Source organism: Lactuca saligna, chromosome 9 (assembly GCF_052625555.1).
Source record: "Lactuca saligna cultivar CGN05327 chromosome 9, ASM5262555v1, whole genome shotgun sequence".
Classification (NCBI taxonomy): domain Eukaryota; kingdom Viridiplantae; phylum Streptophyta; class Magnoliopsida; order Asterales; family Asteraceae; genus Lactuca; species Lactuca saligna.
Window position 1 is genome coordinate 176341467 of NC_136425.1, and position 144179 is coordinate 176485645.

The 144179-nt window shown below is 36.0% G+C and overlaps 10 protein-coding genes, 1 long non-coding RNA gene, 2 other non-coding genes and 1 pseudogene across 15 annotated transcripts in view; 9 read left to right on the top strand and 5 right to left on the bottom strand.

The window, feature by feature from the left end:
- Positions 1 to 9441: 9441 nt before the first annotated feature.
- Positions 9442 to 20366, top strand: LOC145015258 (Phosphatidylinositol 3- and 4-kinase family protein). Its single transcript, XM_078973711.1, has 25 exons — positions 9442 to 10554; positions 10656 to 10997; positions 11092 to 11253; positions 11336 to 11509; positions 11655 to 11813; positions 12621 to 12748; positions 12831 to 13137; positions 13775 to 14161; positions 14248 to 14406; positions 14543 to 14725; positions 14978 to 15463; positions 15844 to 16203; positions 16329 to 16543; positions 16625 to 16808; positions 17162 to 17307; positions 17404 to 17560; positions 17654 to 17920; positions 18006 to 18083; positions 18411 to 18461; positions 18577 to 18749; positions 18825 to 19020; positions 19087 to 19227; positions 19319 to 19527; positions 19641 to 19802; positions 19880 to 20366. Exons 1-25 carry the CDS (start codon positions 9655 to 9657, stop codon positions 20136 to 20138), a joined length of 5985 nt encoding a protein of 1994 aa, XP_078829837.1. The 5' UTR covers positions 9442 to 9654; the 3' UTR covers positions 20139 to 20366.
- A 3331-nt stretch (positions 20367 to 23697) lies between these two features.
- On the top strand, positions 23698 to 25333 carry LOC145017839 (HVA22-like protein k). Its single transcript, XM_078975797.1, has 8 exons — positions 23698 to 23773; positions 23884 to 23942; positions 24012 to 24109; positions 24193 to 24244; positions 24370 to 24433; positions 24577 to 24672; positions 24803 to 24875; positions 25022 to 25333. Exons 1-8 carry the CDS (start codon positions 23735 to 23737, stop codon positions 25138 to 25140), a joined length of 600 nt encoding a protein of 199 aa, XP_078831923.1. The 5' UTR covers positions 23698 to 23734; the 3' UTR covers positions 25141 to 25333.
- Positions 25334 to 35465: 10132 nt separating this feature from the next.
- On the bottom strand, positions 35466 to 36237 carry LOC145018613 (uncharacterized). Its single transcript, XR_013667093.1, has 3 exons — positions 36038 to 36237; positions 35882 to 35953; positions 35466 to 35758 (listed from the first exon to the last, which is right to left on the bottom strand). It is a non-coding gene; the product is annotated as an uncharacterized LOC145018613 (long non-coding RNA).
- Positions 36238 to 36467: 230 nt separating this feature from the next.
- LOC145016962 (uncharacterized) lies at positions 36468 to 38900 on the bottom strand. Its single transcript, XM_078975102.1, has 10 exons — positions 38754 to 38900; positions 38307 to 38577; positions 38129 to 38222; positions 37932 to 38011; positions 37718 to 37802; positions 37494 to 37629; positions 37198 to 37307; positions 36979 to 37099; positions 36690 to 36869; positions 36468 to 36536 (listed from the first exon to the last, which is right to left on the bottom strand). The coding sequence occupies exons 1-10, from the start codon at positions 38898 to 38900 to the stop codon at positions 36468 to 36470; spliced, it is 1293 nt and encodes a 430-aa protein (XP_078831228.1).
- Positions 38901 to 40719: 1819 nt separating this feature from the next.
- On the top strand, positions 40720 to 42909 carry HVA22K (HVA22-like protein K). The gene is made up of 8 exons (XM_078972516.1): positions 40720 to 40865; positions 41402 to 41460; positions 41565 to 41662; positions 41748 to 41799; positions 41898 to 41961; positions 42069 to 42164; positions 42298 to 42370; positions 42509 to 42909. Exons 1-8 carry the CDS (start codon positions 40833 to 40835, stop codon positions 42676 to 42678), a joined length of 645 nt encoding a protein of 214 aa, XP_078828642.1. The 5' UTR covers positions 40720 to 40832; the 3' UTR covers positions 42679 to 42909.
- A 2287-nt stretch (positions 42910 to 45196) lies between these two features.
- LOC145015765 (transducin family protein / WD-40 repeat family protein) lies at positions 45197 to 51834 on the top strand. The gene is made up of 23 exons (XM_078974239.1): positions 45197 to 45412; positions 45722 to 46053; positions 46153 to 46256; positions 46344 to 46412; positions 46952 to 47012; positions 47099 to 47238; positions 47331 to 47520; positions 47631 to 47692; positions 48024 to 48112; positions 48222 to 48300; positions 48394 to 48453; positions 48937 to 49083; positions 49218 to 49256; positions 49378 to 49415; positions 49846 to 49932; positions 50136 to 50301; positions 50404 to 50478; positions 50562 to 50695; positions 50766 to 50842; positions 50945 to 51014; positions 51104 to 51169; positions 51247 to 51388; positions 51605 to 51834. The coding sequence occupies exons 1-22, from the start codon at positions 45353 to 45355 to the stop codon at positions 51379 to 51381; spliced, it is 2280 nt and encodes a 759-aa protein (XP_078830365.1). The 5' UTR covers positions 45197 to 45352; the 3' UTR covers positions 51382 to 51388; positions 51605 to 51834.
- A 1077-nt stretch (positions 51835 to 52911) lies between these two features.
- On the top strand, positions 52912 to 52984 carry TRNAF-GAA (transfer RNA phenylalanine (anticodon GAA)). The gene has a single exon. It is a non-coding gene; the product is annotated as a tRNA-Phe (tRNA).
- A 1487-nt stretch (positions 52985 to 54471) lies between these two features.
- On the top strand, positions 54472 to 54544 carry TRNAF-GAA (transfer RNA phenylalanine (anticodon GAA)). Its single transcript has one exon. It is a non-coding gene; the product is annotated as a tRNA-Phe (tRNA).
- An 868-nt stretch (positions 54545 to 55412) lies between these two features.
- LOC145018715 (4-hydroxy-3-methylbut-2-enyl diphosphate reductase, chloroplastic-like) lies at positions 55413 to 58120 on the bottom strand. The gene is made up of 9 exons (XM_078976570.1): positions 57792 to 58120; positions 57306 to 57502; positions 56748 to 57059; positions 56580 to 56654; positions 56335 to 56440; positions 56138 to 56232; positions 55868 to 56053; positions 55693 to 55779; positions 55413 to 55600 (listed from the first exon to the last, which is right to left on the bottom strand). Exons 1-9 carry the CDS (start codon positions 58051 to 58053, stop codon positions 55535 to 55537), a joined length of 1386 nt encoding a protein of 461 aa, XP_078832696.1. The 5' UTR covers positions 58054 to 58120; the 3' UTR covers positions 55413 to 55534.
- Positions 58121 to 60431: 2311 nt separating this feature from the next.
- Positions 60432 to 64854, bottom strand: LOC145014683 (putative E3 ubiquitin-protein ligase ARI2). 2 transcript variants are annotated; one of them, XM_078973115.1, is made up of 8 exons: positions 64447 to 64854; positions 64275 to 64367; positions 62738 to 62770; positions 62347 to 62626; positions 61775 to 62255; positions 61155 to 61703; positions 60854 to 61026; positions 60432 to 60770 (listed from the first exon to the last, which is right to left on the bottom strand). In XM_078973115.1, the coding sequence occupies exons 1-8, from the start codon at positions 64579 to 64581 to the stop codon at positions 60634 to 60636; spliced, it is 1881 nt and encodes a 626-aa protein (XP_078829241.1). In that variant the 5' UTR covers positions 64582 to 64854; the 3' UTR covers positions 60432 to 60633. The 2 variants fall into 2 exon arrangements, with proteins under 2 accessions (XP_078829241.1, XP_078829242.1); XM_078973116.1 differs by lacking the exon at positions 64275 to 64367.
- Positions 64855 to 94102: 29248 nt separating this feature from the next.
- On the top strand, positions 94103 to 95290 carry LOC145016963 (putative hexosyltransferase MUCI70; annotated as a pseudogene).
- Positions 95291 to 132567: 37277 nt separating this feature from the next.
- On the top strand, positions 132568 to 136443 carry LOC145018360 (uncharacterized). The gene is made up of 12 exons (XM_078976257.1): positions 132568 to 132856; positions 133033 to 133205; positions 133360 to 133429; positions 133514 to 133600; positions 133745 to 133864; positions 134130 to 134489; positions 134563 to 134921; positions 135027 to 135126; positions 135278 to 135337; positions 135421 to 135507; positions 135636 to 135764; positions 135867 to 136443. The coding sequence occupies exons 2-12, from the start codon at positions 133168 to 133170 to the stop codon at positions 136167 to 136169; spliced, it is 1713 nt and encodes a 570-aa protein (XP_078832383.1). The 5' UTR covers positions 132568 to 132856; positions 133033 to 133167; the 3' UTR covers positions 136170 to 136443.
- Positions 136444 to 137997: 1554 nt separating this feature from the next.
- TOM6 (translocase of the outer mitochondrial membrane 6) lies at positions 137998 to 138906 on the bottom strand. The gene is made up of 2 exons (XM_078972536.1): positions 138604 to 138906; positions 137998 to 138173 (listed from the first exon to the last, which is right to left on the bottom strand). Exon 1 carries the CDS (start codon positions 138799 to 138801, stop codon positions 138637 to 138639), a length of 165 nt encoding a protein of 54 aa, XP_078828662.1. The 5' UTR covers positions 138802 to 138906; the 3' UTR covers positions 137998 to 138173; positions 138604 to 138636.
- A 2633-nt stretch (positions 138907 to 141539) lies between these two features.
- Positions 141540 to 144179, top strand: part of LOC145014422 (extra-large guanine nucleotide-binding protein 1-like) — a 3950-nt gene continuing 1310 nt past the window's right edge. Inside the window, exons 1-7 of one of the 2 annotated variants that reach the window (XM_078972789.1) lie at positions 141540 to 141635; positions 142092 to 143078; positions 143193 to 143330; positions 143403 to 143507; positions 143595 to 143780; positions 143878 to 144052; positions 144145 to 144179. The exon at positions 144145 to 144179 is cut by the window's right edge and continues 201 nt beyond it. In XM_078972789.1, coding sequence (XP_078828915.1) covers positions 142134 to 143078; positions 143193 to 143330; positions 143403 to 143507; positions 143595 to 143780; positions 143878 to 144052; positions 144145 to 144179 — 1584 coding nt within the window. In that variant the 5' untranslated portion in view covers positions 141540 to 141635; positions 142092 to 142133. Of the gene's footprint in view, positions 141636 to 141716; positions 143079 to 143192; positions 143331 to 143402; positions 143508 to 143594; positions 143781 to 143877; positions 144053 to 144144 lie in introns of those variants that run through there. The other variant, XM_078972788.1, reaches the window with a different exon arrangement.

The following is a 144179-nucleotide window of genomic DNA, read 5'->3' on the forward strand; positions in this document are numbered from 1 at the left end:
TTTAAAGAACATTATATCCTCTCCCTAGCCTCTTTAATCCCCCTTGAAGTCCAGAAACCCTAGAAAGCGTGATTGAAGAATATTGGAGTGCATTTGGATCTTGGGGAGGTGTTTGTTGAAGAAATCTTGAAGGAGAAGAGGCTTGGATCAAAGGGCTTTGCTTGGATTCGAGTTTCATTGCAGTTGGGGCATTCTTTTGAGGTAATATCTCGTTTGGGGGCTATCACTCATATGGATTCATCATTTTGGGGTTTGCGGGGAGTATATCTTGGTATGTTTTGGAGTTTGGAGGTTAGATCTGAGGTTGCTACCTCAGATCTGGAATATTGAAGGCCTAGAGTGCATTAAAGTTCCTGTGTTTGAGTGCTTAGTGAAGCCATCATGTCCCAAACCCTAGCTCTAAAGTGAATAAGGACTAGATCTCTTTGGATTCACGTAAAGTTTGCCACTTTACGTGATGGATGGGTTGTAGGAGGCTAGATCTATGTTTTGGATCAATTTCATGGCCTGGAAATACTTCTGTTTGGACTCAAACCGGTTGTACTCAGTGAGTCACAAGGGTGGAGTCGACGAGTTGCTTGAAGATAAGCTGGAACTCGACGAGTTGGATGAACAACTCGGCGAGTAGATTGAAGATAGCCTTAGACTCGGCGAGTCTGTTCTTGGACTCGGCGAGTCTTGTCGAAGAGTCCCAATATTTTCTGGTTGAGTCGAGAATCGGTGAGTCAAGGGATGACTCGGTGAGTTGGGTGCGAGTGGACTCAGAGTTGTTGGACTCGACGAGTCTCGGGGTGACTCGGCGAGTTAGGTCGCGGGGTGAGGGAAGTTCTGAGCTTGGGGACTCGGCGAGTCATCGGGTTGACTCGGCGAGTAGAGTCAGTCAGGGGTTGACTTTGACTTTGTCCAAGGTTGACCAGTTGTCATCCATGGTTATTTGGGTAATTAAGGATATATATTGAGTTGAGTGTTTTGGTGTTCAGTGGAGGAGTTCGTGTCGGAGTTTGGAGCAGCGGGATCTTATCCTTTCAGCCGACAGTTCGAGGTGAGTTATCCTCACTATATCAATAGGGTCTACGACACCAAGGCCGACCCTTTACCAGATGGAAATCCAGGTAGTTGTTTGTTATGGTATTGCTGGATATGGGCTGAAAGGCATTATGATATGGGTCAGAAGGCATTCTACGTTATGTGGACCGGAAGGTCATGGCCTGGAAAGGCGTATGTGTGTAAGTAGTATTTTGACTGAGACGTAGGGTGATATATGCTCGTGATCGGCTAGGTCGGTATCCTGGTTAGGGTAATGATATGTTATGTGATCTGCTTGATCGATTTGTTGACTGCGAACTGTTATATGATTGAATGTTATGTGCACAGGGTTGTTTAGACTGGAGTTTGACCTGATATGCATGGTTGTTCTATGTTATGTTATGTTATGTATGCTTTTTATGTTATGGGCCGGAAGGCAATATGTTATGGGTCGGAAGGCAATATGTTATGGGCCGGAAGGCAATATGTTTTGGATCAGAAGGTCGTGGCCTGGAAGGGCGTATATGTGGTTGGTATTTTGGGGGTATCTTACTAAGCTTTCGGGCTTACAGTTGTGGTTTAATGTTTTTTAGGTTCTTCAGGAGACTGTGGCAAGGCAAAGGCGTGATCGTACCGTTCCTCGCGTTTATGGTTTATGAAATGGACCTGGGAATATTCTGATAAATAATGTATTGAACACCTTTCTGTAGTAATGTTATTAAAATGAATTGTTTTGAAAAGTTTAAATTTTGTTGAAATTTTTGGTCGTTACAAAACAGTCGCAACATTCTCCATCGCTACGCCATGTCACTCATCTTGCTACATCATGGATACTGCACTATGACAACTTAATGGATTGAGTCCTTAATATGTTAAGATCATTGTTCATACTTTCTAGTAGGTTTCTTAGGACTCTAATGGTCCATAAGAATCCAAACTTTATGGACATGCATGAACTATGCGCCCTTCACCAACTAGGTCAAAATGTTGAAAAAAATGACCTAAAACTTGTGTATCCCTCTCAAAACTCATTCAACTTCTAGATCTAGAAGATACAGTGACCAAGCGACAAACGAGAGTTATAAAGTTGCAAATTTTATCTCGTTTATCCAACCCAATATGATCTAAAACATGCCATAAAACCTATATATATATATATATATATATATATATATATGTATGTATGTATGTATGTATGAAGATATAACAAAAAAAGTACAAACTTGAAGACTTACAAAGAGTCCAGAAGGTACACACAAGGAGTAGAGACAATTTGATTGATGATCTATGCGCAAGAGTTCCTTCTTCCTTCTAAGATCATACAACTACCAAAAAATGGTCCAAGAACTTCAAAATGGAGGTTAGGGTTTATCAAATGTGCTTTGGAGATGATAGAGGTTGAGAGTGGAGGAAACCCTAGCCATCACTTCTTTTAAATATGGCTTAAGACCTAGATTGTATGGTTTGCCAAAAATGAGTCACCACATCGTGGCAAATGCATGACAATATCATGGCACCCATCTAATAAGATACACGATCCCGTAAGAATGACACGCCGTGGTGCCCCTCACCACGTCGTGACCATCAGAATTCTCATAAATAGACTATAAAATCATACCTAAAAACCTGAGTGTTACATCATATACATAGATAATTACAATGATTATATGACTCGCTGATTTTGTTTATGCTTTATGAAAATCAGAGTACCTCTTTTAATAAAAATGTTGCCGAATTTATTCGACAAAACCTAATATTATTACCACTAGATTTTAAAATAATTTCCTTCGACGAAACCTAGTATTATTACCACTAGATTTTAGTCTAATATTTACCGTGACTAATTATTATTATTATTATTATTATTATTATTATTATTATTATTATTATTATTATATAAGCGTTTAAACAATACTTTCCAACCACGATGTACATACATGGGCCAGACATAAAACATCGGAGGGCAGGACCATTTTGGCGTATAACACTTCTGAAATCCAACAACCCTATGCGTCCCTTTAAACCAGATTTCACGTACTGCGAGTCGTTAAAAAGATATTATAACGACACTTATATAAGTCATAATAATAGCTTAAATATTTATTATAAGTTCATAATAACAATATTATTTTTAAATATAAGCTATATTAAAATAGGGTAAGCATAACTTACTTATAATGAGATTTTAGCTAGGAGTCAGACTCTGCAGGGGCAGAACTTCGTCGCTGAATCTTTCTAAGAAAGATTCGTGCAGCGCTTCAACGCTCACCTTACTATACTAAAAACTACAGAAAGAGAAGTCGAATCACGAGGGACCAAAATGCTCAGGGGATAAGGAGAGAAAGACTCTTGAATCAAGAGAATGGTGCAAGAAATATGAGAGCCCAAGGCTCTTATTTATAGTAATTGAATTTTAAAAAAGTTACCCTCCATAATTACTTAATAACATTTTAGTTATATAAACAACCAAACACTCCTCTATAATACTATTTTAAATGGATTTAATGATATTTGTATTAAATTAATGTCGAAAGAACTCAACATTAGTCTTGTAATGACCGCATCGTCGGTACATTTCTAATGATATACACATATGTATATATATGTGTACGTATATATGATTTATACTATATTTTAATACGTAAATATGCTATTATAATTTGTAACTCGTTCATACGAACTCCGTTTTTGACGTTCTTTATATCCACGCGTAGGTGGAGATGTACTATACAACTTTTGTTTAGACTCCGTCGGCTAATTTTGACTTTATTTTTAAAGTTATATTTTTAACAGGCCGGGACAGGATTGGTCCGTTAAAATCTCATAACTTCTTCATCCGATGTCCATTTTCGTCTATCTTTTTATCGTTACGCTACTAATAACGATATATTCGATTCTCGTTTAGGTTGTGTCGGCTAAAAATCGCTCGATCTAATACTCGAACTTCGAGTTGTACATCGCTAAGCCGAAACTTCGAAAAATCATAACTTCCTCATACGAAGTCAGATTTGGGCGTTCTTTTTATGTACATTCTCAGGTTAACATATTCTATGACTTTCATTTAGATTACCAAGAGCCGCTCTATCATAAATTCACTATTTACGACTTCACGGTGCCGTGCCAGTTCCGTCGCTAAACTTCGACGGGTCATAACTTCTTCGTTATAACTCGGATTTCGGCGCTCTTTATATGTACGGAACCCTTGAGACATATTCTACAACTTGGTTAAGATTATTTATTCTAAATAATCTTTTGTCGAAAAGTCATTTTCCGACCCCTATTATCTCTAAATTGACTAGCCTGGATCTACGGACGTTACAATTATCTCCCCCTTAGGATGATTACGTCCCGAAATCATCAACGAAACAAGACTCACATGACGACTCTATATGTTATCTCTTCATCCTGATTAATAACCGTAACTTTGATGTTTCTTCGAATGAGTATCTAACTCTAAGATTTCATGACTGCAGGCGGTGCCCGATCTTGGACCCGCTCTCTATCTCATGTTAGACTTCCAATCATGATCTTCGTGTTGCGATCTCGATCTTTATTGGAGACTCCTTTTTTAACAAAATTGAGATAAGTTTCTTCCTTCGATTATCATAATAGACTGATGGGTCATGTTCTAATGAGCTCTCATCGTATGATGCATCGCTTGGACTCAGGTCTTTTAAAGTCAAATCCAGAACAAACTATACCTTCCTCCATGTTCTAACCACATCTTAAAAGGTAGCATTTCTAACTACAAGCAATTGTCGCGATACCTCTACCGATCACTTTAATTAGCTTTTACTTCAATCCTATGGCTTAAGTCAGATGTTACATCGAACTTGGTTCTCTAAACCACATAACATACTCAGCGTAGTCGGAGTCAAATTGATATGACCACTAGGGTCGGAATAAAAATCATCTTCTTAGTCATTAATGAAACGATGGTAACGACTTACATGAACAAAACGAAATCAATTACTAGCTTCTTGGTAATCTTGTGACTTTCCCCGATCCAAGCGTGAGTCCTGTGCTTCCGGTAGTATATGCATCTACTACCTTTCACACCGACTCATACTCGTCCCAAGTATTGTCTCGTAGTCTCTAAGTCCTAAAATCACAAAACAATTTAACACATACGAGTGTGTCCAAATAATCATAAAAATTTCCCTAGACTCTACTAGGACTTCTTCCATGCATATCTTCAATCATCAATTCAGATTCAACTCGGTTGGTGATGGACATTCCAGATGATAGGAAAACTTTAGGAATTACACCAATCGTTCTATCATCCCGCCAATCAAATGTGTACATTCAGATGTACCCTACTTCTATAGACATATTGCTATTTTATCAGACGTATTCTAAACGCAAGATACCTCTCTTATGATATCTTCTGATAGGTATCATTCAGTATCATAAGCCATCTCATTTCCTCTATTTTCCCGGTCTATCATGGTTTGCATCACTTCATGAACTTTTTCCATCGTGATAGGTTCGGGTGTAGGCGTAACGACCGATGTATGACCCATCACATTCTTAGGCTCAGGTTGTCATCTTCCTCTTGTTTTGTACACCCAAGCAGACGTTCGGTGTACCGAGACGAGAATTTAAGATAGGAAATATTTTATTTACGATAGACGTATAAATCTCCTTGTTACACCGAAACGTTACATGTTAGTTCTAATATCGTAATCATACACTTAGAATCCTGAACACACAAGGTTTCCAGATCCGGTCGGCAACAGACCATAGATCCGAACAAATAACAACATATAAGGCATCTTTATAGCTATAACATAAATCATTTAGCACATAAAACATTTTAGGCATCTTTCCTAAAATAAACTAGTGCTCATGTCTAAATTATAGCAGACACTCATCTCACAGTCATCGCTTAGCATCATAAGTTTAAGTCTAGAAATTTCCTACAAATTCCTAGTTCACTTAAACTAATGCTCTGATACCAACTGTGACTCGCCGAGTACCTCAAGATCTTAATCCATATAGTGGCTTTCAAGCCATGCAGGGGATTCAATCCTTAGATCTACCCTTCTACAAGTTGTTCCTCACGTAAAGTTTACGTGAATCCAAAGAGATCTAAGCATAAAAGACTCTTGAGCTAGGGCTTGGGACAAGAAGGCTTCATCAACAATTCAAAGACAGGAACTTTATGATCCTCTGGACCATCTCAAGTCCAGATCTAAGGTAGCAACCTTAGATCCATCCTCTAAACACAAAATAACTCTAAAAATGCCACAAAACTCAAGCAACAAAGGATCTAGATGCAAAGGACCTTAAGCAACAGGTTATTACCTCAAATGAAAGTTCTAACTGAAGAATGAACCAAATCTCTGCAAAGCCCCTTGCTCCAACCTTCTTAATCTTCAAAGATATCTTCACCAAGCACTTATCAAGGTTCCAAATGCTCTCCAATGCTCCCACAAACGGATTTAGGGTTTCTAGACTTCAAAAGGGCTAAGGGGACTGAAGGGAGGGCATTAAGTCCTTTAAATAGGGTGCAACCTCGGAGATTAGGGTTTTTCTCTCTTCAACACCAAGTCGTCGAGTCCAGCCTCCGACTCGCCGAGTTGGTCACTTAACGTGTGACCAGAATCGCGACTCGACTCACCGAGTCTATCCATCGACTCGCCGAGTCGGCCTTCCTTATTTACACTTTGCACCCTGAAATTGCACTCCTGAACTCGGTTATAGTTTTGGAGCTTTAGAAAGGGATTTTTGTGAAGGAAACTTGTAGATCAAGAGGCTAGCATCAAGGTTTTCGTGTGGATCCAGAGACTATTTCAGTTTGGGTACGTTTTGGAGGTAACAAGCTGTTACCTTGACCTCTTTTCTTATAGAATATTTCATATGTGAAGTTTAGGGCTTTCTTTAGCTATTCATGAAGGGATTATGGTATGGGAGCTAGATATGACGTTGAAACTTCATATCTGAATCTCTTTTGAGCCCTAAGTTCATAAAGTTCTTAATAAGGTCATGAAGGAACCCTTGTTTATGAGTAAAGTCCCATTTCAAGCTTAGATGTGGAATTTGAGTCATGCAAATATGTAAAGGTAGCAACTTTACGTTGCTAATGCACTATAGGGACCTAGATCTACCGATTGAAACAAAGGGATAGTTCATAATAGCTGGATCATGAGAATATGCGTATGGACTCGGCGAGCGTGGGAGATGACTCGACGAGTCCGGTAGGGTTTTGTCCAAATTAGTCCTGTATGGACTCGGTGAGGTCTGGGAGATGACCCGGCGAGTCAGATTGGATTTCCAAGCACTGGGTTGCGTATCGACTCGACGAGTCGAGTCGAGAAATTCTGGAATCAGGAGGAACTCGAGGCAGAGAGAGTTATATGCAACAAATAGGTCAACATGGACTATTGACCATTGACCAGTGACTTGATTTGACTGTGGGGTGTCTTGTACCTCCCTAGGGCATCTTGGTAATTTTAGTGATTATTGAGTGGACCACTTATGGGTACAGGCGAGGTGGTTGGAGCTATATCTGGAGGTATGGGCAGTATCATTACGAGCTACTATCAAGGTGAGTTATCCTCACTATATTAATAGGGTCTAAGGTACCAAGGCCGACCCTTTTAGTTGTTATCTTTGTTATAGTATGCTACATATGGTTATGGCCAGTTAGATCGGTATAAGGATAGACAGTATGTTGTTTTGCTCTTATGATCCGTTAGGATTGGTATGTTAGTGACCTGGTTAGGTCGGTGCTCTGGTTATGAGAGATTACTATGATCGATGATCTGTGATATAGTTATATATGATATATGTTATGCCAGAATATGTTACTTATGCGCACATGGTTATTTGATTGATGTTTGGGTTGAGGCGGTCATGCTTTATGCTGAAGGCCAACATACCCTATGAGCGGTCCGAATAGACTGTAGGCCTGTATAGCGGTCCAGTCATACCGAAGGCTCGGGGTAGATCCAGATAGACTGTAGGCCCTGCAGGGCGATCCAATCATGCCGAAGGCCCAGTATGCATGTTGTTGATTATCTGTTATTGATATTGTATTATCGGTGTGATATTGGTATTGTGGGGGTAGCTCACTAAGCCCTCGGGCTTACATTTTCAGTTTATTATTTCAGATACTTCCGGAGATCATGGCAGGGCGAAGGTTTGATCGTACCGCTCCTCATCTATATAACTATATTTTCTCGGACACTCTGATGAATAATATTTTGAAAACATTTTGTAAAACACTATTTGGTTTCATGGTTGAAAAAGTTTAAATTTGGGTTAAAATTTTTTGTATTTTACATTGGGGTTGCCAGATCGCGTTCAGGTAGATGATGTTGAACTCCATTGCGACTTGGTTGGCGGTCCTCGATTTCGAGTAAAGTGAATCAGGATTGTGGTAGTTCCTTTTCATGCGTTGACAAAAATTTAGCCAAAATTTTTCTTTGAAGGTTGTCGAGTCTTGGTCATTGTTATGGATCGGTTCGTCCAACACATCTAGCCATGATTGCGCTAGTGTCTTCTTTTCATCATCCGTCCACCCTCTACATGGAGCGCCTTTATTATTATTATTATTATTATTAAATACTTGTGGTTTGACCCCGGGCTCTTGAAATGACTCTTGAACGAGATCTTCTTCAACGATGCCTTCATCGAAAGAATCGGTTGACTCATCGAGTACGCGACGTGGTTGGGATTGAAAGTTACTTTACGATTGAGGTTGAGAAAAAATTGAGTTTTTTGAACCATTTCAAACGGATCAAGACCGACATTAGGACAATGTGTTGGATGAGATTGCTTGTGGTAAAATGCCCTTTGTTGAGAAGAGAACAGATTGAATGTAAAACATTTATAGAGTCATTGTAGGAAAGTAGTAACTAGCGGAAGAGTGAATTGGTGAATGAGATAATTTGTGAGGTATAATATTTTGTGTGTTTAAACTGTTGACAGTATGGTTTGATTTATAGTAGTTGAATATTTAATTTTTTTTATTAAAATCGTTTTTTATAATGAAAGTTGGTAATAAGTCGTTGAAATAAAATTCAACAATTGAATTCGGTCAAGCGTCAAACAATTCGATCAAACACACTCCAACCAATCAAATTCGTGCATGGCTCGCGTCTCCGATAGCAACCCCCTAGCGAGAATCGCTAGGAAACGATGTTCTAGCAGACATAGCGAGGCTGACAAGTGCCGCTTCGCTTGTCCTTAGGAGTAATTTAGCTAGTTAAATGTGGATCAATATGATAACGGAGATGATTTGTACACAATAATTTTTCTTCATACACAATAATTGGTGTTTTAAGTGTTGTACTGTACAACTCAATAATAGATAAATTGTTTGTATAAAAAAAAATGTTATTTACACATTAAAATAGATTTGCTTTAATTGAATTAATAAAAGTGGGTTTAGCTTTTCGGAGAGGAAAGAGAAAGACGGCAAAAGAAACAAGGCATACATAGACGAGGGTTTACAATGAGCAAAGGGGAAGATTACATAAGAACCTTGCATTTGACTCGCAATTTTATGTATCATTTTCCCCAAATTAGTGGCTTCGTGATCTTATAGTCAAAACCTTACAATTTGTTATGAAGATTTGATTTAAGGAATTTGTTTTTTCACTATCTGATCATTAGTTGATAATGGAGGCATTGACGGAGCTATGCGATTTGATCGCGCAGAACCCTAATCAGTTTTCCGACAAAATTGCTTGGATTTGCAGCCGGTGTCCTCCGTCGGAGTCTCTCCTATCCGGATCTCCGAGAATTTCACGTTCTCAGCTCAATGCGGTTCTTGTAACAGCCCGATTCATCTCCAAATGCGGCAATTACAGTGATACTCGTCCCCGAACGATTGCTCTTGAGTTCATAAGAGCAATTCCAGCTTCCTTTGAACAATCATTCTGGCCAAAATCGTTCGGGAACTCTTCGATTGCTTCTTTTTATGCAGAATTCTTCGGGTATGTTTGCAAAGCAGCTGAACTGTATCCAGAGTTCGACTCTGATGTGGCAAGGTTCATGGGAGACATTGTTTTTGTTGCTGTTAATGATAGATATGGTGATGTAGCGATTTCCAAGGCCTTTCTGAGCGCTTTATCTGAGAGTTTCCCTCCTATTATCCCATCAGATGCAAATAAATTAGTTACTTCTTTACTTGATGGCCTAGACTTTGCTCTTCCAAGCAGCAGTTCTCCTAAAGCTATAATGGGATCCAATTCTTCTTCACAGAGCTCTCCAGTTAGTGTTAGCAACGTTGCTGCGTCCAGTTCATCTAATGGCGGTGTAGATGATGCCAATTCAAAGGCTATAGTTACCAACGGGGGAACCAATGGTGGATGGGCGACAATAGGGACTCCCTCTGGTAGTGATAGGAGGGGGGCCGCTTACTTTGAAGAGGAATTGGTGGAGAATCTTGAGAAACAGGAGATTGCCTTCAAATTAATCGGACATATTCTTGATAAAACACAGATTGATCCCAAGCTTTTGGAACGGCTGCACATCATTACAAAGGATCAACTCAAATCAATTTCATCTTTTCTAAAGGTAAGATTTGCATAAAGTATTGCTTTGTTTTCTGTTCCTTTGCATTGCAAAACAACTCCATCATTTAAGAGCTAGTATATGAATCTCTATTTGTTGGGCAGATAAGGAAGCGCGATTGGTCGGAGCAGGGCTCAGCACTGAAGGCTAGAATCAATACAAAACTTTCAGTATACAAAGCTGCAGTTAAGTTGAAAGTCAGAAGTCTTGCATCCCTTGATTCAGATGGGAAATCAGCAAAGAAGTTATTGCATGGAGCTTTGGCCTTGTTAGTAGAAGCAGCAGAAGCTTGTGTATATTCAGTGTGGCGCAAGCTGCGAATTTGTGAAGATCTTTTCAGTTCGTTGCTTGATGGTATCTCTAAAATTGCTGTTACACGTGGAGGTCATCTACTACGGGTTCTGTTTATACGGTTTAAACCCCTTGTGCTAACTACATGTGCTCAAGTATATACCTTTTTGTTTGATCTGTGATAAGTTCTGTATCTTCTTTAGTTTCTTTAGTGAGCTGAATGTTTTTTTCTTTGAATTTATCTTGTAGGCTGATACTTGGGCAAGCAGCCAGGGAGCTATGTTTGAGAGTGTCTTGAAGGCAAGCTGTGAGATTATCGACTATGGATGGACCAAGGATCGAGCTCCTGTGGATACATTTATTATGGGACTTGCTACAAGTATTCGTGAGCGCAATGACTATGAGGAAGAGGTTGGTTATATACTTTCTTATTAAGCATTTAACTTTGATAAAAATATAAATTCTTATCATCTATATGTATATATAACTTCAGGATAATGCCAAAGAGAAGCAGGCAGTTCCTATTGTACAGCTCAATGTCATCCGGTTGCTTGCAGAGTTAAATGTACAAGTTAAAAAAACTGAAGTGGTTGACACTATCTTGCCACTTTTCATTGAAAGTTTGGAGGAGGGTGATGCTTCAACACCTGGCTTATTACGTCTGCGAGTATGACACTTATCTTTAATCATGTTTTATTATGATTATAAGTCCTATTTCTTTAAATCACTCATTTTTCTTGTTAAAAGGCATATCAAAATCTCTTGTTGTTATATGAAGGCATTCTCAAACTTTCTTTGGTGAATCACTGCAGCTTCTTGATGCTGTTTCTCGCATTGCAAGTTTAGGTTTTGAGAAGTCTTATCGTGAAGCTGTTGTGTTAATGATAAGAAGTTACTTAAGTAAACTTTCCACCATTGGATCTGCTGAAAGCAGGACCTTGCCACCAGAGGCGAATACAGAACGTGTTGAGGTATGTCCTGCTGGAGTTATGCCCCTTATTTACTTATATATCTTTTGTAAGTTGAACTAGACAGAAAACTGGCACAGAGAAATCTTTATCAAATACATGTAGGCGGTGTTTCTTTTTGATTTAATTGAATTAATGTGGACAAAAGAAGTTATAAGGATTTATAATTAGTGTTGGCTTATGTAGTATGAAATAAAGATGAAAAATGAAATCATAAAATACTTATTCATCTATTGATCTTTATAAGTCTACAAAAAACCGTAGAATTTTATTCAAAACGATAAAAATATCATGCAATTGTCAAAAAACAAAAAGATTCCACCCACCCATTTGATGTCATACATATCAAGATTTTGAATTTGGGCATATTTTGTCTTGGATAATTTTGGTTATTATCATAAATTGGAAAGCATTATTGTGAATTGTTAGAGTACAATGTTATTGTAAACATATATATATATATATATATATATATATATATATCCTGCATAACTTCTAGACAGATGGGTAAAATGGTCATTTTGTCATGTTTAAACCGTTCATTCGGTCAAAAAAAGAAAAAAAAGAAACAGTCTTTGTTTATACAACACTTATTCCAGACAGACATCATTTCTGGATTGAGTATTTTATCCCTACAACAGTCAATTAGGAGAAAAAAGAAACTGCCCCTTAGTATACTTGCTTACTATATATAATATAAGTTTGATTTTAGAACTGTTTTACATCAAGAATGAATTTTTATAAGTTCACATTCAGTATACTTTCTGTAAATCCTCACCTTAGATGCTCACTGGTTCAATTACATTCAAGACTCTTCCTGCAGGATTTCAATCCATAGCTAAAGGCCTTACCAATGAAAAACTTCGTGTTGACTTTCGTCATCGCCTGCTGTCTTTATGCTCAGATGTAGGTTTAGCTGCTGAGTCCAAAAGTGGAAGGTATAATATGGAATATATGTATAATATATAATATCATTATATGCCAAAATTATCTGAAAAATATATTCTTTCTTATTTGCAGTAGTGGTGCTGATTTTCTTGGGCCTTTGCTTCCTGCTGTGGCTGAAATCTGTTCTGATTTTGATCCAACGGTTGATGTTGAACCTTCACTCATGAAGTTATTTCGTAACCTATGGTTCTACATTGCTCTTTTCGGCTTGGCACCCCCAATTTTGAGGGCTCCAGTCTCAGTGAAGCCAAATTCTACAACATTGAACAATGGAGGGAATACAACTGCTGTTGCCCTTCAAGCTGTGGGTGGGCCCTACATGTGGAATCCTCAATGGTCTTCTGCTGTTCAACGCATTTCTCAAGGGACCCCACCCCTTGTATGTAACCGTTGACTTTATTTATTTATTTATTTTTAACTTTTTTGGTCTTTGAGCATAGCTGATTTTTGCAATTTTGGTCCCAAAAAGTCGTCTTTTGCAAATTTTGTCCTTATTTCGAAGTTTCCTAACGATTTTGGTCCCTGTGTCATCTAAGTTGATTAAGTTTTTTAAAATGGCCATTTTGTCCTTGGACCAAAACTGAGAAAACAGTATACCACATAGACTAAAGTTGTAATTTTCTCTTATTTTTAAATAAAGGTTTTGTAACACTTTATGTGCATATGATCTTTTAAATTTGTAATATTTTTAGTTATACTGTTTATTGAATAAATTGTTAATATATCAAATTTATATTATTTGTATATTAATATAACTTGCTATGATAAAATATATTATTCTTTAAATGTTCTCTATGTACAAAGGTATAAGTTGACAGGATCAGTATTCTAAATTTCTTATAGTTTAAAATTTTAATATTTTAGGGCCATATGTTCATTTTGCAACGTTTTTGAATCTGTACTTGAGATTAATGGCACCATGTAGTTATGTTTATGTCTCCTGTTTCTGTGAAAACTGTAAAATGTGCAAAGCCAATAGCATGAAATGAATTTTGTGATTTTATATTTTTTGTCAGGTTGTGAGCTCTGTAAAATGGCTAGAGGACGAATTAGAACTTAATGCCCTTCATAACCCTGGTAGTCGTAGAGGAAATGGAAATGAGAAAGCTGCTGTAAATCAAAGAACAGCTCTTTCAGCTGCATTAGGAGGGCGTGTTGAGGTTGGATCAATGACCACAATTTCAGGGGTGAAGGCAACTTATCTTCTTGCAGTGGCATTTGTGGAAATTATACGGTTTAGCAGCAATGGTGGAATCCTTAATCATGGTCCTAATTCCACTGCTTCTAGAAGTGCCTTCAGTTGTGTTTTTGAGTATCTGAAAAGCCCGAATCTTATGCCTGCTGTCTTGCAATGCTTAATGGCCATTGTTCATCGGGCTTTTGAGACTGCATTATCATGGCTGGTGATTCTTTTTCTTATGAATTCCTTTATATTATGCATTTTTATTTTTATGTGTGGAATGTTAGGTGAATCTTGTAATGGATGCAGGAGGCTCAAATATGTGAGACAGGAGATGCTGCTGAGGTCAGAGAGTCAACTCTTGCTGTCCATGCTTGCTTTCTCATAAAGAGTTTGTCTGTTAGAGAAGAACACATTCGGGATGTATCTGTTAATCTGTTGTCTCAATTGAGAGAAAGATTTCCACAGGTAAACTGTTGACCTGTATTACAAATTTATGAGCTTTTATATGCTATCGCCTGTAAAACATAAATTACATTACCTATAATGGTAAAAAGAGTAAATGATTTCCCCTTTACTTCAAGTAACATTCTATTGGGTGCAGATTCTGTGGAAATCATCTTGTTTGGATTCTCTTTTGTTCTCTGTGAATGGTGATCCACCTTCATCTCTCGTGAATGATCCTGCTTCAGTAGCTTCTGTTCGCTCTTTGTACCAAAGCGTTGTCAAGGAGTGGATTGTTGATTCGCTATCCTATGCTCCATGCACCACCCAAGGTCTTCTTCAGGTTTGTGATGTTAATGACCATATTACCCTTATATTCTAGACTGAATAAGCCTTTTAAATGAGACTTAATGACCATATTACCCTTGTATTCCAAAAAAACAAATTTCACAATATTCATCAATTTTAAAGTTAACTCGTTAAGTAATTCTGTCCAGTTTAAGTAAAAGAAGAAACAACCCTATAGTCTCAAAAGGTTCACTTTGTAGTTTGTTAAGTCTAACAAACTGACTGTGTCCAAACATAAATGTTTCAGGAGCAACTTTGTAAAGCAAACACATGGCAAAAAGCACAGCCCACTACAGACGTTGTTTCTCTTTTATCTGAAATAAAAATAGGAACAGGGAAAACGGATTGTTGGAAGGGTAAAAAAACTGCCAACATTCCTGCAGTAATGGCATCTGCAGCTGCTGCATCGGGTGGAAATTTGAAGTCAACAGAGGCGTTTAATATTGAGGTTCTTAGCACTGCGATTGTTAGTGCTACAGTGAAGTGTAATCATGCAGGAGAAATTGCTGGCATGAAAAGGTTATATGAGAACATAGATGGTGCAGATGATGATGATGATGATAAGGGCTCTGAAGTTGCACCTAAAAAGCAGTCGTTTGGGGAGATATTGCTTAATAAGTTTGTAAGGCTTCTTCAGAAGTTTGTTTCCATGGCTGAGAAAGGTGGAAGTGTTGACAAGTCTTCTTTTCGTGAGACGTGTTCACAGGCAACTGCTTTACTACTATCAAGTCTGGTAAGAATAAAATGACAGAGGATTCACAATGGTTATAACCTGTTAAAGACTTTTTATTTTTTCCACGTCAGCATTCCACTGACCTTTAACTAAAAGTCACAAACCTTTTTCAATGCATAAACTTTTTTTCGAGAATATTTAGCATCATCCATCTAGAATCTTTTATAAACCACTATGTCAACAAAAAACATTACTTGACATTAACATATAAATAAATAATTATTCGAATAATATCGAAGGTTTTACAACTTAAATATGAATACAGAATAAACTAATGATAGAAACCTGTTGAAATAAACCCAAGTAGTAGAAAGCTATGTATTTAATTTGGTATTTGTTTTCCTAACATTTGCTAAATGATAATGAAATGAAAAATTCAGGCATCAGATGCAAAACCCAATGCAGAAAGCTTCTCACAACTCCTGCGACTTCTTTGCTGGTGTCCAGCTTATATTTCTACACCCGATGCAATGGAAACGGGTATTTTCATATGGACATGGTTAGTGTCTGCAGCACCTGAATTGGGTTGTGTAGTCCTTGCAGAACTTGTTGATGCATGGCTATGGACAATTGACACCAAACGGGGACTCTTTGCATCTCAAGTCAGATTCCATGGCCCAGCTGCCAAATTAAGGCCTCAACTTGCACCTGGTGAGCCAGAATCACCACCTGAAAAGGACCCTGTTCAAGAGATTCTAGCACATCGCCTATGGCTCGGCTTCTTCATTGATCGTTTTGAGGTCACTTATCTTTATTCACACTCACACAACTTTCTTTTATGCATGCTACTACATAAAAATCTAGTCTCTACTTGGTTTTACATACATATTCTTGTCTTCATCTAAACAATCGTATGTTTTTACAGGTGGTTAGACACAACAGTGTGGAACAACTCTTGCTTCTTGGTAGAATGTTACAAGGGACTACCAAATTCCCATGGAGATTTTCCCGCCATCCAGCCGCCACTGGTTCTTTTTTTACTCTCATGCTGCTTGGACTTAAATTATGCTCATGCCAATTTCAGGGGAATTTGCACAAGTTTAAATTAGGGCTTCAGCTTCTAGAAGATAGGATTTACCGGTATTTAATTTTTTTCTTTCTACTCTTTGCTTTACTCATTTGTCATTTTCAATTAATTTCCATTTTCTAAAACTGCTACAGGGCTTCATTAGGCTGGTTTTGCCATCAACCTGAGTGGTTTGAGACAAATAATGGGAATTTTGCACACAGTGAAGCTCAATCTGTTCATTCTTTTGTCCAATTTTTGTTAAATCAGCGAATGGATGTTCCTCAAAATGATTCAAAAGTACAAGGCCAAGAAAATGGAAATGCTTTGCTTAATATGGTAAGAGGCTGTTTCTTTTTTACTTAATCAGCTTGATGGGTTAAGCATATATAGTTGTTTCTTTTTGACTTAATCTGCACAGAATGATGTTGACTATTTATATATTTTTCCTTTCTTTTCTTCATCCCAACTCATCTCTTGTTAAAGTTGATAGAATATTGTGAAATTTGTATTTTGGGATGTAAGGATAAAATGGTCATTTAGTCTCATTCAGACAATTTGTTCAGCCACTTTACCCATACAACACTTAACAAGGGGAAAAAAAAAAAAGAAACAACCCTAAAACAAAAACCTGCAAATTTTCTGTATTATTTTTTTATATCTGATGATTGTGTTTAAATTGATAAATCCAGAAGGATTCATATCACCCTGTTTGGGGAACAATGGAGAATTATGCTGTTGGTAGGGCCCAAAGAAAGCAGCTACTTTTAATGCTCTGTCAGCATGAAGCTGAAAGGCTTGATGTTTGGGCTATGCCTGTTCCTCTTCCTGGCTCCAAGTAAATATTTTCCACCATGTCTTCAACCTTTTCATCTTTTTTTCCATTATCTATGACTATGACTAACAACATTATCATTTACTAATTTACCCTCAGAGATATCATCACACCCTGGAAGCCTAAGATTAACCCAGAGAAATGGATTGAACATGCAAGAACAGCATTTGCTGTTGACCCTCGGATTGCTTTCTCTTTAGGTGCTAGATTTCCTACAAATTCTCCTCTAAAAATGGAACTAACTCACTTGGTTCAGGTAACTATCTCCATTTTCTATAATATATAAATAAAATTTTGTTTTATAATTTATATTAGATTTTAGCGACACCTTTTTTTTGAAATTTTGCAGACACATATATTGGAGATTCGCACCATACCTGAAGCTTTACCTTACTTTGTGACCCCAAAAGCTGTGGATGAAGATTCACCACTTTTGCAACAGTTAACACATTGGGCTGCTTGTTCAATCACACAGGCTTTAGAGTATTTCACACCAGCATACAAAGGTCACCCACGTGTGATGGCTTATATTCTGAGGGTATTAGAGTCATATCCTCCTTCCCGTGTAACCTTTTTCATGCCACAGCTGATTCAAGCTCTAAGATATGACGACGAGGTGCTGTATTTTATATAACTACATTTACTTCAATTGTCTGATTAAAAAAAATACTAATAGTAATAACATCCCCCTTAATCTGCAGAAATTGGTTGAGGGATACCTGATTAGAGCTGCTCAAAGAAGTGATGTATTCTCTCATATTCTCATTTGGCATTTACAGGTTGGCACATTTTGTCTCTGGTTTTAAATAAATTACAGCTTTGGTCCCCGAGTAGCGAGCGTAGTTGAAGTTTCATAAAGATTTTGGTCCCTATGGTATATATATATATATATATATATATTCAGTTTTGGTGATAATGAAAAATTTAACAACCGGGCTGTTAACTTAGATGACAAGGGGACCAAAATTGTTGAAAATAAGTTTTTGGAACAAAAATTGTAAAAATGAAGTACAGCCAGGGACCAAAAGTGTATATTAATGAATGTATTATGAGAATATGTGTGAGTTTGTAGTAACTGAAGTGAAGTATTTATTGATGGATGATAGGGAGAGACATGTACACCAGAGCAAGTGGGTAAAGAAGGTGTGTCAGCAAAGGTACTGACTGACTTTTATCCATTTCTATGTGATTAAGAGAAAGCAATCAACATTTATCTTTTTTGTTGATTAGTCATTGTTGTTAAATTATGTGTGTATTGATTGATTGATTCAGACTACAGCCTTTTTGGGTCTACTGCCTCTTGTTAGACAACACATCATCGATGGTTTCAGTCCAAAAGCTCGTGAAATATTTCAAAGAGAATTTGACTTTTTTGAAAAAGTGACGTCTATATCTGGTGTTCTTTATCCTCTTCCAAAAGAAGAAAGAAGAGCTGGCATAAAGAGGTAGGTATAGGTATATCTGTTTTGGTATTTTATTAATTTAAAAAAATAAAAAATAAAAAATGGTTTTGGGTGCAGAGAGTTGGAAAAGATTCAATTGAATGGGGATGATCTTTATCTACCTACAGCTCCTAATAAGCTCGTGAAGGGTATTCAGGTGAATAGTGGAATACCGCTACAGTCGGCTGCAAAAGTGCCAATTATGATCACGTTTGATGTGGCTGATCGAAACGGGGATCCTAATGATCTAAAACCACAAGCTTGTATTTTCAAGGTATAAGTAGAATGCTGTAATCGTAGGAAGAAATGGAAAATAAACACATACATATTTATTATGCAGGTTGGAGATGACTGCAGACAAGATGTACTTGCTTTACAAGTGATTTCGCTTCTGAAAGACATATTTGAAGCAGTTGGACTTGATCTTTATCTGTTTCCTTATGGAGTACTTCCAACTGACCCTGAAAGAGGAATTATTGAGGTCACTTACTTCAACTTCCATACTTTTTAAGCAAAAAAATAAAATAAAAAAAATGGGGTTTAATTATATGTATGTATTTATTTTTGTGCAGGTTGTTCCAAACACGCGGAGTAGAAGCCAGATGGGTGAAACGACAGATGGTGGATTATATGAAATATTCCAACAAGATTTTGGGGCAGTGGGTTCTCCAAGTTTTGAAGCTGCCCGACATAATTTCATCATCAGTAGTGCTGGTTACGCTGTTGCAAGTCTCTTGCTCCAACCAAAAGACAGACACAATGGGAATCTTTTATTCGACAGGTACCTACCTAACTCATTTTTATATATATATATATATTTTTTATTTTTTATTTTTTATTTTAATTAATAAAAAAAATGTTAATAACATGAATTCATGCATGATGAATATGCAGTTGCGGTAGGCTTGTCCATATTGATTTTGGATTCATTCTGGAGACATCACCCGGTGGAAACATGCGGTTTGAAAGTGCTCATTTTAAACTGAGTCACGAGATGACTCAGTTACTTGATCCCTCTAAAGCCATGAGAAGCGAGACTTGGATATTGTTTGTAAGGTAACCAGAATTCTTATTATTTCTCTTTGCTACAAATATAATGGAATAATAATAATGAAAGTGGTATTTGTGAATAGCTTATGTGTAAAGGGGTACCTGGCTGCACGTCGATACATGGAGGGGATCATAAGCACGGTGTTGATGATGAAGGAAAGCGGGTTGCCATGTTTTAGCAGAGGGGACCCGATTGGGAATCTGAGAAAGAGATTTCATCCGGAAATGAGCGAAAGAGAAGCTGCAACTTTCATGATGCGTGTGTGCGTAGATGCATACGATAAATGGTCTACTGCTGGATATGATCTCATTCAATATCTTCAGCAAGGGATCGAGAAGTAAATTCACTTTCACTTTCCAAGTAATTATTTTTCCATTCTTCTTCTTTTTAGAGAGGCGGTGAGAAGTCATGAGTTTTTTTATTATTATTATTATTAAAATACTTGTGTATAAAGTTTGTAGGTGTTTTTTTTTTTTTTTTTCCACTTGTCACGAGTGCAGGATTGGTATTGTAAATTGGTAAATTTGTAGGATTTGGGTTTTTATCTTTTTAATTTTTATTTAACATAATTGCAACCTGTCTCCTTTCAACTCTTGTCAACTCCTTAGAAATCATTAGACATAATTCATAAATTTCAACTAATTTGGAATGAAATAGATTTATGATGATGGTCAACTCATTCCCGGGAATCTATAATGCAACAAAAGACAAAATCTTTTGAGTTCTTGTGCATATGGTATTTCTGGGTTTCACCGTTAAATTTATTTATAGGGGTGTTTGAGATTGTTTATTTAAAACAATGTACGTTTTTTTTTTTTTTTTTTTTTAATTTTTTTTAAAATTTTAATTTGATTTAATTTAATTTAAGTATATAAAGTGTTTATTAGCTTATGTGTTACTAAAACGGAGTTTAAAAAATGTGTTTTGATTACTTTATATGGTACCAAAACATAATAATTGATATATTGTTTTTAGTGTTTGAAATTTTTTGTTTATACATGTAAAATATCAAAAAGTCAAAGGGAGAATTGCAAATTGATATGTACATTGTAGGTCATGAAAGTATGTATGGGGTTTTAAGGTTAAAAAAATGATAAAAAGGTAAAATGGTTTCTACTTATAATACTAACTTTCAAATAAATTTAGAAGCCCTTTCAAATAAGTTAGAAGAAAACAACTTATCAAAATTTGCTTTTTTAAATCACAAGGTATTTTCACATAATCCAAACGCTTTTAAATGCTTATTAGTGGTACAAAATCCCAAACAACACCCTAAATAAAATAAAAAGTTTTAATTACTAACTAAATAATCAAACACAAAATGAACAATATATTGAAGAATATGCTTCGGGGTAACATTAGGTTTGCGAACCAAACCTCACGAAGTGATGATATAAGAAAAAAGGTCTTAGAAGTCCACACTTTTCAAAAGTTCATTTTCATCATCGTCGTATGGTACTTTCTATTTTGTTCTTCCCACAAAAAAAGGTAAAGATCATCATTTTTGTTTGCGCCTAAGGATCTTCGGTTGACAAACATGAACGATATGCAAGTAAGTAGACAATAAACCTTTGTCTTTTTGGTATATAATAATCGTAACCGTTACGTGAACACTCTGGGAAGTGGGTTTTAGTATTTCATGTTATTTTGTTTAGTTATTCGGATTTGATAAGCATATATACCATTTCCCTGAACAAAATTGAAGTAGTGTAAAGGTAATTGGAACCAACGTGAATGATGAAACCCTCGTGAATAGTTCATGCGAGTCCATAAGACCTTCACGACAACCTGTTAACCATATGCAAAAGGTTTGAGTTATTCACATTGATGTTCTTGTAACTGTTTGTGTGCAAATGTGTAACGTTATTTTTGCTTGTGATTCGATATTGTCCAAAACGTCATTTGTTCTGGGGCTACTACATAACCCTATTGATTATCAAGTCAAAGGTGCACTTTATGAATGGAATAATGGAGATGTTATCTCCCACTCTATCTCGAACAACACTACTTAGAAATTCATGATTCAGGTCGTGGTTGGAGCTACGTAATATGAATGGGGACCCTCTACTAATCCATACAATGTTGATTTCAATGATCCATCATGAATTTGATGATTATGTGTTGTGTTTTCAAGCTGGAGGACACAAGCTACGTTTTGGACACGAGGAGTTTTGTCTTATATCTGATCTTCGGTTTAGTAGTGTTACATGTGTATATAAAATAATATTTCTCTAGTTTAAGACACTATGTTTCTTCGACAAAATCTTACTGATCTCATATATATTAAGGATTTACTTGACATGTTTAAGAGCTTGAAGTTTCACAACAAAGGTAAGCCTTACAACACCAGACCTTTAAATATGTTACTCATAGAACATCCTCACCCCATATTTCAAAGGGTGTATGGAAACCTTTTTTTTTGGTACAATGTTTAGGATTCCTGTAGTAGTTTCCATGAATTACCCTAGAAATTGATTGGAAGTATAATGCAACTCATCATGGACCAAACCATATCCAACAATATTTGGTTCCTCCTCTCGGCTACACCATTGTGTTGTGGTGTCTCAAGTGGTGTCAATTGTGAGATAATCTCACAATTCCTCAAATAACCGTAGAATTCCTGACTAATGGGGTGTTTGGCAACCTTTGAATGACTGTGCCGAATAATGAAAATCACAATTTTAACCTTCTAAACTGTTTTGTCTTTAGTGAAATGTCTCTGTCTGATATGACTAAACTTGTTGAATAATTATATAAAAAGTTACAAAATATCACACAAAATTCAAATTAAACATAAATCCTAAATTTTCAAATTAAAAAAAACGCATACAAAGAGAACCTAACCCTTAATTTAATATGAGGTAAAAAAAAAACAATATGTATACATCACTCGCTTTATTTGCATTCTTGTTCTGGAGTTAGGTATTCGAAAGGGGGCAAGTATTTCTCACTTGTGTCTCTAATCAGGTAAAATGGATCAAGTATGAACGCAACTGCTCAAGAAGGGTGATAGTTCTTGAATCAAGCTTCATAGAAAGAAAACTGAATCAAACTTTTTGAATCAAAATTCATATAAGATATGAAAGATTTGAGCTTACAATGAAGGATGAAAATATATGTGCTACACCAAATACAAGCTCTCCCTCATGAGTAGCAGGTCCAATGGGTAACACTGTAAGTAGAATCTTAAACATGTCACAAATTACTAGATTTAGAACCCACAACATTGAGATTGACAATTAGAGCAACCATATATAAGAAGTTAACACATCCACAATAGCATGTTCCTGATATATTATTTATTACACAAACCTTGTGTGTATGTCAAGACTAAAATACCTAAACGTTCCAGCAGTATACATTAATGCCCTTAAACAAATTGGTGATAGAGATGTAGTTAAAATCACAATTAGCTAGATGTCAAATAGAAGAATACAATATTTACCAAACAAAATTTAACAAAAAAAAATCAAACGGAGACCCATTGCAACCACAACAATTTCTTCTTGCGAGATTAACACCACTTTTCATGACATGATTAACAACAAACAATTGTATTTTAGAAGGCATTCCAATTACCACATAATGTACGACGTTAAATCGCGAAGTAGCTTTACCACATAAAAAAAAAAAAAGAACCAATTGTAAATATTGATATGTCGTTAAACTTGAAAACCTACTAGGATTTATGATATTGTTTGCAAATTCCAATTCACCCGGTAAATATTTTATGGACCTTTACGTCAACCTGAGAAAAATTATGGAGTGGGATGTAAATATGTGCTTCAACGGCTAGACCGGACTCTTCGTTTAATCCGTTCATCGTATCTGCAATCTGTTACACGTATAATTAAGCCCTATATAACAAAATCATTTCCATCATTAATATAATCATTGTGTAGTCAACTGAATTTAATCACAGTCTCTTCTTGCTCCAATGGCGTCTCTCGGATCACCAATTAATATGCCGACTAAGGTAATCAAAACTCCATACATCTTCTGTATGTTAGGAATCTTCTTCTGTTATTTTATATAGTAAGTTCTCCCATGTTCTGAACTGATTTATGATTTGTGTTACTAATGCAGGCTGGTTTGAGATTGCTTCTTGTTCCCCTTAATTCCAATATTGTAATCAAAACAGCATGGTAATAAGCTTTCTGATAATGAGGCTCTATCTTTCATTAATATCTGATGATTAATTATTGTTTGTGCAGCTGCACTGTGGGGGTTGCATTACCAGTTTACTCCACATTCAAAGCAATAGAGGCGAAAGATCCAAATGAGCAACACAAGTGGCTTTTATATTGGGCAGGTAATTACTGAATGCTATATTCATACTCATTGATTTTGATTGGATGAACTGTTTCTATTTACATGTATATATAAATTTTGCAGTTTATGGATCATTTAGTGTTGGAGAGATATTTGCAGACAGATTCATATACTGGTATTTATTATCTTTAACACTGACTTTTTATTCTTTTGGTATAACTATTAGCATTCTCAAGTCTCCATGAATCTCAAGGTAATAAGTCTCGAGAAACTCTTCTTGTTTACTTTTTTTTTTTTCAGGTTTCCACTTTATTATCACATCAAGTTTGCTTTTCTTGCATGGCTTCAGCTTCCCACCACAAGTGTAAACAAAATTTTTATAATTTTATTTGTTATCCCTTTTCTTTTATATATTCCCCATATCAACCACCTAATTTCTGTTCTCATTCTATTATTAATATTATGACTCTTTTAGTTCCACATGTTAATTGTTTTGCTGTTTTTCAGGGGGCTAAGCAATTATACATGAATCATTTGCTTCCTGTCTTATCGAGACATGAAGCTATTCTTGATCAAATTGCGGGGTTGTTTTACAACAAAATGGTAATTAAACATCTTCACAGTTTATTTGTTTCCTAATCAACTGATTCATGTAGTTTAGTTTTTTAAAAGTCATCAAAGTTAATCCAACAAGTTCTAAAAACTGAAGGATTATATATGAAAACAATTTCAGGACAAATTTATCAGTGCTCATCAAGGGGAATTTGAATTCATGAAGACTAAAATTATTAAGATTCTGATGTCAGGTACATCTTCTTATGCTTTTGCTTGTTTGTTATATAAATGATTGTGTTTCTAAAAAATCATACTTGGTTTCTTGTTGCAAACTCATTGTCATTAGAAAAAAAAAGTCACTTCCATTCTTTTTCTGATTTCATTAGTTTTTCATCAGGGAAGCAGTTGGTCAACGGTAGCAGTCAACCTGTTGCAACACAAGAGAGAAGAGCCATTGTGGACCCACGTGAACAGGTGGAAACCTCTGATTCGACTGATGAAGTCAAATCATCGTGATGATAATTTATGATGATGAGTACGTATCTATCCTGCAGCATCCTTAAGGCTTCTAGTTCTACCTCATGCTTAAAAAAACGTTGTCTGTAATTTTAAACTCCTTGTTAGAGTTTTCATCCCTCCTTCCTACAATATTGCAACTGTTGTCTACAATGCATTTCTAGGAGCTCTTTGGTTTATTAAAATAGTTGTTTCAGGGTATATTCTACTACATTTGATATGACTAGGACCGAGATTACATTTAATATTATTTAAAAAACAAGAAAAATGTTAAAAGAAAAGCATTTAGTCATTTTACATGGGTTCAATAAAAACATAGACATTCTCCATAACAAATGACAAACATAGGCACCATATGGTTAGATTTATTTTACAACCCCATGGACCATTTATGTTATTTACTCTCTAGAAAAAAGTCTTGTCCTATATTTAAAAAAAATACCCAAATAAATATTAAAAAAAATACACATGTGGTCCCTATATTTATATTTTCCTTTGGGAAATGGATGCATATATTTGGTGGTAGATTACAAAAAATCAATGTTCTAAATAACGCAAGATGTAACTTGGCGGCAATGTTAAACCTTAAACTTTTTTGAGTTGTTGCGAGTCACGTCGTTTGTAAAGCATGACTTAAGGCTGCAACTATATATATATATATATATATATATATATATATATATATATATATATATATATATATTATTCATTTTTATATACATATGTGACTTAAGACAACATTTTGTCAACGCTTGGTGGCAAATACAAGCCTTGAAGTCATGGGGCGCAATGACAAGCTTTTTAGACCATTCCAAAAAATAGACAATAAAATGACATTTTCCGACATGGATTCCGCATAGATACATTCGAGGGCTCTGCGAAATTAACTTATACTCCGAGGAATGAAGAACAGTTCCTCGGAGCTACTTCCGAGGAATAAACTTTTGCTTTGAGGCGGAGCAAAAGGTCATTCATCGGAGGTAGCTCTATGGAATTGTTCTTCAGATTTATTTTTGCCACATCGAGCCCTCGGACCATAAGTTAATTTCGTAGAGTCCTCGGAGCATAAGTTAATTTCGTAGAGCCCTTGGAGGTAGCTCTGCCTAATCCATGTCTATATTTGGAAGATGTCATTTTCTTGTTTATATTTTTTAATCTACCACCAAAAAATGTCTATATGCATCAATTTCCCTTTTCCTTTGTTATAGAGAAGGTTTTCATGTTTATTGAACTTATGTAACACATATGCCATTAAGTTGTACATATATGTCTTTGATATAATATCATAAAAGGGTAAGTAAGTTTCCAACTAAACAAGCATGAAGGTAATTAATAAACTAATGCTTCATTTTCTAAAATACCATTGCTATAAGTAGATAATTTCTCATATAAAAACGTCAACTTGCTTGCTGATGTGGATTGAACTTTTATTAGTGTTTAAAAAATACCTCATAAAAAACGAAAAGAAAACAACTCAAACTCGAACAACTAACTTATTTGATGATTAGTCGGTTCATGTAACAAATTACAACATACAGCTTACTAAAACCCTTACACCCTTTACACCGACCTCACTACGACCATCATTGTCCTACCCTCCCATATAACATTAAAGGATGGTTAATGTTGATTTAACCTGAAAGCTAACAATAAAGCTTCTTACAAATAATAAGGTTTTTTTTAAAAAAAAATCAAGAACACTGCACAACGAAACCTTAGAAAACACGAGAGAAAATCAGAAGTGATCGGAAATAGAGATTTTTAATCGAAAATTGAGATTTTTAAATTGATCTGATAATATTATTATATATAAATAAAAGCAACATTCTTATGAATAGTATAGTTTTGTGTTTTTATGATTTGGCCACAATAGTATGCCTGATGGGAAAACTTATTTTAACAACTTTTATGTATGTTTTGAGGGACTAAAGCAAGGATGGAGAGGCAGTTGCAGAAGAGTAATAAATTGGATGAGTGTTTCTTGAAAAGGCTTATGTACTCGAGAGTTAGTATGTGTATTTGGAAGGGATGCTAATAATCATATATTTCCAATTGCATGGGCAGTTGTTTGTGTGGAAAACAAAGAGAATCAAAAATGATTTTTGGAGAATTTAAGGGATGATCTAGGAATGGTAAATGGTTTGGTATTACTTAGATATCAGATCAATATATGATATATTAACTAACATATCCTTTCATTTTAATCTAATTGTAGTTGTTTGTTTTAATAATTTCCCTTTATGGTGTAGGGTTTGTTGGAGGCTATGAAAGACATTTTGCCTACTGCAGAACATAGGCAGTGTGTAAGGCATATTCTAGCCAACTTTAGGAAAAGATTCACAGGAGTACATTATGAGAGGATGTTTTGGAGGGCATTTAAAGCATCCAATGAGCCTTTGTTTAATGCATCAATGAAAGAAATCCAACTTCTTAACCCTGCATCCTTTGAATATCTTATGGAGAAGAACCCTAAATCATGGTGCAAAGCTTTCTTTCAGGAGGGTAGAATGTGTGATGCAGTAGAAAATGGTTATCTGAAAATTTTAACAATGTCATAAGAGATGCAAGGAAAAAACCAATCATTACAATTTTAGAGGAAATTAGATTGTATGTTACGGAAAGACAATTTAATTTGAGCATCAAAGGTACTTCATGGTCTGATTTTAAACCATGTCCAACAATTACAACCTTACTTAATCAACTAAAAAAAGCTCAAAGGTAAATATGTTTTAATATGTTTACTTTGATTACTATAAACATATACTAACTTCCAAACAATGTTTTTAGATACTGGCAGGTTCTACCAACTGGTTTAAACCAATTCGAGACAAGAAACTTGGCTGAGTCTTACGTGGTGGATTTAGACAAGAAGACCTGCTCGTGTAGAGTGTGACAACTAAATGGATATGATTGTGTGCATTCAGTTGCAACCATTTCCTTTATTAATAGGGATGTTGGAAGTTATGTGGATCCAATGTACTATGAAACATTTTACAGGAACACTTACAAGTATCCAATGCATGGGATGAATGACAACAATATGTGGCCATGTACCGACTATAGTTCACCGCTACACCCGTTGAGGAGAAAAATGCCAGGTAGACCAAAAGTGAATAGAAGAAAGGACCTAAGTGAAAAGACTACAAGGCACACGGTCTCAAAGGTTGGCAAGAAAAATTTATGCGGTGTGTGTAAAGAAGTTGGACATAACAAGGTTACATGTCCTAAAGTTGACAAGCCCAAAAAACTTAAGGTCATAAGGAGAAAGAAATAAAATGGAGGAGGTAATGGAGGTGAAGGAGGTAGTGGAACAAAACCAAATAGAGGTGGTAATGGAGGTGAAGGAGGTAGTGGAACACAACCAAAAGGAAAAGAGAATACAAGGAAAAGGAAACAGTTTGAAAGGATTATAAAAACAATTGGCTAAAAGGGTTGAAGGAAAAAATGGAGAAGGCAATACAAGTGTTAATCCACTGGATATTAAATAAAGATAATGTGTTTATTTTCTATTTAAGTTGTTGGATTTACTTTTGGATGTTTGTTGCATGTTTTTTACTATATTTGGTTGTGTTACCCATATGTGTCTTGTTATGTTATTTGAGGTACGATGTTTGCAACTTATAATTATGTAATAGATGAGCATGGTTGTGTTAATAACTTCCTGTAGTATTGTATATCTATGTAGTCCCTTCTGTGGTCCACTAAACTAATTTCCAATTAAAATATAAGCATGAAAATTAGTGATAATGTGGGTGTGTAGTGGATTGCACAACCACATTGTTTTCGTACTTAAAACGACATTTTCATTAATATCCAAGAGGATTACACAACCACATTGGTAAATTATTACAAATCATTAAAAAAAGACTATTAACAAACCATTATAACTTGTACACTATCATGACAAAGAAAATAGCCTAACTAAGAAATAAACAAATTTTCATCTTCCTAACATTGGATTGAAGCTTCTTATTCGACCTAAGAAAAGTTGCAATCATGATAGCCTCACCACTTGTGCTCGTTGTATCAACTTCATCTACCCAACAAATGAACCCATTTTGGGGATCCTAAGATTAGATGTTTGTGAGAAACAAACGAATTATGCAGAAAACCCTTTCCTAATCTAGGGCTACAGTTGAAGGAAAGTTGCAATCACTTTTTACCTTTTTGGGGCAAGTATAAAAGGGTCGTCCTGGGTTGCTCCGAGTGGTTGAGGTTCGTATTATAACATCATACCCACAAGAACATTCCACTGATTTCATGGTTCTTGTCATCTTTATACCTTCAATTTCCAATGAAGGAAGGACAAGCAAGCAAAAACAATGTTAAAATGGTAATGGATCTATCTGAGTGGTATATATTTGAGACTACAATGTAAAAGGACGAAAATACCCCCAAGTTCCTCAGTAACTAACAAGACTATACTAGGGTTAGTGTTATTAAAAATGTTTATTTAAATGTTAAACTAATATATAGCTTAGTTAACAAAGGTCATCATTTCCATTACATTAAACATGGTTACATAGTCATTTATACAAAATGCCAGCTTAGACAGGAGTTCATCATCCACTTCAAAATGATTACACCAAAAAACAATTTCAGGTAGTAGACAACAATTCACATAAACCCTAATAGACAACATTTCACATTAACACAAAAAGCACAGATCACCTAAGATAAACACATCAAGAACAAACACCACCGGACTCACTGTTAAATTAGAGTGTGAATTTTCTCCACGAGAAAACCAAATGCCAGCACCACGAGTTCCCCATCACAACAGTTATAGCTTGAATCTTCTTATCGTTACGGTCTAATTTGCGCTGCACAACAAGCATTTAGACCCTTGATATCACAAAATCACATCCTATTTCCTCCTTAATGCGATCCATCTCCACCTGTGTTTCTGTCATTCTCTCCCCACAATCGCATAATATTGTGTCTATGTCATTGAAGTTGATTCGGTCTCGAGTATTTAACGAAATCGAATATGGTGACGGTGGTGGGGTAGCCATCTCGTGAATCTGGTGAAAGGGATTGTCTCGTTCTTATCAGTAATTTGGCCGAAAATGGGTATAAAGTTTTAGGGTTTGATTTATTAAACCATCCCTTTTATAAATACCGGGTCCACAGTGACCCTTAGGGGCCAAGCAAATGATTCAACTCAACTCGGTGACGTGTGTGACGAGTTGACTCAGAGTTAACTCATTAGATGACTTGGACTCGAAACCTCTTAAAGCAGGTCAATAGACCATTTTATCCGTTAAAACTATATTTCGTACCCCTTAAATGCCAAAAAAACAAAACAAAACAAAACAAAAGGGACCATTTAAACCAAAGATGAAACTTGGTAGGGTTACAGTGACATTTACCTTAAATTGAAATCATTTTTCACCTGAACCCAAGTAGATTTCATTCTCTAACTAAATACATAAAAGGACACTTACACATAAGATGCATAGCTCACCAATCAAAAGTAAAAAAAAAAAAAAAAAAAAAAAACACTTTAGGGTGAACTAGGCTATCCACACAAACCAAGATTACCAAAAATTGACTCCTTTTAAAATAAACCAAGGTGTCCTCCAATTATTGGTGGAGATAAATAACTTTTTATAAGTAAAACTAGTTTTATTAAAAACTATAATTAATTTATAATAAAAAGTTAAATAAAACATACTTAAATATATATATAATTTTTCTTTATAAAATTATATCAGTATTTATATAATTTTTTAATATGAAATTGAATTTGGTTGGATCACTAATGGGTATGTTGGATTGAATTGAATTGGATTATACAGACGAAGAAGAGAGAAATTGATTTTTTATAAAAAAAATTGTGTCGGATTGAATTATAAGATAACTATCCCATCGGTAACATAAAATTTGTACTAGGTTACAATCCGTGGAAACCACGGGTAAAAAGTTTAATAACAAATTTATATTATTAATAAGAGTTAAGTTTGTTTAGCATTATTTGTATTGATTATTTAAAATTAATATTAATATAAATTTGTAAAAAAGTATATAAATTTGAATATATGTTAAAGAGAAATGCAATCAATCCATCGAAAGGTAAATATGAAGATAACTAAAATGCATCTTTCAATATGTGAATGCTTTATGAAGTGTGACGGCAAATCATTATTTTTTGATTTGAGGGAGCAATCAAGAAACATCATGTGGCATCTATTAAAGTCTGAAAATCAAATATTAAAACAAATTCAATATTATGGATTACAATGCTTTATAAATAATAAAATATTAAAATTAAAATAATGTAATAAAAAAAGAAAAAAACACAATTGTTTGAAGTTAATGGGTACGAAACATTTATAAATTCCTAAAAACTTCCTTATACACAACATTTGAAGTTTTGTTTGTAAGTCTACCATCTTTATCTAAAATTAACAATTTCAATCATTCTCTACTTTGAACTCTAAATAAAGCAACATACAACTGTCAATGTGAAAAAATCGGATCCTTGAGATACAAACGAACCTTTGATAATGATTGCCCCTGACTTTTATTAATTGTCATTGCAAAACATACAACCAATGGAAATTGTCTTCTTTGAAATTTGAATGATTTTTTTTTTCAGGTGGACTTAAAGACATTCTTGGAATAAATGTTTGCTTTCCAATATTAGTTTTAGATATGATAATTGCTTCAATAACATGTTTGCCCAGAGATTTCACTTGTAGTCTAGTGCCGTTACATAATCTATTTTTCTGATCAATGTTTCATAGTAACATAACTGTAACACCGACTTTAAGAATTAACTTGTGATTTGGCAAACCTCATACTTGAAAACCATCTAAAATATTTGGGGAGTATAAATTGGGATCAAACTGATCATGAACAAACTCTGATTGGCAAAGAGTATCTGAACTTAAATCTTCTACTTCGTCTCCGGGAAACAATGCTAACAAACGATCATTGATTTGTTGTACAACTTCATTTTTTGGAGCTAGTATAGCTCTTTCTTGAAAATAACTCGTAACGTTGAATTTTTCCAAGATTGAAGGATATACAAACTCAATTAATGAACCTATAGGATCATGTGGATCATTAATGAGAATATTATCTGGAACATCAATAATCGTTCACTATCATTCCAACCACCAACTTTTCCTTCTCCTATATCCAAAAGCCAGTTTGCAAAATGATGTATTTTTCGAATATCAGATGGATCCCTTCCAATGGTTAGTCTCATGTTTTTTGTTAATCTATGGACTTTGCATTGTTGCCATATATATGAAGAACTTAAAGAAGCATTAACGATATTTTATCTACTACCTCCTTGAACAACAGGTAGAATCTGTCTGAAGTCTCCTCCAAAAACAATCGCTTTCCCTCTAAATGGAATATTTGAGTTGGTAGACTTATCAAACTTACACACATATTTCAGAGCTCGATCTAAAGCTTCAAATGCATGCTTGTGGACCATAGGTGCTTCATGCCAGATAATCAGTGAGCTTTTTCTTACTAATCTGTCGAGTTCACTATAAGGCGGTATCTTACAAACAAAATACTCCGTAAGATTCAACAGAATTATAAACCGAGAGTGTGTTACCTCCAGACAATAATAACGATGCAATACCACTTGAAGCAACATTTAAAACTATATCACCATTACAACTAATTGCTGCAGATAATGTCTTCCAAAGAAAGGTTTTGCCTGTTCCACCATTTCCATACACAAAAAACACACCTCCTTTATTATCATTGATTGTAGTCATGATATCAATAAAAATATTGCGTTGCTCGTTTGTTAATGCATGAAACATACTATCAAACTCTTTCTTTAAAAGCGGTATGTCATACTCTAGCTCCTCCATGATGAGGCGATTTGCTGAAGAAGAAACTGTATCAGAATCAGGGTAAGGCATTTGTTTATTAGTTTTAAAACTGATGTTGTTACGAAGTAAAATCTGTTTGATCTCAAACAAAGTCAGGTTTATGAGTTAATCCTCATTGAGTGATAAATCTGTAAAAAATGAACAATATGTCAAAAAGAATATAATATTAAACAGTTTAATGGTAATAAAAAAATTTATACCGTGCAAATTGAAATATATAATATCCGTTTTTAAAAATAATGATAGAAAATTATAATGCCTGGAGACTTTAATCTATGCTGTTGGTTGTAAAGAATACCATCCGACAAGTATTGCCATGTATTTTCCCAAACAAACTCTGGTCTATCCAAACTGTTAGACATTAACATCGTAACAAATAAGAAACGCAAATAATAAGATGCTCTTAATCGGGTATGTAATTAATTTTAGTTAATGTGTACAACTGGTAGCAAAGATAAAACCTGAAACAAAACAGGGCGTTATATGAATTACATATTGGATTCAATATTCAATTACAAATTTCCATATTCCATTTCGATTTTAGCATGAAACAAATAAAGGGTAAAAACGGAATTTTACATTTGTAGAATACTGATTATTTGCAGAATACTGATTTATTTTAAGTAATTTCGACTCATAATACCTGAAATAGTGGTATGTGTTTTAAACATGTACAACTGTATCAAAAAGCCTAAGAGATTGCAGAGATTCATGGCATTACATCTTATTGGTATGTTATTTAACTGTAAAAACATTTTTATTCTTTTAGGCTGGATTTATTACATCACATTGAATCAGATGGCGAGGGCATTTTCGTCCTTTTCATATATAATTTTTTTGTCCTTTTTTGTTTTGTACTTTGTAGTACTTAAGAAACGGGAAGATATGATTAAGTAGTGAATGATCCGGATCCATATCAATGATCCGGATCCATAAGTTGTGAATCTAAAGTAAAAACTGTTATTCAGCTCAACAAAGGATATAATCAATAAACACTTTTACTGGAATTTAAAGAATGGAAATTGTAAAGCTGAACAAAAGGATTGACAAAGGGCACAATTGACATCTGATGCATTGTTTACTACTGTTACACATTAAATAAACAGACATATCTCGTCTCACAGCTTCATTATAATTTTCGTTTCATACATTACCTCAAACAGACATATCCCAAGAATGCGTGCACTGATTTCATACCCATAAAATATTCCATTTTATTGAATTTATTCATATTTGATACATCTTTTTCATAGAGCAAATATACTTATAATACGAAAAAGAAAAGTAGAATGCTATACTTATATGACAACTCTATTATTTTTATGTTTGGATTATGTGTAAACCATGTCATAAATTTTTGTTTTAGATGAAAATTTAAAATTCGTATATTATACTATTTCTCAAATAAAATAAAATTTTATATAAGTACTTATAGAAAAATAATAATTATTAACTTAATAGTTTTTTTTAGATAGTTAATATGAAAATTAGTTAAAAAGTACAAAAATAAGATTACACAAAAATAAAAAAAAATATAAAAATAACAAATAGTATCTTACAACTCACAAGTCACACCTAGTTGATCTTTTTTAAGTAAATATTTTATTTTATTATTTAAAAGTAAACGATGTTATAGAAATTCATAGGTAAAAAAGCTAAATTGTATTTCATTTTCATTATTATGCCATTTGATCCTATAATATATATCATTTAAGTTTAAGCATGTTTTTATTTTGAAGAATAGTTCTGGAATGTGTAATTAGAGTTTTGGGTTTAGAAATAAAAACTATGTTTTTGTTTTAGCACAACTATTTATTATAAAATCTGTGTGCTACACAGGGAAAAATTTAAATCGTTCAAAATAAATCCAAAAAACCGTTCAAAATAAATCCAAAGAATCATAAATATATAAAAATAGCTACCTATTTCATTTCATCTTTAAAACAAATACTCAGTTTGTACCAGCATAAAACAAAAGAACTAAATTGTTCAAAAACAAACAAAAATAACTTCAATCCAAATCAGGCCTTCATCATCTGCATCTCATGTAACAAAATTCCTATCAATTTACTGCAAATTCATCAAAACCCCACAAATAAGTTCACAAAAGGAAAGATTTGTAAACAAAAAAGACACATCCTTTGCAGAAGGTCCATCAGAATAAACAAACTTAAAAACAATCCACCTCCATAATAGGGGATCTTCTAAAACATATCAAAAATAGAAATAAAAACACAAATATTTAGATAAATCTATAGAAAATGAAATGAAAGATGGAGAGGTAAGAGTAGATAACTTACAACAAACATTCCTAACACAAGTATTGTAAGTTAAGAGTATCCTCTTTATAAATCTGGCCAGATTTGTTTACAGTGGATCAATAGAAAGAGAGAGAGAGAGAGGCACATATCGATGTAGGATGCCATAAGAGTAAGATTCCATAATTTATAAAGAAAGAGTTTATCTTATCGAAAAGATTAGAATAATAGCCTCGTATATAAATGTTGGGCTGTCAAAATTATGCATCTGGATTCAACTATTACATGTGTTTGACTACAGCAAACTCTATTTGGCACTCATAAATCCTAATATACTCATTTGATCAACTACAAACTGCAAACCAGAAGCATTAGAAAAAGCAACACCCAAAAGACCATTTTGCCCTAGAAGCATAATACATGAATCGCATATAGTGAGCCTTCAAAACCTGATCCCATGCCATTGAATTAACATTATCTCCACTTATGTGACTTTTCCTACACTCATAAAAACAACCATTTAATTGGAATTAATATTGATATATCAAAACGTTGGATTAAGTAACAGTTGCAATTATGGCATTAATGGACATATAGAAGTAAATATTTCAAACATATAACCAGAGTCGTCGTCGGAAGAAGGGATGCTTTGTAGTTAATTCACCATTGGATTAAGTGATGGCTGTGATTTGGCTGTAGATATCAATTTCATATTTAGAGATACGCGATTTCAATTTCAAGGAGAACAACGGATTCACAAAGGGGGAAAAAAACTACCGTTTGGAGATGTCATCAAGAAATGAAGATCCATACGGAAATCAGATAGGCGTTGGAGGAGAGTGGCATAGTAGGAAGGTGGCGCCGGAGGAGAAGTACAATTGTTATGAGATGTAAAAATTGAAAGAAAGACAGAGCCTTATATGGATTCCATATTACATTCGATATTCATCCATATATTCCATTTTCAAAATTCAAAATTTCCATATTTCCATATATTTCCATATTGATATTGATATTCCATATCTAATGCTACGTGAAATCAAGAAGGGGTAAAACTGGAATTTAACATGGGTTGAAATCTGAATTTTTGAAAGGACACCTGTACAAAAGGTTTTGTTTATTAGATAGGGAGAGCGAGATATTAACAAAAAGTAATTTTTAAAATAGATTATATAAAATTAAATAATGTAGATTTATAATATAACCTTTAAGGACTTTGTTTCGTGAGATACTTCATGAGATGCGGTTTTTGTATCATCAGCATTTGCAAGACTACCTGCCCGATTCAGAAAAATAAATATTTATATAATTTGTGGGACATAGCTCTCAATCAATATAGATTTACAATTTATTAGTGAAGATCATTAAAGAAAAATATGGATCATAAAAAGTAATATTAAAAAAAGAAATAAAAATAATATATAAATACCTCGACAACTAACTTTTTTTCCAAAGCATCGATAACGTTACTATCAACCGTATATCCAAGTATCCCAAACCGATTGTAGTTATTGGATACGTTAAAACTATTAACATCTACCTTAAAAGCCATCTTTTTATGCTCTAGACATTTGAGGTCATAAGGATACAATCTTGGATTATCCCCAACCTGGAATAAATGTGTTATATAATATATTTATGTTTAAAAGCACATTAATATAAAGAAAATACAACAAATAACAACAATTAAGAAAACAAAAATTATAATTATGTTATACCTGTTTGATTTTCTCTATAAGATCACGTGCGTGTTTTTTGACGAGTCTATAAGCATCTCTATCAAAGAGAGTTAGAGTGATTGTTCCAGAATCATCTTGCACACGAATATGTATTTTATACCTATAAAAAATTCCCACATAAATAAACATTAAATATGTTTAATGGTTAATAATGTAGTTAAGTTGTTCATTTGATATTTTCTTAAATGTAAAAAAAACCTTGGAACAGAAGAGATCTTCTTATTTTTACAATTATCACCATTGCATTTTAAAACCACACTTGCATCACCACTATCTGGACCGTTGAACACATCTTCTGTTTCAACTTTCTTTCCACAGTTTGTACACGCACCATAATACCAATCAATATCTTGACGAATACCATAAATGGTCCCGACAATGATATATTGGCCGACCAAAAAAAAATATCAAAAGGATCATAAAAAACAATACAATTATATTATTTGTTAAATAGAAAACAATATCACATCAATACAGATAAAATATTCACATACCTCTTGTGGTTCTATCAAATCGACAACATTTTTAACTTTGTAATTATTCAAAAAGTCATCAGATTCCGAATATGATTTAGAGCTTTCAACAGTCAAAGAAGAAGAAGGGTTTTGAAGTCCTCGTAATCCAACCAAGCTGTTTTTAATTTAGGAGTTTAAACATAAAATTATAAAATTATTAAACAGAAACAAAAAAACGATGAATTATTAAAATGTTTTGTTACCTATCTGTGAAGGTAACAATTTCGGGAAGATTAGCATTTATGAACATCCGTGTTTGTTCATAATAACTGTTAACAGAAGGTGTTGCTGATGAAACAAAATAAAATAGTCAATAGAATGAGTAGTATAAAAGACTAAAATAAGGTTGATTTGTATAAAAAAATTTATCGTTATAGACATTAATTCTTGCAAATTGCAAAAGGACAATCACACGACCAACTTGTTTATGAGCTTCAAGATAAGAAATTAACTGGTATGCAATATCTCCAAACAATGTAACGTTAACCTGCAAACCTCTGCAAAAATTATAATGGTTAAATGAATATATAATACTAAAATTCTACATGAAAGTTGTAAAGTAATGAATGTAATATATAAGATATAAGATATAATATAAAAAAAGTTTTGGTTACTCTAAGTTTCTGATTTGTAAAGGCAGCCTATGTAGAGATTTGCTGACATCACGGGAATCAAGCTTTCCCAATGAAACAACTTCACCAATAATATCTACAAAATGATAATACAAAATGTCAAAATGATGTAAAATTAAAGAATTAAAGATAATATACAATCAATAAGGAGGGAAATTACCAATTGATTTATTAGAGGTAGCTGTTGCAGAGATAATTGTTTCAAAAGAAACAAAATAAAAGCCATATGTTGTGTTGGATTGAAAGTGTAGACACTCGTTAACAGTTGTTCTTCCATGCAAATTTAACTTGGAGGTTACATCACTTAGTTTAAAAGTGTATTTGTTAGGAGCGATAGTGGGGGACCGGATGTAAACAACTTGATCTTCTTTCAGTTTGGACTCAAACCTTTGAAAATCTCTTGGATACATACTTGCTCGGATTTTTGTACACTATTGACATAGGGTAAGAATATTATATAATGTTAAAAAGGGAAATTTTAATAAATATAAATTGGTCAACATTGAAGATGTTATTCGACCATGATTGAGTTTGAATAATATTATTGGAATGATCAAATAAAGAAAAAAATGGTTTTGAATAATGCTATTGGAATAGTAGATTTTACCATTTCATCCATGAGTATCATCGATCTGACAATAGTGGGGTTGCCATCTGAAATCGATCTCCACAGCCGGATGATAAACACTTTTAGTGTGTAATCATCCTTCATATTGTCCAAGTCTCTAATGAAAGTGATCTTTCTTTCTGCCATTGTCACTATAACAGAAAAGTACACAAAAATTACAATTATGTGCATGGAGTACTAATAATATAAGAACAAACTGAATAATACAATATGGTTATATTCAAGCATTCATACAAAGAAAACAAAATCTGAAAGAAACATGCTAACAGAAACTATATACCCCTATACAACATTCATAATTAAAAATAATAATGATAAGTGAAACAAAGTAGGGGTAAAACCGGTAATTAAAACTAAAACAAAGAATTGAAACAAAGAAGGGGTAAAACCACCAATATACATTCTTACAAAGAAAACAGTTTCTTTTAGAAACATGCTAAATAAAAGTAAAACAAAGAAAACTGAAAATATATACCCCTATATAATTGGCGAGGGCATTTTCATCCATTGGACTTACTTATAACATGAAAAATAAAAGTACAATGCCTTTATATGTATTTTTTTCAAATTTTATTGCATATATATTGTTAATAAAAGTGTTGAGATTAATATACAGTCGCATAACAAATCTTTAAATTTGAGAAACTGATTTAGATAGTAGGAACATAAATTCTTAATCTTAATCTTAATAAATTAATAACAAATAGCTAATTAGAGAGGGCATTTTCGTCCATTGAACTTACTTATAAATTCTTACTTATTGCAAGAGGTAAGCAGTCACAACAAACATTCATACAAAGAAATCAAAATCTGAAATAAACATGCTAACAAAAACTATATACCCCTGCAACAGGTAATGCCTTTATATGTATTTTTTTTCGAATTTTATTGCATATATATTGTTAATAAAACTGTTGAGATAAATATAGACTGACATACCAAATCTTTAAGTTTGATAAACCAAGTGAGATAGCAGGAACATAATAAGATCAAACCGACCTAATAATCAAATTCAAATAGGGATTTGACAAAAAACAGATATTCAAGCATATGAAACCGACCATCCATAATCGGAATTCCACATTCATATTGTCATATTGCCATATTCAGATTACTGTCCTTAATGCCTGCTGCCATATTCAGATTACTGTCCTTAATGTCCTTAACCGAGCATATAACGAAAATTGATTCAAGCATATCAAGTTCAGAAAAAACAAAAAACAGAGCGTAAACTGTTTACCAATCGCAGGCGTACCTTCAATATTGAGAAAAGGGACCGATAGATGAACATAACGTAAGTTTTTATCGTTGTTATGATCGTATTTTTGCAATTAACACAGCCATCGAGAATCATGGGCTTATATATACACAATGAGAACCAGAATTAAGAGTAAGAAACTTACAGAATTATTGAAGTTGCCGATTGAAGAATGAGACTTGATTGCTGGAACACGATGCAGTAAAGAATGATTGTTATTCCTATGTTTCAATTATATATTGAACATAATAAGATCAAATCGATATAATAATGAAAATTGATACGATTGATCTTAATACCATAAAAAGATGCATTTAATCGGGCATATAACGAAAATTGATTCAATAGTCCATTCGATTTCCATCCATAATCGGAATTGCACATTGAAATTGTCATATTGCCATATTCAGATTGTCAAATTCCATATTTAATTTAATTTAACTTCTGATTCTAATGATACGTGATACCAAGCATGGCTATAATTGAGATTTTACATTGGGAGGAAAACGATTTTTTGTTATGACACGTGGCAAACCGGTTTTGTTTATTAGTTAGGGAGATTCATCCGTAACATATTATTTGTATTTCACCGGTAAATTAATAATACAAGCTACAAGGGACCTCCATGTCAAACTGATAAAACTTATGGACCGGGATGTAAATATGTTCTTCAAAGCCGAGCGGACTCTTCGCTTAATTTGTTCATCGTATTTGTTTTCTGTTACGTAACAGAATCATTCGATCATTATCATCATTGTATAGTCAACTCAATTCAATCACAGAACCTCTCTCCTGATCTAATGGCGTTCCTCGGATCAAATATCCCGACTGAGGTAATCAAACTCCATCTCTAATTTGTTAGGGTTTTTCTTTTGTTGTTGACTTGTTATAGTAAATTCAAGCATTTTCTCAATGATCGAGCTTGATTTTATTACGTTCTGTTATCTGTTTTTCGTATACTGGAAATATAGATATTGAATAGTTAAGTGGCTTGAGAGTTGAGAAGGTTTCCTGTGTGGTTAAGTATCTCTTTGGAACCAATTTTACAATTAGTTACACTAACAGGTTCGTTTAGCCGATGATTTTTGTTGAATTTGTCGAGTGTTATCTTCGGAGATGAAAGGGTAAATGATTTGTGTAGATTTTTTTTTTTTTTTTTTTTAAATTTTATTGTATCAGGATCTTCTTTATCAGTTCATCGGAAAAATGGTTTTACATAATCTGACTAATCAATTAACTTTTTTAACTCTAATTTGAGCTCCAAAATCGAATTTACACTATAATGCACTTTCAAGTGCTTTTTGTTATGAAACTTATCTGTTCTTCACCTTTGATCTGAACTGAATTAGGATTTGTGTTACTAATGCAGGCTGGTTTGAGATTGCTTCTTGTCCCCCTTAATTCCAATATTGTAATCCGAACAGCATGGTAATCAATAAGCTTTGAAATGATCATTCATTGATTATAAACTAATCTATTTGTTTAATTAATATCTGAATGATAAAATTAATGTATGCTTATTGTTTGTGCAGCTGCACAGTGGGGGTTGCGTTACCAGTTTACTCCACATTCAAAGCAATAGAGGCGAAAGATCCAAATGAGCAACACAAGTGGCTTTTATATTGGGCAGGTAATTAGTGAATGCTATATTCATACACATTAATTTTAATTTGATGAACTGTTTCTATTTACATGTATATATATAAATTTTGCAGTTTATGGGTCTTTTAGTGTTGGAGAGATATTTGCAGACAGATTCATATCCTGGTATTTATTATCTTCAAACAGAAAACTTTTTTTTTCTTTTGGTAGAACAATTAGCATTCTCAAGTTTCCACCAATGAACTCCTTGTTTACTTTTTCAGGTTTCCACTTTACTATCACATGAAGCTTGCATTTCTTGCATGGCTTCAGCTTCCCACCACCAATGTAAGCAACCTTTTTATGATTATTGTAAATTTAATAATCCCAATCTCTGATTCTAATTCCATTATGACTCTTTTAGTTTTGATGCTGATTACTTTACAATTCTACAGGGGGCTAAGCAATTATATATGAATCATTTGCGTCCTTTATTATTAAGGCATCAAGCTAAGCTTGATCAAATTGTGGGGTTGTTCTACAATGAAGCTGTAAACCTCTTCACACTTGTTTTTTTTGTTGCATAATCAACTGTTTATACTTTATATTGTAGTTGTTTAAAAGACATTAAAGTTAATAATCTGATAAATGTCTAGTAAAAAGTTAACAAGGGAAGAATTTCAGGGTAAATTCGTCAGTGCTCACCAAGGTGAATTTCAGTTTATGAAGACAATTATGATGAAGTTTCTGATGTCAGGTATATGAACATGATAAAAACTCATCAAATACCCAAATAAGATTAATGTAAAAGTATATTTTCTTGTTACTTTTCAGAAATTGAACTTGTCATTTTTAATTAAAATTGTATTATACTTATAGTAGAGTTTTTAATCAGTGAAGCAGTTGATCAATGGTAGCAGTCAACCCGTTGCAACACAAGAGAGAAGAGCAATTGTGGGTCCACGTCAACAGGTGGAAACCTCTGATTCGACTGATGACAACCATGATGATGATGATGATGATAATGATGATGATGAATACGTATCTGTTTCTGCAGCATCTTAGGCTTAATAAAACACTGTCTATATTTTAAAACTTCTTATTAGAGTTATCCTCCTTCTAGTTGTAGAATTATTGCAACTTAATCTTTAGCATGGTTTTTTAATAGCTCTTTTGTCTGTCTATATAGTTGTTTCCTAACAGGGTGGGAGATAGACTGGCTCTCTCGGTATCTTGTCTGTTCAAAAGACTTGAGTGTCTTTTTCATCTTTATCATCTCAATTAGTCTTAGAAAAAGTCTTTGCCCTATATAAGACATGTGCCATGACCTTTCATAATTTTCATCAAACTTGAAACTAACATAATCTCTTACTAAAAAAACCCTGAAAATATAATAGTATAAATAGGTAAAAGAAAATTACAACAGCCTTTATAATAAATATTCTCTTAAAAACTGTAGTGTATAGTAAATTGCTATAATTTATAAAGGGAAATCATATGAGTCCCCCCCCCCCCCCCCCCCAATAATAATAAAAAATTGCTTTGTATATTCTTTTGTGAGTAGAATAGTATCTGACAATTTATATGAGTGACCTGGTAGATATATCAACATCCTTTATAAAGCAGTAAAACATATAATATGTGGTTAGATCATTCATAGTGATTGGTATTTCATGATTTTTTTTTTTTTTTGTCGTGTCATATTTAACCAATTTTATTTAACAAAATTTTACTATTATCAACACTCTCCGATCATTAAGCATTTTCAAAAAAATAATTAACAAATTATCTTCATGTTTATGGAATATTTTATAGAGATATGTTCAAATGTTCTATACAACTATTGTGTGGATGAATTGACCAATTACAATTAGCAAAAATTAAATAATTTATTAATTGAATAAGGTATTTTTGGGTTTTTGCATTTTCAATCAATGAAATTATTTAATTAAATCCCTACATCTAAGGAAACAAAATAAATATATTGACCTAATCTCTCTTTTATCAAAGGATAGTTCTTTTTTACCTACAAAGAAAAAAAAAATCAAGGACTCGGCTTGCTTCACGGGAGGCATCACATTAATCCATCACTAGTGCCAAAATCAGACGACTCCACCACCCTGCCACCCTCCTTCTTCCTTGCGGCTATCGGCTGCTTCACGGGAGGCATCAATAGTCGTCGAATGGAGATTTTCAAGAATGTTATTGAATTCTTATAAAATTGAGATTATAAGAATTAGTAACTCTAAAACATTGTATTAGAATATGATTATAATGTGTTTTTTTGTTTATTTTTGGACCTTGATTCTTGGATAGTGTTAATAATAAATTAGTAATCTGTTGCTATTTTTTAATAAATGGTTCAATAATTTGTTGTATGGTTAAGAAGTTCATCGAATAAAAATATGTCGGTCGGAATACCTTTTTACGAATATTGTTATTTTTCAAGCATAAACATATTCGTTTATAATGTACTCTTTTAGAATACATTCAAATTATTTCAAAAAAAAAAATACATCATTTTATTTTCGCAAGAATCCCTACAAATATGATTTTTGTTTTTATAGGTTTCTCATAAAAAACTGAAAAATACCCTTATAACAGTTATTTTTAGAAACCGATTAATTAACTAATTACAATATAATTACGGAGATTTTAGTTAAACAATTGGTCCAAATTTATATTTTCTAAATTTTCATTGGTCTATTTGTCCACACAATAATCTAACCCATAGTGCATGTTTAAAAAATATATATATTTTAAAATAACATTTGTTTTGACCGGCACAAATTTTATTAACTAGCAAGATGTTTGGAGAAAAAAACCTATTACAAGATAAAAATAACAAATGTTGGATTTTCAAACTTACCAACTCACTTAATTTTATATTTTGTTTCTATTAATTATCCAAAAAAGAAACAATAAATGATTTAGCCTTCATTGGTTGGACTTATATAAATAATTTAGTGTTCTTATGCTTCCGTAAAAATCCAACACGTTGATAAGATCACTATTTCAAAGCAATTTTTTTGTACATTAGTTTCAGTTTGATGCATATAAGCTAGCTTATTTTTTGAGTTTATTATAACTTATAGCTAGTTTTTTAGAAAATTATTTGATATAATCTAATTTATAAGTTAAAAAATTAGTTTTCCAGTTAGTATATGATAAATTTACATGTTAAGAAAATCAATTTAATATAGCTTTAATATATGATAAATTTACATGTTAAAAAAACCAAACTTATATTCAGGTGGAAGGTAGGTCACAATCCCACCACCGAGCAATAAAAGACCAATCATTAAAGCTAATAGGCAACTGATCAAGACTTACAGTATTGATATTTATTTTCATAAAAAGAAAATGACGAACAATTTAATTTTGTTAAATGCTATAATTTCGAATTCTTTGTTAATTGGGGGACTATTTTTGTAATTCTAGTTTTTATTTCTTGTTTCCAGAGTTAAAGTTGATAAAGTCATAACAACGTACAACTTCCATTGTTTAATGTACAAGTAATAACGTAATGAGTTTTTCTTTTTCCAGTCAGCAGAGTCCAAATGAAAGAGGTTTTATATCGTTCAAGAAACCTTCTTGGAGCACAAGCGATGCCATAGACGCCGATTCACCGGAGACGATAATTGAATCCAATTGCTTCCTCTTTCACAAAACCTTATATACATTTCCCCACTCTCTTTACATTTTCGCTCTCTAAAACCTTCGTTTTTTTTATATCGCTATGGATATCGACTTCTCTGAGTACCGATTACGCTGTCAGCTTCGAGGCCATGAAGACGACGTACGTATCCTCTATCTATCCTTCATTGTAATTCATACATACGGGGGTTTCCAGTAGATTAAGTTGCTAACGAGTTCAATTTTAATTTTTTACTTTATGATCGGGTTCGTGCGATGGTTGGGAGAATGAAATTGGAATTTGAACCATCTTGTAGTTGATCTAGGTTTATTTTTTGATTTTTATGTAGATTTTGTTATCTCTATCGCATTCATCTGATTGACATTCTGATTACTATACGGCAGTTAGTAATTTAGATTCCTTTGGTTATGAAATTAGCGATAAATTTTGAATTGTTTGTTTAATTGTTAGGTCCGTGGTATATGCGTATGCGACAATGGTGGAATAGCAACTTCATCAAGAGACCGAACCATTAGGTTATGGTCTTTGGATCAGACTAACAATTCTTCCCACACTTCATCAAAGATACTACTTGGGCATACTAGTTTTGTTGGACCACTAGCTTGGGTTCCCCCTAATGAACAGTTTCCAGAAGGGGCCCTTATATCTGGTGGAATGGACACCCTTGTTTTGGTATGGGATTTAGCAACAGGCGAGAAAGTTCAGACACTGAAAGGGCACAAAATGCAAGTGACAGGAGTCACTTTGGATGGATCAGACATTATATCTGCATCTGTTGATTGGTTAGTTATTTGTTTTTGGAATTTTTGCTATATTCCCAATGAATTTTTGCCTATCGTAGTGCTTGATGTTGGTTTTCATTCTTTTTTACTTCATGAAAGTACACTAAGACGTTGGAAGGGAGAACATCAAGTTGAGGTTTGGGAAGCTCACAAGGCACCAATCCAATCAATCAGGACATTACCCTCTGGAGAGCTTATTACAGGTTGAAATACATCTTGTTCATTATTTCACATTTTCTGATTTTATTTTGTTGTAAAGGAAGAATCTTTCTGATATAAGTGTTATCCAGGTTCAAGTGACACAACTATAAAGCTTTGGAAGGGAAGCAAATGTACACATACCTTTTCTGGGCACTCAGGTATGTTTCTATCTTTGTATTCGTTAAGTGCATATGTACATAAATAGATAAGTATTATATTGAAAGGTAAGTGCTTTCAATGTATCTTTCTTTTTTCTTTCTTTGCGAATTGTGATCTCATCATACTTTATCCAGCTGTGCCTCATCTATAGGCTTGTTTTACTTGAGGTAAAAGCTGGTAGAAATGAAAATGATGTTTAACTAGAATTAAGATGAACAAATCACACATTTACACACGCTAGATTAGTTGAACACTCAGTCCGTCGTATTTATCTAAGAGAGAATTACAATTGTTTGTATTTGTATATGGGCATAGCAGTTAAGTAGGTTAACCTTTAGTCCAATAATTGCTTGCCACATGTTTTCAAGATACTGAGAATCTTTATGTGTTTGTCTTCTGACTTCCGATCTCTCTTCTTCAGAAAGCATATATGTATCTTAATACTTTTGATCTCAACATACATACATCACTTTTTGATTCTACAAGATGGTATACTGATGCATTTATTGTTTGGAAATGAATGTTATTTAATTTGCAGATACGGTGAGAGGTTTAGCCATAATGCCTGATTTGGGCATACTTTCCGCATCACATGATGGGTAAGATTTCTCTTAAACACAATAGATTCTGAATTTTTATGATTTTCTTTTTTTAAATTTACGTGTCATCTTGGTTTTATAAACAGAACCATAAGATTATGGGCAGTGACTGGTGAGGTTTTATTGGAGATGATTGGTCACACTGCTATTGTGTATGCTGTTGATGCTCATAAATCTGGGCTTGTGGTCAGTGGTAGTGAAGATGGATCAGCAAGAATATGGAAAGGTAATGAATATATGTGTATCTTGTCCTTTCCATAATTGAATTTTAACTATTTTGGAGTTTAGTTATTGAGAGTATGTGTTTTTGGGTTGTAGATGGAGTTTGTGTACAAAGCATAGAGCATCCTGGTTGTGTGTGGGATGTGAAATTCTTGGAAAATGGTGATGTTGTGACTGCATGTTCGGATGGGGTTGCACGTGTTTGGACTGCACATAAAAATTTGATAGCTAAGACCCAAGAACTTGAGGGATATGCTTCTCTACTTTCGCATTACAAGGGCAGCAGGTATCTTTCCAATTTTGCCCTTTGTATCAGAAATATTATACAGTAAGATTTAATGGATAGCATCATTAAACTTTTGATAATAAATCATATCTTGATTTTGTTTTTGTTAGGAAGCGAGTTGGAGGGTTGAAATTGGAGGAATTACCTGGTCTAGAAGCTTTGCAGGTTCCAGGTATCATCAATATTAGGGCCACACTACATAAAACTATATATATTTTTTTATTGTTATTTGAGTATTCTATGATATTCAATTTGTAGCATCTGTTTTAATTGGGGTTATTAATTATTGGGGGATTCAAAGTTGTCTTTTTCTATTTGATTAGCTTATCATTTTCTTCGTCTCATTAACTGCAATAATACTCTTTGGATTCATCTTTGAGATATATATCGTTCTTTTAACGATAAAATCTTTGAGATTTGTTTGCAAATGCAATAATCTTGGAACAATGTTTCTTTAAAAGATTTGGGAAAAAAGTTTTTTTAATTCAAAATGTGATGATCAGGTAGCAAAGATGGACAGACAATTGTTGTCCGTGAGGGTGACAATGGTGTTGCATATGCATGGAATAGGCAGAATCAAACATGGGATAAGGTATTATTCTGAATGATGTTTAATGCACTAAATGATTTGATTCTAATCATCAATCAGGTATGATGATATGTTGTTGTCATTAATTAGCATTTTCTTTTGCCTATTTCAGATAGGGGAAGTAATTGATGGGCCTGATGATGGCAATGGCATGAAGCGCCCAGTGCTTGATGGAGTACAATATGATTATGGTCAGCCTTTTGACTTTTGACTTTATTTCCTATGCTTTTATTTATTTATTTATTTATTCTTTTGTACTGATACCAAAAACACATGTAAATCAGTCTTTGATGTGGATATTGGAGACGGTGAACCTATTCGCAAATTGCCATATAACAGATCAGGTACTTTCTTTTTTTATATCAAGATATGATTTGCTAACATAATTGATCATTATTAAGAAAAAAGATTAATTTACAAAAAAGTTCCGTGTGCTTTCAATTTTCAAGGTTCCATGTCGATTTTGGTCCCCCTAGAAGCTTGAAAAATGACGAAAATTGATATGAAATGTTGAAATAGGGACTAAAATTGATATAAAACCTTGAAATCAAAAAGTCCTTGGGATGAAGATGGATATATGTAGAGTTATTAGATAATTATTATTATGGGCTAGTTAGTTAGGAATTGTTTCCTTGATCCGTTTTAATTAGGAAAATTGGAATATAAGCTTGTTACTTTTTTGGAGTCAACCCTAATCAGCTTCATTGTTGGACTCTGAAAAAGGACGAGAAATGAAAAATATTCCAATTTTGAAGTAAAAATGAGGAAGCACCATTTTTGTAAATTACTTTACTGATAAGAAAAAGGGAATATGATGATGTTTACAGATAATGCATATGACACAGCTGATAAGTGGCTTCTGAAAGAGAATCTTCCGCTTTCGTATCGCCAACAAGTGGTTGAGTTTATATTGCAAAATTCAGGACAAAAAGATTTCATTCTTGATTCATCATTCCGTGATCCTTACACTGGTTGTAAGTACTACATATCCATCATCATAATCACATGACATGACATAACATACTTATGTTGTTTTATTATTTATCCATTTTGGATTTCTGATTAATGGTTATAACTTATATATGTTATGTATTATCTCATTTTTCAGCCAGTGCTTATGTGCCAGGGCAGCCTTCCAGGTCTGCTGGTATGTTCTCTGCTGATTGTCTGTCTAATACTAATAGAGGAGTTTCATTTTGCTCATTTTTTTATATAATATGATGATGTTGTTTTTCCTGATCAATTTTATTTGCAAATATTTGGAACAGCTGTATCAACCAAACCAACCTTCAAACACATTCCCAAGGTATGCTTAATCCATTATATTATATGCAAGATAAACCATTTTCTTATCTTCGAGTAAACCTAATTTGGAACTAATATCCATTGTTTTCATGAATTAAAGTAAAGATTAGAAGTAACTCTGTAAGTCCTTCATTTTTCTTTTAATTTCTAAAAGGACAACCATTTGCGCCTAGATTAAGCTGAATCCCTAACACCAATTTTAGTGTGTGTTTGGCATCAAGGTTAGGGTTTTATAATAATAAAATCTTAATGGTATGTATAAGTTCCACCAAACTCTCCACTTTACATATAAAATGTAAGAAATACACATGCAAACTTTAGCCATTTAAATCTCGCACCTCATAAACCATCTCAAAACTTTTTTAAGGTTTGTTTATTTTATAAATTAGTTTTTTTTTTAATAACTGACAATTGGCAATAACTCTTTACAGAAAGGAATGGTTGTTTTTGATGCTGCTCAATTTGATGGAATCCTTAAAAAGATTTCAGAATTCAACAATGCTTTAGGCTCTGACCCAGTAAGTTGTATCTTTTTTTTTTCTTTTCATTAGATGAAATCTTTACATGTTGGATCTTTAGAGGCTTGGCTTTTTCTTCACTCTCTGTCTGTGTGACAAGTATCATAACATTTTCCTATACACAAAATAGAAAGAAAAGATTATACAGTTAGATTTTTACACAGCTGCAAACTTTTATTTCCATTTTTGTATTTGTATTTTAGGACCAACAGGGCTTATCACTCAGTGAGTCGGAAACATCAAGATTGAGTGGCATAGCTAAAACATTAAAGGACACATCACATTACCATATTAGTAAATTTTCAAATGATGACATCAGCTTATTGTCAAAATTACTCAAATCATGGCCAGTTTCCATGATGTTTCCAGGTCAGCATCTTTAAAAATTACATATAACATAAGCATATTATATTATTATTAACCATCTCTACAACTTTTATACTATAACAAAATCATCAAATATTATTGCAGTTATTGACATATTAAGGATGGTCATTTTACATCCAGACGGATCATCTGTTCTGAAACGTGTTAGCGATGAAAATGGTATCTAATTATCTGTACTAATTTCTCACTAAACACACACAAGGTTCTAGAATATGATTTTTTTTTTTTTTTTAACTCTTCAGATATATTCATGGATTTAATCAAGAAGGTTACAAATAATCCTCTTCCCCCAAATCTTCTAACCAGCATACGTGCTGTAGTAAATCTTTTTAAGAACTCAAGTTTCCATCTATGGTTGCAAAACCATCGTGTTGAGGTATACATTTTTTTTGTCCTAATATTAAAAATGAAAAACACTACTGAATTCCATTTTGGTGAGATTGTAGATTTTTGATGCATTCGCTAGTTGTTATTCATCTCCAAATAAGAATGTCCAAATATCTTATTCTACATTGGTGCTCAAGTAAGTAAATTTGCCATTTGGATTTGGATATATTTTTGTTTTTCTTTTTAATATTTTGAAAATTATGAAAAATAAATGATCCACTTATTTTGAGCGTTACAGTTATGCTGTGCTATTGATTGAAAAGAAGGATGAAGAAGGTCAATCTCATGTTCTTTCAGCAGCTTTAGAGGTAACATACACAAACCTTTTTTCTAAATACTTAAATTAGAAAATTAACAAGGGCAAATTTGTAAAATGTTTGGTTTTTTTTTCCTACAGATTGCAGAAGGGGAGACTTTGGAAGTTGATGCGAAATACCGAGCACTAGTGGCTATTGGATCACTGGTGTGTTAAATTTGAATGAAATAAATAAGAGATTTTAAAATATGTGTGTGGTGGTTTAATTTGTAATGTAATTACAGATGGTTGAGGGTGCTGTGAAGAAAATAGCAATGGACTTTGATGTTGAGAGTGTTGCCACATCAGCAAAAGCATCAAAAGATTTGAAAGTTGCTCAAGTTGGAGCTGATATTGAAGCTGTAATAAAGCATGCTTGATTCTCTGGTAATTATTATAATTCTTTTCGTTCATATGTTTAATGATCACTCAACTTTTAACATGGAAAAGCTTCTTTTTCACGACTTATTGTTGATGGGTTTTTTTTTTGCATGAAGTGAAAAGAAACAGCCGTATATAGCTTAGCTTACCACATTAAGTCAAAAAAATCAAGCATGTTAATGTATGGAGTCGATTGTTAATTTTGATGATGTTTTTTTGCAGAGTTGATAGGAATTGCTGGGTGGAAAAAGAAAAGAAAAAAAAAAGTTTAAAGGTGGTGAATCATGGAGGATGCATTAGGTGTTTTTTAACTTTTTATATATAAAAGGAAAAAAGAATGGAATGATGTATTGATGTATACTTACTTGGGTATTATATCCGTTTTACTTAACTTTACTGATGGGGAATTCTTTTCGTAGAAGAAGAAAATGTTGAAATTTTGTTTTTATGAATTTGGTTGGCATGAAAATAACATGTCATCTGGTAATTCATGCATATTGCCCAAGAAGTTGACAAATTCCTAGATAAATTGCATTTACAAAAAGGAAGAGGAACTTGATCAATTTACATGTTACATTTTTTACCCAAGCCCTCAAATCATAAGTCTGGTTCTTTTAACCACAACACATTTCTCAACATTCTCATGAGAAATATTGACCTTTTCCTAGGAGACCTCAAACGTAACTTTAGACTATCCATATTATCAATGACATCTACCGTTTGTTTATTTTGGTATCTCACTGTGTCATTAACTATAATATTGCTATATTTTTTAACTCTCTAATTTCATTTCAACAACTCACCCAACTACACACTCCAACAATTTCTTCACTCCTTTTCTATTGATTTAGGAGCAAGAGATTCCCCAAATTAATGCTCTCTTGAGATTGTAGGAAGGAGTCAAATTTAGAAGCAACTCACGCAACTACCTTTCTGGAAAAGGACGCTAGCTGTAGGTTTACTAAACAAATGGTAGGAAAGGGATCTAGCTTGGATGTAGAGGATTGGCTGAAGATTAAAAAGGATACATATCATGATTGAGGCATAAGAGCGTAAAGAGGACCTTTTAATATCTCTATGACCCTTTCGAATACTTAACTGCTTCAACTCCACCATTTTTGTCTTACGACCTCTTCAATGAATTTGATATTAAATAAATGTAAATAACTCAATGTCTAAAGAGAAATCTATTGTAATTTTTAGCATGCATGCATTTCGTAGATCATTGGGATAAAGATTAACTTATGGATAACGCTCAACTTAAGTAAATTTTATATATTGCTTGGACCTTGAGTAATTAATGTCGGTTTATTATTGAATAAATGATATAAAAATTAGCTAATTAAGGCCAAAAATGAGATTTTACATTGTTAGGAACTAAAATACTTGTAAAAATTTCCAATAAACAACACAAACTGAAAAATTTTCATTTATACTTATTTTCTCTCTTTTTGTTTAATATTTTGCTTGTTTATATCAGATCCGATTTCATTATATAAATTTCTTATTCATCTAATAATAACATGAAAGCGGGGATAGCTCAGTTGGGAGAGCGTCAGACTGAAGATCTGAAAGTCAGGTGTTCGATCCACCTTCACCGCATCTGCATTTTTTTATCATTACATGAAAATTAAAAATCAATTGTTTTATTTTTGCTTGAATCTATATTACAGCTCAGATTTCCTATTTCATATCTCCTTGCACTATATTGTTTGCTCGATCAAAGTCCTCCTAACATCTAAAAAATTTATGCCTGTTTGTTATCTAATTGTGGTTTAACTGGTTATGGTTGTTTATTTATTTTTTATCATGGGATCTTGGTTGTGGTTATCGAAGTCTGTATCTCTTAGAAAAATCAGTGGCGTAAGAGATATTGTGTGTACAAACTTGATTCACTTGCATTAATTTGTTAAAACTGAAACCCAAATGAAGAAAACTACTTCTACCACACAAATTAAGCATGATCCCAAGTTCAATTAGACATGGCCCCAATCTGAATTAGAAGCTACACAATCTCAAAACAATGATGATGCAGAAGCCCATAATACCAACCTTGAGCCACAAGAACGCCAGAAAACTCAATGGCAACCATATTCCAACAATTGTGGATCCCGAGCAGCATGTAGGTGATTCCATTGATCATGAAAAAGCTCAAGTTAGATAATAACGACGAAGTTGTGAGGTTAGATTATGAGGATCATGTAACAAAGCTTTTTATGTAGTTCTTTCTTCCTCTTTGCTAGCAATATAGTTAGACCAAAATGGGCAATTAAATGAAATGTAAATAGACCATAAATACGAAAAATAACTAGGGTTAATTAAGTCTTAAATAAAAACTAATTAAAAGCCCAATATATAAAAGGCTAAGCCAAACGCACCATACCATTTACAGGGCCTTTCTTATACTAACCAATCCCACAGTTCAAAAGATAATCTTTAACTACGTTTTATTTAATATAATAAAACATTAAACAATGAAAGCAACCATTTGACAAGGTTTGGAATGGCATCTAGGACCAATCTGCCTCGGCATAAATGGATTTGTTGTTACTTGGAATAAAAACACGAAGCATAAAAGTACAAAGCTACTAGCAATGAATGTTATGAGAAGAACTCTGAGTTCATTCTTTGAGGGAATGTTACTTTAGAATCAAAACAAACAGTTTATTGAACATTATATATGGCATCAATAATATAGGTGTAATGATCAAACATAGAACATAAACTAAAAACAACCACTCTTTTATTTTCCATCCAACCTAAAAATAGAATTCAGTAATCATTCATCTGATTCTGATTAACCGTCACTTTAATTGATATATAAGTAGATCAAGGTCGAAGCTATATGACCGCTCCATTAATGGATAAAAGATAGTCAGTCAAGAAAAATGATAAAAAGGAACCAAGGGCAAAAATGTCATTTTCAATAGTTAGGAGCTAAAATCCTTATAAAACTTTCGAATGACAACAGAAAATGCTAAACTCTCATTTATACTTTTTTTTTCTTTCTTATTTTTGTTTTAATATTTATTTATATCAGATTTGGTTTGCATAAGAAAATATTTGATTCATCTGTCATAAACATAAAAGCGGGGATAGCTCAGTTGGGAGAGCGTCAGACTGAAGATCTGAAGGTCAGGTGTTCGATCCACCTTCACCGCATCTGCATTTTTATTATGAAATTTAAACTTTTTTTATGCGGATTGCTTTGGGTTTAACTTTTAGCTTTTTTATTTATTCATTGCCTTGTGAATTGTGATGTTCTTACGTCTTGCAATATATTATTTGCTCGATCAATCCAGAAGTTCTCCAAACTTTAGGCTTGTTTGTTATCAAATTCCGGTTATCGTTTTCTATTTTTTATTTTTTTTTTATTTTTTTTTTTTTAAATGCGATCCAGTGCTATTTGTTGTAGTTTTTTTATTTCGGGCTTGATTGAATCATTTGTGTTAGACTTAAAATGGGTGTTTGGGATTGAGTTTCAAACCAACTTATTAGCCTTTTGTCATCGTGATATTATAATAGATAGATTTTGATGATTTCTTTGTTAGGGTTAAGAATCAAAAAACACACAATAAAGATGCGGTGAAAAAAGAAACAAGTATTTAATATAAGCATATCAACCAATTAAATAATGTACAAACTAGAAAGAGATTTTTATTAGACTTGTAGAAATACAGCCATCGTCTAGCCGATCCAAAACCAAAACCAACAGGGGGTCCATAAGGATAAAATAAAATAAAATACAAAATCTAAATTTTCAATTTTTTTTTTTTTTTTTTTTTTTTCAAAATAGGTGCTAAAAATAGTTAAGTGGTACCAACTACATACTCTTATAAAAAAAAAATGACTAAATTATATGGTGGGGCCCAATTTTAAGTGGGATCCATGCACCCCTCTATTTATTAAATATATCTTGATCTCGGATATATGTAAAAGACATGAACGCCCTCCACACGAACATAGCCCTAAGAACTAAGAAGGTTGTCCGATTATAATCAAGTCTCATATAACAAACACAGTCTTAAAGTGATCGAAGTGGTGAGATTTTATAACATGTGTAGATAAATACCAACCCATGGTTTTGTATTATAGACACACATACATCACATAAACATTCATATGTATACATAACATATGCCTAATCTATATCTATGCCAGTTGTAGTACTTCTTGGCGTTTGATCTCAAATACCCTAAGCAGCACATCCTCCACTACCTGCACATACAAATATACAATATAAATTTCAATTAGACCCTCACACTTTTACAAAAATGAAAAAGCAGCCCCTCAGTGTTTTAGTTTATTACCTTGTCAGGGGTAGATGCACCAGATGTGACACCAATTGTGACATGACCTTTTGGTAGCCAGTTCTCTTTTTCAACCAATTCACCATGCTGTTGCAAATTGCAATCAGATAAGTTGTTAAGACATATACACACTTGCATAAATAAAGTAATACTAATAAAGTGATGTTATGGTTACCATTAACTTGTAAGCTATGTGGTTCCCGGGACCCACTCTTTGTTCACTATCAATCCAATAAGATGGAATGCCACGTTCCTCTGCAATCTCTTGTAGGTGTGAGGTGTTGCTTGAGTTCCACCCACCAACCACTAACATAAGATCTAACTTCTCATCCACCAATTTATACATAGCATCTTGTCTCTCCTACATTTACAATTAAATTTGTCATGGAATCATTCATTCCATTGATATGGAATAATAATAATAAGAGAGACACAAGGATCTTACCTGAGTTGCATCACAGATAGTGTTGAAGCTTATGAAGTGGCTGTTGATATTTTCTACTCCAAACTTCTGCATCATTGTCCTCTCTACTAATCTTCCTGAAAATAAAAGGAAAAAGAAACCAAGTATTTTAATGATATATAACTTATATATAAAAAGTAACATGAGGAATTATTTGAAACAACAAAAAAAAAACTGACCTATCTCCTCTGTTTCTCCTTTCAACATTGTGGTTTGGTTTGCCACACCAGCTTTCACAAGATCTTTATCTGGATCAAAACCTTTGGAAACTGCAAATTTAAATTTCTGCAAGCATACAAAGTGCAACACAACACATTGTACTTTTAATCTTTTTATTATTAAGACATTGTACTTTTAGACATTGCTATAATTGGGTAGATTTTTTAAAGTTCAATGAAGTTAGATGCAATGATAAACAAATCACCTCCAGAAAAGCTTCTTTGGTTGAGCTAGATCCATTAAGTTCACCACCAAGAATGTAATCACACACATATGTTGCCTGGATCAAGTAATAAACTATTATTTAATATAATTAATATCAATGTGGAAAAGTGTTTTGCACTTGAGAAGAAGAATACCACATTAAGCATACCTCATCCATGTTCTTCACAATGATATACTTTCCTGCAAAAGAGGCTGTTGCCACTGTCTCTTCATGGGTATACTTACCATGAATGATTGAAGTATAATCCCCCTTCTTGTGCTTTTCTACAGTATTCCACACCTTAGACACCCAAGGGCATGTTGTGTCAACTATTTGTACTTGTTTGTTACTCAAAGTCAACATTTCGTCTACTGCAGCTCCAAAAGCAGGCAGAATTACAACATCACCCTTATCAACCACATCAAATTGTTTTTCTCCTTCCTCAATTGGGATATCTTTAACTTCCATCTCTTCTAGCCTCTACCATTACAAAAGTTCAAAACTTTAATCATCATCTGTTGAAAAAATGTAAAGTTTTACAAGATACATGCATATGAGGGAAGTAGGAATAATAGAGAATACTTTCACTTAGGAATCAACAGAAATCTATTAAAATGACAGCGCTATGATCAACTGAAAACAGAACTAATAAAAGACCCCTTAAAAATGTTTATTATTGGAGGAAAATCACCAGAAAACTGTAAGCCAAAGAAACTAAGCTAGTACCTTATTAACAGTCGGGTTGTGAATAATTTCGTTAGTGATCCAAATCTTCTCATCAGGGAATTGTTTCCTGGCTTCATAAGCAATCTGGACAGCACGCTCAACACCCCAGCAAAAGCCATAAGCTTCTGCAAGCTTTACAGTAACATTTCCCCATGTATATTCATAGTTATTCTCCTTCAAAGTCTTTATTATGTCACCTATAAAATTCAATTTAAACAAAATACATATCAATCATTAGAATTTTAGGCTATAAGACAGCTTACACCGTGTTGAAACGATTATTTAACATAAGCATCGGTGTTGGAAACTCCGTTAGACCAGAAAATGATCTCAATCAGTTTTCCAGTCGTAGACAAATTAGCCCATGAGATAAGTAAATTTGAACAACATCAGAAGCCGCATCAAATTTATAAATTCTCAATGCTCAATATCTCAAATTCAGGAAAAAGAACTAGTTGAAACAAGCTAAACGGATAAGATTATTACTGGTATACTCTTGACTCATGAGCTCAAGCGTCTCCTTCTTGTGTCCGAATCCTTTCCGGTTGTAGTTCTCGCTTCTGGTCAAATTATGCCGGAAAACCTTGGCGTCGAAATCGGAACCAACGGAAATCGATGGAGATGAGGAAGAAGAAGGTTCTCCAGCAGAGCACCGGACGGAGAGAGTCTTCCGGCATCGGAAAACTCTGATGACAGGAAGAGAGAGATCGGTGCAAGTGGACAGAGGAGTTAGTTGAAGAGACGCCATTGGAGAAGTGGAAGGAATTGTGTGTGTGTGAAAATAGTGTGTGTATTTGAAGGTGAGAAACTGATCCTACGAGGCTATAACCCGTGATCCATATTCTCTATAATTTTCGTGTATCTCAATTTTTTTTAATTATTTAATTTTTATTTTTTGGCGTGTTTTGTATAAGGATTTATGGTTGAAATGTGGCTTTAGATACCTTCTGGTTGCATTTATGCCACCTAAGTATATGTTTATATAGAAAAAAAAATAGCTTTTAAATATTTGAAAATGACATGATACATATGATAATAAAAAATATTCAAACTAAGCATATTTAGTAATGTAGTTTTTGTAGTTATATTAACACCCTGTTTCAAGTTTCAGTCTGTTAGAAAATTATTTATAAAATATGTTACTATATGTGAATTCAATGTTATTTAAAACTTTGATTAATAACTAAAGATTGTTATTAAATAGTTGTAATTAGTAATTAGATATTTGATATTTCATATCCGACGAAAAATGCTAGATTTATTATTATTATTATTATTATTATTATTATTATTATTATTATTATTATTGCATACAATATGTTATTATTGTGTGAAGTCAATACTATTTAAGGCTTTGATTAAATCATTATTAAATAGTTGGTGTTAATAATTGGAAGACAATTGAATATATTTTTATATTTTTTTTTCCTATTTATTCTTTTATTCATATAAGGTTATGACATATGGATATCATTAGTTCTCTCTCTTTAATCTCTTTTCTTGATTTGACTCTTGTTTTGATCTAATAATTAGGAAAAAAATATATATAGGAGAATATTTGATTTTTCAAAAAGAAAATCTTCAAAACTGCATAAAAATTTGCAAACTATGATCAATTTTATTATTCTCTAACCGATAAAAGTATAACAATGCATAAATGTATATAACGTTAGACAGAGACAAATGAAAAACAATAGCACAATATTTTGTGGTCAACACGATCATAATGATCGGCTAAGTCCATAGACGAACACTAAAAAGAGGTTTTATTGATTGACTATTGAATTACAATTCTATTATCTTATTTTAAGCTAGGTTACACAATTCAAGAGATCTATTATATGAGAAAATGATCTAAAATCTATTAATATGGTTAAACCTAGAAACTCTGATGAAAAATTGGCTCATGATCCAAAAAAAACTAAGATTGGACCAAAAAGGACCGGATCATTCCCAGTCTCAAAATACTGCAACGTTTCGAGACCAACCCGAGGTTGATTCGTAATCAGAGGAAAATTTACATAGAAAATAGTCTCCTTTATGTATATTTTCCTCTTAAATGGTGATTACGGATCAATCTCAAGTCGGTTTCGAAACGTTGAAGTCTTTTGAGACTAGGAATGGTCCGATCCTTTTTCGGTCCGGTCTTTGTTTTTTTTGGATCATTGGCCAATTTTTCATCAGAGTTTCTAGGTTTAACCATATTAATAGATTTTAGATCATTTTCTCATATAATAGATCATTTGAATTGTATAACCTAGCTTAAAATAAGATAATAGAACTCTAATTCACTAGTCAATCAATAAAACCTCTCTTTGGTGTTCGTCCATGGACTTAGCTGATCACTGTGATCGTGTTAACCACAAAATATTGTGCTATTGTTTTTCATTTGAGTGGTAGAAGGGATAAAGGTTGTGGGGGAATTTTCACCGTATATGAGAAAGAAATACCACATGCTTTACATATTTTTAATTAAATAAATAGGTAAATTGGTGGTTTAACAATGTTGATTCATAGCTCTTTATTTTGCAATGACAACCTCCATATGCGTAAATAAGTGAGCATTCAACATAAAGAAAAAGGCATACACAAAGCGACCAAGGCACGTTCCTTTGGATCTCGCTAGACATCTCATTCAAGATCAAGGCAGAGATATATGGGTTGGGAGTTGAACCCTGATATAACCCGATTTCAACAAGAAAAGTGTATGTCTCTAATTGGAGTCTAAAAACATGTCGTAGACTGATGATACATCACAAGTAGCCATAACATACCTCATGGGTACTTCCAAGGTCCTCCAAATCGCCTCTCGTGGAACATTTTTATAAGCCTCTTTAGGTCAATAAACACCATATCGAGATCCCTTATTTCTTTCTTTATCTTTATCCATCAAACGTCTAAGTATGTTGATCACTTTAGTGGTCCACCTCCCATGCATGAAACCAAATGGGTTACATGTAAGATTCATGATACCATGCAACCTAGCCCCCAATGTACATTTTTATTATTTTTGTGATTTCGTTTATAAAATTAACCCAAAGTTCACACGGACACACACGATTTTATTAATAAACCCCTTGGAAACTGGTTTAACATAGAGCAACAAGTCCAGTATACATAACAACGTGAATGAAAAGATCTGACATAGATAATAACCCAAAAAGTTGATAGGTTTTTCTCCTTTATATTATATAAAAACTAGTTATATGAAAAGATTGGAGAAATAATAAGATGAATTCACAAAACAGAGTCGCCCCTAGAGTCAGAGCTATACACTTGTTATATAATCTAGATTAACGAGCAACTCTCCTCTTCCGTTTTCACCACCTCAAACATCAGCAGGTAAATTCAGGTCAAACATACCATGACCATGAATGTCTTTTCTAGCCCTCTTTTGAGCAGAAAAACCACTTTCCTCTGAGCTGCCCGACCCCGAAGGCCGGTCAGATTCCTCAGATGTCCCACCTGCAAATACAAAAAAAAAAGACGTAAATACCCTCCTCCTCCTCTTCCAAGAATGCATGCATTTTTACTTTGTGTTGGTTTACCATTGGTTGTGGTGGGGTCATGGAGCTTTTGACGCTTGTCATTGTTGCATGAGTTTGCATGGAAAGCGATGGAAAGTTCCGTAGCCTTTTCGATTCCTTTCGAGTAGTATGGAGCGATGTTATGGATCCCGAATTGTAGGGAGCCCAATAAATCCGTCTCTATACATTCATACCTATAAAAAAAAAAATATATATATATATATATATATATATATATATATATATATATATATATATATATATGTATATCAAATATCAATACAAAACTTGTTGTTTCTTTCTTATAGTTATATAGACTTACATTTTCTTGCATAAGGTGTCGGTGATGACGGAGAGATTAATAACTTGCATCCGTATCTCCATGATCCGATCCTCGGGGTACTGATCAAACGGTTCCTCAATAAACTTTGACAGCTTCTCAACATTGGTTTCAAGTTGCTGTTGTTGATCCTCAAACAGATGCTGTTTAATCTCCATGTCCTCTTTCGTCATTTCATCTTTGAAAAGCTCTTCACCAAACATGTAAAAAGCAAAAGGGTACGAATAGGAAAGCGCTCGCCTTGATCTGAACAACCGATAAAGTCCGTTTGTAACCCAACTGAAGTCCCGTAGGCGTGAATCCTTCTCCTCCAAGATTCTTACTTTTTCCTTTATGGTTTCTTTGAGCCTTGATTCTTGTTTGAATGAATCCGTGTGCGCTTTGTAGCGGTTGTGGTAATGCATGTACCGGTAGAGGTCTCGTTTTGCACGTTCTGATTTCTTTTCGCGGTCTTCTTTGTATCGACCGCAGCTGTGACCCGTGATGTTTGACCACGTGTGATCGCGCCCCGTTGCACCACCACATAGCCAACTAGTTGCCAAATGTAACAAAATTTTATCAACAAAAATTTATCAAATGTAACATATTGTACATTGTCTTACCAAAAGGCTTGTCCACAGATGCAGCTAACTAAATTGCAGCCACCGTTTTTCTCAACTGGTTTGTGACACTTTGGACACGGTTTTGTATGAACTGTAATCCAATTAACTGTTTCTGATTCGTCTTTACATTTTTTAGTCCAGAGTGCCCACATTGCACATGAGCAAGGGGAATGGGCTTCACATAAGCAACTGAAACAGAATTGATTCCCACATGAACATTCCACTTCACAAAACTCATCTTCTTCAACACGGATTGCATTCCCACAATGAGGAGTGCTTGGACACCATTTCACCATCTTATTGTCCTCGATATATGACTCGAGAAGAAACCGATCGAATTTTTCTACCAAATCCGGATGCCTTTTGCCAACTAGATTCCGGATTATGGATTCGTCACATATTGCATAGCATTTGTGGGCCATGCATCGGATACGTTTACTCTGTCCCTCGTTTATTTTTACAATGAAATGCTCTGTCCAACCTAGAAAAAAAAAGTGACTTAGGTCAGCTGCAAATAATATGTAATACCAAAAACTATCAAAAATCCAAATGGTTACTTAAAGATATCTTACAATTGTTACAAAAGCAGTGGCCACAATCCATTTTTGTCTGCTCACTAGATGGCAAGTCCTCCATGCATATATCACACATTGTTGTACAAGTAGACACTGAAGGATCAAGGTCATGAGAGTGAAGCATAGGTAAGCCAGCCTCTTTAAATAAACGATCTTTTCCCTTCTCTACAAGCACTGCAAATATCTTCTCAACATCCCAACGATAATGTATAAGTAGTGTACGTGCATGGTGCTCCCTTAAAGAAAGTAACTCCATAACTCTGCGCAAATCTTCCCTCTAAACAAATAACATAAGTAACATATCATCATTCATTAGTCGTCACTATAGGTTGTAGGATAGGCAGTTGGGTTATAAGTATTAAGTAGAACTAGGCTTCTAAAGTTATACCTGTGCAGCCAAAAGAGACTCTTTTGTGATGACCTGAAAACGATGCAACAAATGATTCAAAAGCTAAATAGTAATAATGATGTTATCTAACAACCAGAAACAATCAACCGATTATAAATTTCCATGAAGAACACATAAAGGAGTAGCAGAGCCACCAGATTATTTTTCTTTAATCTTTCAGATAACAGTGTCATATGGGCTATATGTCAATCTAACAACAGGCCCATAATGTGTTGAGATACAGACCTTGAAATTATGTTAGTTTAATAAACATGATTGAAAAGGGTGAATGACGTGATGCATTAGAAGAAATCAAAACAATGTGTTTATGGAAAACAACTACTATAGAACTAGGATTTCTAAGCTTCAGTGCTTCACATATAGAATTACTATGAACTGTTTATGCCCAAGACAACATAAAGAATGATACATGGAGGCAAAAGGAGAAGGGAAGAAAGCAGCAGCTAAAGCTAAGGTCATGGCGTACGAGCATATACATAGGAGATTGGACACAAATGAATGGGAGAATGAAATCTTCAAGCTTATCTATTGAAGATAACATTGGATGAATTCTAGTGAAAGATGAATATATTAAGAATTTAGGAGGAAATGGGGTAGCTATTTCCAATCTTTATTCAAGAAAGTTAGGTCAATCGGGATAGAGACCAACATGGAGTTACTCATCGCATAAAGCAATTGGTTAAAGCAGAGGGAGGCCACAGGTACTTTTTCCAACAAAAAGGTCCCACTGAAACTAAAAAGAAAATTCTACAAGGTAGCAGTTAGCCCATGCATACTATATGAATCTGAATGTTGGCCAATGAGAAGGAGTATGAGAAAAAGATGGAAGATGGAAGTTGTGAAATGAGAATGTTACAGTGGACATCCGGTAGAATGTTGTAGGATAGAATTTCAATGTGTACAAGTGGCGTCAATCAACGATAAATTTTGGGAAGGAGGATTGTGATTGTGGTGGTGTGTGGAGGCTTAGAATCAGGGTAGAATAGTATCCTAGGTTCTTGTTCAGCTTACTTACATAAATATACCTTTCGTCCATTATTTACTTCCTACTTCTTTATCTGCTTTCCTTTTTCCCTCTTCCCTACTTGTAGCAGTTTTGAGCTCTTTTGCTCGTATTGGCTTTAGTTTCATGCATATGTTTAGTGCTTGCACTTTCTTACTCTCCGCTTGTTTCTACCTTCGCAAGTTTGCATTTTTCTTATGCAGGAGGTCATCTGTGAAAACAGATACTCTACATGAGGTGGAAGCATGGCTGCCTACATCTACATCGCCCTTACCCCATTGTTGGGATCTTGAGATATATTGATGTTGGTGTTGACAACATAAGAAACTAAGATTTGGATTTTGAAGAATATTTACGATGAACAAACAAATACAGTTTCAGGGCGCAGGGTTCTAAGTTAACAGTAACCATGAAGCCAAAATTGTGACCAACAGAAGGAAATTGAGTACTTTGATCAAGATAACACGTCTTCCCTAATTTGTGACCAAAACATTGAAACAGAGAGAGATATACAATAGCACCAAAAGGACAAACACAACTTCCATCACAATTCAACAGCACCGCAGCCACACTGATTAAATAGCCTCGTTGCAGCTTAATTGAAACCTAGACACAATAGAAACCTAATGTATCTTCGCGACAAAACTACATACACAAAAAATAAAAAATTTAAAACATTAAATACCTTGGATGATGAACCTTTAGGAGGAGCCCACTGAGAATCAGAGTCTTCGTTCTCGAGCGCATCGTCGAGGGAGTCACGATCGGAGCAATAGTAATCTTCTTCTCCGCCGCTGCTCATGCAATCCTCCACTTCCATCGCACTTCAACAAACGGCGGGTGTAAGCGTACAAAATTCGATTGATAAACCCTTGTAATCAAAAATCGATGGGTAGATTTGAGGGTTTCGATGATTTGGATAGGTGTTGATGGAACGATCAAGTTGAAAAGAGGTGAAAACGCCGGCGAATAATGGGAAGAAAAAGGGGGTTTACTTGCGATGAGGGGGCAAAGCTTAAGCGGTACGATTATTATGGTATGTCAAAGTGTGAGGTGCAATTTGGAGCCATTGTATCTGACACCACAAAGATAACCCAATACCAACTCCAAATTAATAAGCATGTGTAAAGAGATTTCAACCCAAGGTTAGAATCGAGATTTCAACCCAATATTCAAAATCAAAGCATGATATACAAGAAAACCTTTGGTCGAATTTACTTTGTAATATGAAAATAACTCCATCCTGCTAACCCTAGCTCATGCATTTTCAAACTGATAATTATTTCATTCCGATATGATACAATATATTTATAGTGTGTAAACTCTAACTCGTTAACCTCATAATAACTCAAACAAAAATAACTCGTTAACCTCGTAATAACCCAATACCAACTCCAAATTAATAAGCATGTGTAAAGAGATTTCAACCCAAGGTTAGAATCGAGATTTCAAATATATATTCAAAATCAAAGCACGATATACAAGAAAACCTTTGGTCGAATTTACTTTGTAATATGAAAATAACTCTATCCTGCTAACCCTAGCTCATGCATTTTCAAACTGATAATTATTTCACTCCGATATGACACAGTATATTTATAGTGTGTAAACTCTAACTCGTTAACCTCATAATAACTCAAACAAAAATAACGGGTTGATACGATGCTACACGATGATTATACGGTCGAGTTACGTTTAAGATTTATTAACATTTTTAATATTTCAACTCGACACGATATGTTTTTCAGATCTAAATGTATATTCTCTGCAAACTGAAATAAATAGTGATACTTTACTGGATGAGTTGTATAGAAAAGGTTGATGATTTGGTTTCGATAGTTTAAGGTATCCAATAAAATATCAAATTTGGACTTCCGAATTCACAAACTTGTTTTTTTCCGAGTGGTCAAAGATCATATTTTGCAAAAGTTTTGAATAACTTGCAAAATTAGCAAAATCTTACTATATTAACAATTACCAAATATGTCATCAATATAGAAAATGATTTGTCAAAACTCACAGCTTCAAGATTTGTTTTTATCCTACCATAAAAATGTTTAACCCATTACAAAATTAAAGTCTCAAAATAATCATTTGAGCACTATTAAGATGTAACTCATTACTTGAATGGAATTTTTATGTTGATAAACAATAATTATGTCATATTTACATGATGTTTGGATGGAAAAGACCATGAAATTTTTATGTTGATAAACAATAATTATGTCGTATTTACATGATGTTTGGATGGAAAAGACCATGGAATATGAGAGATGGTTTCAACTATTATTTATATTTCACATCAATGGACATCTTAAACTTCTTGAATAATACATAAATCAAGTGATCATTTGTAAAGTTTTTCAAAATATGGTAAGTGATCATTTGTATTCAAAAGATGTTTGAGTTATGTCTTAATCTATCGTAAAATTAATTAGAGTTAATAGAACACAAAAATCTAAATAAGATCTTGTTTCAACTCTATTATCCGGAATAAGTAGAAGTGACGTAGCAAAGAGAGAGTAAGTTGTGTGTAAGAGTGCAAAAGTTACAACACACTTATGTACCTATCTTATTTATCGGATACTCACGGATACAAAAAATAATAGGACTTCGACACTGAATAGCAAACCTCTAAATGTGCCTAGTAAATATATATACATAACGAAGTCTTGTGGACCTTCGTCGTTTACAAACATTTGTTACCAAGACCAATACCTAGGGTTCGACATATCACAAAACAATTATACTCTACATTCTCCCACTTTGTGATCAATGTCGAATCTTCTGAGGGTAGTGTCTTTATCGTTTGCAGCAAAACTCTTTGTATTTTCATATACCGCATAATAATCTTCCTTATCTCCCCACGGTCTTCATTAAAGTTCTTCATATAATTGCCGATGCAAAGAAGGATACTGACTGGAATATCTTTCTACATTATCGGTATGAAATAATAATTTCTTCTTCCTTCCCTTCTTGCCTTTTCCCTGAAACAACTCCTAGTGGTTTATGAATAATTTATCCATCTTCGTAATCATCAATGTTTATTTTCCCTTTCAACAAAGCCTTAGGAACTTTTGACTTTCTATTGAAGGCAATGGAAAGATCAATATTTGTTAAAGCTAAGTGAGTAAAATAACCATACAGAAAGCTCTTTATGTGCCCATATCCGATAATGTATGAAGCTTTATCCTGTATTTGGGATTTGCTCAAATCACCCAAGAACTCCGTAACCGTAATAAGATCATTAAGATTTATCAATGGGAAATCAGAAATGGTGAAATCAAATAATACGTTGTTTTCCCGGACAACACCGCATCGATAATTTTGCAAAACTCCTTCGAACAAAGCATCACGAGTCATCAATACAAACTTAACGATCTTCACCAAGGACCACACATCGTCTTTATTCTTGTCAAGAGCAACATGAAATTGAATCTTCAGCTTCTTAAACTCAACCTTATCCTTATAACTCTCAGCAAGCTTGAACTGAGGAAAATGAACATCAAATGATTAACTAGAAAATCCAATTGATTGAATTCAGAATCTTCAATGGCGTAACTTTTCTCTGATCTTACAAAAAAATCATCATCTTCGCCAAAAGTTGTGCTTTCAATCGTTTCATAACACCAGACTTTGTTGGGATCACCCTTGTTAAGACACGGTGGATCATTCGCTCTTAACCTCATTATATTGTCCAGGTGCCTCAATCTTTCCATATTAAGCTCTTGAAACTTCTTCTTTTCTTCTGTTATTGGTTCGACATGAACACCTTTTCCTTTATCTTTAGGATCAGAGGTTGTAACAGGTTTGGTTGTTGAAGAACTTGAACCCACTTTGCTAATGTTAAATCCTTTCTTTGATTGCAGTTTGGACAAATCAACTTCAACATTTGGAGTAGACATTGTTGTCGAAGTTGTCATTGTAGCTTTCATTGGTAAAGAAATTAGAATTTGGGTAGAAATCGGCTTCCCAACTATCGTCCCCACTATCTTTCGATAACCCAACCCCCTTTTCTCCCCCTTGTGACACGTTTGTAGAAGGATGTGGAGCATTGGTTAGTAATCGAAGAACCAACTCAAGAATTGGAGAAAGCCAGTCTTGAAACATGATTCCACTGAAGAAACCATTAACTGAGATATCGAAGTTGTTGATAGGAATTCAAACTTTGATAATTTTTCATGAAACCCAGTAGGCGACTTCTCAATGCTTGTAAACACTTTGTCATCAGCTTCCCTCTTAATCTTCAAAACACAAGTATAATTTTTATTGAAGGAACTCACATCTTCAGTTAAAGTTCGAGTAGCATTCATAAGAACATCAACTTTGTCCTTAATGCTCTCATAGAACTTTTCGAGTTTCGTTACTTCTTTAGAAAACCAACCACTAAACTCCTTGAGCTTTGATTTAATTGACACTTTGGAAGAGTTCACAAGATTCTCAAAAATTTCATGTCGCTCACAAGAAACATCCTGTAATGCCTTGACCTCGTACTTGTAAGAACTTGATTGAGTAATAATCCATTCTTCAAAACTCGAAACAACTTTGTTGATTAAATTTATTGTCCTAGACTCTTGAGACTTCAATAAAAAATCGACTTCTTCACCACTCACTGTGGATTTCCCAGCATATCCTCGTCTGCTACATACATCGGAACCAGAAAGGCCCTCTCACGGAACATGTCGGTGATATATGTCACCGTCTCGGTAGTCTGGCAAATGTCCTGAAACTCCTTCGCTAGCTATTAAACCTCTATCATGGGTGCAAACTCAGCCTTGAATCTCGTAACAAATTCATACCAAGACATTGTCTTAACTGCCTCGCCTCCCAAAGCATAGTCTACATCCTCCTACCAATCATGAGCTATGTCCTTTAGAAGACATGATACAAATCTGATCATCGACCCCTTGGGGAAGAAGTTGATCCGGAAGGCATTCCCGATGTATGCTAACCACCGTCTGCTATCAATGGGTTCCTTTATTCCAAATAACTCAGGAGCCCCATAAGCACGAAACTCTCAGAAAGTCAGAGAGTGTTCCCCCACTATAGCCACTATCTCGGTGCGAAATGCGCCCAAACACTCATCCAAAATCTCCATGATGCCCTCCTTGATCGAACCAAAGATCACATGAGTCTGCTCTAAAATGTTGCGGGTAATCTCAGACGAAATGAACTCCTGCATCTAATCATCCAAGGGTTAGACTCCAGAGCCTGAACCCGATCCCTTACTAGGACCTGAACCACCGTGAGTGACCACTATACTGAAAATAAACCATGCAAACCATAAGAAAATACTTAAAGAATCTCACACAATGCGAGTCCCTTATTATCCTTGTGACTCCCTTGACTCGAGTACGGATCATATGCTTCTAGTAGTATGGGACTAATACTACCTTCCACACCTATCCGTACTTTCCTCAAGAATCGTCTTGATTCCCTAAGAGACACCCTAAATTCCAATATTCCACAATCCAACTAAACCACGCATCTGATAATGCTAACATACTTCCTAGCTCCTCCTAGGATTCCCTTCCCACCATTCTCCGCCTCACACTATAACGGTTAGACTCAAACGAGAGATAACTAGCTTACGAATATAGTTCCATGCAACATACACCAGGGCTCACACTACAACGGTTAGACTCAAATGAGAGTTGCACAATAGAGTTAAACCTAACCTTCTAAAATTATCCAATTTCTACAACTTGTAACCTAGCATATTTGCTTGATAGTTAGCTAGCAATAGCAGTGGTTCCTAAAAACACAAAGCAAGCAGTATTCGAGCATCGAGTTCTAATCAGAACATTGCTTAACAGTCCATCCTAACATGTTATCAGTAATTCATACTATCATGTATTTCTAGAGGCTCGTACAATACGCATACAATGGCATCTCTCCTATCACACAATTTTGAGCAGATCCTTAGCCCTAATATAGCATGCAATTCATATATTCACATATTGAATCAATAAACATGTATAGGTATATTGAGAATACTTATATGAGCTCAGTTTATTGCATGCATCACACCCATTCTTTCTAGTAGTAATCCATTTAGAAAATCATTTGTTTTATGAAAAGCTTATCAAAACCTCAATTTGAGTTCAGACACACCCGAGAGTGTGTATGAATCCCTCAAACGAAGACTCTAATACCAACTCGTAACATGCCAAAAATCATAAGTAAAAATTTCATTTTTAAGTTAACCAAAATCCATCAAATATTCATAGCAAACCATCAAAGTATGACAATGTGAAAAGAGTTATCCAAGTACAATCCTAAAATCATAAAAATGCTAAACACAGGTGGATGCGCTGCGATCAGACCAGGCCCTTCCCCTTCGAACCAGAAGTACCTGAAACATAAACTTAAACCATAAGCACAAAGCTTAATTGATTCCCCAAATACCATATACCATACATCATACACACATATCATACTAAAGCTTATACGAGTCTATTTCACCTATAAGTTCCTTCCGACTCTCTGAGTCCCTTCCTTATCCTTCAGTATCTTTCAACCGGTACTAGTCTATTTCACCCCATACAACTACGCATACAGTTATACTAGTAAGATTCATGAAGACAGCAAGCACATACATGCATATCAGTAAGTGTCACAAGGACCACTACTATCTTACAACATAATCCAGTGGGCCGACATTAGTGCATTCGACACACAAGCTGTAACATCCATAAAATTCACACCAAATTTAAACTTTTTCAATCTTAAATTAAAAATCACATAGCATTGTTTACAAAATGTTTTCAAATCATTTTCCATCAGAGTGTCCCAAAAATCATAACATAAGGATGAGGAGCGATACGGTCACACCTTCGCTTTCCCACGATCTTCTGAAGTACCTGAAACAGTAAACTGAAAATTATAAGCCCGAGGGCTTAGTGAGCTACCCCCAAAATACCAACACCACACTGACAATAACATAACAGTAATAATCAATCAATCAACATGCATACTGGGCCATCGGCCTGACTGGACCGCCCTACCGGGCCTACAGTCTGTCTGGATCTATCCCAAGCCTTCGGCATGACTAGTCCGCCACATGGGCCTACAGTCTCCCCGGACCGCTCATAGGGTATGTTGGCCTTCATCACAAAGCAGGACCGCCTCAACCCAACCAACAAGCAAATAACCATGTGCGCATAGCTATCATACTGGCATATACAAACATCAAACATATCTATCTCACTAATCACAATCATAGAATTCTCCTGTAACTAGAGTACCGACCTAGCAGGTCACTAACACACCAATCTCTATGGATCATAAAAGCATAACTTACTGTCTACCTCGATTTTGAACTAACAAATCATAACCCCATGCAACATACCATAACAATAACAACTAAAGGGTCGGCCTTGGTGCCGTAGACCCTATCAATATAGTGAGGATAACTCACCTTGCAGATGTCGACTCGGAAGGTAAACTCCAACTCTCGGATCGCTCGACGCAGGCCCCACCACCTATAACCATAGTTCAATATACGCATAAGTCTTAAACCTTATAAGGTACTCCATAACGCAATAGTCAACCCTTGATCAAGGTCAAAGTCTTCAGTTAAGGTCAACAGTCCATGTTGACCTCAACTCACCGAGTACACCCAACTACTCACCGAGTCCCTTGAAGCACAATCCAACTCGCCGAGTCATCGAGGTGACTCGTCGAGTTCCTTCTAATCCCGATCAGACCCTAAGGCTACCCGTCGAGTTCCCTCCCTGCGACTCAACGGATATACTCGTGAACATATTCTTGGTTAAAACTCATCCGACTCGCCGAGTTGTTCTTCAACTCGTCGAGTCTCATGACAATCTTCATCGGACTCGCCGAGTTGTTCAACCAACTCGTCGAGTTCAATGGACATCTTTATGTGACTCGTCGAGTCCATTCAGTCCTCTTTCCATACAGATCCATTTTGAGCCATGCAGCGGCTCCAAATCACATATCCAAGCTTCTAGGGCATGCTTATCACGTAAAGTTGCAAACTTTATGTGCATGCATGGCTTAAAAGGCTCAAAATGGCAAATATAAGCTATTGATGGGTCTTTATGCACAAAGGGGACCTCAATCACGACTAAAGCTGCAACTTTATGCTTCTAGAACCCAAAGAGAGTCCAGATCTGAAGTTACAACTTCAGATCTAGCCCATAGCTCATCATACCAACTTGATATTCCATGAAAACCCTAAAACTTACCCAATAAAGGATATCTATAAGGAGAATGACGGTTTGGGTACCTTTTGAAGTTAATATCTGAGATGAGTGTTGATTCCCACACTCCAATTGCTTCAATCTCCTTCTCCTCCAAGTCTTCTCCCTCCAAGAACTCTCTTTCAAGCTTCAAACACACACCCACGGCACACACACACGAATAAGGCTCTCAAGGGTTCTTTGGAACTGTAAGGAGGTCCAAGGGAGGCTAAGGTCCCTTTAAATAGGGGTGCAAACCCCGGGAATTAGGGTTTCACTTGCCAGCTCCTACTCACCGAGTCCCATTATGGACTCACCGAGTAGGTCAGTTAACCTGCGATCCTTCTCACTGCTACTCGACGAGTATGTAAACCAACTCGTCGAGTAGGGCCTAATCCAAAAACTCATATTAACCATACTTGAGAATTGGGGCGTTACAACTCTCCCCCACTTGAACTAGACTTTGCCCTCGAAGTCCGCTAGAATAAACAATGTCGGGTAATGCTTGCGCATCTCCGCCTTCGGCTCCTATGTCCACTCGGATCCCTTCCGATGTTCCCATTGTACCTTTACTAAAGGTATTTCCTTGTTCCACAGAATCTTCTTCTTCCTTTCCAAAATCGCCACATGCCTTTTTTACATAGTTCAGGCGCTCATCGACTTGAATGTCATCCAACGATACCACTGCCTCCTAGTCCATAATGCATTTTCGCAATTGCGAAACATGAAATGTGTTGTGGATCCAACTAAGTTCCTCCGGAAGCTCTAGCCTATAAGCCACCCTGCCAACCCTGGCGATAATCCTGAACGGCCCGATGTAACGGGGACCCAATTTTCCCCTCTTCCTGAAGCGGATCACACCCTTCCATGGTGAGACCTTCAGAAGAACCATATCACCCATCTAAAATTCTAGCTCAAATCGGCATCGATCGGCATAACTTTTCTACCGGCTTTGAGCGATCTGCAGTCGCTGTCTAATCTGTTGTATCATTTCGGTATTTTGCAGAACTACCTCTGTGCGACCCATCACTAGGTGCCCAACCTCGCCCCAACAAACTGAGGTCCTACACTTCCGCCCATACAACAACTCGAAAGGCGGGGAACCAATACTGGAATGATAGTTGTTGCTGTAGGCGAACTCTACAAGAGGTAGGTGGGAATCCCAACTCCCACCGAAATTAATAACGCACGCCCTCAACATATCCTCGAGGGTCTGAATGGTCCGCTCACTCTGCCCATCAGTGTGCGGATGGAACGTTGTACTAAAATGCACTCGTGTACCCAGTTCCTCATGGAACTTCTGCCAAAAACGGGAAGTAAACCTAACATCTCGATCGGAAACGACAGAAACTGGAACCCCATGGCGAGAGACAATCTCTCTGACGTACAGGTCGAAGAACTTCTCTGCCGACGAACTCTCCCGTATGGCTAGGAAATGGGCACTCTTGGTCAATCGATCCACGATGACCCATATAGCATCGAACCCCCTTGCCTTCTTTGGCAACTTTGTGATGAAATCCATTGCGATCCTTTCCCATTTCCACATGGGAATATCCAGAGGCTGTAACTTACCATGCGGCCTCTGATGCTCGACCTTGACCATCCTACAGGTCAAGCACCTCTCAACAAACCAAGCGATATCTTGCTTCATACCAGGCCACCAATAACTCGAACTCAAATCACGGTACACCTTGGTGGCTCCCGGGTGAATCGAAAAACGAGACTTATGAGCCTCCTCCATCACTGTCTGTCGGACCCCTCCGGACATCGGAACCCAATCCCGACCGTAACAGGTCAACAATCCGTGGCTATCCTGAACAAACCGGGTGCTTTCGACCTTAATCCTCTCCAACTTCCATTTCTCTGGCCTCATGCCCTCAATCTGGGCATCTCTGATCAAACCCACCAGTGGGGAATCCACTGCTATCCTCATATAACTGGTTGGGGTCGAGGACCCAGCTGACTTGAGGCTTAGAGCATCCGCAACCACATTTGCTTTACCAGAGTGGTAAAGGATCTCATAATCATAGTCCTTGACCACATCAAGCCACCTGCGCTGCCTCATGTTCAGGTTCGGCTGATCCATGATGTGTCTCAAACTGTTGTGATCCATGTATATAGTACAACGGACCCCGTACAGATAGTGCCTCCAAATCTTGAGAGCAAAAATCACCGCTCCCAACTCAAGATCGTGAGTAGGGTATCTCGTTTCATGCAGCTTTAGCTGCCGCGACGCGTAGGATACCACTCATCCCTTCTGCATGAGGACTGCCCCCAAGTCTATGATGGATGCATCACAAAATACCACAAAATCCTCCACTCCCTCGGGGAGTGTCAACACCGGCGTCTCGCATAAACACTGCCGGAGGGTCTCAAACGCCCTCTGCTGCTAAGGGCCCCACATGAAATTCACCCCTTCTGTTGGGTTAGTGTCTAAGGCTGTAACTATATTTGGTAAGTACTGGACCCGATTATGCATGGTCCTTTTGGGTTGCCTTCACCATAGCAACTTGACAGGATGATTTATATAGAGAGAAGAGATATTATTATTATTATTGATGTATTATAAGAATAATATGTTAAAGGAATAATAATATTAATTTGATTCATATAAGTCATAAATTAATTAGGAATTAATTTGGTGACTTAAAGAGATTAATTAAAGAAAGGGGTATAAACTGTCAAATGTGTAATAATTGTATTTTGAAATAAGAATCCTTATGGATATGGGTTGGACGATTTTAGGGATGTGGATCACCTAGAAATCATCCAAGGCTTATCTTGGGAGGATATTGGATTGCTTTGAGGCTAAGTTATCCAGTTAGGGTTTTAGGTTGAAACCCTAGGAGCTCACAATATAAATAGACCCTTTGGGGTGGTGAAATCGTGACCTTTGTTATGGGAGTAACCCTAGGGCCGATTTCTCTCTTCCTCGCCTCTCTCAAATCATCTTCTTGCTAGTTGGTGTTTGTAAGCCATTAGAGGAGTGACAATTGTGACTCTAAGCTCCAAGAAGAAGAAGGATCAAACAAGCAAATCAAGGTATTCTTCTAGATCTGTTTTCATATGCTATGAATTGATTATTTACACTAGATCTATGTATGAAAGTCTTGGATACATGCATGTTCAATTAGAGAAACCTAGATCCAAGCAATGAGGGTTTGCATGTGCACATATGAAAGTTCTTATGGCTCAAACCCATCAGTGGTATCAGAGTTTTGATTGATTTCTATTGAATTGATGCTTTGGTTAATTGCTTATTGCTTGGAAAATTCGATTTTTACTCATTTGCCTGCTGAACTCGGCGAGTTCCACGGTGGACTCGGCGAGTAGCCTCAACTCGGCGAGTCTAAAGCTTGACTCGGTGAGTTCCACCGTCTGGGAAATTCAGGATTTTTTTGTTGTTTTTGTCTTGGATTGATAACTAAATCGTTTTACAGAGAATAAATCCGAATTTTAACCTAATTTAATGATTATCCTTGACATAATAATAGATAATTTCATATCTTGTGAATATCAACTATTTATATGATAAATATGGACTATTTAAGATTATTTGGTAATTATCTAATAACTAAAATTGGATTAGGTCAAATATAGATAATTATGAAATTAATTGTTTAATTTGAATTATTTGTTATTTGATCCCCATTGTTTTGAAAAGTTCAATATTTATCCCAATAGCTTTTGAAATTTGAATTTGGTAATTAATAGTTTAATTTAGAAGAATTTAAATTTCAACCCCTAGAATTTTACAAGTTTAAAATTCAACCCTATACTATTATATTATTAAGAGCTTAACAAATATATAAGTAAAATTAAAATGCTAGTCTTACCGTTAGTAGGCCTCATTCACGAAGCCGATCTATAAAGTAGGTATAAGGTTGTTGCCTATAAAATGGCGCTTAATGGGTGTACACTCACACCCACCGCTTGCTTGACTGGTGGAGGGTCGTTAGCCCAACGGGTAGGATAGGGCAACTCTCTCTCCTCATTAATAAGTATAATGAATCTATAAAGTAACTAAACTATTTTATAAAATTCCCAATCTTAGCTACTTTAGGAAAAGTGAATTGATGCAATCCCATGAAATTGCACTTTGCACCCTTGCTAAGAAGTTAGTGGAGCGTGTGTGGTTTACCGGCACACTAATTGGTTCTAAGAAAAGGTGACAAAGGGTGATTCATTGTTTATCATAGTTCTATGGAGCGTGTATGGTTTACCGGCACATCGAATAGGTGATTGTAACAATGAAGGCACCATGTAGATTTGCATGGTTATTCACACCCGCTTTGTGATCCTCGGTATCCCAGTCACAAACTAGAGGGGCATATCGAGATTTAAACATGCCATTGAAAAGTTCAATGAATCTCAAAATCTAGGAATTCTCAATAAAACTTAAGGTTATGTTTTCAAGGTGAAGAATTAGTGAATCGTCATTCACTTACCTCCAAATTATTTGCGTGTTGGATTACGGCATCCCTTTTCTAGTATGTAAATAATGTTGTTTGATCCTAGCTCTAATTTTTCATTTTGGGTGTTTAATTAGGGATCCAATTCTAATCAAACTTTGTCCTTTCTAATTGTAGATGTCGAATGCAAACAACACTGCTGCTAACTCATTCATGTTAATGAGTCTTTGCCAAAAGGTGACCTTCGATGGTACGAACTTTAGCGAATGGATAAGATACATTCGCACCATCGCATGCTACGAGGACAAAGAGTATGTCCTCGACGAAAAGCTCGAGAAGGTCAACCCGTAAATCGCTACTCCCAAAGAGATGGCTGTCTTTGGGACACACGAACGTGATGCAACGAAGGTACATTGCATCATGATAGCCACTATGAACCAAGAATTCCAAAAGTCCTATGAGGTCATGTATCCTTAGGAAATGCATCAAGACTTGATGGAGAGGTACCACCAAAGCGCGAGGCAAGAGCGCTACGAGATCATCACTAACATGGTCACCGCCAAGATGGGAAGTGAAGAATCGTTAACCGTGCACTTGCAAAAGATGCAAAGATATGTTGATCATCTTCGCAAGTTAAATGTTAACTTTGGGGAAGATTTGGCCATTAACATTGTTCTTAACTCTTTGCATTCATGCTACAACCAATTTAGGATGACCTACCACATGAACAAGGAAGAGGTCACCCTAAGCAAACTCCAAGGACTCCTAAGGACTGCTGAGAGCAACCTTAGGGACAAGTCTGTTGCACCAACTCCCGCACCAACTGCTGCTCCTGTTTTGGCTGTAGGCCAAGGAAGGGGCAAGAAGAGGAAGGCTCCATCAAAGAGACACCGCAAGGGAAAGTCCCAATATGGTTCCTCTTCTAGTGGGACCAAGGTTGATCTTGCTAAGCCCAACCCTAACCTGAAGGAGGCAGATTGCCATCATTGCCATAAAATAGGGCATTGGAAGAGAAGCTGCCCGAAATATCTGCAAACCATCAAGGATGGAAAGATCAAACCGTCTTTTGCAGGTATATACAAAATTAAATCTAATGATTCATCTCGTACTATTTCTTGGGTTCTTGATATAGGATGTGGTTACCACATTTGTTCTGATTTGCAGGGACTAAGAAGAGATAGAGTTGTGGAGCGAGGAAGAATAAATCTAATCATGGGAAACAGAAGATCGTCGCTTGTCACCAAGATTGGAGTGTATTCTTTAGCGCTTAGTAATGGATTAGTTTTAGATTTAAAAAATTGTTGCTACTCGCCAGATATGGCAAGAAACATCATTTCATTTCATGGTTTGTTTAGACAAGGATTTAGATATTCGTTTAATAATATGAATGGTTCTATTTATGCTTATCTAAATGGTGTTTTATACTTTGAAGCAATGCCTTGTAATGGAATTTATGAAACTGTTATGGTTGTAGATAACCTAGGAAATGATGTGTTGTGTATAGATTCTTCCAATAGTATGGATAAAGCATCTTTGTGGCATTGTCGTCTTGAACATGTCAACAAGAAGCGCATAGCCCAACTCCAAAAGGATGGAGTGTTGGAGTCATTCGACCTTAAGGAAGATGACACGTGTGAAACTTGTTTACTTGGAAAGATGACCAAGTCACCCTTCTCTGGCACTTGTGAGAGTGGTGAGGGTTTATTGGATCTCATACATACCGATGTATGTGGGCCCTTTAGATCCACCACAAAGGATGGGAACCGCTTCTATGTGACTTTTACCGATGATTATAGTAGATATGAGTATATCTACTTAATCAAGCACAAGTCAGAAACGTATGAAAAGTTCAAAGAATTCAAACATGAAGTGGAGAATCAATTGGTCAGGAAAATCAAGACGCTTCGATCCGATCGAGGAGGAGAGTACCTAAGTCTTGAATTCCACAACTATCTCAAGGAATGCAGAATAGTTTCACAATTGACGCCACCTAGGACACCGCAGTTGAATGGTGTGGCAGAAAGGCGCAATCGAACCTTCTTAGACATGGTTCGTTCTATGATGAGTCGTGCTTCACTACCTATCTCATTTTGGGGGTATGCCTTAGAGACTGCCGCGCATATCCTTAACCGAGTCCCTACAAAGAAGGTTGCCAAAACACCTCACAAGATGTGGACAGGGAAAGCTCCCTCGTTAGCACACATCAAGGTTTGGGGTTGTGAAGTTTTCGTAAGATGAGAGAATCACGACAAACTCGAACCTCGTAGTGAGCGATGTATTTTCATCGGCTACCCGCAGAAATCCTTTAGATATCTCTTCTATAGACCGAGTGACAATGTTGTCTTCATTACGAGGATAGGGGTTTTCCGAGAACAATAAATCATAAACCAAGGAGACAGTGGGAGACATATCGACCTTGAAGAGATTCAAGAATCGAGTGATGAAGGAACCTCTACCGCTGGCGCTCAACCCGAGAAGGAAACTCCGATTGAATCGATTGACCGATCCTTACCTATTAGACGTTCCGAAAGAGTTAGAGTTTAACCCCAACTATATGGATTTCATATTACTATCGAAGGGGACACGTATATTAGTGACACTACACTAGTAAACATAGATGAACCTAACAACTATAAGGAAGCCATGGAAGGCCCAGAGTCTGCTAAATGGAAAGACGCAATGGATAGTAAGATTCAGTCCATGTATGACAACCAAGTTTGGAATTCGGTTGATAATGTGCCCGGACGTAAGACGGTTGGGTGCAAATGGATCTTCAAGAAGAAGACCGACATAGATGGGAATGTGCACACGTATAAGGCACGACTAGTAGCGAAGGGCTTTACTCAAACTCCTAGAGTTGACTATGATGAGACCTTCTCACCAGTTGCTAAGATAAAATCTATAAGGGTGATGCTAGCCATTACCGCATTTCATGATTATGAGATATGGCAAATGGATGTCAAAACCGCTTTCCTTAATGGGAAGTTGGCATAGGATGTTTACATGGCTCAACCAGAGAGTTTTGTCGATCCGAAGCACCCCAATAGAGTGTGCAAGCTTGAGAAGTCCATTTATGGACTTAAGCAAGCACCTCGCAGATGGAATCTTTGCTTTGATGAGAAAGTCAAAGAGTTTGGATTTGTACGAAGCGAAGATGAATCATGTGTATATGTCAAAGCCAGTGGGAGCATAGTTAGCTTTCTCATTTTGTATGTCGATGACATACTACTCATAGGAAACGACATCCCGATTCTGCAGGAGGTAAAGTCCTGGCTCGGGAAGTGCTTCGCTATGAAGGACCTCGGAAAGGCTTCCTATATATTGGGAATAAGGATAGTGAGAGAAAGAAGTAAGAGACTAATAGGACTTAGTCAGAATACTTACTTAGATAAGGTACTGAAACGTTTTAGTATGGAAAACTTGAAGAAGGGAGACTATCGATACAAAGTAATACAAATTTGAGTAAGACTCAAAGCCCGAGTACTGAAGCCAAGATAGCTGAGATGAGCCGAGTACCCTACGCTTCCGCAGTTGGTTCAATCATGGTCAATAGATATCAAGGGAATCCTGGAAGAGCGCATTGGATTGCGGTCAAGAACATCCTTAAGTACCTTCGGAGGACCAAGGAATGGTTTCTAGTCTTCGGAGGGAGTGATGACTTAAAGGTGCGAGGATATAGTGACGCCAGTTTTCAGACCGACAGGGATAACTACCGTTCGCAGTCAGGATGGGTATTTACCCGTAATGGAGGAGCGATAACTTGGAAAAGTTCCAAACATGAAACTGTAGCTGATTCAACGTGTGAATCAGAGTACATTGCAGCGAGCGAAGCGTCAAAAGAGGCAATATGGATGAAGAACTTCATTGACGATCTTGGAGTTATGCCTGCTATAAAGGATCCCATGGAAATTTTCTGTGATAATGAAGGAGCGGTTGCCTTAACTAAGGAACCGAGGGATCATGGTAGATCTCGGCATATCGACAGAAAATATCACTTTATTAGACATCGAGTAGAATAAGGACACCTCGTAGTTAAAAGGATATCATCAGAAGATAACCCAACAGATCCGCTTACGAAGGGACTGAGCAGGGTTAAGCACTTGCAGCATGCTAGGAGTATTGGGCTAAAGGATGATATTAGCTTAGATTAGATAGTTTTAGAAACGTGTAATAGGTCAATGTAATTGACATTTGATGATTAAATAAAGGAGTATTGTTTATAAGTAAAGTTACTATCTTATGTTGATTGTTTAGCTATTGTTTTACTTTGCATGTTTTGACTTCCTGAATAATTAAGTTATTAAGAATAATCGAGTTACTCGAATGGTCCACAATCGTTCATATGTTCGAAGTAGGTATGAATGAAGATTGTCATGAATTGGTGTGTAGATTGTCTAAATGGTATTAGACATAGAAAAGGTTTGCTGCAACGTTCATGAGTGCTTATGAACAAGTTTTGAGCATTGGAATAAACCCGCGCTTGTTGGAATCACTTTGGGGTGATCGCAAGATGATAATATCATATGGTCTTAAAACCTAGATATATGGTTTATTATTTACTAATTGGTTGTACATTGATAATGCGAAACTGCATCAGTAAATTGATGTCATAAAACGCATTGTTGTGTATAGTTGATTAGTCGATAAGTAGATGCATATAAGTCGAAGTTTATCTGTTACTTTTATCCTAAGAGGTTAAAAGTGATATCACGGTCGCTCGATGATTTGATTTGACTTATGTGGCGGGCCCGGTCAGGACTAAATTGATGTGCTAAATTAAGTTTTATGTCAAATAAATCTGAGATCGAGAAAATAGTTGCTAGACAATAAGTATGATAATGTTTCATGAAATCGTTTGCACGATATCAAAACAGAGGATTGTACGATCCCTTATCTAAAGGACAGGTTACTGATAAGATCAGAGTTGACAGCGTCTTTGAGAGCTACGATTGCTGATCGGATTGCCTTCTCCATAACAACTTGACAGGATGATTTATATAGAGAGAAGAGATATTATTATTATTATTATTATTATTATTATTATTATTATTATTATTATTATTGATGTATTATAAGAATAATATGTTAAAGGAATAATAATATTAATTTGATTAATATAAGTCATAAATTAATTAGGAATTAATTTGGTGACTTAAAGAGATTAATTAAAGAAAGGGGTATAAACTGTCAAATGTGTAATAGTTGTATTTTGAGCTAAGAATCCTTATGGATATGGGTTGGACGATTTTAGGGATGTGGATCACCTAGAAATCGTCCAAGGCTTATCTTGGAAGGATATTGGATTGCTTTGAGGCTAAGTTATCCAATTAGGGCTTTAGGGTGAAACCCTAGGAGCTCACAGTATATATAGACCCTTTGGGATGGTGATAGGAAAGTTCAATTACAAAAACCTAGATCCAATCAATAAGGGTTTGCATGTGGACATAGGAAAGTTCTTATGGCTCAAACCCATCACCTTCCTCGTTAGACGAGTGAGGGGTACGAAAATCTTGGAGGAATCACGAATGAATCTCCGAAAATACCCTGCTATACCTAAGAAACTCTTGATGTCTGAGGGAGACTTCAGAGTCTCCCACTGCATTACCGCCTCCACCTTGGCCGGATCGACCAAAATCCCTTCATGGTTAACGAGATGTCCGAGGAAGTGGACCTCTCGTAACCAAAACTTGCATTTCGAGAACTTGGCATACAGTCGTTCTCGCCTCAGAACCCCTAGCAGCTCCCTAAGATGCTCCTCATGCTGCTCTCGAGTCTTGGAATACACCAAGATATCATCTATGAACACAATGACCGAGCGATCGAGCATCGGTCTGCAGACTCGGTTCATCAGATCCATGAACACCGCTGGCACGTTGGTGAGCCCAAACGGCATCACCACAAACTCGTAATGACCATAACGAGTCCGAAACGCGGTATTTTCCATTTCCTCCCCCCTCAACCTGACCTAGTGATATCATGATCTCAAATCAATCTTGGAAAACCAAGATGCACCCTGCAGCTGATCAAAAAAATCATTTATCCTTAGGAGTGGATAACGGTTCTTCACTGTTAACTTGTTCAGCTCCCTATAGTCAATGCACATACTGTGTGAACCGTCCTTCTTCCTGACGAAAAGGATCGGTGCTCCCCAGAGTGAACTACTTGGACGAATAAACTGCTTGCCCAATAGCTCCTGCAACTGAGATGACAACTCCTGCATCTCAGGCGGTGCCAGTCGGTACGGCGCCTTGGCGATAGGGACCGCACCTGGCACTAAGTCGATCTTGAACTCAACCTGCCTCTCCAGAGGCACTCCGGGTAACTCCTCCGGAAACACATCAGCAAATTTCCTCACCACCGGGACCTCAAAAATTGAGAGCTACTCTCTAACCCGCGTATTTACCACATATGCCAAATAACCGGCACACCCGTGCTGAATATACTGTCGATCCCTGGCTGCTGAACAAAACCCCGATCCCAACCTAGTGCCCTCACCATATACTACAAGTTCTCCCCCACTTGGGGTTCGAACCACCACCCACTATCCCTCACTGTCGATCATGGCGCCAAAACGGCTAAGCCAATCCATCCCTACTATCACGCATACATCCCCCATGGGGATAGGAACCAAATCTATCAGGAAGCACACCCCAAAAATCTCTAACTCGCATCCCCGGGATACCAAAGAAGCAGAAACCCCATGCTCGTTGGCGATCAAAACTTGCGACAGATACTCAAGATCATCTATCGGCACACTGAACCCTCTAGAGAAGGACTGAGATACAAACGACCGACTTGCCCCGGGTCAAATAATACCAAAGTAGGAAAAGAATTTACTAAAAACGTACCTAATCACAGGTACAATCAATAAGCATAACACAAATACAATAACTGAGACAGAGAATAGAAACGTACTAGTAACCACATCTGGTGCTGACTTGGCCGCCTCGGCCGTGAGCTGGAAGGCGCGACCTTGAGCCTTCGGAGGATCCACCTTAATTGGCCTCCCATCTCCAATCCTTGCAGCAGCTAGCGCAGAACCCTGCGCTGGCTTGGCGGCGAGCTGCGGACAGTTGGTCTTCACATGACCAACCTGATGACAATGATAACAAATCCTTATATCTGCGGGAGGGGCGGACTGACGGCAGTCCCTGGCATAGTGCCCCTCCTTTCCACATTTGTGGCACCCACCTCCCGCTCTACAGACTCTCGAATGAACCCTGCCAAACTTTCCACAAGTGTGACTCTACTGACCCCCAGACTGTGTATCAGCGGTCTTAGATCGCTTAGGCGCCGATTGAGACTGTGCCGGTGCCTGACGCTACTCCTTCACCTGCAGCTCTATCTCCAACTCACGCCGCCTTGCGACTTCCTGAAGGTCCAGGAGGGTATCACATCATTGTGTAGACACGAACAATCGAAAATCAGTCTTGAGCATACTCAGATAACAAGTCATCTAAGACTGCTTTGAAGCGAACTCCGGGCAAAACACATCCCTCTCCGTGAACATACAGGTAATCTCCATCACAGACTCCCCATCTCGTCTCAAGTTCAGAAACTCATGCGCAAGCTGTTCCCGCTCAACGCGTGGAACATAGCGGGTGCAGAACATATCTCTGAACTACTCTTAAGTAACAGTAGCCCACTGATCATCAGTATACGACCCAGTCGTCAGCCTCCACCAGTCCTTTCCCCCAAGCCTCAGCATGTTCAGGGCACACCTGACCTTTTGGTCAGCAGGACATAAGCACATGAAGAAACAACCCTCCACGTCAGATAACCACCTCATAGCCCTAATCACATCCTGTGTACCATCAAAAGTCGGGGGCTTCGTATTATCGAAGTCCTGGTACTGGAAAGCCCTGTCGGCTCCTCCTCCAACCCCTGTCGTAGTTACAGCCGAAGTGGCTGCAGCGGCAACTGTCTCTGCTAGAGCTGCATACCGCTCATCAAATTACTCAACCACCGCAGTCTTAATCGACCCAAACATCTATGGTGATTGTGCTTGGAACGCAACAACAATCTCGTCGTGCATGATCTCCCGGATCCCGGCATCCAACTCCTCTGTCCCTATCTGAATCACGGGCTCGGGTGTTACCGACACCTCCAACCCTCCGTCTCCCGACCCCGATCCTAATCCTGATCCGGATCCCAAAGCAACATGTCTCATCACCACCATACTTAAATATATACAAGTCATCAGATAAATAACATAATGTCGGGAGACCAAAACCCAAAAAACCTAGGGGTTGTGACTTCCTTGCTACGCGTATGGGTCCTGTGCTTTCAGTAGTACGGGCCCATACTACATTCCACACCTACCCATATTTGTCTCAAGTATCACCACAACGCCCTAACAATATCCTCAACATAGGAAATGCGCTCAACCCTCATTATAGGGGAATACCAAATACCTCGCATCTAGACACACCACTTATCACGACTCTCACATCCATGAAACTTCCATCATCCCCTGCAGCGCTAATGCATGCTAGCTGCACATAACGCTTGACCCAATAGACTTTCAAATATCCGATCCTACCCAAAGGCCGAATCAACATTCTCAGGCTATAAGGTCTTTATTATGCACAGTCGTGATGAATACACTAATTCCACATACAAGAAACCCTAGGCTAATAGGCATCATGTAATCAGGAAAATCTATCATTTGATTCCTGAAGATCCCTAGCCTAGCACTAGCATGCTGTTCTAACATATCAGAATATCAAATAACTGCATGGTATTTTGGGGTTTACTTACATGCTCCGGCTGATCGTACCCTCTGCATCCTCTATCCTTTATTTTGAAAACCATTTTAAAACTTATTTTCGAAAATCTCCTTGATTTGAGACTGGATTCACACGAGTGTTCCTCCAATTCACTCAAACCAAGGCTCTGATACCAACTTGTAACATCCATAAAATTCACACAAAATTTAAACTTTTTCAATCATAAATTAAAAATCACATAGCATTGTTTACAAAATGTTTTCAAATCATTTTCCATCAGAGTGTCCCAAAAATCATAACATAAGGATGAGGAGCGATACGGTCACGCCTTCGCCTTCCCACGATCTCCTGAAGTACCTGAAACAGTAAACTGAAAAATGTAAGCCCTAGGGCTTAGTGAGCTACCCCCAAAATACCAACACCACGCTGATAATACCATAACAGTAATAATCAATCAATCAACATGTATACTGGGCCATCGGCCTGACTGGACCGCCCTACTGGGCCTACAGTCTGTCTGGATCTATCCCGAGCCTTCGGCATGACTAGTCCGCCATGTGGGCCTACAATCTCCCCGGACCGCTCATAGGGTATGTTGGCCTTCAGCACAAAGCAAGACCGCCTCAACCTAACCAACAAGCAAATAACCATGTGCTCATAGCTATCATATACTGGCATATACAAACATTAAACATATCTATCTCACTGATCACAATCATAGAATTCTCCTGTAATTAGAGTACCAACCTAGCAGATCACTAACACACCAATCCCTACGGATCATAAAAGCATAACATATTGTCTACCTCGATTCTGAAATAACAAATCATAACCCCATGCAACATACCATAACAATCTTTATCAGACTCGTTGAGTTGTTCAACCAACTCATCGAGTTCAATGGCCATCTTCATGCGACTCGTCGAGTCGACCATGCGACTCGCCGATTCCATTCAGTCCTCTTTCCATACAGATCCATTTTGAGCCATGCAGTGGCTCTAAATCACAGATCTAAGCTTCTAATGCATGATTATCACGTAAAGTTGCAAACTTTACGTGCATAAATGGCTTAAAAGGCTCAAAATGGCAAATCTAAGCTATTGATGGGTCTTTATGCACAAAGGGGACCTCAATCACGACTAAAGCTGCAACTTTATGCTTCTAGAACCTAAAGAGAGTCCAGATCTGAAGTTACAACTTCAGATCTAGCCCATAGCTCATCATACCAACTTGATATTCCATGAAAACCCTAAAACGCACCCAATAAAGGAGATATATAAGGAGAATGATGGTTTAGGTACCTTTTGAAGTTGATATCTGAGATAAGTGTTGATTCCCACACTCTAATTGCTTCAATCTCCTTCTCCTCCAAGTCTTCTCCCTCCAAGAACTCTCTTTTAAGCTTCAAACACACACCCAAGGCACACACACACACGAATAAGGCTCTCAAGGGCTCTTTGGAACTGCAAGGAGGTCAAAGGGAGGCTAAGGTCCCTTTAAATAGGGGTGCAAACATCGGGAATTAGGGTTTCACTTGCTAGCTCCTACTCGTTGAGTCCCATTATGGACTCTCCGAGTAGGTCACTTAACCCGCGATCTTTCTCACTGCTACTCGACGAGTAGGTAAACCAACCCATCGAGTAGGGCCTAATACAAAAACTCATATTAACCATACCTGAGAATCGGGGCGTTACACAAGCATAGTGAGGAAACTCACCTCAATCTTAAGATGAACAAATCACACTCTCGGGTTGCTGTTACCATGGCTCTTTATATTGAATATATATCCAAAACTAACCCTAATAAAAAATCTGGGTAATAACCCATAATAAATGGTCCATATTTTAATCTAACATGGTAAGGGTAAAATACCATTTTACCCTTCTATTAATTGACCCATCTAATCATTTCCCAAATCCATAAAGATATAAGGCCCAATAATGACCCAAAGACTTTTTGGTGAGTACGCTAAGTGTACCACGCTATTATGCCTAACGTATAAGCCTTAACAACAAAGGAAGTCAGGGATGAACACGCTACGCTGAGCATACCCATATGCTACGCTCAATGTACTACCCTGAAGCCCAAAATCCATTTTAAGCACTTAATACATAAAGTCTAAACATCCAAATCACAGATCTAGCTCTTAGGAATGTCTCAACTGATAAAGTCGCAAACTTGATTCCTTTGTATGGCTCAAAGAAGCCCAAAACCAATTTATAACCTTCAAACTTCATATAATGAACATCAACTCGTGCATGGATGAACTAAAGTTGTCAAGATATAATTTTTATGCTCAAGGGACCTCAGAAACATCAATAAATGTTAACCCAAACTTCTGGAGTAGCTTTTACTCACATGAATCAAATCATGGGGCCAAAATATGCCAAAAACCCTAAGTTAACTGGATCTAAGAAATGAATCATCAATGTTGAGACTTTATACATCCAGAAGGATGATCAAGATGAACAAGGTCTAGATCTACAAGCTTTCAACCAACCAATGTTTCTCTAAATAGCTCCTCCTTCAAAATGTACCAAAAACACACCAAATCACTCAAAAGGCTCAATACTCTCTCAAAAGGGGCTAGGGTTTCAAGGGGACTACTTTGGGACAATGGAGGTTGATGATAATAGAGGTCTTGAGGTCACAAGGTGTTTAAATAGGATCCAAACCCTAAAATTTAGGGTTTTCCACTCTGCATAAGTACGCTAAGCGTAGTCATATGTACGCCCAATGTAGTAGATGGAATCCACAATCACTTTTAATGAGCTACGCTCATCATAACCCATCATTACACTTAGCGTAATGGCTTCCCATGTACTAAACAATTGTTTAAAATAAGAGGATTTTACCTGGGAATTGGGCATTAAAATTCTCCCCAATTGAATTAGACTTCGTCCTTGAAGTCCGCCGACACAAATAACTTTGGGTGATGCTCCCTCATGTCCTCATCAGGCTCGCACGTCCATTTTGCACCCTTTCGGTGCTGCCATTGTGTATCACCTAGTTCCTAGTATGTATTTAAACTTCTAAATTATTCATTTTTGTATAGCAACTCGATGAGTTGGTATCCCCAACTCATCGTTTTAAAATGTTATGGACCGCATGTTTTAAGTGACTAACTCGACGAGTTGCCTGGAAGAAATGAAACCCTAATTTTAGGGTTTTGCACCCTATTTAAACAACTTAAGCTCCATAAGTTGGCCTCATTTCCAGCCTCCGCTGTCAGAAACCCTAACCTCGAAACCTTAAGGCATCTTTGAGTGCTTGTGAGCCATTTTTGAGTGTGTTGTGTGTGTTTGAAGCCATTGGAAGAAAAGGGAGCTTGGAGATACAAGAAGGAGCTGTTAAATCCATAATCTTTGCTTCATTTTCGACATCTTTCTGGTAAAAAGTCTCAAACTTGCTTTGTGGTTGCTTAGATCTTCATCTTAGTGTTCTTTTGCTTGTTTTTGTCCAAATGAAGTGGTCACAGGTAGTTGGACATCCCATATGGACAAACCCTTTTAGATCCAGGGTCTTAACTCTTAAGGATCTTTCATGGCATAAAGGTGCAAACTTTATGGCCCTAAGAGCTCCATGCACCTTCTAAGCCCTTGTTTTGGCCTCTTAAGCTTCTTTTGGTTATGCATGTGAGTAAAGTTGAAGACTTTATGTGACCTTTTATCCTTTGAGGTTCAGATTTGTGTTCATGAGCTCTATCTTGAAGATATGGAGGTTTTTGGATTAAGACATAATCCTCTTAAGATTAGGGTTTGAACTTAATGCCTTTAGGGTGGTTCTTCAGGGGTAAAGTTGGAAACTTTACCCATCTAGACACATTATCAGTCTAGATCTGGAAGATAGGGCTTCAGTTTGAAGAATAGTAGCTTAATGCATTAAGTGGGTTGGATGATCGAAGAACTCGACGAGTTCTTAAGGGAACTCGGCTAATTGAGTTGGGGTTGTCCTGATTCTGTTGAAAAAGGAGGAACTCGACGAGTTTAATGGCAACTTGGTGAGTTGGATCGAAATATCGTGATTCTGTGCTCGATGGAAACTCGGCGAGTTGTGGGATAATCGGTATCTGAGGAGTTGTTTTGTTTAGGGGTTGAGTATAGCTGTTTTCGGGTCCGGGGATTTATCCAATTATCTTTCAGCATTCGAGGTGTGTTTCCTTACCGGGTTTAGTGGGTTGAAGGCACCAATGCTGGCCCATCTTTACATTATGTTGTTAGTATGCTAGTTGACTTCGTGACTCTTGCATGTGCTATGTTTATATGTTTTTCCAGGTCAAGGTCCGATGTCGGGCGGGGCCCGATGGATATTTGTATGTTGTTTATCTCTTTGATTATTACATGTGTATGTGTTTATTTGATATATGTTATTGTATGTTGGGCGGGGCCCGATGCCGGACAAGGTCCGAAGCCGGGCGGGGCCCACTATTTGCTTATTATATGATTGGTATGTGGTATTTTAGGAGAACTCACTAAGCTTTGTGTTTACAGTTTTTAGTTTATGTTTCAGGTAGTTCTAGTTCCAGAGGGAAAAGCTCTGGATGACTGCATCGCACACACCATTGGGATTTTATTATGATGTTATACTCTAATTTATGACAATTGTTACACTGTTTTATTTCAAATGTTTGGATGATATGGAAAATTACTATTTTATCTAATATTAAAACGAAAATTTTGGGACCATATTTTTGGATGTTACACATTGCACGTTCACTAGACCCACATCCTTGTTTCGCAAAGTCTTCGTCTTATTGTCTAGAAGCGTAATCGGTCTCTCTATGTAATTCAGGTGCTCATCGACCTGGATATCCTCTAAAGGAACCACTGCGGAATCATCAACCAAACACTTTGCACTTAAGGGACATGAAAAGTGTTGTGGATCTGACTGAGCTCCTCGGGTAGCTCTAAACGATACACAACCTTGCCCACCCTATCAATAACCCTGAAAGGACTGATATATCTTGGGCCCAGCTTGCCTCGCTTCTTGAACCGCACGACACCTTTCCAAGGTGACACCTTTAAGAGTACCATATCCCTAACCTGGAACTCTAAGTTCGACCGACGTCTATCAACATAACTCCTCCGTTGGCTCTACATGGTCTGCAACCTCCTGCATACCTGCTGGATCAACTCGATAGTTTGAAGTGCTACCTCCGTGCTACCCATAACTCGCTGATCGACCTCACCTCAACAAATCGGGGTCCGACACTTCCTCCCGTAGATCATCTCAAAAGGAGGTCGATCAATACTGGCATGATAGCTGTTTTTGTAAGAAAAGTCAGCCAATGGGAGATACGTATCCCAACTACTGCCAAAATCCAATACACATGCTTGTAACATATCTTCCAAGGTTTGGATAATCCGCTCACTTTGAACATCGGTCTACAGATGAAAAGTCATGCTGAAGTGTAGACGAGTATCTAACTCCTAATGGAACCTCATCCAAAAATTGGAAGTGAACCACATATCTCAATCTAAAACCATCAAAACTGGAACCCCATGTCGTGCCACAACCTCCTAGATATTGACATCCTATAACTTCTCCATGGAAATGCTCTCCTGAATAGGAATCAAATGCATATTCTTGATCAATTGATCCACGATAACCCAAACCGAATCCACCCCTCGCACAGTCCGTGGTAGCTTCATGATAAAATCCATCGTAATCTTTTCTCATTCCCATATCGGAACACCCAACAACTCCATTTTTCTATGAGGTTGCTAATGCTCGGTCTTGACTTTCTTGCAGGTTAAACACCTATCCACATACCAAGACACATCCCGCTTCATGTAGGGCCACCAATAATTAAGCCATATCCCGCTTCTTGACCCATTATAAACTCACTCTTCCGGTGCTCCTCTTTCATAGCCTCGAACCGAGCCTCTCGAATCTGCTCAAAAAAGTGGGGTAATCACCATCATCCTCAAATAAACATCCTTGATGGAAGTACTAGCCGCTTTACGGCTAAGAGCATCGACTACCATGTTGGCCTTCCTCGGGTGATAAAGGATCTCACAATCATAATCCTTCACCACATCAAGCCACCCGTGTTGCCTCATGTTCAGATTTAGTTGATCCATTAGATACCTTAAGCTCTTGTGGTCCGTGTAAATGATACAACGAACACCATACAATTAATTGTGCCAAATCTTGAGGGCAAAAACTACCATCTCCAGCTCTAAATTATGAGTGGGATAATTCGCCTCATGAGGCTTCAACCACCTCGAAGCATAGGCTATCACATGACCTCTTTGTTTAAATAAGATCCAAACCCTAATATTTAGGTTTTTGTACTATGTATGATTACGCTAAGTGTACTCATACGTACGCCCAACGTACTAGATGGAATGCGCGATCACTTTTAATGAGCTACGCTCAGCGTAACCCACCATTACGTTTAGCGTAATGTCTTCCCATGCACTAAATAATTATTTAAAAACAAGATTTTACCTAGGAACTGGGCGTTACTCACTAATCTTTGACTTATATTTGTGGATTAAATGTTTCATGTACTTCAGGTGATCGTTGGAATGCAAAGGTGTGACTGTACACACTCATTAGTAGCTTTTACATTTTGTGATTCTGCCTTTATTTATCATACTTTGATTTTTTGATTTTATTGTTTGGAACAAATGGTTTCATTGGTATTGGTTTATAAAAATAACATTTTATCTTATTTAAAAATTGAAAATTTTATTGTAAAATGGGGAGAACGTAAAGGGTGATAATAAGGAGAACATGAAGATAATAGTGGGAGGAATCGGTTTTTCATTTATTTTTTTATATAAAAAATACAATTATTAGGTAAATCATTTTGAAAGTTCCCATAATTAGTAAATATTTTTCAGAAATACACATTTTGGTGAAAAACTCAAACCACATTACTGTTTTTTGAAGTTTTGTCTTATTCTTATGTAATCAATAAATTTGTTAATATAATCACAAGAATTACCACCCATATATTTACCATATGTAAAATCATACACAAATAACTAATCTTTATATGAGATGTCATAACTCAAATGTTGTGATTCAGTAACATATCACAAAGGGTTAATGACCTAAGATAGTAACTAACTTTGGTTTTTGTGTACATTTAGGTAACGATGTTTTTCTGTATACGTTTGACCAATAAACTTGTTTAACCTATTATAAATAGGGTAATATTATTGGTAATTACCGGTGATATTACCTTATTATGAATATGTCATACAAATTTATTAGTCAAATGTGTACGAAAAAAATATGGTTATCTAAATTTGGACAAAAACCAAAGTTCGTTACTTGTTTTGGTAATAAGGGGTTTTTTATGCTAAGTGCAAGTAATCATAAGACCCACTAAGACCCACTGATGTGATATGGAATCAACCCACTGGGTCTTGATGTTGGATCTAAATAGTATGACTGATGTGAGATTGAGTATTTGATATTCCTTTCTTGAGAGCACAACTTTTGATTTTAGATTTCAACTTTCACTTTTGATTCTAATCTTCCCCTCCCACTTTCTCCCTTGATATGGCCACCACGATCGCCTATGGTATCATCGTTTTTGTGATGAAGCAATAAGATTGGTTTGGGTTTCTTCATAGTTGAAGAACAAAATGAAACCCCGTGGACTAGTATTTATAGGTTCTTCATGATTTTGTTGCGATTTTTAGGTTCCTTCTACGTTAATGATTTGATTTTTCCAAGTTTAAGGTTATGGAAGGTTTATGATTTTGTTATTTCCATATATATATATATATATATATATATATATATATATATATATATGTGTGTGTGTGTGTGTGTGTGTGTGTGCGTGTGTTGTTCTTGAGTGTTCATCATAAAAGGAGATAGAGAGAGAGAGAGAGAGACGAAGCTTCAAGTGAATTCGACTAAGTTGGTAATCCTTTACTTGAACCTAGATATGTTTGTTCCTCAAATGTTTGCTTGACGTGAACCCACATATAAACAATATACAAAGCAACGACGATGATATTGCTTGACTTGAAATCATATGTGTTTCTCCTTTAAATGTTAGGATGAAAGAGAAAGAGAAAGGTAGAAATGGGCTGTGGTGTGTGAGGATGGGTGGAGTGGGTTGTGGGTCCGTTAGCATTTTAAATTTAATAAATATTATAAAAGATTAAAGTAAACATAAAAAACTAAATTATAAGGGTAAAAGAGTCTTTTTAATTTTGACAAACAAATTATAAAAGTAAAAGAGTTTTTTTAATTTTGACATAAATGATTCCACGATGAAACAAGTTGAAAAAAAAAGATTGTTTCTATAAATTTTCAAATGTTTGGATAAGGATGAGCATTTGATCCGATGGAAATGTACTGGACCGGAAAAAACCATAATCACTATATTTGGTCCGGTTCTCAGTTTTCCGTTTCCCACACCGATTCTCGGTTTTTAGGTTCTTGTTCTTGGTTTGGTTTAGTATAGAAACCGAACACATCCTAAATAACATTTTTCCTTATAGAACCAAATCTGAGAACCATGATATTTGGTTTGAATCATGATATTTGGTTTTTTCCATGATATTTGGTTTGTTCCCGGTTATCCATTTGCCACTAAATCGGTTCCATATTCTTGACTAAGGTCATTCTACTTTGGACCTCAATAAAAAAGAATGACACACACAAGAATATTTTGCAGTTTTGTGTTGTTCTTATTTTCTTAAATGAATCACAAGAATCACCACCCATATGGTCACCATGTGTAAAATCGCACACAAATACCTAATATATGTATGAGATGTGACAACTCAAATGTTGTGATTCAATAACATATTACAAATAGTGTGTCATGCGACATAATTTTCCCGCCATAAATCCGATACATCGACCGACACAAATGCACAATGTCCTACAGCGTTCCAATCCCCAATATCTCCGACGAAGACAACCACCAAGAAACCAACGTTGACTACATTCGGAGGACGAGAACCCGATTCCGAAGGATTCACGATAAGTGAGGTCACTGTCGTCGGAGAAACAACATGATTTTCCATCAAGCTTTCATAAAGCCGAGTAAATGGTCGACGATCCCTATATTCCTCCTATCAATTAGATTGGTAGTATACGAGGTTTCTAAAATCTGGAAAAGGTTTGAAAAACCGACTGGATCAGAGCTGGAACCTGCTCCCGTTACTCGTATAGTTCATGGCATTAGAGAACGTAAGTGTTTTAATTAATTTTTGTTTATATGTATATACCATTTGTTGTTTTAGGGTTTTAGTTACTCTAGAAGTTTTATTTCTACAGCTGCTAATTGTTAGCACATTTGTGAATCATGCAGCTATTTCAAAATATGAAATAATTTGAGATTCTTTGAAAAACAAACTTGGTAATTGTATTTTCTATCAGGTTGCGTGAAGCTATTACCTCAAGCATATATTCAACGCCTTTGTTTTCCTCTTGAGAAGTCTTCTCCCCCTGTTAAAGAACTTGTGTACATAACCGGGGCTAATTCTTCATCCCCTGATCAGAAAACAACCCTTCCACAACAACCATTCGAGGGCTCAAGATTCAACAAGTTCAGTAGGTTCCAAACATTATACGAGTGAAATGATAGCTTTAACATTGTGAATGGCAGAATTGATGTGCATTGTGGTTTCTACAATGAGCATGGAGGGTTTAAGGTGTCTGATGAGGATAGGAGTTACATGGAAAGATTTGAAATTGTGGTGTCTACTTGTTCATTTGGTGGAGGAGATGATCTAATATAGGAATGTCCAAAGAAACACTAAGAAAGGTTATCATCTTCACTCAATCGTTCATGTTATTTCAATCATATTATCTTTCACAAGTTTAATTTGCAGGTATGTTATGTTGCATTTTGGGACGAAATCACACTCATGACTCAAGAGTTGGAAGGATGCAAAATTGATAGTGATCATATGATTGGAAAATAGAGAATTATTATTGTTAGGGAACTTCCTTTTGTTGACCAACCATTGAATGGTAAAATCCCAAAGGTAATTGAAAAAGAACCAATTATAAAGGCCTCTTCTTGAACATATTTGTTAATGTGTTCTTTGTGTAGATGTTAGGGCACAAATTGTTTCCTCAAGCAAGATATTCAATTTGGGTTGACTCAAAATCCCAATTCAGAAGAAACCCTATGGCCTATGGCAGTTCTTGAAGCACTTCTTTGGCGTACAGAATCAATACTTGCAATTTCATAACCTGGTGCAAGAAGTAGCATATATGATGAGGCACTAGCCATTGTGCACCTTTAAAAGAAGTAGACATGCATATCACTCAGATTTCCTAAAGTCAAGAGGTTCAATGGAAAAAAAGGTATGGTTTATTTTTATTAATTGGGTCTTTTGGAAAACTATTAAGTCCTAACTTGTAGATTGATTTTAGGCTTGTTTTTGTCATTTTGTCGGCATCGGAAAGCGTAAATAGTGAATTTACGATAGAGTGACTTTTGGTCGTAGTGATCTAAACAAAAGTTTTATTATATGTTAAACCGAGAACATACAAAAAAAAAAAGCCCAAATCTGACTTCGTATGAGGAAGTTATGATTTTTCTAAGATTTGGCTTAGCAGTGCACGACCTGAAACTCAATTTCTAGATCGAGCGGTTTTTGGCCAACACGGCCTAAATGAGATATGAAGATCTCATTAATAGGAACTCAACGACAAAAAGAAAGACGAAAACAGAGTCCGTATGTAGAAGTTATGAATTTTACGCGAACATTTAACAGTGTAGTCACCTTCTACTGTTAAATTTAAGATCGGCTGAGAATTAGCCAATGAAGTCAAAAGTAAAGTTGCAGATCTTATTTTTACCTAAGCGTGGATATAAAGAACGTCAAAAACGGAGTTCGTATGCGAAAGTTACGGATTTTAGAAGTCGGAAGTGTGTTGTGCGAAAATGGGTGACGTGGCACAATCTTGACCATTGCTTTCTCCCCAAATCTTGCCACCAGATGGTGACATGTGCCACCAAGTTAAACCATATTTCACCCTATAAATAGAACCTCTCACACCCTCATTTTCTTTACGCATTTCTCATTCTTTCTTCTCTCTAAACTCTCTAAACCTCCAAAAAAAAACTCCCCTAGCGTTAGAAGAAAGTCCCGGAGCGCTCGATGGCTCCGAGAAGAAGAGCTTTCGGCTCGGAAGTTCTGCCCCTGCAGAGCCCGTATTCTAGCCAAACCCCTTCGTACGTAAGATATACCTACCTAATTTTTAATATATCTTTTATTTAAAATAGTAATGTTATTAGGACCTTATAATAATTATTTGAGCTATTATTATGGGTTATATAAGTGTCGTTATAATATCTTTTTAACCACTCGCGGTACGGAGAATCTGGTTTAAAGGGCCGCATAGCGTTGTTGGATTTCAGAAGTGCTATATGCCAAAATGGTCATGCCCTCCGGTGTTTTATGTCTGGCCCTGTCTGTACATAGTGGATGAAGAGTATTGTTTAACGCTTATATAATAGTAATAATAGCTAGATTATTAATTAGTCTCGGTGAATATTAGACTAAACCCTAGTGGTAATGATACTAGGTTTTGTCGAAGGAAATTGTTTTAAGAGTAACGAAGTGCTGTCCAAGTTCGGAATCACCACCTTAACAAGTGAGTGCATAGTTACTTTCATCTTACACATAGATATGAAGTATTTTATATAAATTGCATGCTATGTGTGCATATTGTTTGAATACTTGCTGTCTATGTTGGATGAAAGATTTTATACATGTTTTAAATTATTTAAAATGTATATGTATTTTATATCTACAAAATGTGTTGGGTAAAACATGGGTAAATATATTAGTTGGGTGTGATGAAATAAAATGATGAGAAGCCTCGATGTTGATGTTGACCAATCATCTAGCGGAGTATAGATGACGACCACAGACTCTTCTAGATAGTCCAGTGGAACGCTAGTAGGCTTGCAACCTATAGGTGTTTTTGAACGATGTGTTTACCGGTGTACTCCATCCCCCTCATGGTTTCCTTAAGGACATTTATTGCCGAGGAATCCCCTTAACAGTAGTGTCCATCCCGATGATGATCCTTAGGCTAGGTCCCTTATAATAGGTGTTTAGGGACGTAAAGTGAGGATAACGGGAACGGGTAATCGGGTTATTGTTGGTTGATGAAATTAAATAACTTATTTATTGTGGGTTAAAAACCGTATGTGCTCACTAGGCTCCCAAGCCTGACCCACTCAGTTTCTTGTATTACAGGTACTGGCACTCGAGTATAGATGTGATGTTTGGCTGAGGGATTACGGATTATAGGCTTGTAGATATGAATAAATGTTGTAAAGCTTATATTGTGTGCTATTTATGCATTTGATCTGTATCGAACATGACATCCCGAGGTTTTTAATGAAATACATTTCTTTGAAAATGCTTTGATAAATCTTTATCATATTTTATTTTGGGAACAAATTCCGCAACACTTTTATTTAAAATGTTACTTTGATTTTCAAATAAAGCATAAACAAAATCGGTCTTTTCTGATCATGAAAAATGCGGATGTCACATTAGCGTACTCGACCTTTTGGCCATATGTGTTGCGTACATGACCTAATGCCCAACATACAACTAGTTCATGCACAAAAGTCCATTAAGTGCTTAATGCTTAAGGTTCCAACATCCAACTTCAGATTTGAGTCTATTAAGATGTCTTGGGGCATAAAGTTGGCAACTTTATGCCCTTTCATGCCACATGGGTCCCAATGCTTCATTTCTCCCATTAAAACCACATTTGAGACCTTAGACTCATGCATGGTCTCAATATAACCTTCAAGATGGGAACTTTATGAATCAAACATGCTCAAGAAGCTTAGATCTAACAATCCTAGCCTCTGGACTTTCATAACTCACAAAAGAGGGTATAAGAACCAAAAATGGACTTCATAACAAACCCTAAGTCAAACTAGCAAAAGAGATGGAAAGGTTTATATGTATGTTTCCGAACTACGGTTTGATGTCGGGTGGTACTTGATGAATGAATGCATGTTTAGTTATAGTTGTTGTCTTTGTGATACTTGTATGTGCATGGTAGGGAGGTGAGTGTGGACGGGGTCCCGTATCTCATTACTAGCTGAGTGTGGACGGGGTTCCATATCTCATTATTAGCAGAGTAGGGGTGAAGCCCATGATAGGCGAGGCCTTAGGACGAGTATATATAGTATCGTGTATGACTCTTTATGGGCTAGTATGATTATATGTTGTTGTATGAATGTGTATAGCGGGCAGGGCCCAGAGACAGACGGGGCCTAATAGAAAGACATCTGTATACTGAGCAGGGCTTGATGCCAGGCAGGGCCTGATGTCGGACTCTGTCAGATGCCCATGTGGGGCCCGAGAAAGGGGCGGTGGCCCAGTCTATGTGATTATGTGTATGGTATGTGGTAGCTTGGGGAGACTCACTAAGCTTCGTGCTTACAGTTTTCAGTTTTGGTTTCAGGTCCTTCCGGTAGCAAGGGGAATAGCTTGGGATGACTGCAGTGCACACACCATTGTTTAGCTTGGGGTGTTTTTTCTCTGATATGTTTTGACAGATGTTTATGATATTTTGAGATACATGACTTATGATTTTTATGTGATGATTTGTTAACTATGGTTTTATTAATGATTTAAAATGAAATTTTTGGATTTGGGATGTTTTAATAGAACGTTGCTATGCTGTAGTGATCTATTAGATTTGCATGATTATATGTATGTTGGTTAGAGTACCAGTAGGCTGGTTATCGTCTAGTGGGGTTCCATAGGGGCCATATGGAGTCATGTAGGATAGCATGAGAACTATTGATCCAGTCTTTCTTGCTTGTTCCTTGTTTGGTTGTGGCTCTAGAGTAGGATCATTTGTTTGGGTGGCTATTTTACCTCTAGTTACTTATGGTTATGCATTCCATGGAGAGTTTCCGGTAGCAGAGCAGCGTGCTATGATGGGTCTAATAGGCGGTATTGAGCTGTATGATTGGTATTTTCCTATATTTATGTGCCTACTTGATCGTTGTATGTTGGATTTCCAGTATAACGATTGATTGGGCCAGGGTATTCCAGTCCGATGATAGATTGGACCCGTTTTATGCTGGCATTCCAGTCTGATGACTGAGTGGGCCAGGGTATTCCAGTCAGATGACTGATTGGACCCATTGTATGTTGGTATTCTAGTCCGATGAATGATTGGGCTAGGGTATTCCAGTCCGATGACCAATTGGATCCCTTTCATGTTTTGTCTCTTTGGTGTGTGTGGTATTTTGGGGAAACTCACTAAGCTTTGTGCTTATCCAGTTGTTTATGTTTTCAGGTTTTATCGGTGATCGTGGGAAGGCGAAGGCGGGATTATGCACACTTATCAGTAGCATTGAGGATTCTGCGTTTATTATATTACTTTGATTTTCGATAAATGTAATTTGGAATTAATGGTTTTTCTTAAAATGGATTTATAATTGGGAAGTTTCACCTTGATAAAAGCGAAAAATTTTGGTTGTGAAAATGCGATGTTACAATTATGATGGAAACATTTAAGGTCTTTAGAATGCCAGAAATTACTATCACAATTTCAACCTATTGATTACCTCCTCTCCTTCCTAGAAATTACCTTTACCTTCCCTATTAAGCTTAGTGACCTTTCATTTACCATTAAACCCCTATAAATTACCTTCAACATTTGACCTAATGACAATCCTTTTCTAAAATCCCTTAGATAAGCATGGCCAACTACAACGACCATTGGGTGATTAGATGCTCATGCCTATCAAGGCCTCCATCTGCCATATATGCATGGCTATTATAATGCCATGTATATCATGATGAGGGTTCATCATCATGGGTTTTTCACAGGGACACCCGAGAGGAAATATAACACGAAGCAAATCATGTATGTGAAGTTAGTAAACATTCATAAGTTGACTCCATAAACACTGGAAGACATTTAAGGTGCACTTGGGATTAATATGAAGGTCAATTGGTGCTCGCTTATATGTGATGAGATATTGGATTACGATCTTATACCACTCCACACTGAGTACAACATTGAGAGACTCAAAAGAAGGATTTTCCCTAGGCACTACAACATTATACAACACAATCAAGAACCACCGGCATGTGATATTTTCTGGCAAGAGACACTGAAGAGAGCTTATCCCAATAAACTTGGGAATTTTCGTTATGAATTTGTCTTCGACAATCCGGGTCAACTCTTGAAGATGCCACCAAGTACATGTGGGAACAATGTGTTGTTCGGATTCCTAAATATTACATGTTATCAAAAGTTAGATTATGCAAGAAGGTTAGTTAGATCTTGACAGATTGAAGATATGAAGATTGATGAAAACCTAGCCTTGTTTTTTGGTTTGTTTTTGTTTACGGGGAAGGGGAAGAGAATGAATGTATTTATGTTTAACTTAGAAGCCTATGTAGTCGGTTTATATGTACTTTTCATTAATTTTAATTACCGCATCAACGATTGACCGGTAAAAATATGTTGCAGGTGACAAAATGGTTAATTTAACAGGTAAATTTAAACTTTAATGATTTATTAAACAAAAAAAACATAGTTGGTCAATCCTAGACAACAACTAAATATCATTTTGCTATGGTCTCCAGGGGCGGAACACAAACATTATTATTAGGGGGGCCGAAATTAAAATTTCAAAACAAAACTATATAAGCAAAAAAAATTGGCTCAAAATTATAACATCAAAATTTGTAACAAGAAAACTAATAACATATAATTTTATATTGCTCTTCAAATGTAAAGAACTTGATGATTTTTTTATTTTTGAAGTCTTGCATGATTGTTTTTAGACTAATTTTTTCGAATAGAAACACTAAAAGTTGGGATATTTTCATACAAAACAATATATAATATATGATAGCTTTTTAGAACCTTAAATAAAATTAACATTTTTTATACACAACTTATCAATAATCGATTGTTTTTTCATGTTGATATATATTATATAAAACAATTAACTAACAATTATTAAATAATAAAATATAATACTAAAATATAATCACATCCAACAAAAATATATAGTAAACAACTACATTTTGTATAAAAATACAAGTTATTAAATTTTTTCTATGATAATATTAAAACCAAAATAAATAGTATATTGTGATTTTAACTAATTTATTATACAATAATAGATACATATTCGTTTTTCTGTTAATTTACAAAAGTTTTTATATAATAGAAAATCAATAAATAATATCAATAAATTCAAACTAAATGTTAAAGTAAATGTTATCATTGATATGGTAAAGACTTGTCACTTTGTCAGGTAATATGTGTACCATTTGTCTGTTTACACTCCACCATCGTTTCAAGTTCCAGAGTAATAGATTCATACATAAAAGCAAGAGAAACAAAAGAGTCAAGAGAGTTACAGAGAGAGGAAAAAATACCGGTAGATTTCTCTTGTGGAGAGGAGATCGGAAAAGGAGAGCGTTCGCCGGCAGTGAGCATACCGCACGACGGAGAAAAGAGAGCAAGGTGGAGAAGCTACAATCTGAGGAAGGAGAATCGGTAGTCCGAAGTGTGGGGAGTTGCAGTTTATCGACAGGCAGTGGGAGATGGCGTTATTTCGGTGATATTTTGATGTTTCTGGATCTTTATTGTTTTCTTAGTCAAAATCTTGAGTTAATAATTTTGTACCTTTGATTTTGTTTTATAGAGTTTAAAAGATAGTTTCTTAGTTTAATTTGTTTCCTAATTTGATACGGTTTCTTTTGATTCTATCGGTTATTTTATTTTTTATTCTATTTTTGATTTAATCAGTGATTTTCGGATGATTTTGTTAGTTGATATCAAAATTTTGTAACTCAAAACAGAGGGGGCCAATTTAAAAACTATAATGATTATTTGATTTATTTTATAAAAAACTATAAACATCTAAGGTATTAGGAACCTAAAAACCGGGGAGCCCCCCCCCCCCCCCCCCCCCCCCTCTTAGGATCCGCCACTGATGGTCTCAATTTCCTTTTCATCTGTTATATAGTTTTGTAACTTTTGTCAAACATACCGTATATATGTTTTATATAAGTATGTTAACATATTTGCTGCCTAGATCAGTGTCTTACTACACTCATATACACGTATATATTCTCAACCGAATTAATGAAAGAGGAATGGATGTTTTCCTTCATTTTATTCAAATTTATCGATCATATCGCAACTTATTTGGGACCAACCATATCTCACATGTTATTAATTAACCTTCTATTTCTCCACGGTAAATGTGCAAGCATTGTTGAACTCAAAAATTTGTCACATGTATGAATGCATGAAATTTGGGAACTTTACAACTCCCAATATAAGGTTTATTAATGCTACTGTGTGAAGTGTGTCTGTTTATATTTTAATCATTTATGAAATAGATAAATATGAAATAGATATATAAAACAAAACACCTTATTTTCTGTGTCATTTCAGCTTAGAAAGTGGAAAATGCGTAAGAAGAAGAAGAAGAACGCAATCAGCTTGGAAGGGGGGGAAAGGGTTGTGTTTCCCATGTTTACAAAGATTCCAATATTTCATTTTTGACTATGGATTTGAGTTCTGTGTTTTTTCTTTTGGTTTCTTTAATGTCTTAAGATTCGAACTTTAGTTGTCCTTTTAGCAATTAATAACTAAGAAAACTTTTAAGGTTTAATTATGTTAATTAGATATTATTAATTTTGATTATTGGTCATACTAGCTTTCTTTGTAAGAGTTAAAACAAATTCTTTTAAATAATTATTTGTTTGGCAATGAGTTTTTAAAAACTTTTAATGTTTAAATTTTATGAAAAATACTTGAATTAAAGAAAAACCTTTGTTAGAATTGTAACTTGATCAGCAATTGACCTTGATGACGATCTTATTTAACTAATGTTGTACCTTTTAATCAAATATACATAAATATCATTTAACAACGCTAGTCAACTAATCTTATTAGTAAGTAAGTATATATTATATATATTTAAAAGAAATAATTTTTAAAAACATTAGATTATTAGTACATGTGCACAAAAGTGAAATCTGAGATGATCCGGATTCAAATCCAATTATGATTCGGTTTCAATGATGTCACTAATAATCCAATCTATTCGATCCTAATCCGGCCTCGTCCAGATTTATAGGGGTAGATTTGGATCCGATTTTGGGCTAATCCAAGATCAACTCCGGTTAAGGTTATTGGATATGGATCCGGACCTAATTACTCCAATCCGAATTTGAAAATTGTGTTTTTTGGTAAATTTAGTTTTCAGATAGGATCATATCTAAAACGGATATCTGATTTGCTTGTGCCCCTCTAATTATTAGCAACACAAAACCAAAATTTATACTATTATTAGTGGTGTTATTTTAAATTATATAATAAAATGAAAAAAAAAACATGTTTGACGTTCCAAGAGAAAATACAACGAACAATGAGGCCATATGGCAAATGGAATCTTCTTATAATCCAACACTAAACCCAAAGACTTAAATTTTGTCTGTAAGTATGTCTGTCAAGCTTACTCAATAATCAATATTATTTCACTCCCCTATACAATAATAAAAAAAATTAACCAAGGTGTAATAAAAAACTTAAAAGGGCTTTTATCTTGTGAATATTACCTTATCACTTAACTCTTGTATCTATATCTTTATTATGACGTGATTTTGAACTTGTAGTAATGTAAAATACAATATTTTGTTGGTTATATAATTAAACTTGTTATTTTATTTCTTCTGGTTGAATTAAATATTAAATATTAAAAAAATAAAAGCAATACAAGGCAGTTTGGAAATGTCTTTATCATGCTACAATGATGCTATGCATTTGACTTCTTGATCTTACAATTATGAATTATATATTGGGGAAGAGGAAAGTGGGTATGCAGCGGCAGCAAAGAGGAATCCTAAGGGTGTATTCTGGAATTAAAGTCAAATCCTAAAGCACAAAAGAGATTCCACTACGAAGCTAAATTTGACTTATTTACGCTTAGGGTCCTTATGATTGCACAATCTTTCCTATTGACCCTCTAAAGTAAAGTCACGAAACTGAGTTTTGGGGAAATTCAATCTGATCATAAAGGATAAGGTTTTTCTGCTAAAACTGGAATGAATTAAAATAAAATAACTATTTTGCATATTAGAAAGGTTCAAAACGATAAATATAAGAGAAATTAAATATCCTCTTACTTTTGTTCTTACAAATCCTCCTACCTAATTAAATGATGATATGTGTCATATTAATATATTAAAATATCATTAAATCAACATTAAATGATACACATGTTACTATTCAATTGGGTAGGAGGATTTGTAGGAAGAAATAGTAGGAGGATATTTAATTTCTCTAAATATAATATTGATATAAAAGTTAAAACTTTATTTGCGGTCCTAATTACGGATTATTTAGCCGGACATATTAACAATGGTCTTGGAAAGAGCCTTTTTGACCAATCAATCTTGATTAAAAGGGTGTTTGGCTTATCTTTTGAGAGGTTAAAATTTATTTTAGGAAAAGTTGCAAAAAATCAGATTTTTCTGATTTTTCCAAAAAATTGATTTTCCTTATATCTAAAATCCAAAAATAGCTTTTAAAAATGTTTTTACTAAACATCTTTTACCTTTTATATATTCCTAAAAGGACTTTTAGCCTCTCAAAAGATAAACCAAACACCCCTTTAATATTTAACTTTGTCCCTTGGACCCCGTTAGGGGTGTTGCCCCTAGACTCCGCCTTGCAACTAGGTGTGTTGTCCTTGGACCCCCCGTATTCTCGAGTTCACAATTATCACATCGAATATGCACCTAGCACCTCCAAGTTCGGTTAGTTAATGAAACTCGACCTATCTCATTATTAATAATAATTATATCAAAATATGTTGATAACACTAAAATCACCAACATTAGATAGATGATTCATTCGGAAATGAGATAGAGTTTCCTAAGGGAACAAGAATATGATTCCTTCAAGAATGAGATAGAGGTTCCTACAGGAACAAAGAATATGATTGCTTCGGGAATGAGATAGATGTTCTTTCAGACAGAAGAGTATGATTCCTTCAGGAATGAAGTGATGGTTCCTTAGGGAATATACATAGATGATCCATTTTGGGGATGTAAATAGATGATTTCTAGGAATAAAGATTGTGTATTATTTGTACATGGTGAATAGGAGCACAAGGAACTTAGATCAGGAGTATTATTTGTATATTCATTGTTCATTTTTATATGCATGATTTTTATTGTAAACCCGTGATTAAAACTGATATTTAAATTGTTTTAATTTTAGTAGAATTCCACAAATTGTAGATAAAACTTTGATAATTCCCTTATATATTTGTAATAAAAATCCGTGTCGTCACACACTAATATCTATAAAAAGGATTTGGAAATAAGTAATATGTTTATATGTGATAAAGCATTATTTTCCACCTACAACAAGATAAATAAATAGATATTGATTATTTAATCTTATTAAATCAAATAAAATACTTTATTTAATAATTAAATTGAAAAAAAAAATATTAAATAAGACAAGAAATTAGTTCTAAGTAATTAATTATATGAGTTGAGTTACTTGACTCGGATGTCATGAAAAAGCTCTAGAATGCTCATAATAGTTTATATTTTTTTAGAACGACAAACACATCCACCACAAGACTTGAACCCTAGACCACTTAGGAGAATGACACATTTTCAATACACCTAATACTGACTACTAGGCTACAAGGTAGCTTGATGATTATGAAAATAAGTCACACTACAACCCCAATCTCGCTCTCCTCCCCTTGCTTATAAAACGACTTCTTATTCTATTTCCTTGAAGTTGGCAAACTCAAGCACGCTAAGAAATATGGAAGAACTTTAATTAGTTGATATCTAACAACATTTTGTATTTGCTCGTGTAGATATCGATATTGATAATCAACCATGACTATCGTCTCCTACACCAAAGGCTCCCTACATAGCAATATATGGTTCTTAAAAACCATACATTTGTGTTCTTGGTTGAAATATGAATTTTAGGGTAAATAAAATTTTTAAATTGTTATTTTTCATCGAGAAGTTAATTCTTAATTGGATTTGAGCTGATTATACTTCAAAGTGGTATAGAGCCATATTTTAGACCTAATAATCACCTTTTTTATTTTTTCTTGATCTTTCGTTGTTCATCTCTCTTTATGTTTTTAAGTAATAATCACATTTGTTTAAGATAATACTTTTACTTATAAAAGTTATATGTATAATTTTTTATAATAAACCATTAAAAATTGTTCATTAGAATGAATGCATTGTTTTTGCCTAGCTTGAAAGCAATTGAATGTATAAATGTTTTTTTTTATCATTCAAATGTTATGTGATGTAAATTGGTAGTTCGGTTTGAGCCTGATGGGTAGTTTGGCAGGATTTGAATTATTAAGATTTGAATTCTTGAGAGTTCTAAATTTCTAAGAGGGTCTGAATTTTTAAGATCTTAATTTTTAACATGCTGTTTGGTTGTGTAACATCCCCATTTTTACGGCCAGAAAAGACCGATTTTGTTTATGTTTTATAAAAGTCAGAGTACCTCTTTTAATAAAAATGTTGCGGAATTTGTTCCCAGTAAAATATGATAAATACGTTATCAAAGCATTTCCAAAGAAAACGTTTGGGATGTCATCGTCGACTAAAAATCATTTTGATAATCGATATGGGCATATTTAGTTATAAAAATCATGCATGATCTTAATACTCTATGTTAATTTTATCTCAAATAATGAACCAAAGGTGCTTAATTAGCTTGAATATTTCATTTTCAGTAACAAAGACATGCTCGGATGGAAAAGGAAGCGGAACTAGCTATTGGAAGCTTGGATCTTGGATTTTGAAGAAAGAAGGATGTTGCTGGACAGTTTGACCCCTCGTCAGTGTTTTGGCCATATCTCATGAACCGTAACTCCGATTGACGAGATTCAAAATGTTCTGAAAACTAGACACAATTTCGGATGACTTTCGTGTTTTGAGAAAATGCTGATTCCAAACGTACTCGGCGAGTAGGGTCGATTACTCGCCGAGTTGGTCTGAAGTTTCGCGATTTTGGACGCGCTGACTTGCCGTACACGGGTTTTAAGTGATGGACTCGCCGAGTAGGTCAATGGACTCGCCGAGTAGCCCCTGTTTTGTGAAAATCTATATAAAGGGACTTTCAGATCGATACCCTAGCATATGGATGAACCCTTGGAGGCCAATTGTCGACTAAAGGTGTTGTTGGAGCGTGGGAAGCAAGGGAATCAACCCTACATTCAATTTTAAGGAGAATCAAGTCAAAATCAAGTTTACTCTTACCTAATCTCTTGTTTGAACTATGTTTTTACCAATTGATTTCATTTTTGTGCTTGTTTCTGCTATAATCATGAGCTAAAAACTCATAACTTCTGTTTGGGTAGACAATTTTGTGAACATGGATTAATTATTTGAGTAGGATTAATTTTAATTGGTGATTATGTTTTATTAAGCTTGTTAAAGAACCTTATGTGTTAACAATAACTATTCTTCTGTTAATAAATCAGTAATTAAGTTGTATGAACATCTCTTAGTTATTAATTTCATATGATTTATTGTGACCACGTAGTTGTATGTCTAGGAATAACGAATGTGAAACTAGAATTAACTAGAAGATAGGTAAGTTAATGTGTGAGATTGTTTGATGAACATCAGCAAGAGGTTAATTGAAGGGCCAATTTAATTAACCATTACAAGTCTTATTTAACCCGAATCAATAACTAGGAAATTCGTTAATTTAGACAACTGGCCACTGCTTGAGTTAATTTGTTTCCTAAGGATTAGTAATAGCAAACGTGAAACTAATCATCTTAGTCGGTAGCCAATGAAGACTTAATCCGATACATTGAAATCATCCATGGGAACCAATGAGTCGAACCTAAACAGAAGTCCTCTTTATTATTGAATTTAGTTGATTTTTATTTGCTTAGCTCTTAGTTTCTTAGTTTAAGTTTTAGTTAATTGTTTAAGTTTCTAGTCTTGCAAAACTAGAGAAAACTCCCTTTCTATTACTTGTTTTATTTAGATAATATTAGCATCTATTTTAATTGTTTACCGTTCCCTGTGTTCGATACACTACTTACCTGAACTAAACTGCTAATCGATAGGTACACTGCCTTTCGTGTGTTTGTCTTTGTGTTTAAGTTAGTAGGATTAAAACTAGTTGGTTTTACACACATCAATCGTCAATACAAAAACATAAGCATAAACAGAACTTACATTCATTATCACTAGTGATTTATATCTCACTAATCTCTAAGTGTAATGTGATTTCATATCAACACTTGTGATATAAATAAACTGAGTGAGTCAGGTTGGAAAATCTGGTGAGTACATAGGGTTTTCAACCCACAATAATATAATTATTATGTTTAAACATTTAGATAATCAACCCAATTACCCGTCCCCATTATCTTCTTTATTATACCCTAAGAATTCAGTTATTCCTCGTTTATTTATTCCTAAGGGTTATCCTAAGGAATAGGCACGAAATCCATCGTTGCCAAGGTTTACTCAACATGCATTAATTCCATAGTTACCAAGGTTTATCTTGTTTATTGACAGTATCGTTTCCGAGACTCCTCTCGCAATACAGGTCAATGGGTTTTATCTCGTTTATCGACATTATTGTTTCCGAGAATCCACTCGCAATACATGACGATGGGTTTTTATACTACACCTGGTGAATACACAGTTCAAAACACCTACAGGTGGCGAGCCTGCTAGTGTCCACTAGACTGTCTAGAATAATCTGTGGTTATCATCCATACTCTGCTGGATGACGGGGCCATCACTTGGGTAAAAGACTTCTCTCAGGGTTCACTTCTCACCCTTACCTCATGGTTTATATCACCTCTTCATCATTTTATTTTTTTCACACAAAAACTATTTCATCTACCCATGTTTTACCCAACAAATTTTGTAGATATAAAATACGTATACAGTTTAAATAATTTAAAACATGTATGAAAATCTTTCACCCAACACAGACAACAAGTATTCAGACAATATACACACATAGCATGTAGTTTATATAAAATACTTCATATCTATGTTTAAGATGAAAGTAACTATGCACTCACCTAATAAGGTGATGACTCGGTACTCAGACAGCACTTCGTTACTGTTAAAACAATTTCCCTCGGACAAAACCTACTATCATTACCACTAGAGTTTAATCTAACGTTAACCGCGACTAATTAATAGTCTAGATATTATTACTATTATATAAGCGTTAAGAAATACTCTTATATAACTCATAATAATAGCCCAAATACTCATTATAAGTTCCTAATCACGTTACTATATTAAAACATAATCTATACTAAAGATAAGGTAGGCATAACTCACTTACAGCGGGTTTTTCTCAAAACTGGGCACCATTGGAGTAGCGTTCCCGAGCCGAAAGACTCTTCTTCTTGGAGCCGTCGGGTACTCCGGGGCTTCTGCCACGTGCTAGGGAGGTTCCCTAGGCTTTTCTCGGGGGGTTTCGGGGGCTAGAGAGAAGTTGTAGAGAGAGAGGGAAGTGAGGGGAGGTATGAGGAATAAAGAGGGCTTCACCTCTTATTTATAGGAGGCTGGAGGAAGGTTCACGTCGTGAATTTTTGATATTTAAGCCGTGAGCCAGGCTGACACGTGACATCGCACACATGGTGGAAATCAGTCGATTTTCAAAAATTCATAACTTTCGTATACGAGCTCCGTTTTCGATGTTCTTTTTTTTCCACGCGTAGGTAAAATACAAGATCTACAACTTTTATTTAGACTCTGTCGGCTAATTCTCGATCGATCTTAAATTTAACAGTACAAGGAGATTAGACTGCTAAATGACCGCGAAGAATTCGTAACTCCCTCACACAGACTCCGTTTTCATCTGTATTTTTATCGTTGAGTTCCTATTGATGAGATCTTCAACTCTCATTTAGGTCACGTAAGCCAAAAACCGCTCGAACTAAAATTCGAGTTTCGGGTTGTGCATTGCTATGCAAAATCTTAGAAAATTCATAACTTCGTCATACAAAGTCAGATTTGGGCGTTCTTTTTATGGATGTTCTCAGTTTAACATATTCTACAACTTTCATTCAGATCACTAATGCTAAAAACCACTCTATCGTAAATTCACTATTTACATCTCCCGGTGCTGTGCTGGTTTTGCCGTAAAACTTCGACGAGCCATAACTTCTTCGTTATAACTCGGATTTTGGCGTTATTTATATGTACGGAACCCTTGAGACATATTCTAAAACTTAGTTAAGATTATTTATTCTAAATAATCTTTTTTCGAAAATTTGTTTTCGACCCCTATTATCTCTAAATTGACTAGCCCGGATCTACGGGCGTTACAGGTTGGAACCTCTAAATTGTTGTGCTGAATTATAGAATGACCATTTTACCATTATGTATTATTTTTTGTTGAATTCAATGTTTTTGTTTATAAAATAACCTAACTATTTTCTTAAATAACTATAAAATAAAGATAAACACCATACAAAAGAATATAAACAATGTACTCTTAAGATTATAATTGTAAAACTAGGAAAGAACTTTATCAATACAAAAATAATAAAATAATGTATACAAATACAATCATATATGTTCTTGAACATGAGAATGGAAAAATGATGCTATTCTAAAGACCATAACAACAACCGGAAGTTGATTTAAGAATAATCATCTAACGACCATAATCTATTATTTGCAAATCCACTGCTACATTCTTCTTGTGCTTCAAAGTCTACATTTTTTGTGCTTCAAAATCTTCACATAATCCTGATCTCATGCTCCCTCGGCCTCATGTATGCAAAAAAAAAAACACACCGTAATGAAACTGCACATAATAACGTAAAAGATCACCAATTTCATTTTCATCCTTGATTATCTCAATTTCAAAACCAACACTTATCACAAAGACACAAACACAAGAAAACAAACCAGTTGCACAAATGATAAGCAAAGTCTCTTCGCTTCCTCTTCCTAAAATGCCTCATCAATCATATTGCTTTGTACATTACAGTGATCCTAAAATAGTAATTATTCCAAGAAATTAGGGGCAAAAAAAATCAAGTATGAATACATTGTTTTTTGTTTATGGCCATAAGGGTAACTGTTTTGTAAGCAAAATGATTTCCAAAACTCCAATTTTCACATATGCTAATTAATACAAATTAATGATTTCCAATTTTTAACTTTAATCAACCTCATACAATATCGAAGCATGCAGTAACCCTCTATTTGAACATTATCACAAGTTTAGCCCAATACATTTCTCGTAGACATTTCATCAAACAGGTAGTAGACTACACTGAACGGACACACATTAGGTAGAAAAGGGGAAATCGACATCGACTCCAGCAAATTCAGAGAACAAAAAAATCGATTCTACTAACATAAGAAAATCATTTCACCGAAAAGGGACAAGTTTTAGGGTAAAAACAAAAAACCTTACCATGATGGTTACATGGAAAGTTCTGGTCAGTAGAACACATCCACATATTTTTGATTTCAGCATAAGGATTTTTGAAAGTATTTTCAATTTCAGAGATGGTTACATGGAAAAATCAATTTCATAGAAAAATCGATTTCAGAGAAGAGAAAAACGATTAGGGCTTACCAGCGGGAGAAGGTGCGGCGCCAGAGATGTGGGAGGTGGCGTCGGAGGTGTGGTAGGTGGCGACGTCCGGAGATGTGAAGTTGGAGAGGATGGATGCAGGTGTTGTAGGATTTTTGTGCATAATATTAGATTTACATGGTGAATTAGATGCGGTTAAGACTCACAACGAGCTAAAATCATGAAAAAAAATAATTTTGATATATCAATATTTTATTTATAAAAAACAAAAATTATGAATTTTGATATATTCTATTTTTCTGATAATAAAACAGATTTTTTCTGTAAACCTATAGATACTCGTCCAACTAACAAATATATAGCACATTTTATTTGGTTGCCAACCATAAAATTGGTTACTTAGTTTAAAGGTTAATTTTAATATCTTTTTAAACCTATATATATATATATATATAATTTGGATCAAATTTATAATAAAAATCGAAATTTTGGTCAAAATTGTAATTTTTGAATTTGAATAACCTGTTGTCGGGGTAAAATGGTGAAACGACCCAAAAACACGACCCAAAAATTTTTGTTTTTCAATATAATCTAAACCATAATATACGTATCATAACATAAAACATACGCGATGTATCCCCAAAACATAGTAAAATATTGTGCGGAAAACTGTATCATACAACATCCATCCAAAACATCAAAAGACATCCCCAGGATAAAAGCTATGCTGTGGTGTGTGCGATGCTGTCACCCCGAGCTCTTCCCTTTACTTGCGGAAGTACCTGAAACCAAAACTGAAACTGTAAGCACGAAGCTTAGTGAGCTCCCCCAAAATACCACATACCATACAATAACACATAAACACATATTGGGCCTTGCCCACTGCATCGGGCCGAAGCCCAGAAACTGCATCGGACCGAAGTCCGGAACTGACTGGGACCTTGTCCCCTGCATCGGACCGAAGTCCGGAACTAACTGCATCGGACCGAAGTCCGGAACTGACTGGGACCTTGTCCCCTGCATCGGACCGAAGTCCGGAACTAACTGTATCGGACCGAAGTCCGGAACTGACTGCATCGGACCGAAGTCCGGAACTGTCTGACTGAACATGGCATAGCATAACACATCAACTAGCATAACACATATACGACATGCTACATCGGGCCGTGGCCCGGAACACATAGTACTTAACACATAAAACATAGCACACAAATCCTGTTCGAACCACGAAGGCATCGAACATACCAACTACTGCATTGGACCTAAATCCGGAAACTATTGCTAACTGAACGGGCCGGCATTGTGGCCTTAGACCCGTTCCTACTGGAAGGAAACTCACCTCGTAAGCTGGCTGCTGAGTGTGTGGCTCGGGAAGCTAACGGCGGCTGCTTCTGAATCTCCTCAGCTACAAGTCCATAAACATACTCAATCAAATACTAAACACTGCGCTTGGGGTAAAATGACTCTTTTACCCTCGGTCAAGGTCAACTCTCCTTTTGGGATGACTCGCCGAGTTGGGCCACCCAACTCGCTGAGTCCCACTCTCATTTTCCCCTTACTCACTGCTACTCGTCGAGTCTGGCATCGACTCGACGAGTACCCTCTTGATCCAAGAACTCAGACAATCTTCATCCGACTCGCCGAGTCGGATGAACAGACTCGACGAGTTGTTCTTGATCCCAAGAAGATTGCCTTGGACTCGCCGAGTTGTATGAACAACTCGTCGAGTCCCTCTATCACTGAGTTTACTCTCAACTCGCTGAGTCCACTTCCTGACTCACCTCGTCCACTCGACACTGATAAAACTGAAGGACTCGGGACTCGCGACCCGACTCGTCGAGTCGTTCTTCCGACTCGCCGAGTCGCCGCCATGCAACTGATTTTTACTTGATTTTGTTTGAATCCAATGCATACAATTGATAGATCTGAGTCCAATAAGCTGTTTTACCACGTAAAGTTTCCAACTTTACGTGCACAACCTCATGAATAAGGGAAATAAGGCTAAAAGATGCACAAAATGGGTAGATCTAGGGTTATCATGCAATATAACTCCAAAAAGACAGTAGATCTGGGCTCTACAACACCCCAACATTCAGATCCATAGATATATCGACTTAATAAGACGTTCATGCAAGTGTAAGGCTTGAAACAAGCACCAACTAGCTCTTAGGAGAGCCCTAATGGAAGTTTAAAGCATAATATAAGATGGAACTCCGAAAATACCTCAATAAACTCTGATTTGGCCTTGGATCTTTGCACTACAACCCTTCTCCTTGCTTCTTCCTTCTTCTCCTTCTTCACACCTTCACAAAATGGCACCAAAACACATATAAGCTCTTCAATGGAGGTTTGGGGCTCTATCACTGCGTTCACAGGGTGAGGGAGGCGAGAATGGGGGCTATAAGGTGGTATAAATAGTGGGCAACCCGGGGATTTTAGGGTTTCACCCAGACAGATGGACTCGCCGAGTCGGGGATATGGACTCGTCGAGTCCCCGGCTCACGCGTGCCCTCAAACGCGACCCTACTCAGCGAGTCAGGCTAGAACTCGCCGAGTCCCTCTTGAAAAACTCACTATAATCACCAATAAATCAACATACCGGGAACGGGTCGTTACAATTCTCCCCCACTTGTCTCAGACTTCGTCCTCGAAGTCTGCTACGGCTGGATCTGCAAATAATTCCGGGTTGTGCGCTCTCATCTCCTCCTCAGCCTCCCACGTCCATTCAGACCCCTTCCGGTGCTGCCACTGCACCTTTACTAGCTGAATTACCTTGTTCCTCAAGGTCTTGGTCTTCCGTTCCAGAATCGCGACCGGCTTCTCGATATAATTTAGGCTGCTATCAATCTGAATGTCCTCTAAGGGAACGACTGCTGTCTCATCCACCAAACACTTCCTCAACTGCGACACGTGGAAGGTGTTGTGTATCAGACTAAGCTCCTCAGGAAGATCTAACCGATAAGCAACCCGACCCACCCGGGCCAAAACCCTGAAGGGACCAATAAATCTGGGGCCCAATTTGCCCCTCTTCTGGAACCTGATGACACCTTTCCAAGGTGAGACTTTCAGAAGAACCATATCTCCCACCTGGAACTCCAAGTCCGAACGCCTCCTGTCGGCGTAGCTCTTCTGCTGACTCTGCGCAGTCTGCAGCCTACTACGGACCTGCTGGATCAATTCCGTCGTCTTGAGCACCACTTCGGTGCTCCCTATGACTCGCTCACCGACCTCGCCCCAACAAATCGGGGTCCTGCACTTCCTGCCGTATAACATCTCAAAAGGAGGTCGATCAATGCTCGCATGATAACTGTTGTTATACGAGAATTACGCTAACGGAAGATACGTATCCCAACTGCCCCCAAAATCTAGAACACATGCCCTAAGCATGTCCTCGAGAGTCTGAATCGTCCTCTCGCTCTGCCCGTCAGTTTGAGGATGAAAAGCGGTGCTGAAATGGAGACGAGTACCCATCTCGTCGTGGAATCGCTTCCATAATCTGGACGTGAAGCGACATCTCGGTCCGACACCACCGATACCGGCACTCCATGACGTGCCACAATCTCTCGCACATAGATATCGGCTAACTTTTCCGCCGATATACTCTCCTGAATCGGAATAAAATGGGCACTCTTCGTCAACCGATCCACTACTACCCATATCAAGTCCACCCCGCGTGCGGTCCTAGGGAGTTTGGTGACAAAATCCATGGTGATGTCCTCCCATTTCCACACGGGAATGTCTAACGGCTGCATCTTGCCGTGAGGTCTCTGGTGCTCCGCCTTGACCTTCCGACAGGTCAAACATCTCTCCACATACCAAGAAACATCTCGCTTCATGCAGGGCCACCAATAATCAGATCGAAGATCTCGATACATCTTCGTCGCTCCTGGGTGGATAGAAAACCGAGACTTATGAGCCTCGTCCATCAATACTTGCCGTACCCCACCCCATTACGGTACCCATATCCTACCATGAAGCGTCAACAAACCACGACTGTCGTAATCAAATGAAGCTACTCGACCCACTATCCTCTCACACTTCTGCCTCTCCTCCTTGAGGCCCTCCATCTGAGCCTCCTTGATCCGCTCCAACAACGGAGTGATCACTGTCATCCTCATACACAGATCTCTGATAGGGGCCGTCGACACCTTGCGGCTCAGGGCATCGGCCACCACATTGGCCTTCCCTGGATGATAAAGGATCTCACAGTCATAGTCCTTTACCACATTGGCCTTCCCTGGATGATAAAGGTCTCTTGTGATCCGTGTATATAGTACAACAGACCCCATAAAGGTAATGTCTCCAAATCTTGAGGGCAAACACAACTGCCCCCAGCTCCAAATCGTAGGTAGGATAATTAGCCTCGTGAGGCTTCAACTGTCTCGAGGCATAAGCTACCACATGGCCTCGCTGCATCAATACTGCTCCCATACCTGTGATCGATGCATCACAATAGACTACGAAGTCCTCTACTCCCTCTGGCAAGGTAAGGATCGGAGCCTCGCACAATCTCTGCCTGAGAGTCTCGAACGCCGCCTGCTGCTCAGGCCCCCAACGAAAAACCACCGACTTCTTGGTTAGTCGGGTGAGCGGCACTGCTATCTTGGAGAAGTCCTGAATAAATCTCCGATAATACCCTGCCAACCCCAGGAAGCTCCGAATCTCAGATGGAGACCTCGGGACCTCCCACTGCATCACGGCCTCAATCTTGGTCGGATCTACCAAAATACCCTTCTGGTTGACGAGATGACCAAGAAACTGCACCTCGCGCAACCAGAACTCACACTTGGAGAACTTTGCGAAAAGTCTCTCCCTCCTCAAAGTCTCCAACACCTCCCGCAGGTGCTTCTCGTGCTGCCCCTGTGTCTTGGAATACACCAATATGTCATCTATAAACACTATCACCGACCGATCCAGCATCGGTCTGCACACGCGGTTCATGAGATCCATGAACGTGGCTGGGGCATTGGTGAGCCCAAATGGCATCACCACGAACTCATAATGACCATACCGGGTCCTGAAAGCAGTCTTCTGTACATCCTCATCTCTAACCCTCATCTGATGATAACCGGAGCGTAGATCGATCTTGGAGAACCAAGACGCTCCCTGAAGCTGATCAAACAAGTCATCTATCCTCGGAAGTGGGTAACGGTTCTTCACCGTTACTTTGTTCAACTCCCGATAATCAATGCACATACGATGCGACCCATCCTTCTTCCTCACAAATAAGATCGGCGCTCCCCAAGGCGAACTGCTCGGCCGAATGAAACCCTTGTCTAACAGCTCCTGAAGCTGTGTAGACAACTCTTGCATCTCAGGGGGAGCAAGTCGATACGGTGCTTTGGCTATCGGAGCCGCACCAGGAACTAGGTCGATCCTGAACTCAACCTGCCTCTCTGGAGGTATCCCCGGAAAATCCTCGGGAAACACATCTGGGTAGTCACGAACAATAGGAACATCATCAATCGTCGTCTTGCCCTTCTCCCGGGCATCCAAGACGTAAGCTACAAAACCGGCGCAACCCTGCTGAACATAGCGCCTCGCCCTTGCGGCGGAACAAAAGATCGGTCCTCGCTGGGGCCTCTCGCCCTGAATCACTATCTCTCCCCCACTGGGAGTGCGAACCCTCACTAGATGTAGCTCACAATCAATCACCGCCCCATTGGGGCTCAGCCAATCCATGCCCACAATAACTTTATTCCCACGCAGGGGAATAGGAACCAGGTCCACTGAAAACTGCTCATCAAATATCTGAAGGGAACACCCTCTATGTACTCTGCCGACCCTCACGGTCCTATCATCTGCTATCTCAACCTCTAGTGGACAATCCAGCTCCTCGGGAGCTCTGCTAAGTCTCTTGCTAAGCGCAAGCGATACAAATGATCGGGTAGCCTCCGAATCGAACAATACCAAAGCAGGGATGCCGTTCACCGAGAACGACCCTAAATAAAACATATCATCAAGTAATATACAAACGATATAATAACAAAAGATGAAGGAAAGATTTATACCCGTCACCACATCAGGAGTCGCTCGCGCCTCCTCTGCTGTCATCTGAAATGCCCTGCTCTTCGCCACTGGCGCATCAGCTCGGCCCTGTCGGCCATCCGTAATCCTCAAGGTGGCAGGGGCAGGTGCAACCACCTTCCCTGCTGCAGCTAAACTGGGACACTGGGACCTTTTGTGTCCCCTCTGATTGCACTGAAAGCAAATCAGATCTGATGTTGTAACCGTAGTAGCAGGGGTCGTACAATCCCTACTCAAATGCCCAGTCCGACCGCACTTGTAGCAGCCGGAACTCCCTGCCTTGCACGCCCCCTCGTGCAACCTCCCACACTTGCCACACCGACCGTGGCTCTGCTGACCCCTGGACCTGTGATCTGAAACCTTGGGCTTTTTGCCCACACTGCCTAAACCCGAAACCGCCTCCGGTTTCCTCTTCTTCTCCATCTCGAGATCAATCTCCCTCTCTCTGGCTCTAGCAATCATGTCGTCCAGTGTTTTACAACTGGACCGGCTCACAAACATGCGAATGTCACTCTGCAGCATCTCATGATAACGGGCCTTCTTCATCTCCTCATCGGCTGCATACTGAGGAACAAGAAGGGCCCTCTCCCTGAACTTGGCGGTGATCTCCGCCACTGTCTCGGTAGTATGGGTAAGATCCTGGAACTCCCTAGCTAACTGTTGCACCTCGATGACCGGTGCAAACTCCGCTCTGAACCTGGTAGAGAAATCAGCCCAGGTCATGGCATCTAGTGCCGCATCATCCCCGATGGCATGTCCGACCTCCTCCCACCAGTCTCGTGCCCTGTCCTTCAGAAGACAGGACGCCAATCTGACCTTGTCCCCCTTGGGACATCTGCTAGTGCGGAATGCGTTGGCCACATCCGCCAACCACCTGGTACTCGCTATGGGGTCCCGTGCCCCATGATAGTCAGGAGCCCCGCATGCCCTGAACTCCCTGAACGTAAGTATGCGCGACCCCATCACGGCCGCCATCTCGGCACGGAAAGTACTTAATCTCTCATCCATCAGCTCTAAAATACCCTCCTTGATCGAGCCGAAGATCACAAGAGTCTGCTCTAGTATGATACGGGTAACCTCAGAAGAAAGGAACTCCCTAGTCTGCTCATCCATCTGCCCGGCCTCCGGGCCTGATCCCGATCCTGATCCCCCTCCGGCATCTGAACTGCCGGCTGCTGGCCTCGGACGCAAAACTACCATTCTGAAACATATCATAACAACATCAGAACACTGAAATATCTCAAGGGATCATGATACTACTACTAGCTTCCTGGTCTTGTCTTGGCCTTCCTTAATTCGAGTACGAATCCTCTGCTTTCAGTAGTATGGGCCCCTACTACCTTCCACATCTATCTGTACTTTCCTCAAGAACTGCTTTGACTCCACCAAGTCACTTCTACTACTGCCATTCTCTGCTACTCTCATCCTAGGCTTGCCCCTAGGGAAACTTCAAGCTCAACGCGACTGGTCCTCAGCTGCTGTAGGTCTCCTCATAATGCCAGTTAGCCACTACCTAAACACCATCACATGTGATGGGGATCAGATAATCCTTCAAGTAAAAGATCCGTCCCTACAACGGTTGGACTCAAACAAGAGCTGCGCAGTAGAGCCAGTTCCAGCACTCTGGGATTATTCAAGCCTGATCACATGTGGTGTGACGTGTTCACCTAATGGCTAAATCCCACTACTCAGAACCCCACTAAGCACGAAGCAAGCAGCATTCGGACACGGGAAATAGACTCAGGCAAAACTATTCTTATAACAAAAAAAAAACTGCACTAGCATAGGATGCTAAGCTCATACTATCAGGCATAACCTAAACAGGCTATCCTACTGCTGTCTACTCAATTCTAGCATGCAATACTCACAAAGCTGTAACACATAAACAGGCACATAAGGAATTCTCCTAGATCCTTAGCCCTATACTAGCATGCTGTTCTACTGAAACTGAAACTAAACATATAACTTGTATGGGTAATTTGGGAGTACTTACTTGAGCTCGGCTGACCGCACGCACACACACCTTTATCTTGTTTAAAACAATTCTTTCTTTCTAAGTGCTTTCAAAATTCTTTTTGTAAAACGTTTTTATCTTACTAAAATCTTTTGTTTCCCTTAGTTTGAGTTCAGATACACCCGGAAGTGTATCCGAATCCCTCAAACCAGGGCTCTGATACCAACTTGAAACGACCCAAAAACACGACCCAAAAATTTTTGTTTTTCAATATAACCATAATATACGTATCATAACATAAAACATACGCGATGTATCCCCAAAACATAGTAAAATATTGTGCGGAAAACTGTATCATACAACATCCATCCAAAACATCAAAAGACATCCCCATGATAAAAGCTATGCTGTGGTGTGTGCAATGCTGTCACCCCGAGCTCTTCCCTTTACTTGCGGAAGTACCTGAAACCAAAACTGAAACTGTAAGCACGAAGCTTAGTGAGCTCCCCCAAAATACCACATACCATACAATAACACATAAACACATATTGGGCCTTGCCCACTGCATCGGGCCGAAGCCCGGAAACTGCATCGGACCAAAGTCCGGAACTGACTGGGACCTTGTCCCCTGCATCGGACCGAAGTCCGGAACTAACTGCATCGGACCGAAGTCCGGAACTGACTGGGACCTTGTCCCCTGCATCGGACCGAAGTCCGGAACTAACTGCATCGGACCGAAGTCCGGAACTGACTGGGACCTTGTCCCCTGCATCGGACCGAAGTCCGGAACTAACTGCATCGGACCGAAGTCCGGAACTGTCTGACTGAACATGGCATAGCATAACACATCAACTAGCATAACACATATACGACATGCTACATCGGGCCGTGGCCCGGAACACATAGTACTTAACACATAAAACATAGCACACAAATCCTGTTCGAACCACGAAGGCATCGAACATACCAACTACTGCATTGGACCTAAATCCGGAAACTATTGCTAACTGAACGGGCCGGCATTGTGGCCTTAGACCCGTTCCTACTGGAAGGAAACTCACCTCGTAAGCTGGCTGCTGAGTGTGTGGCTCGGGAAGCTAACGGCGGCTGCTTCAGAATCTCCTCAGCTACAAGTCCATAAACACACTCAATCAAATACTAAACACTGCGCTTGGGGTAAAATGACTCTTTTACCCTCGGTCAAGGTCAACTCTCCTTTTGGGATGACTCGCCGAGTTGGGCCACCCAACTCGCCGAGTCCCACTCTCATTTTCCCCTTACTCACTGCTACTCGTCGAGTCTGGCATCGACTCGACGAGTACCCTCTTGATCCAAGAACTCAGACAATCTTCATCCGACTCGCCGAGTCGGATGAACAGACTCGACGAGTTGTTCTTGATCCCAAGAAGATTGCCTTGGACTCGCCGAGTTGTATGAACAACTCGTCGAGTCCCTCCATCACTGAGTCTACTCTCAACTCGCTGAGTCCACTTCCTGACTCACCTCGTCCACTCGACACTGATAAAACTGAAGGACTCGGGACTCGCGACCCGACTCGTCGAGTCGTTCTTCCGACTCGCCGAGTCGCCGCCATGCAATTGATTTTTACTTGATTTTGTTTGAATCCAATGCATACAATTGATAGATCTGAGTCCAATAAGCTGTTTTACCACGTAAAGTTTCCAACTTTACGTGCACAACCTCATGAATAAGGGAAATAAGGCTAAAAGATGCACAAAATGGGTAGATCTAGGGTTATCATGCAATATAACTCCAAAAAGATAGTAGATCTGGGCTCTACAACACCCCAACATTCAGATCCATAGATATATCGACTTAATAAGACGTTCATGCAAGTGTAAGGCTTGAAACAAGCACCAACTAGCTCTTAGGAGAGCCCTAATGGAAGTTTAAAGCATAATATAAGATGGAACTCCGAAAATACCTCAATAAACTCTGATTTGGCCTTGGATCTTTGCACTACAACCCTTCTCCTTGCTTCTTCCTTCTTCTCCTTCTTCACACCTTCACAAAATGGCACCAAAACACATATAAGCTCTTCAATGGAGGTTTGGGGCTCTATCACTGCGTTCACAGGGTGAGGGAGGCGAGAATGGGGGCTATAAGGTGGTATAAATAGTGGGCAACCCGGGGATTTTAGGGTTTCACCCAGACAGATGGACTCGCCGAGTCGGGGATATGGACTCGTCGAGTCCCCGGCTCACGCGTGCCCTCAAACGCAACCCTACTCGGCGAGTCAGGCTAGAACTCGCCGAGTCCCTCTTGAAAAACTCACTATAATCACCAATAAATCAACATACCGAGAACGGGTCGTTACAAATGGTCAAATTGAATACAATTACCGGTTTTTAAGACTTAATAGAATAAACAAATATATAAGGATTAAATCGATTATGAGGTCAATATGTGAGGATTTTTTTGCAGTTTTCCCACCCACCCACACACACACACACACACACACACACACACACATATATATATATATATATATATATATATATATATATAAGTAGGTTTTTCGTTAAGATTCTGAAAAAATTAATGTTCTTGAGATTCAACATCATCCAAACATTTCTTATTTGCCACTTTAATGCTCCAGCGTATCAGCGCGGTGGGAGAGTTATAATCATAAATGATTATGCAACACCACATGTTTCTTTTCCACTGACCACAATCGCCACCGCCACCAGCCGATCCACCACTGTCGTCCCCGTCGCCTCTACTACCTCTACCTCTGCAACCACCACCTTCATTTCCACCAACAATCATAATTATATATGATTAGTCACTTTGCGAACAGACTTATATGTGTAATCATTTATGATTAGACATATATGTATAAAAATGTATAATTGATATGACCTTATTTAAATATATATTTTAGGAAATTATATTAATATATTTGATTAAAATGTTATATTTTAAAATATGATATTTATTATGTTTAGGAATGATTAGATATAGTTAAAATCAGAGTTTGGATGCAAAACGAAGAGAACGGAGCTGAAAAAGGACAAAAAGCAAAGAAAAACGGGAAGGAGACTAAAAGTATGTTGCACCTTTTCCTAGGAGCGTTGTCCCCTATTTACATTTTAGAAAGCTCTCATGTCGGCTTACCTATTCATGCGCAATAAGGAAACCCGACCACCACGTCACGGTGAAGATATTATCGCACCACGGTGTCGCATAAACTATAAATATACGAGATTTTCAACCCTAATTGGTATGTAGCCATTGGCAGCCTTAAGCTGTGATTTTTACTTGACTTTTGATGTCCAAAAACGCTAGAGGGTCAATTTCGAAGCTAGAAAGTCTATTGGAACAAGGATTTGAAGATTCATGCGCTATTTGTATCGAGACTGTGACATCCCCAAAATCTCGGCCAGAAAAGACCGATTTCATTTATGCTTTTTAAAATAATTTTCAGAGTAAATCCTTTTAATTTTAAAAGAGATGCGGAATTTGTTCTCAAAAACAAAACATGATAAAATAGATATTTATCAAAACATTTCATAAAGAAATATGATTTCATTTCACAATCAAAAGTCGGGATGTCATGTTCCGATACAGATCAAAAAGCATAAACGATAGTATTACAAGTCTTTCAACAAATATATACATATACAGACTTGTAAACAAAACAACTTGATGTTCGCCCATCTTAAGCTCTTGCGCCACTTCCTGTAAAATAAATCAACTGAGTGGGTCAGGCTTGGGAGCCTGGTGAGCATATAGGGTTTTCAACCCACAATAATTATATTTAATTTCAACAATCAACAATAAACCCGATTACCCATTCCCGTTATCCTCACCTTACGTTCCTAAAAATAACGTCTATTATAAGGAACCTATTTCAGGATTTTTCATCGGGATGGACATTACTGCAGAGGGGCTTCCTCAACAATAAGTATCCTATAGGCAACCATGTGGGGGATAGAGTACACCGGTGAACACGTCGTTCACAACACCTACAGGTAATGAGCCTGCTAGTGTTCCACAGGACAGTCTAGAATAGTCCGTGGTCGTCATCCATACTCTACTGAATGACTAGAATAACACCAATAACACCGAGGCCTCTCATCTGTTTATTACACACCAATTATCTACCCATGTTCTACCCAACATATTAGTAGATAAAAATATACATTTTTATACATAGTTTAAAAACCTGTATAACATGTTTTAATCAACACATATTCCACATAACAGATGAGACATACACACATAACACGTATTTCATAGAGAATACATCAGATCTATAAGATAGAAGAGAGTGAATATACACTCACGCGTATAACAACCAAATATATACACATAACACGTATTTTATAGGAAATACTTCATAATATTGCGTTGGAATGAAAATAACTACACACTCACTTGATCAGAAGATGATCGGGCAGCACTACGGCTTGCAGAAGAGGTGTTTCTCCGTAGATCTGGAAGATCTTCACAAAACCGGGCTCCTCGCGGGCAGCGTTTCGGCTCGGGAATAACGCTCTTTGGGATCCTCGGGGCTTCGGATTTTGCTTCGGGGCTCGGGAATATTACCGAGGCTTTGGGGTATGACTGGCACGCAAATCGAGGCAAAACTTTGAGAGAGAGAGAGAAGAGTTTGAACAAGAGAAAATGGCTGAATTCGAGTTCTATTTATAGGCTGCTGGGTCTGGGATTACGCGGGGCGTACTCAAATTACGCGGGGCGTACTTTGACGTCACTGCGTGCGTCGACTGGTGGCACTCGAGTATTGGTCAGATAAGTTGCATCCGACTGAGTACGCGGGGCGTACACAAATTACGCGGGGCGTAATTGACTTGTCAAACTTCTAAATTGCGTAACTTTCATACTCTACAACGTTCTTTATATCCACGCGAAGGTCAGACCATACTCTACAACTTTCATTTAGATTCCGTCGGCTAATTTTGACTTTTATTTTTATTATTTATTTTTAGAAGGCCGGGACAGAAAAACTTCGTTATAAATTCATAACTTCTTCGTCTGACGTCCGTCCTCGCCTAACTTGTCATCGTTTCGCTACTAACAACGAGATCTTCGTTTCTCATTTAGATTGTTTCGGCTAAAAACCGCTCGATCTCAAATCGAGTATTCGGGCTGCATACTGCCACGTCGAAACTTCAAAAAATCATAACTTCCTCATACGAAGTCAGATTTGGGCGTTCCTTTTATGCATGCTCTCGGTTTAACGAAATCTACGACTTTCGTTTAGATCGCTAAGGCTAAATATCGCTCTATCTTAAATTCATATTTTACGTCACTCAGCGTCGTACCGGTTCTGTCTCGAAACTTCGACAGGTCATAACTTCTTCGTTATAACTCGGATTTTGGCATTCCTTATATCTCTGGAATCCTTGTTTCGACCACTACAACTTTATGCAAAGATGTCGGGCTTATCTCACACTTAAATTTTGACGCTTATTTTATTCTTAATTCATTAAATTATTAAGAAAATACACACATAAATCACATAATTCAAATAATTCACAAATAATACATTCTTATTATTTCAAGTTGAGTTACAAGGTTAACCTAGACTATTACATTGCTAAAAATGGCAAGCCTAGAAACACGGGCGTTACAATTTCACTTTAGGTTTGGTTGATGATTGTATCTCGCAATCTTTTGGTGCTGTTTTAGTTTACTGATTATGGTGTAAAAACCTTTACTTTTTCTAGATGTAGATGAACCCTCGTGAATATGTTTTGACTTCGTTAGTAGGATTATGTGTGTTTGTTTAATACTTGTGTGCGATTGATTGTTTATCTTTTATGTTAAAGTTGTGATTTTTATCGCCTATTATTGAGTTATGTGTAGTTATGAGGATCAATATAACTACATTAACTTGAATCTTAACTGTTTTATGATCATTAAACTCTTAGAACTAGAGATTGATCAAATCATATGGGTTAAGTAATACTAATAGTTAACTTTGATTCTGTTAGAGAATAATAGATATACATGTTATGCTTCGATTGATTGTCATGATAATTGATAAGAATCGCTATATCATATCGTTCATAGTTTGAATATATTTAATTAATTATGTTTTCAATAATTATAGGACATTTGTGTTAGTTGTTCATTAATTATTAGTACTATAAAATCTGACCAAGATAACTAGTCATATTATAATTCGGCAATCAACTCATTCATCCATTGCACTTCTACTAAATCGAACATAGAAACTTGGGGAATTCCTATTCTAGTGGAAATACTTATTATCTAATGTTTTAATTTAGTTTTACTTCGTTGATTAATTGAGTATTAAAGCAAGTTTAATTTAGTTTAAACATCCCCATCTTGTACTTTACTATTATTAGCTTTATTAACATTTGAAGTATTTGATCTAAATTATTTTTATTCCCCTTGTGCTCGACACTCAACACTCGACACTCTTTCTTACCATGGTTATACTAATATATGATTATGTTCACTTCCTAGTGTGTGCGTGTATTAGTTTAGACGTGATAAATTAGAATTTATAATTTTAGAACTAATGCATAAATAACACATCAAGTTTTTGGTGTTGTTGTTGTAGAATGGTTGTGTTTAGTTCGAATTATTTATTTGTTGATTAAATTTTAGATTTTAATTTTAATTTTTTATTTTTAGATGGATACGCTTGATGTTATTCTTGGACGTGAGTTGTAGGTACTTGATGATTTATTTGATCCGAAAAAAAAGACTCGAAGGAGCTGGAGAGGTTGTTAGCAGAAGACATGGACAAAGAACAACAACATGATAATTCCGTATTTGGAGAGAGTTATGGTCTGTGATCCATTTATGATGAGTGTCCAACCGGTTCCGACCCTTGTCAAAATTCTAGGGTTTTATAGATTTACGCTCATTTGGCCAATTTTAGAAACAAATAGTCAAATTTTACGAATTGGTTCAAAAAGAATATTAAATGCAACAGATGGACGACAACGAAGTTATTAATATTTTACTAAGCTGAGAGTCCAACTCAAAACTCGCGTGTCAGGAGGTAGTTTGACTTTTTAAATTAGTTTGCATTTTATTTTCTTTTTTAACTTTTCGTTTTCACTTTTAGTTTTATTTTGGAATAAAGTGCTTTTGATGATTCTTATTTTCGTGATAAGAAAACTTTCAGCTAGAAATTGATGATGGGTGAAAATGTAAGAGTGGGTTGATTATTACGGGAAGAAAGCAAAAAGCATGACACATAAATAAGTGTAGGGTGCACATTCGACATGGAGATATACCGAGGAGTCTACAGAGTTATCACTGTCACATATGGTAAGAAACTGTACGAGGGACTAGTAAAGAAATTAGCTACTTTAAGATTGGTCAATTCACGCAACGGTGAAAAATTCAAATTTTCATGATATCGCTCCGCGAGCCTAGATAACATGTGACGTGGCCAATGCTTTCACCAGACTGGTTTTCCCGATATTTGAAGACCAGAACAGGTTAATCTATTATACATCACGAGCTTATTCTCCGAAAACCGCTTCACACCAATTCTCATTATGCATTGTGAAGAAGCTATTTACGTGATTACTCTCCATTTTCACTTCGAGACCGCGACACGCCGATTCTCATTGTTGGCCGCAACGAAGGTTTTTATCGCAATTGAAGTTCAAAAAAAATTACCGAAACCAGTTGTTGCCTTTTACTCTACCACAACATGGAAACGCCCATACAGATTACTTTTCAGACTTGAAGTTTAGCAGCCACCTACTTCTATGCCATAAGTCCACTATTTTTAACAAGGATATTCATATTCTGGAAGTTTTCCAGTAGAAATATTCATATTTAGTGTAACATCCCGATTTCTAGGAGTATGATTTTAGGGATTTTATTGCAAATAAGGAAGCCTACTCGATGAGTTGGAGGACCCAACTCGTCGTGTAGAGAGTGGCCAACCCACGTGATTTATGAGGTCTACTCGACGAGTTGGAGGACACCAACTCGACGAGTAGGAGCTGGAAAATGAAACCCTAATTTCCAGTGTTTTACAACCTATTTAAAGGATCATTAGCCTCCCTATGCCTCCATTTTTATGTGTTAAGAAGCTTGGAAGGTGGATTTTGTGAAGAGAGCTTGAAGTCTAAGGAGCTTAGAGCAAAAAGAAGCTTGTGGATCTGATTTCTACTTCATCTTAGCATCATCTTGAAGGTAACAAGTCGTTACTGTGACTTCTCTCTAGCTAGATATCTTCATGAAAAGGTTTAGGGCTATTTCTAGTTTGTTGTGGAGTTATTTATGGTTTTGGGCATGATCTGAAGTTGTAACTTCAAATTTGGACTCCTTTAGCCCCTTATAGGCATAAAGTTCTAGTCTTTAGCAAGTTATGGCCTTCTCCTTACCTAAAACTTCTTCTTTAGCTTGGTTTTGGTCATTAAGACCTTGCATGCACGTAAAGTTTGCAACTTTACGTGGTAACTATGCCCTAGGAGGCTAGATCTACCATTTGGAGCTTCGGAGTAGCTTGAAATCGTCTGGATAAGAAGTGGATTGCATGAACTCGACGAGTTGGATAAGCCAACTCGACAAGTCGAGACGGGTTTCCACGTTTTCTGGATTCGGCATGAACTCTACGAGTCAGTAAGAAAACTCAACGAGTAGATAGGGTTTTTCCCGATGTTATGGACACTAGGGCTGTAAACGAACCAAACGAACACGAACAAGGTCTTGTTCATGTTCGTTCGTTTAAGTTAGCCGAACAACAAACGAACACGAACGGATAAACGAACGAGATTTTCTTGTTCATGTTCATTCGTTTAACAAATTGCTTTGTTCATGTTCGCTCATTTATGTTCGTGAACATGCTAAACGAACATAAACAAACAAATATAAACGAACAAAGATAAAAAAAAACACAGTTGAACATATATGAACATAAACGAACATATAATATATCAATATAATAAAAATTAATTGAATATAGATGAATATAAATAAACTTAAACGAACGTAAACAAACATCATAAACGAACGTTCACGAACATAAATGAACGAACGAGACCATTGTTCATGTTCGTTCGTTTAACTAAACGAACGATAATTTTTGTTCATGTTCGTTCATTTATTAAATAAACGAACATAAACGAACTTCCCGCCGAACAGTTCACGAACGGTTCGCCGAACGTTCAGTTCATTTACAGCCCTAATGGACACTACATGGACTCGAAGAGTTGCTTGGCAACTCGGCGAGTTGACTTAGGTTTTTGCGGTTTCTGAATTCTGGAGGAACTCGACGAGTTGCTAGGTGCACTTGACGAGTTGGTTCAACATGGACTGTTGACCTTGATTGCCAACTTTGACTTTGACCAAGGGTTGACTATTTTATATTTTTCTCAAATTAACGAAAAAGTTCTTATTTTTTTCAATAGAAATGTCACATTATCGTATAAAATTATATAATCGAAACTTTTCTGTTCGAAAAATAAATATTATAATTAAACTGTAAACTGACCCAAAATATTGAGACTTTTATCGAATATTTATGATAAAATGAAATGGAACACAATCTTCAATGAAATTTGCTCTATGTAGTACACGAATTTAAAATACAAAAAATAGAAGTAACTTTTATCTAAATCAATAGTATTGCTCCTGTCTCGTATATATAGAGTTATGTGATAATTATGCTACCAAAAACGGCTCTCAACATGTCGTGTCCAATTTAAATGCTCATAAATTGTCATAAATATTATTTTAAGGAAATTTAAATAAATCTATTAATGTTACAAATATTATAATTGATTGCCTTAATAAAAACGGTAATTGACTTATAAGGATAATTACTTATTCATTTTGTTCACATCTGGGTAACTTCGTTTTTTTTATACATCTAGGTAACAGACTTATTAGAAATATTCACATACGATCATTATTATTGACTGTAACTTGCTAAAGATGGTTATAATGGTAATATGTGAACACTTCCAAAAAAATTTGTTATCTAGATGTGTACAAAAAACGAAATTATACAGATGTAAACAAAATAAAAAGATAATTACTTTGATAAGCTAATTTCCTATATTATTTTTTATTAAGACAAATCAAATAATATGTTTGTTTTGTGTGGATACTTCCTTGCTATCCATAATGGATATACATAGTTAGACAAAAAAGAACACGTTACCCAAATGGTACATATCTTTTCAAATTATTCCATTTTTTCTTTCCATTTTCACCTTTCACCCCTTTTGAGAGAATAGTCATTTTTTTAAGTATAAAATTTCACATTTTGGATTATGATTTGTTTACACAAAATATTACGAACCTATATTATGTTTCTTTTGTTTTTATAGCATGTATAAATGTGGCTAGTCCATAAGAATTGCCATTGACAATGTTTGAACCTGGTCTCCTAAAGTTAGATGTGTTAGTTTGTTCTTAATACCCGAAGTTTTTGTCTTCAGTTGTTCAATTTTATGTATTTTCATAATTACTATTTGAAATTAATAACAATAATTTTGGCATCATTTGTTTTTATCAAAAAATATTACAAAATACGAGTGTTACTTTAGCTTGTGTTTGTTTTTTCTTAAAAGATATTTTTAACCTTTTATGTTGTGGACAAGAAATGTTTTAATAATTTTTTTTAAAAAAAATGCAGATTAAAAATATCTTTTAAAAGATTGTTTTAGTACAAGAAATGTTTGATAGAAAAACAATCATGATGCTCTAATGATATGGTATAAAATATCATTATTCCCCCGAAAATAGGGAATATGACTTATCAAGGTAATTAACTTTTCGGTATGTTCATATTTGGGTAACTATTTTTTTTTACATATGTAGGTAACAAACTTTTTTGAAGTGTTCACATATGATCATTATGATCTGCTATAACAGGTTAAATCCTAGATATGAACTCTTTCAATAAGTTTGTTACCTAGATGTATACAAAAAAAATAGTTACCCAAATATGAACAAAATGAAAATTAAAAATTAAATTACATGAATGGTCTCTGTGGTTTGGGGGAATTTGTGGTTTTGGTCCCAAATTTATTTTTTTTAACTTAAATGGTCCCTACTATTTATTTTTGTTGCGCGTTTGGTCCCCGTCTTACCTAAAAATACTATTGTGCCCTTATTAATTTATTTTTTTAATTAATTTTCTTATCTATGTATTTATTTTATACATATTTAAAAAAATTAATAGACCACACATATTTGTATCTCCTCGGATGATCTCTACTGTTTATTTTTAATTTTTTTTTTTTAACTTGGATGATTCTTACTTTTTATTTTTGTTACGCGTTTGGTCTCTGTCTTATCTAAAAAATACTATTTTTCCCTTATTAATTTTTTAAATTAATTTTCTTATTTATGTATTTATTTTTTATAAAACCTGAAATCACATTTGAGAAATTTAATTTGAGTCTTACCATTAACCATCTCATCTCTGATCCTCCCCATCTTCTATTTCTTTTCCATCTTTAGTAACATCAACGTCTTCACCGTCCTTCTTTTTTTGGTACTTCAACTCTGGAGAACCAACACCATAACCTACTATCTCTTCATATTTAGTGGGTTGTGGTGTTGTTTCGACGGAGTTGAAGGACCGAAAAAAGAAGTGATGATGAAGATGTCGATATCACTAAAGATGAAAAATATATAGAAGTTGAGAATGATGAAAGATGGGATGGTGAGGAAATACAGATATGTGAGGTCTACTAATTTTTCTTAAACATATAAAGCATAAGTACATAAACAAGAAAATTAATTAAAAAAATTAATAAGGGCACAATAGTCTTTTTAGGTAAGACAAAGACCAAGTTCGTAACAAAATTAAATAGTATGGACCATCTGAGTTAAAAAATTAAATTAATTAAAAAATAAATAGTAGGGATCATCCGAGGAGATACAAATATGTGTGGTATATTAATTTTTATAAATATGTAAAAAATAAACATAGATAAGAAAATTAATTAAAAAAAATAAATTAATAAGGTCACAATAGTATTTTTAGGTAAGATGGGGACCAAACGCGCAACAAAAATAAACAATAGGAACCATTTAAGTTTAAAAAAATAACTTAGAGACCAAAACCACAAATTCCTCCAAACTATAGAGACCATTCATGTAATTTAATTTTTACTTTTCGTTTTGTTCATATTTGGGTAACTATTTTTTTTGTATACATCTAGGTAACAAACTTGTTGAAAGCGTTCACATTTAGGATTTAACCTGCTATAGCAGGTCATAATGGTCATATGTGAACACTCCCAAAAAGTTTGTTATCTACATATGTACAAAAAAAATATAGTTACCCAGATGTGAACATACCGAAAAGTTAATTACCTTGATAAGTCATATTCCCCCGAAAATATCTTAGCCTGTGTAATGCAGCTTGTTCTTTCACTAATGTGTTAGATATGAATAATATTCTTATGTTTTCATTGAGGAACATGTTGTTTATTTTTATTTGTTTAATAACAATTTTCTTTTAGAGTTTTTGTATTATATATCCTTCGATTCAAAGTGTTAATTATTTATCAAAAAGAAACTACTATATATACACTTAAATTACTCTTTGTAATTTAGTAATTTTCATCTTCAACTACAGCAATTTCAAATGTTATTCTTAGGAGATATGAGCCTAGATTTTAAAAAGAAAGTTATAACAAATATATTTATTTGTCTATAATATATATATATATATATATATATATATATATATATATATATATATATATATATATATATATATATATATATATATATATATATATATATATATATATATATATATATATATATATATATATATGTGTGTGTGAGTGTGAGAGAGATTACCAAATTGATGATTGTTTATATTTGTGTGATTACATGTATAGATAAAAGAGCGTGTATGTAGAGAAGTAGTAATATTTAAGCATTGAATTTGCATTTGGAATTTGCTTCTTTTGATGCAAAAGACAAAGGCTAACACTTTGCAAAAGCTACCACACGCAAAAGGTAGAATCACTTTCTAAGAGAGAGCAGTGACTAGTCAAAAGTATCATAAGCTCCCCTCCCCATCTTTTCCTTTCAATCACCAAACACATACCAATTCTGATTGCTTCAGCAAAATATTGTTGGGTTGGGTATGAATGATCAGTGAGAATTAGATAAAAACACATTCGATTTTGGGGTTTTATTGATCCGATATTCCGTAACAAAATTTGTAGGACCCGTGAAGGTGAGACATCTTTCTCTGTTTACCAGCATGTACCGTGTTTCTGATTGGCAGAGAGCCAGATAGAATCTTATTGACGTTTGTTCTTGGTGTCGTAATCTTCTGCCATTTGATAATTGTCGCATGATTTTGATATATAAGTTTGGCGTTTCTGTTGGAATGCTTGTTAATTTTGTCAGATTATGTGTTCTTCGCTCTGGGCAATGGTGTTTCACTAAGCATTTTTTTAAAGCTGGGCAAGGGAATCTCGCGTGTGGCATTCATCGATTTTTTATCTTCATACTCTAGTTGCTTTTGAAGCTCGTTAAGTGAAAATGGAACTCATCGCTTCAAGGCACAAGCGCATGAAAAGGTATGCCCCATAACTGTTCGATGATTTTACTCTGAGAAAGTTTTTTTTAGCTATGATTGCTCTGTTTTAATGGATCTTACGAAAGGGGTCTTGAATCTGTGATTTTATAAGATCAAGTGCTCACATTCACTTTTTCTTTTCTTCACATTGACAGTGATCCAGCTACAGAAAGAATCCATGATGCTAAGAACGTCATTTTCACAGCTCAACCACCTCCAAAACAGGTGAGAAATTTTCGTCACTTTTAAAGACTTTCAGTCATTACAAAAGTTGACTTTGTTAACCATAGCGTTGACTTGTTCCAATAGGCTATGGAGCAGGTGAAGATTTGTCAAGAGCCTGTACCAAAGCCTTGTGAAAGCATTGAAGTTAAAAACAACACTCTAAAAGAAGAGGTTTGTTTACCTTTTGGGCTTATAAATGTTCTTCTGCAAAATAAATGAACTTTTACATTGTTGCGAATGAAGTCTTATCTTAAGCTTATTAACATTAATCTTTTTTTTTTTTTTTTTTTTTTTTTTTTTTTTTTTTTAATGTAGATTGAACAACTCCAGAAGCAACTCCAAGACCAACTTGTAATACGCAGTGAACTAGAGAAGGCAACGACTACTAGTCAATCTTTCTTACAAGATCCTCTTGATGTAGCCTCACTTACAAAGGTCTGTGAGCTTTCCCCTTGTGGTAGAAGGGCATTCAAGTCTTTTTACAGAGGAGTTACGACCAATTTTTGTCCCATAAAAAAAGAGAGAGGGCATTTATGTCTTTTGGAGAAAACTCTTGTCCTTTTTTTTTACAGGAAGTTGCAGTCTTTTTGTCGACATCCAGTCCAACGCATTAAAAAAAATATTAGGAATTGCAACATAATGTTAAAACATGATTATAATTAATTACAATCTTTCTCATATTTTGCTATTCTTTACTCAGTCTTCCAAGGATCTAATCAAAGAAATATCCATACTGGAATTTGAAGTGAAGCATTTGGAGAAGTATCTTTTATCATTATACCGAAAAACTTTCCAAAAAAAGGAACAATCTTTATCAAGATCAAAGGAACAACAACAACAACAATTGTCGATTGTCAACTCTACAACTTTTGTGACAGCTCATCGAGCCTCCTTCGATAATCCACCTAAAGATTTTTGCCCCATTTTGGAATCACAACAACTGGAAGATTCCTATGTTAATCGAAGCCACTCATCACTTTCTTACAGAACTCCACCACTTTACATGGCTGTAAATCATGCTGTGGATTCATACCATTCGTTACCCTTAGGAATGCTGGAGGTAAGATTTTAATTGTAACATTTTCTAGTTTTTGGAAATTTCAAGATTTTCTTATTTGTCAACAATCTTTCAGCTTGGTAAAGATGATTATTCAAGTGTTAGTCTTTCTGAGCATCTGGGTGGATGTATTTCCAATAATATCCGTACATCAGCAAACTGGCTTTCAGAGGAAATGATCAGGTGCATCGCAAGCATATACAGTCACATTGCAGATCCACCCTTGATTCATCATCATGATTTCCTTTCATCTCCCATATCATTTCCATCACCACCAAGTGGGTCTTCACCACGAGACCAGTTCAGCATGTGGAGCCCACATTGTGAGGAATCAGTGGAGTTCAGTGGAAATTACTTTACTACCCTTGAAGTTCAAGGTATTTGCAAAAACACCCACAGGCCAAGTAGTGTTGAACAGAAGCAACGCACCTTCAGGCAAGTATATAAAAAAGTAAAATACAAACTATAATATATATAGTAGGAATTATTGTGCTTTTTAAAAAGACGTAAATGCCCTTACACCAAATATCGTTTTTACAGGTCTCTTGTTTCTCAGTTAGAACAAGTTGATCCTAGAAAGCTGAAACATGAAGAGAAGCTAGCTTTCTGGATCAATATACACAATGCACTAGTAATGCATGTAAAGTCTCCTTCTATTTTTACTCTTTTTGTTGTCCATTAATTATGCTTTGACTTTAAATGTCAAACAAACTAATTTTTTTTTTTTGGTATTGTTTATAGTGATTTGAGGTGGTTTAATTTGAATTTTTGTTCTCATGATTTGTTTTCAGGTCTTCCTGGTTCATGGAACTCCTCGTACTGCTCTCAAGAGGATATCATTAGTCCAAAAGGTTAAATCAGTCATTTTACATTTCTATAAATATAACATACTTTTAAATTGTTGTAACATGATATTTATTTTTGTGTGATACAGGCTGCTTATAATATTGGTGGTCATAGTATTAGTGTTGGAGATATACAGAGTACAATACTTGGATGCAGACTGCCTCACCCTGGACAAGTATAACTTTTATTAACAATTTACTTTTATTGTTAATAAGAAAAAAAATCAAAATACAATGATGTAATAAAAAGAAATGAAAGTAAGATACTATTTCTTGCATTTAACTTGTTTTTATTTGCTTCTAGTGGTTTCAATCTTTGTTATTTCCAAATCCAAAGTACAAGTCAAGAGATGCACGAAAAGCTTATGCAATGAAACAACCACAACCTCTTGTATACTTTGCACTTTGTTCGGGAAGCCGTTCTGATCCCATGGTAAACAGATTCTACGCTTGCAAAATTACCAAAATGCCATTTTAAAAAATAAAATAAAGACTTTATCATATTTTATAATATTTGCATAATTTTGTGAATTAGGTGCGGATATACACGCCTAAAAGTGTCTTCCAAGAACTTGAAGTTGCGAAAGAAGAGTACATTCATAATAACTTCAAGATCCAAAAATCCCAAAAGATGTTTCTCCCAAAGCTTGTGGATCTTTATGCAAAAGATTCGGGTTTGTGTCATGCCATTTTAATGGACATGATTGAACATTCGGTGCCTGATTGTTACCAAAAGAGCTTCAAATCGATTAGAAATGCAAAATCTTTGAAGAAAATCGAATGGGTTGCTCATGATTTTGCTTTTAGGTATGTACTTTCTCCTGATTTAGCCAAGTGAAGCTCAAAATCTTGAAGGTTTTTGAAGGTTTAATAGTGGTTATTGAGATTGAGATTGAGGCTCCTATGACAAAGTGTTGTTGGATTATTATGATGTATTGCAGTGTGATATGAGTGCCATTCTTTATTACTATCATTATTCTCTTGCATTTTTATGTAAATTTTCAAATAGCAAGAGGTGAGTTTGACGAGATGTATATATATTTTTTCTTATTGTGTGTACTTTTGCAATATCTTTGAATGAAATCCTCCTTAATAAATGAAAGTTTTTTTTACCCAATCTCTCATAAGCTTTTGACACTTGTTATTTTGTGGTAATTTTAAAATAAATATTATTCACTTGTTAATTTTTGGTTTGTTTTAATTTTTAATTAAAATTAAAAAAATTAAATATGAAATTTTAACAATTTGAAAATTTTGAATTTATAACAAAAATGAAAAAAATTTTGAATTATTAAATTAATGAGGTTTTAATGTATTGAATACATTACATATATAAACTATTTCTAATATATACCTTATATATATTACCTTACATATTAAATATGAAATTGTAATTTAATAAAATGAAAAATACAATAAAATAACAAGTGGAAAATATAAAATTTAAAAATTCTAGAAAATAACATGTATCAAAATAAAGGAGAAGAGGACATATGAAAAAAAAAAAAAAAAAAAAACCCTTCATTTATTAGAGTAGATTAAAATCATATACTTATATATATAAAATATTAAATATTATATATATAATATTAAATTGTAATAAATACGTTTCTTTCTTTCTTATTTTAAAGTTGTACATTAAAAAATATTTTATTTTTATACTTTAAGTTTAGTATTTTTTAAATCAACTCGTATAATATACGGATCTCACACCTAGTTTTATTTAAATAAATCCTAGTTTTATTTAATAAAGTCAAAGATCAAGTTTTGTAACAACAATTTAACAGCAACTTGAGTAAAAGGGCATTAAAGGAGTTGTCTTTATTTCTAATTTAATGAGTAACAATATCTTTACTTATAAGGTGTTTTTTTTTTCAAAACCGAATACATCATCTTAATGTGTGTGTGTATATATATATATATATATATATATATATATATATATATATATATATATATATATATATATATATATATATATATATATATATATATATATATATATATATATATATATATCTGACAAAAAGATAAAGGGGTGGGGCCTTGATACATTAAGATGGGATTTTTGGTTTTAGGGGCTTGGCGTATTAATTAACTTGTTTTTTAAGGTTAATGAGGGAAATTACTAAAATAGTTTTTACAAGCTAATTTCTTAAAAAGTTATTCAATATTGTTTATTAATAAACTCATCAGCTTTTCCTCAAATTTTCCAAATATACCCTTATATATCTAAAATCTTATTTTGTCATTTTAAATTCATCATCTAGCTTTATCAATTAGGCTTTAGCAAACAGCAAACACTATTACTTTATCTGCTATGAATAAAAATTAAGGGGCTATAAAAACAACCATTTTACCCTTCACATTACAAGGGAACAACATCAAATCATGAAACAAAGACGTTGCCACAAAATTCAAAGCAATGATGATGTAATTAGTGGTGCTTCTCAAGATGAATGGTTGTTTGGCATTGCGATAAGAAGCTGATTATCATATTATCAAATTTTAGTGTTTCACAGTTCTAGAATTGATTCTGGATGTTGAGATTTGGTGACACTTAATCACAAAATGATACGCAAAAAAATGATTAGCTGGTCGTTCATTTATGATACTATTTTAAAGGTCTAGTGTTTTGTATCATAGTATATACTTGTTTAAAGCAATTAAATCTTTCAACCACAAGTTTTATATAAATGTAGTGCCATAAAGGGATTATATAAAATCTATTCTCCTAGTTTCCTGGATTCAAAAACATAAACATAAGCTCAAGAAATTGAATCAACAGATGAGATTTTGTTTTCAAACCACACTTCTTCCACAAAGCAATATCCCAACATAGCTGCAAAAAAATAAAGATAAAAGATCATCAGATTTTTCAAGATCAAGAAATGAGGGCTATAGTTAGAAGAAAAAAACACCTGCAAAGGAATTAACGAGAATGTGGCTGAATCAAGTAAGCTTATATATTGGTTTGTTTTACTTATTACAGAAAGAAAGACTTAATAGGAAAAGCATCAAACTTTAATCGAAATATGATCATGGTGCAATTGATTGTTCTAATTGATGAGCTGATGGCATAACAAATGTATTGGTTCTCATGTGTTTACTTAATCTGATCTAAAAGTGATAAATTATATTTTCTATATACCAAAATCACTAACCCTAACTTTTCATAACACCGGATGGATCACAAATTTGAGCAACTTGACATTAATTTAAAATTAACACAACAAACCAAATAACTTCTAAGGCAATTTTTCAGTGATTACCTCTAAAATCAAGATATCATTGGAAGAACAGAACTAGAAATCAAGAACGAGCTCATCTTTGCTGCCGGAGAAGTAATGAAGAACATAAGGAGCAACACGAATGGCGACAACCCACGACCCGAACATGGCAACGTGCACACGAAGCTGCTTCAGAGCAGCTTCTTTGTCTGGTTTGCGCATGAACATCCCCGGAAACATCTTCGATCCGATATGTGTTTGGTTTTCCTTTTGGGATTGATGAGATTTTAGCGAATCCGAAGAGCAATTCAAAAACCCTAGCCCTCTCGTCTTTGTCGACTCCTACGCTATTTATTTGCAGATCTAAGAACTGAAACTTTTCAGCCCACATGCCCCATACCGGCCCAGTTTAGCATACTATCAAAAAAAAATTAACACGTGATTTTAGGGCAAATTTCATTTTAGAACAAACGTATATTAATCCATTAGATTTGTCCTTTTTTGGTTTAAAAGGTCACTCAATTGTTTTTCTTTTTGTTACATAACGGTAATTAAGTCATTTATGACCGTTTTAAAATGTCATTATCTTACATGTTACTTGTATAAGAGGTATATTTGGTGCCACAAAACAAAATGACGTTGTCACGTCATTAAATATAATGGTCACGTATGTTACCTTTTGATTGTAATCTTTTAAATAAACTTGTGTTGGGTATTTCCTTCTCCACTTCCGTTGAACTCTTTGCTACTCTCGAGAAACCCTTGTTTCCCCTTTCCACCAAAATTCTTGTCCATGGCTAAGTTCTTCGCAATCAAACTTCATTTCCAAGGTATGTTCATTAACAAACATTTTTCGCTACTCAGATGGTATTCATCATGCATTTAACGATATCAATTTTGCTGGTATTGCTCACAAGGAATTTATCGATTTTCTTGAACAATTCATATAAGAGAAGTGTGAGAAAGTTTACTATTGCCAGTCAATTTTAGAAATCCCAACAGGTTTAACATTGATTTCTAATGAACTTGAATATCACGAGTTCATAGACATTGCGTATAGGTGTGGAGTACAATTGCCTGTATAGACCATTTTGGTACTCATCTACATGCATTTTGTGATGAAGTAAGTAAAGAAACATAGGGTGAAGACAATTGTTCTATCATGTCTAACATGTCAATGGAAATGGAAAATAGGATTAACCTAACTCTAACTGAGTTCATGAGTCCACAAAAGAGAAACATGGAAGGAGTAATGTATGGTGGAATCAGTCAAGAAAAAACAAATGAGGATGCAACAAAAGTTGAAAGCCCACAGGATGTTGAAGATGACAATGTCGTATATGTGAAAGGTCAACCAAGGTTTAATGAATACATACCTTGAAAGAAGCAGTTGCCAATTCGAGGTTTACCAATCCTAAACAATTGAAATTCATGCTTTTTAATTATGTTGTAGCCAATGGGTGTAAAATATTTATGCATGGACTCGGCGAGTTGGGAGGTCAACTCGTCGAGTAGGGTCGCGAGATCATGAAACGTGGAACGGGACCGACTCGGCGAGTCCGAGTTGTTTAAAGAAAACCCTAAATTTTGGGTTTGCCCCCTATATAAACATCATTATCCGCCCCAGTAGCCTCCGTTAGCACCATAGAAGAACGTTTACGGCCGCACACCCTCTTGTGAGTGAACTAAGACCCATTGGGAGCTTATCCTTGAGATTTTGGGAGGATTCCAAGCTTGAAGAAGAATTATCAAGGGGAAACACTAGCTCTAGCATCTAGTTCGTCTTGGGTATTGATTTGAGGTATGAATATGTTACCTTAAGCATAAATTCTATTTGAGAGTTGTGACCAACTTTGAGAAATGGAAGCAAGCTTAGATATGGACCTATCACAAGGATATGGTTCCAGATTTGGACCTTTTTAGATCTCAAATATCATAAAGTTGCATCTTTTATTGAGCTCATTCCCTCTCCATGCATAAGAACCTTGTTTGAATGTTAGTTTCAGTGTTATGGCCATATGAGATTATGCATACACGTAAAGTTTGCAACTTTACGTGATATCTTCACTAGGAGAGTATGGATCTGAACCCCACTGGACAAATGATTAATAAAAAAATAATGTTAAGAAAAAGACAATACCCATAAGTCTTGTAAAATATCAACCAAAAAAAAATGTTTTGGTCATAATACCAACTTGTTTTAGCCTGGCAACCAACATATGTGTTTCATCGCCAATAGAAAGGATGTCAACTTGTTCACACAGATTTATTGTGTTAAAAAAATCAACCTTAAAAATTTTCTAACGAAAAAGAACAAAGTTTGCCTACTTTTTTTTATATATAAAAACATTGAGAGTGAGCATGTTAAAAAACATTGTGAGTAAACTTGTTAAAAAACATCGTCTACTCTTATATGAACACAGTTTGTCTACTTTCATGTTGCACCCATCTCATGGTCACATGAGAGGTTATAACCATGGATCCTCCACTGGAAACCTTTAGTAAATGTGGTAATGTGAAAACTACTTTGCATTTACATTAGCAATATAGTGGATGAGAAAACCGAGTCCAACTTATTTATTCAAGGACAAAATTATACGATTTTAGTCAAACATAATGTAAAATCTAAAATTTTAAAATGATAGTGATTGTTTTGTATAAACGCCATGATTAAATTTTTTTTTTTTAATTGGTAATGTTGAAAAAAAAAATCACATTTCACGTAAAAAAAAAAAAAAAAAAATACTATACTTTTCAAAAATATCGGATCAAACTTAGAGGGGCTTGATTTGCTAAGCTGATATACTTGAGGGACCTGAATAGTTCGACGTATCTTACAAGTAACATTGACGAAGACCAAATTGAACTATGGAAGTCAAGTCCTTGGACCTTAGGGTTAGTGATGGCGGATGAGTGTTCCTTTCGTCAAACTTCTTCACTATTATTATCTGTTGAACGCACTGAATGAACAAAAAATCAAACCTTTTGAAGTGGTAAAAAAAAGAAACTTCTCTAATGCCGACATATGAACTTTTTTCGTCTCTCTCCAAGTCAAGTCTTCGTTCGTCAGTCTGGTACGTCATTGTCGATTATCTAGCACAACCCATTTAATATTAGCCGCGTTAAAATTTTCCTACATCATGGCATTTTTAACTAAAACTTCACGCTTCCTTTTCATGCAATTATAACGATTACATACTCTGTTTTGTTTTGGGGTAAGCTTCAATTTCGGACTCTTTGAAATGGTCGTTGCATCTTAGATTGAGACATCTTAATATTTTTCGTTTCCCTCAAAGTCAAGTCTCTATTCAATCTGGCACACTTAGTATTGTTTAATTTATTTAATCCAGTGTAGATTTGGTCTCCCTTTCACATTTGATTTTTCATGAAATTGGGAGGACTATATACTCTGTTTCTTTTAATCTAAGCTTCAATTTCAGTATATAAGGTTTCTAGTTGAGAGATTTAATTAGATTAGCAAGATGGGTAGCATTTTAAGAAGTATATTACCGATTCGATCTTCAAAACAGGATGAAGATGACGATGAATTCAATCCGGAGTACTCGTTTGCCATGGAGTATACTGGTCCTCCAGTTTCTTACGATATTCCTAGAGCAGTTCCCGTTGATGTTGCGTATATTCCAACCGCTTCAGTTGTCTCCACACCTTTTACTTCTGGTAATCTTTCATTACCAGTTATTCATCCTGTTATTAAGCGAGAGCCTAAATCAATCTCCTCTGAAATCAAGGATACTACTTTAGTATCTGGTCTGATTGTTCCTGATACACCACCAGAGGGAGAGGGAAGTTCTGCTTCGTTAGGGTTCTCTGATAGTCAAGAGAATTCTCAAGAATTCTCCATGAGCTCAGAAGGCGATGGTTTGGATAACTATTGCCATGAGATTGTAGAGTTGTATAGTTCCAGTCAACAAGATGAAAACCAAAACGAAAGCCACGATGAGATTTCAAGTTACGATAACAGAACTCAGGTTGTCACTTTCGGTGAACCCGAGTCCATTTCCATGGTTGAATCAGAAACTGATTACAGTCAATCTCAGACAGGAGTGGTGGTTCAAGAAAGGCGGCATGCAAGTTCTCAGGTAAAAAAGGGGTTATGCCACCGATGTCTTAAGGGCAATAGGTTCACCAGTAAAGAGTTTTGCATTGTTTGTGATGCGAAATATTGTAGTAAATGTGTGTTGAGAGTAATGGGGTCAATGCCAGAAGGTAGAAAGTGTATTTCTTGTATTGGGTATCCGATTGACGAGTCTAATCGAGGGCATATAGGGAAATGTTCAAAGGTCCTTAAGCAATTGCTCACAGATTTCCAAATTAAACAAGTAATGGGTTTTGAAGAAGCCTGTCAGATAAACCAACTCCCGTATTGGCTTGTTATCGTTAACGGGAAACCTCTTTCTTTAGAAGAAGTTGTTCAATTACGATCATGCCCCTACCCACCACAAAGACTTAGACCAGGAAGCTATTGGTATGATAAACTCTCCGGCTATTGGGGAAAGGTAACTTTTTACAAAATCAGATATATGTATGCTCTACATTGTTGAATATGTTTTGGATTTTGATCTTTTTATGATAATAATAGTTAATAAATTTGGTAAAATGATGAACAACAGGAAGGGCATAAGCCTAGCCAGATTATTACTCCTCAACTGTCACTTGGTGGTTCAATCATGGAAAATGCTAGCAATGGAAACACAAGAGTAAAGATAAACAATCGGGTGATCACTAAAACGGAGCTCAAAATGTTGAAGGTCAGTGTCCTTAAAAAAATGGTCAACGTTACTTATTCTTTGGTCAATATGTAACTTTCTTGAAATATGCAGTTTGTAGGGATCAATTACAAAGATTGCACTGATTTTTGGTTAGGTCCTGATGGATCAGTTCTAGAAGAGGGACAGAAACAAGTAAAAGGGAATATGTGGGAAAAGGTTTGTAGCTTTTATATAAATATTTAAGCTCTTTTTTTTTTTTTTTTTTTTAAATTCGGATGCTGACTAGGACAAATTGGGTTTCAGCCAGGAATCAAGGTGGTGTGTGGTGTCTTGTCTTTGCCAATGCCACCCAAATCTTTTATGTCATCTGAGGAGGAAACAGTCAACAATGGAAGTAAAATTATGCAGAAAAACATTGATATAAAACCACTAACAAAAATACTTTTAGTTGGTCAAGATCAATCTGGGACAAGTGCTATATACAAACAGGTACAACAACAGTAAAAATAAATCTTTTTGAAGTCTTTTGCATACCCTTTTCATGATAATTGAGTTCCTGAAATGATTTTTTTTTTCTTTTTATCAGGCCAAGATTCTTTATAAAATCCCATTTTTGGAAAATGAGCGTGAAGAACTCAAGTCTTTGATACAAAGAAACTTGTATCTTTATATAAGTATTTTGCTCGAGGGGCTTATAAAATTTGAAGAAGAATATTCAATACAAATCAGGAACAAACTAGTTGATCAACCTTCTACTTCAGGTATGATGAGTGGAATTGATAAAAAAAAAAAAACGTTCAAGAATTAAATATCTACTTCAAATTTTTTATAATCTGAAGCTTTCTTTATTCAGCTGCAGGGGCAATGATGGAAAATATTTATTCCCTA

Bases quoted from the DNA above. Each gene is read 5' to 3' on its own strand.
- LOC145015258 (XM_078973711.1), top strand. From the start codon at position 9,655: ATGGAGGCATTGACGGAGCTATGCGATTTGATCGCGCAGAACCCTAAT. The intron at 18,462-18,576 runs GTACTGACTGAC...TGATTGATTCAG, and splicing joins AAGAAGGTGTGTCAGCAAAG to ACTACAGCCTTTTTGGGTCT. The intron at 19,021-19,086 runs GTATAAGTAGAA...TTTATTATGCAG, and splicing joins CACAAGCTTGTATTTTCAAG to GTTGGAGATGACTGCAGACA.
- LOC145017839 (XM_078975797.1), top strand. From the start codon at position 23,735: ATGGCGTCTCTCGGATCACCAATTAATATGCCGACTAAG. The intron at 23,943-24,011 runs GTAATAAGCTTT...TTGTTTGTGCAG, and splicing joins ATTGTAATCAAAACAGCATG to CTGCACTGTGGGGGTTGCAT. The intron at 24,434-24,576 runs GTAAACAAAATT...GCTGTTTTTCAG, and splicing joins TTCAGCTTCCCACCACAAGT to GGGGCTAAGCAATTATACAT.
- LOC145016962 (XM_078975102.1), bottom strand. From the start codon at position 38,900: ATGGCAGAAAGAAAGATCACTTTCATTAGAGACTTGGACAATATGAAG. The intron at 38,012-38,128 runs GTAACCAAAACT...TAATTTTTGCAG, and splicing joins TTACAAATCAGAAACTTAGA to AGGTTTGCAGGTTAACGTTA. The intron at 37,100-37,197 runs GTTTTTTTTACA...AATTTTTTATAG, and splicing joins AAGATCTCTTCTGTTCCAAG to GTATAAAATACATATTCGTG.
- HVA22K (XM_078972516.1), top strand. From the start codon at position 40,833: ATGGCGTTCCTCGGATCAAATATCCCGACTGAG. The intron at 42,165-42,297 runs GTAAACCTCTTC...GAAGAATTTCAG, and splicing joins GGTTGTTCTACAATGAAGCT to GGTAAATTCGTCAGTGCTCA. The intron at 42,371-42,508 runs GTATATGAACAT...GTTTTTAATCAG, and splicing joins GATGAAGTTTCTGATGTCAG to TGAAGCAGTTGATCAATGGT.
- LOC145015765 (XM_078974239.1), top strand. From the start codon at position 45,353: ATGGATATCGACTTCTCTGAGTACCGATTACGCTGTCAGCTTCGAGGC. The intron at 47,693-48,023 runs GTATCATCAATA...TGTGATGATCAG, and splicing joins AGAAGCTTTGCAGGTTCCAG to GTAGCAAAGATGGACAGACA. The intron at 48,113-48,221 runs GTATTATTCTGA...TGCCTATTTCAG, and splicing joins AGAATCAAACATGGGATAAG to ATAGGGGAAGTAATTGATGG.
- LOC145018715 (XM_078976570.1), bottom strand. From the start codon at position 58,053: ATGGCGTCTCTTCAACTAACTCCTCTGTCCACTTGCACCGATCTCTCT. The intron at 57,503-57,791 runs GTAATAATCTTA...TGAATTTTATAG, and splicing joins CATGAGTCAAGAGTATACCA to GTGACATAATAAAGACTTTG. The intron at 56,054-56,137 runs GTAAGATCCTTG...TTGTAAATGTAG, and splicing joins CTATCTGTGATGCAACTCAG to GAGAGACAAGATGCTATGTA.
- LOC145014683 (XM_078973115.1), bottom strand. From the start codon at position 64,581: ATGGAAGTGGAGGATTGCATGAGCAGCGGCGGAGAAGAAGATTACTAT. The intron at 64,368-64,446 runs GTATTTAATGTT...TATTGTGTCTAG, and splicing joins CTAAAGGTTCATCATCCAAG to GTTTCAATTAAGCTGCAACG. The intron at 62,256-62,346 runs GTAAGATATCTT...TTTTTTTTCTAG, and splicing joins CCACTGCTTTTGTAACAATT to GTTGGACAGAGCATTTCATT.
- LOC145018360 (XM_078976257.1), top strand. From the start codon at position 133,168: ATGGAACTCATCGCTTCAAGGCACAAGCGCATGAAAAG. The intron at 133,206-133,359 runs GTATGCCCCATA...TCACATTGACAG, and splicing joins AGGCACAAGCGCATGAAAAG to TGATCCAGCTACAGAAAGAA. The intron at 133,601-133,744 runs GTTTGTTTACCT...TTTTTAATGTAG, and splicing joins ACAACACTCTAAAAGAAGAG to ATTGAACAACTCCAGAAGCA.
- TOM6 (XM_078972536.1), bottom strand. From the start codon at position 138,801: ATGTTTCCGGGGATGTTCATGCGCAAACCAGACAAAGAAGCTGCTCTG.